General features: G+C 37.8%; 3 protein-coding genes and 1 long non-coding RNA gene across 13 annotated transcripts; 2 read left to right on the top strand and 2 right to left on the bottom strand.

The window, feature by feature from the left end:
- Nucleotides 1–2,338: 2,338 nt before the first annotated feature.
- On the bottom strand, nucleotides 2,339–4,841 carry LOC140597952 (uncharacterized). The gene is made up of 2 exons (XR_012000027.1): nucleotides 4,799–4,841; nucleotides 2,339–4,522 (listed from the first exon to the last, which is right to left on the bottom strand). It is a non-coding gene; the product is annotated as an uncharacterized lncRNA (long non-coding RNA).
- DIMT1 (DIM1 rRNA methyltransferase and ribosome maturation factor) lies at nucleotides 4,596–17,558 on the top strand. The gene is made up of 12 exons (XM_072750014.1): nucleotides 4,596–5,195; nucleotides 5,882–5,955; nucleotides 8,249–8,335; nucleotides 10,638–10,699; nucleotides 10,790–10,883; nucleotides 10,969–11,018; nucleotides 11,904–12,027; nucleotides 12,152–12,244; nucleotides 13,256–13,320; nucleotides 14,168–14,231; nucleotides 15,409–15,515; nucleotides 17,033–17,558. Exons 1-12 carry the CDS (start codon nucleotides 5,117–5,119, stop codon nucleotides 17,073–17,075), a joined length of 942 nt encoding a protein of 313 aa, XP_072606115.1. The 5' UTR covers nucleotides 4,596–5,116; the 3' UTR covers nucleotides 17,076–17,558.
- LOC112935489 (cytochrome c oxidase subunit 4 isoform 1, mitochondrial) lies at nucleotides 8,710–9,547 on the top strand. The gene has a single exon (XM_026019235.2). It carries the CDS (start codon nucleotides 8,818–8,820, stop codon nucleotides 9,325–9,327), a length of 510 nt encoding a protein of 169 aa, XP_025875020.2. The 5' UTR covers nucleotides 8,710–8,817; the 3' UTR covers nucleotides 9,328–9,547.
- Nucleotides 15,362–91,738, bottom strand: KIF2A (kinesin family member 2A). 10 transcript variants are annotated; one of them, XM_072750013.1, is made up of 21 exons: nucleotides 91,442–91,738; nucleotides 49,348–49,442; nucleotides 48,686–48,805; nucleotides 46,118–46,172; nucleotides 44,369–44,491; nucleotides 43,707–43,807; nucleotides 41,661–41,756; nucleotides 39,920–39,974; nucleotides 39,375–39,537; nucleotides 36,974–37,064; nucleotides 36,794–36,857; nucleotides 36,146–36,237; nucleotides 35,644–35,786; nucleotides 35,073–35,277; nucleotides 34,216–34,326; nucleotides 32,838–32,905; nucleotides 29,797–29,910; nucleotides 28,757–28,907; nucleotides 25,588–25,689; nucleotides 23,029–23,164; nucleotides 15,362–20,725 (listed from the first exon to the last, which is right to left on the bottom strand). In XM_072750013.1, the coding sequence occupies exons 1-21, from the start codon at nucleotides 91,503–91,505 to the stop codon at nucleotides 20,640–20,642; spliced, it is 2,235 nt and encodes a 744-aa protein (XP_072606114.1). In that variant the 5' UTR covers nucleotides 91,506–91,738; the 3' UTR covers nucleotides 15,362–20,639. The 10 variants fall into 10 exon arrangements, with proteins under 10 accessions (XP_072606114.1, XP_072606104.1, XP_072606109.1 ...); XM_072750003.1 differs by having other exon boundaries at nucleotides 44,426–44,491; nucleotides 91,442–91,737; XM_072750008.1 differs by lacking the exon at nucleotides 91,442–91,738 and adding an exon at nucleotides 81,245–81,275 and having other exon boundaries at nucleotides 44,426–44,491.
- Nucleotides 91,739–106,471: the final 14,733 nt, after the last annotated feature.

The raw sequence follows: 106,471 nt of genomic DNA, 5'->3' as shown, positions 1-106,471 counted from the left end.
AACATTCTTAATGTTTTTATGACTTCTCAATACATTAAAAGTCTTTAAGGAACCATATTTTATACAAGAAGATGCTTACAAGATTTTATTGTTATTCTTTATTATATTCCCTGGCACATTTAAAATGTTATAATTTCAAGCATGCTGTGGATTTAAGTAAGCCTCTTCTTCTACCAAAGCAAATGCCATTATAATTCTTTTTCAAGTTATATTAAAAAATACAAGAATGGCAATGAATCCATTGTGCATATCCAAATTGAAAAAATAATTATTTTTAATTAACAAAGGAGATAGGGGATCCCTGGGTGGTGCAACGGTTTAGCGCCTGCCTTTGGCCCAGGGCACGATCCTGGAGACCCGGGATCGAATCCCACATCGGGCTCCCAGTGCATGGAGCCTGCTTCTCCCTCTGCCTATGTCTCTGCCTCTCTCTCTCACTGTGTGCCTATCATAAATAAATAAAATTTAAAAAAATTAAAACAAACAAAAAACAAAGGAGATAAACATGAACCAGAGAAGCATAAAATTATTTATTGTAATTCAAATTTGTGGCTGCAAAGATAACTCAAATACATTCCAGCATAAATTCCCAATGCTCGTGTTCTAAATGGAGCTCATAACCCAATGTCACACAACTTCCTAGGACTTATGGATCCATGGAGCACCTAATATTGTCTCACTTCAATGCCACCTTGATACTAACAGAAAAAAAAAAGGGACTATGGGCAGAATAAGGGGTCCCAATTATAAGAACAAATCTCCCATACTAATGACGGTAGCCCCTCATATTTTCTATTTCTGTAGAAGTTCCTCAATTGACTTTATTTTAGTGCAGAAAGTAATGAGTCCCTACCTGTGGCATACATCAGGATTTCCTAGGGGGTTTGTTACACATGCATTTGCCAGGGCTCAACTCCTGCTCTGATCTGGAATGTTGAGGTGGAGACTGCAAATGTGAATTTTCATTATGTGCTATATTAGTTTGCTCGGGCTGCCATATCCAAGACCACAGACTGGGTGGATTAAGGAATAGAAATTCATTTTCTCACAGTTCTAGAGGCTAGAAATCCAAGGTCAAGGTGTCAGCACGGTTGGTTTCTCCTAAGGCCTCTCTCCTTGGCTTGTAGACGGCTGTCTTCTCCGAGTCCTCATGGGGTCTTCTCTGTGCAAACTCGCCCCTGGTGTTTCCTCCTTTTATAAGGATACTAGTCACTGGATTAGGGCCCAACCTCGTGATCTCCTTCCTGCTTAATCATTTTAAAAAAGGTGCTAACTCCAAATAGAGACACATCCTAAGGTATGAAATTTAACAGATAAATTCTGGAGCAGCCTGGTGGCCGCCTTCAGTCCAGGGCCTGATCCTGGAGACCCGTGATCGAGTCCCACGTTGGGCTCCCTGCATGGAGCCTGCTTCTCCCTCTGCCTGTGTCTTTGCCTCTCTCTCTGTGTGTGTGTGTGTCTCTCATGAATAAATAAATAAAATCTTTAAAAAAAATTAACAACAGATAAATTTTAGGAGGATTCAGCCATCATCGTGCCCTAGTATTTCTGATGCAGGTGGTCCAAGATTCACATACAGACAAAGACCAATTTGGCTTCTAGGTTAGGCTAAATGTGCACACTCACCTTAGTCATTTAGTTTTCTGTGCCGTAAAACATGTGGCCTCTTCTAGGAGGGTCTTGCTATCTTACTCCTAAAAAAGTATCATTTGGTTTTCCATCCTTGTCACCTCCCTTATTCATGCTTTAGCAAAAGCAAAGGGGACTTAGAGTTCACAGTACCCTAAACCATGAAAAGAGGGATTCGTCTAGGACACAGATTCCCCTAGGAGTTTAATGCTATACCTTTTCTTCCCCCCATCTAGAACTACCTTCCCACTCCAAAATTTTGAGCTTTCCCTAGCCCGTCCAGATATGAATTATCCTAATGAAAACCACACCCCTCTTCCCTTCTATTGTACCACTGTACTTCCATTCACAATGTCTCCTACCTTGACGCTTTCCTCACTTACCATCCAGCCATTAGTTGTAGCAGAAACTGCCAGGGTGTGAGCAGATACGCTGGGAGTCACTTCTAGATTTGCGTCCTCAGGTCTCTGGTCAAATGATGCCCATCTTGGGAGCCCTGCCAGACCTTGCTATGTAACATAGCCTCTCCCGCCCACCCTGTTGATCTCTACCGATCTTCTCGGCTTTACTTTTTCCTGCAAGCTCACCACCATGTGCCATGTCTATTTTTCCCCCATTGGAAAGTAAGTTCCACTTTGCCTTACTCACCACTGCATCCCCAGAGTGAAGAACAGTAACCCAGGAAGATGAGCATGTCCTTGAGGGGATCTTGTTTTTTTTTTTTTTTTGCAAAGTATGACATAAGATCTTCTGAGAGGGACCTGGGGAGGTGCTGGAGGAAACAGGCCTGAGAAGAATTCAGAAGGGTTGAAGATCTTTTATGGAGAATGGGAGAGATTCCAGGAAATTCTAGAAGAGTGCTATAGCTAAGAGAGCAAGAGCTAAATGTGAAGCCCATGAATGTCTCCTACCTATCTTACTGTGTGATCTCCAGGAATTCTCACCACCTGGAGAGGAGGAGAAAATGCAAAATGGTTCCTCTGGTTCCTCAGTGGCCACCACTGCCCCTTGGCATAACTAATGTTAGGCCCTTCATAGCAAGGCCCTATTTACCTTTCCTACTCACTCCTCAGCTCTACCAAGTTTCTTTTTCTCCCTTAAACATCTTTATACTTTTGTCTTTGTGAGTATGGTTTCCTCCGAATTCCCAAGTTTCCCCTGGGTAATTTTTGTTTGTCCTTTAAAGATTCCACTCAAACACTGTGTTTTGAAAATGTGCCACCATTTCCTCAAATATTAGCTGTTGTGCTAATCATCATGGTACCTTTTCTTAAAAGGCTACAATCTCTGGAATAAGACCGGGGTTCAAGATGCAGCTGTCATTTACTGTGTGATCTTGAGCAAGATATTAGAACATTCTTGTCCTTCAACCTTCTCATCTGTAAAATGGGTACAATGATAAGACCTATTTCAGAGAACTGTTTGAAAAGATGAAGTGAAATAATGTACCCAAAGTACCGGGCAGTGGGATTGGACAGCAAAGGATGTTATTATTACACGACCTTGTACATCTCCCACTCTTGACAGAAAGTTCCTTAAAAAGCAGGCTCACGTCATGCTCATGTTTTCATTCCTAATATTTGACACAGGAGCTGGGACGTGTAGATTCTCCAGAACTGTGTAATAAACTAATGATTAATGGAAAGAAGTAAGTAGTTGAAGATGCTACGAAGATTATGAGCTTCTTCCTGAGTTAGAATTACAGCAAAGAAAGACCAAGGCTTGGGGATGCACGCGTATTAGCTTCAGGAATCCAAACAGAAGAAATTTTCTCCAAGAAAATAAGAGTGCACACAGAGCAAAAGCTGAAAAGTCGTTATGCTTGCGGGCAAAACCGACGTGGACCTTGTCCTCGTGGAGCTTACAGTCGGCTACACTGTCCTAGCACAGTACCCAAGACAGGCTTACAACCAAGACCTCTCTCCTGGGGAGGGAAGAAGGGAGGAAAGGAGGGAGGAGGCAAGGTCCCCCTTTGGCTTATCACTCAGAGCTGCCCAGCTTGGCCACCTGATGGAGAGAGTAAAACCAGGTGCCAAGGCAGGATGTAGGAGAGGATGGGGGGCAGCATCCACTGTTACTTGGGGGCACTGGAAGATGTTGACCCCTGGCAAAGCACAAGGCCAGGCCCTGGGAAGGGCAAGGCTGGCCTCATGGCTGTCCAGGCAGGGCATTGGGCCTGTGGAGAACACCTACCCCAATCCTTTTGCTGACCCAGACCTCTCCGTCCCCCTTCCTTCCCCCCTCGTAGCTCCGACCATTCTCCCTTGGCACAGTGCCTTACACCAGACCATTCTCCCTTGGCACAGTGCCTTACACCAGAGGTGGTCACGATGGGGTTTGAACTGAGTCCCACTGCCTCGGGGGACGCCTCTCCTCCCCCACCTGTTCAGGCTCCTAAACCAGGAGGCCTCCATCTCCATTACCTCTTCCCGCTCCATCCCTGCAGGAGGCCCAAGCAGACCACCGGAGGTTTTTTCACTCCCTCCTTTTCACTTATTTTCCTGTTGTAGACCTCTCCTTTGTTGACAACAAATTATTTTTTTATTAAAAAAAAAAAAGAGAGAGAGAACAGACTCCAGAGAACAGACTCCAAGAGCAGTTTCCTATCTGACCTTCAATCCCCAGCGCCCAGTCGTGTTGAATTGCAGCTGGAGCCCCATAAGCGTTTCGGGAATGAGTGAATGAATGAATGAATGAATGGCATAAAAGGAAGCAAAGCAATTCGGAGGCCTGGTGGAATTGTCACATTGGGGAATCCCTGGGGGGCTCCGCGGTTTAGCGCCGCCTTCAGCCCGGGGCGTGACCCCGGGGTCCCCGGATCGAGTCCCACGTCGGGCTCCCTGCATGGAGCCTGCTTCTCCCTCAGCCTGTGTCTCTGCCTCTCGATCTGTGTCTGTCATGAATAAATAAATCAAATCTTAAAAAAAAAAAGACTTGCCACACCCTGGGCGCCGCCCCCGCGAGCCAAGCAGCGGCCGCGTGGCCGCAGGAGCGAGCGCCGAGCCCGGCGTCCTGGGTCCCCAAGGATTCGCTGGGACACAGACGGACACCTTCTCTGGATCTCGCGGGTCCCAGGACCTGGCTCGCTGAAGCACCCATCCCCCAAGGGCGTTACGGGGGGACGAGCCGCCCCCACCTCGCCCAGAGCACCGACCGCCGCGAACCTTACTTAAGCACCTGCGCGTCGACGCGGGAGCCCAGCCAATCCCGACCGCCGGCTCCGCCCGCGCTGTCTCCTGGGACCTGTGGTCCGCCGAGCAGAGGGCTTCCTCGCCTCGGGACTACCGTTCCCGGCGGGCCCTGGGCTCCGACGTCGGGCCCCTTCCTGGGGGCGGGGCCCGCGGCGCGAGGGGGCGGGCCCTTGTCCGTCGGGGATGCGGCGCGGAGAGGTGCGCTCGGCACCCGGGGAAGAGCCCACGTGTGGCCCTGAGGGCGCCGCCTTGGGGCCGCTGTCGTGCGGGAGGCCTGTGGGTCTGCGCCCGCCGCGATGCCGAAGATCAAGGCGGGGACGAGCGGTCGCCGCCGCGAGCGGCTCAAGCAGAGCCGGGAGCTGAAAAGCGCCGGAGGTGGGGACAGCCGGGGGGGGGGGGGGGAGGGCGCTGCGGTCGGGGCCCAACGTCGGGCAGGACCGGGTCGGGGGCGCGGCCGGGGATCTGGGCCGGGGCGGTGAGGCCGGGGATCTGGTGAGGCCGGGGCGGTGAGGCGAGGGATCTGGTGAGGCTGGGGATCTGGGCCGGGGATCTGCTGAGGCCGGGGATCTGGTGAGGCTGGGGATCTGGGCCGGGGCGGTGAGGCCAGGGATCTGGTGAGGCCGGGGCGGTGAGGCGGGGGGTCTGGTGAGGCTGGGGATCTGAGCCGGGGATCTGGTGAGGCTGGGGATCTGGGCCGGGGGGGGGTGAGGCCAGGGATCTGGTGAGGCCGGGGGGGGGGGGGGGTGGCGGGGTGAGGCGGGGGGTCTGGCGAGGCCCTGGACCTGGGGCCGGGGGGTCTGGTGAGGTGGGGGATCTGGGCCGGGGATCTGTGCGGGAGCCGTGAGGTGGGGGATCTGGGGATCTGGTGAGGCCGGGGATCTGGTTTGGAGCCGTAACCCGGCCCCGCGCCGCCGCCGCCTTCCCTTCCCGAGGGAGCTGGTGTCGCCAGTGGCTCCGCTTCGCGCGGGAATCCCCCCCGCTGCCCCCCCCCTTCCTCTCCCGGACGGTCCGCTGCCCGCTTTTCCGTGGGACACTGAGGCTCTTGCCGTGTTTTCTTCCAGGACTGACGTTCAACACGGGGATTGGGCAGCACATACTGAAAAACCCTCTCGTTGTGAACAGCATCATCGACAAGGTGGGTGCGGACGGGGAGGGGCGTTGGGCTGTCGACCTGATTCCAGCAGCACTTGGGGCCCTCTAGATGTTGGAGACAAGAATGCTCTAGTTTTCATAGGCCTGGGCGTGGTGGGCTTTGGCCTGGGTTTCTGTAGATCGTTTACTCCGTCCACGGACATTTGTACTTGTCCAGCAGATTATTTCTGTTCTATTACTAATCACTTTTTTTTAAAAAATTAAGTTTTAGTAACAGTTGTGCTTAATAATCAGCTTGCAAATTTTTTAAAAAAAATTTTTAATGAATTTATTTTTTATTGGTGTTCAATTTACCAACATACAGAATAACACCCAGTGCTCATCCCGTCAAGTGTCCCCCTCAGTGCCCATCACCCACTCATCCCCCCCCACCCCCCCCACCCCCGCCCTCCTCCTCTTCCGCCACCCCTAGTTCGTTTCCCAGAGTTAGGCGTCTCTCATGTTCTGTCTCCCTTTCTGATATTCCCCACTCATTTTTTCTCCTTTCCCCTTTATTCCCTTTCACTATTTTTTATATTCCCCAAATGAATGAGAACATACCCTGTTTGTCCTTCTCCGATTGACTTACTTCACTCAGCATAATACCCTCCAGTTCCATCCACGTCGAAGCAAATGGTGGGTATTTGTTGTTTCTGATGGCTGAGGAATATTCCATTGTATACATAAACCACATCTTTATCCATTCATCTTTCGATGGACACCGAGGCTCCTTCCACAGTTTGGCTATTGTGGACATTGCTGCTAGAAACATCAGGGTGCAGGTGTCCCAGCGTTTCACTGCATCTGTATCTTTGGGGTAAATCCCCAGCAGTGCAATTGCTGGGTCGTAGGGCAGGTCTATTTTTAACTCTTTGAGGAACCTCCACACAGTTTTCCAGAGTGGCTGCACCAGTTCACATTCCCACCAACAGTGCAAGAGGGTTCCCTTTTCTCCGCATCCTCTCCAACATTTGTGGTTTCCTGCCTTGTTAATTTTCCCCATTCTCACTGGTGTGAGGTGTTATCTCATGGTGGTTTTGATTTGTATTTCCCTGATGGCAAGCGATGCAGAGCATTTTCTCATGTGCATGTTGGCCATGTCTATGTCTTCTTTGGTGAAATTTCTGTTCATGTCTTTTGCCCATTTCATGATTGGATTGTTTGTTTCTTTGGTGTTGAGTTTAATAAGTTCTTTATAGATCTTGGAAACTAGCCCTTTATCTGATACGTCATTTGCAAATATCTTCTCCCATTCTGTAGGTTGTCTTTCAGTTTTGCTGTTTCTTTTGCTGTGCAGAAGCTTCTTATCTTGATGAAGTCCCAGTAATTCATTTTTGCTTTTGTTTCCTTTGCCTTCATGGATGTATCTTGCAAGAAGTTACTGTGGCCAAGTTCAAAAAGGGTGTTGCCTGTGTTCTCCTCTAGGATTTTGATAGAATCTTGTCTCACATTTAAATCTTTCATCCATAATCACTTTTTTTCTAGGCACCGTTTGTCACTGTTAGTTTTTATTTACTAACCAGGGTCTAAAAAAGATGTCCTAATGACAGCTTAGGAAGTTTTTTTCTGCCGAGAAACCTCTATGGTTCGATGCAGTGCATCCCATAAACCCCTTCGAGGTTCATCTTGCAGGGGTAGTGGATGCGCTCCTACTATTTGGGTGATGGAGTTTTGGAAGGTGAAGGGTATATAGCACAGATTACTTTCCTGGCTACAAAGGGAGGCGTCCTGCGGCTACAGGGAGAGCATTACACATGTCGAGGATCTCATCTTGTCGTGTTGTTTGCCAGAGGAGGGCCTAATGTTTTAGACTTTTTGGCTCATGGATCCCCTTTGAGCATCTGATAAAAGCTGTGCACCCAGAATACTGCAGCTTTGTGCATAGAATTTCTATGTCTTCCTATCCTGAAACCATACTGGGGTTGAAAATTGGGAAATCCCATAGACAGCGTCGCATATGCAGTCCTTTCTTGTTTGAACTTATTGATAATAACAGAGTTGGTAAAAAGATGCTGTTGGAATCATTTCTAAGCTAGAAAACGGAAAGCCGTTCCCAGAAAGAACTGCTATTCCTGCTTTTCTGACTAACTATTGCCCCACCTTAGACATGATAGATTTCCACTTGCGCCTAACGTTAATGAGGAAATTTTGTTAAGCACATAGATCAGGAAGGGATCTCATAAAAATGGACTCAGAATAAGATCTCTTAACCATATGCTTTTGAGCAAAGATAGGTGTAAATCAAATGATGTGTCCAGATGTGCCAGTAAAGTTACAGTGGTTGTGCTTGCTTGCAGGCTGCCTTAAGACCAACTGATGTGGTGCTGGAAGTTGGACCTGGAACTGGCAATATGACTGTTAAGTTGCTAGAAAAGGCAAAAAAGGTAAAAAGGGAATTTTGTGTTTTGGTATCAGAAATGACTATGTGTGGGGCGCCTGGGGGGCTCAGTGGTTGAGCGTCTGCCTTTGGCTCAGAACGTGATACTGGAGTCCCGGGATCGAGTCCCACGTCGGGCTCCCTCCATGGAGCCTGCTTCTCTCTCTGCCTGTGTCTCTGCTTCTCTCTCTCTCATGAATAAATATATAAAATCTTAAAAGAAAAAAAATGACTATGTGAGTAAGCTCACCTGGTTTACAAATAGAAATCTATTTGTATTAATTGCTCATACATTAACAGCAACCCTTGATACTTTGCTAACAGTTTTATCTTTTAAAATATGGGCAAAACAGATAAAAGTCAAAAATCCAAACTTCAGTAATAAAATGAGTCAGTCAGTCCTAGGAATAGAATATACAGCATGGCCGGTCGCGGGCAGCCGGGGCACGGAGGGAGGTCGCGGCGGTCGCGGCAGGTGGCAGCGGCAGGATGTTGGCTACCAGAGTGTTCAGCCTCATTGGCAAGCAGGCGTTTTCCACCTCGGTGTGTGTTCGAGCACATGGAAGTGTTGTGAAGAGTGAAGACTTTGCTCTCCCGAGTTATGTTGATCGGCGTGACTATCCCCTGCCTGATGTGGCCCACGTTAAGAACCTCTCTGCCAGCCAGAAGGCTTTGAAAGAGAAGGAGGCTGCTTCCTGGAGCAGCCTCTCCATTGATGAAAAAGTTGAATTGTACCGCATCAAGTTCAACGAGAGCTTTGCTGAAATGAACAGGAGCACAAATGAATGGAAGACGGTTGTGGGCACCGCCCGGTTCTTTATCGGCTTCACTGCTCTCATTCTCATTTGGGAGAAGCACTATGTGTACGGCCCCATCCCGCACACCTTTGAAGAGGAGTGGGTGGCCAAGCAGACCAAGAGGATGCTTGATATGAAGGTCAGCCCGATTCAGGGCTTCTCAGCCAAGTGGGACTACGACAAGAATGAGTGGAAGAAATAGGAGCCTGCCACTCATCCATCTGAACCTCACCGTGTTCTGTTTGTCACCTCCTGGAGCTCAACACAGTCACTGGAAACCATTATGTTACAGCACCAGTGCTAATAAATGAGCAGTCTACGTGAAAAAAAAAAAATAAAAAAAATATACAGCATGGTCACTATAGTTAACGTGTATTAGATGTGTATTTTAAAGTTGCTAAGAAAGTAGATCTTAAGGGATCCCTGGGTGGCGCAGCGGTTTGGCGCCTGCCTTTGGCCCAGGGCGCGATCCTGGAGACCCGGGATCGAATCCCACGTTGGGCTCCCGGTGCATGGAGCCTGCTTCTCCCTCTGCCTGTGTCTCTGCCTCTCTCTATCTCTCTGTGACTATCATAAATAAATAAAAATTAAAAAAAAAAAATTAAAAAAAAAAAAAGAAAGTAGATCTTAAAAGTTCTCATCACAAAACACAAGAATTTTTGTAGCTATGTGTGGCAATGGATGCTAACTAGACTCTTTCGACAATACATACATATTTTGCAGTATATACACATCATGTTGTACACCTGAAACTAAGATGTCAACTGTCTCTTGATTTTCAGAAAATGGATTACAAAAAAAGAAAATATGGGATGTATTATTTAGGAAAACAGAAACTACATTCGGTTTTTCAATACAGGGTATTTAATATAGGGAGTTGGTTACATGGTTGCAGATGACTAAAAAGAATAAAACGGGAACACTATTGTAACCCAAAAATAATAGTTGCAAAGAGCAGTACCACCTCTAGGCAGATTATTAGTGTTCTATTACTAATCACTTAGTAATTAGTGATTACGAAGTGCACCTCTAGGGCACCTCTAGGCTCGAAGGGGGATGAAACGAGGAGGCTGGAGGGTTGGAACCTAGATGGTGAAATCTGAAGAGCTGCACCATAAAGAGTGGGAGGCCACCTGGCCGCTGCTGGTAGCTTCTCTGTGTCGTCGCTCACTCAGTTTCCAGGTAAAAGGATCCAAAATGTAGAAATGGGATAAAGGGAACCAGTAGGTGTTAGTTGAATGCCCGTGGGCTGGCAACAGCAGGAAACAGTTACCCTCCGAAGAAGGCATCAGGGGACCAAGTAGGAGTGGGGACCATCCAACAGGGGCCACTCAGACCAGAGTCTGCTTTTCTGAAAGGTGTTTCTTGTGGTTTGAAATGGTAAAGGAAAATTGAATGTAGAATTAGGGGGGAAAAAGTTTGATTCCCGTTAATCGTGTATGAGTTAGGATTGAGATAGTAAGATTTATACTCCATAATTAACCCCCAGATACTTTTTTTTTTCCCGTGTAGGTAATTGCCTGTGAACTTGACCCAAGGCTAGTAGCGGAACTTCACAAAAGAGTTCAGGGCACGTGAGTATGAGTGTATGTGATAGAATTAAAGTGCATTTCCAGTCTCAAGAAACAGTGCTCTTTTTTAACTGCTTTTTTTCTTGCCGTTAGGCCTCTGGCCAGCAAACTTCAGGTACTGGTGGGTGATGTGTTGAAAACAGATCTGCCATTCTTTGATGCTTGCGTGGCAAATTTGCCATATCAGGTATATGTTCAGATGGTTGGGAACATCATACAGAATGTTTCTGTGGTGCGTCATCCCCAGAAATAACTAGTTAATTCTCTTACAGATCTCTTCCCCCTTTGTCTTCAAGCTGTTGCTGCACCGACCTTTTTTCAGGTTTGTGACAAAAGACCAAAAGTACTGGCAGATCTTGGGCCATGAACACAGACAGCCAAAAATAAAAGTTGATTCACTTAAAAAACTGTTGGGAGAATTGGAGAATGTATTTTGTAGAAAATACCTATTTGTCTGGAGGTCTTTCTTTTTTATTCATTCAACAGGGTTTTTGGGGAGGGGCAGCATATAAGTCCTGCTTTTGAGACCAAATGGCCTTTCCCTGTTTTCTAATACTCTTGCCATTAGCCTCGGTCAGACTCATTATTACGTCTAGACAGTTGAAATGGTCTCCCAACTAGTTGTCACTAGCACATCATGTAACAGGTTTTCAAACTGCAAGTCAAAAACCCTTTACATTATGGGTATAAATTTATTGAGTCCTGTCATTTTTTTTAAAATGACATGGACTAGGATGTATCAGAGGGCATTCACTGCATGTGGCCCGGGTGACTATAGCTTTGTGAAACTTCTGCTTGAGTTACATAAACACATATACGTAGATATTTGTAGTGTGGGTTGCAATGTCAGATGTTAACCCATAAACACCATTGGGCTGCTGAGCCAATTTTGTGTGTTTGGGTTTTTTTTTTCCTAGAAGGGGTAATGGACTAGTGCTTCTCTGAAATGCTTTCTCATCTGAACACTGAGGCCTTACACATGCAAGGAGTCAGTGGTGCAGCCATCAGAAAATAAAATGAAAAGCCAACTGGGTCATTTTGTGACAACGAAGCTAAAGCTCAAAGTATCATGACTTTTAATAAGCTGAACCAATTCTCACTAACCACAGATACTGCTTTGCTCCATTTCCCCCTAATAGAATGAAGTAGAAATAAATTTATAGTTAAAAGTAACCATTTTCCTTATTCCTTTCTACTGTCTCTTTAGATGTGCTGTACTTATGTTTCAAAGAGAATTTGCTCTCCGACTAGTTGCAAAGCCTGGAGATAAATTATACTGCAGGCTCTCAATCAATACACAGCTGTTAGCACGTGTGGACCATCTGATGAAAGTAAGTGACTGAAATAATGTGGCTTACCTCAGCCATGACCGTCTGGTTGTATCTTCTTGAGGAAAGTGTCTTTGATTACTAATTTAAAACTTTTTCAGAGGACTCCTTATTTTCTGATTAACAGGTTGGAAAGAATAACTTCAGGCCACCACCCAAGGTAGAATCCAGTGTGGTAAGAATAGAACCTAAGAATCCACCACCACCCATCAATTTTCAGGTGAGGTTAAAATACCAGGTTATTCAGTAAAAGCAGAACAAAAACCAAGCTAGAAAATGTGCCTATTGCAGCAGAAAAATACTGAGTTGACCTTAATGTCCAAACATTAAGGAAAATGCTCATTATGACATCCCTGTGTTGGGAGTAGATTGAATAATTGGATGGAAGATCATTGTGAAGAGCACAAAAAAGCAAGGAAAATGTTTGCTAAAAGTACAGAATAGAATGCCACTGTGTCCCGCTAGCACGTATAGCCATAGAAAACATGTACCTATTTGAGTAAGACTTAGAAAACAAGGTAAAATGAAAATAGTTGTTAGAGCAATATTATGATTAACTTTTTAATCATAATTCATGTTTTTGCAATTTAAAAAGGGAAGTTGCATCACATGATGTAAAACCGTACTGCAGTCGCTTTGGATAAAAACATGACTACTTGTGTGGTCAGTATGGAGTGGTTTGTTAATCACTCCAGGGCATTCTGGGTATGTTGCATAGGCTATTTCTCAATCATGTCTGTTTTGAACCATGTTTTTTGAAAATGGTACTTTGATTTAAATAAATGTCATGTTCCTTGTTCAGATATGGAACAATTTTTTTTCTGATTTTTAATATTAAGGATACACTATTCAGTGAGGCGGACAGAAGTGCCAGAAATTGTCTTACTTTTTGCATGGGTCAGCTAGATCAAGATACATAACATTTTCATCATTCCAGAAGGTTCTTTCAGTTTTATATATTAAAAGACAAAATAATACCTAGCAGACATAGGCAAGGTTTAATTTTTTAAAAGATTTTATTTATTTGGCAGAGTGAGCGCACGAACAGGGGGAGTGGCAGGCAGAGGGAAAGGGAGAAGCAGGCTCCCCGCCGAGCAGGGAGCCTGATGCAGGACTCAATCCCAGGACCCTGGGATAGTGACCTGAGCCCCAAGGCAGACACTAAGCCACCTGAGCCACCCAGGTGTCCAAGATTTGATATTTTTAAGAAGTGATCCATCTTCTTTTTCAGGAATGGGATGGCCTAGTAAGGATCACCTTTGTTAGGAAGAACAAGACACTCTCTGCTGCATTTAAGTGAGTATTTTACTCATTTATATGATGTATGAAGACCAGTGCTGTACAAACTGTATAAGTGACAGAATGTGATAGAATTTGATCGTTATCCTTAACAGATATCCTTTTTTTTTTTTTTAAGATTTTTTTTTTAAATTTATCCATTTATGAAAGAGAGAGAGAGAGAGAGACAGGCAGAGGGAGAAGCAGGCTCCATGCCAGGAGCCCGATGTGGGACTTGACCCTGGGTCTCCAGGATCACGCCCTGGGCCAAAGGCAGGCGCTAAACCTCTGAGCCACCCGGGGATCCCCCTTAACAGATATCCTAAAGCATAAAGATTACCTGTGTCTAGACACACTTTATACATTTTTCACTTCCTTTTTATTTTGGGGGGCAGGAAAATTTCACAAAAAAAGTTCCTAGAGTTTTGGAATTAGATCAGACGTTTTAGCAAAATGGGGGGAAAAACCCAAAAACTGACCATTCATCTGATTTTTTTCCTTGGAAAAAATGGGGTGATAGTGGAACCTTTCCACACTTGTGAAAAATTCATGCGATTCTGTTAACTTAGAAACATTTCTGAATAGCAGTTTGAAGCCCAAGGGCAAAAGAGAGGTTCTGAAAGCCTTAATTTAACCTTTTTTTTTGGTGATGTTTTGTGGAGAGTCTACAACTCCTTTAAGAATTTCAGAGATATTTATGAGTACTTTTTAAGTATCATTAATGATTGTTTCTTAAGTTTAAATATTCAACACCTTTTTAGCCCCTTAACTTTACTATGTAGAACATTTAACTTTATAATCGACAGAAAGGAAATTATCTCTGATTTCAGAGATAAATAAGCAACATCACTTATTTATTGTACAGGTCAAGCGCAGTGCAACAGCTATTGGAAAAAAACTACAGAATCCACTGTTCGCTCCATAATATTGTAAGCAAAAAAATATTTCTGGGGTTTGGATTTGTTGTGTTTTAAAGTGCTCCTCTACTTATTTCCATCTATTATCACTTGATTCTTAATTTGGTACAGTCCATAGGATCCTTAAAAGTGATGTGTAACTAGCACAACCTTAACTTGAACTCTGGTAGGTCAATACTACTCTATATTCTTGGAATGAATCCGAGTGGCCTCAATTACTATACATGAACTTCTTTAACTAGACAGTTGTTTTTAGACATAAAAAGAGATTCAGTTGAGTCATGACTTTCTCGAAGCTTTAGGCAGCATGTGTAGCTTGCTCAGCTCAAATTATGTACCATTTGCTAAGTCTGTATTTTGACCATTCCTTGTTTGTTGCTCATGTACCATTTTTTAAGTAACTTTTTTTACTCAGAAATTGAAATGATTATCAGAATAAAGCATAGGCCAAATAGGAATTTTTAGTTGTAGGCCTCATGCCTCTTTATTAAACTCTGCAACATTTTCTCCAACCGATTTTGTATGTGTCAGCACACATACAGTTCTTTCGAATTAATTACGCAGAGCAGAAAGAGAAGAGCAAATTTCCACTGTATTTTTTGACTCAGATCTTGAATGGCTTAATATATCATATTGCTACCTTCATTTTTTCTTTTATGGACAAAGGTATTAAACATCTGCCTAGGAAAATATTAAGGTAGGTAAATATTAAACTGGATTAAGAATAATCTTTGGAGAAAAGATGTGAGGTATGAAATACTGAATATTCCCAAGGGCTGGAGGTCATCTCTTTGAGAAAGATTTGCTGATAAAATGGGATTTGGGCAAAAAAAAATGTTAGGTATTTTTAAAGAAATAACAATTGTTTTAAAATTCAGTTAAAGCTATAAACTGAATTTTAAAGCTATAAACTATTTTGTGATATATAAAGTACCTTAACCCTGAAACTGTTAACTATTTCAGAATTTATAAGAAAAAGGGCAGTATATAGGTTTTCTGAGTATTTGGTATGTGCTGAAGATTAACCACTTAACTACAGGTCTAAAAGTCTGAGCTGCACAAATAGGCTTTTCAAACTGTCATGAACAGAAAAAGGTGGCTGTCAGTTACTGAACTAAAAAAAAAAAAAGAGTCAGCGTGACTTCATTAAAGATATGTTGTTCATTTATTCTGAATCTTATATTAATAGATAATACCAGAAGATTTCAGCATAGCAGATAAAATACAGCAAATCCTAACCAGCACAGGTTTTAGTGACAAGCGGGCCCGTTCCATGGACATAGATGACTTCATCAGGTAATTACATTTTTCTTTTTTCCTAAGTGTTTACATTTCTTTACTGTGACACCTTCAGTTTAGAGATTTAAAGGCTTTTAAGCGGTATAAGGTGCTACCTGGAGTTATTGCATAGCACTTCCATGGCATGGAATAGTATTTGGTGTAGAAGATGGAGGCTAGTTAGCTGCAGCAGATGAACATTTTAAGAACAGTAATAAAGAACAGTCCGAGCCTGGAGATAGCCTCTGTGTCAATGTGTGTTGTGGTATGTGTTCTCCTCCCCTTCACCCTCCTCCCCCAACTCCCATTCGTAGTTAGTCTTAATAGTGTCTTCAAAGTAGCCTGAAGGTAGAAGCAAGCATAATACACGTAGATGGGTCTCATTCTCTTTTTCTGTAACGGGAAGAGCTATTAAACAGATCCTACATGTGAAATAATGTCAATTACACTCAGACCTGGTTTTCACTTCTAACTGGTTTAATTACTTGTTTTGTAGACCGAGGCAAGTTCTATACACCTAAAATAAAAGAATGGCGTCATAATTAACAGGGCAGTGCAGACCAAAATTTGTTTTTCTTTAATTAACCAGGTTAATCTTATGAAAGCAGAGTAAGTCTTCAATTAACCAGGCAGTTATTAACCTACACTCCCTGTTTTTAAGCACTAACACTTTAGTAAGTGATGGTTTATTAGGAAACCAAACAGTTTTGCCTATTTAGCCAATTCGTGTTTAAAACTTCCATCTTCTAGGAGTTGAATAAAAAATGAGGGTAGATTGTTAAAAAAGTAATTGTTATGGCTTTTCTAAGCTGGCAACACAGTTCTGTAGAAGACAGTGGGGTTTATATTATATATTGGCAGGCTAGCAGTACTACTGAGTCTTTATCAGAGGTTAATCCTAGGAGTTGAACATTATTCATAAGTACCTATCTTCCTTTTTCAAAAATTCTAATCCATCTTGAACTGTTCCTATGGGCCATCCTGAAAATCATCTCAGGTCTAAATAGAAATATTTCATCTTACTTTCTTTCATTCTCACCAAATTTCTTCAAGGTTTTTTAAGCATATGCAGTTTGCTAACTAGCATCCAGTAAGTACATAGGTATCCAGAGAAAAGCAATGTGTTAAGTATTTGAACCTCAGTAATAGTGAGCCCAGAGGGGAAAAACGAACATGTAAGATTAACCACTCATCTCTCTTCTGTCTCCAGTTCCAAAATAGCTTCTTGTTCACTTACCATGTTGAAACAGAACAAGCTCCAGTGAGCTCTTAGGTCTACATAGTGGAGGTCTAAGATAATTTGGTCAAATCACCATAGCTTAAGATACATAGGCTGTGACAAAAGAGGCAACAAAATATGTGATTTTAACCATTAGGTTTTACAAATTTAGGTGAAGAATAAAATTAAATGATTAGTGTTAGGAGTGGGTGGGCTTCAGAGGTTTGTTGATATTTTAGAATTTGTGGTACCGGAGCTATGCATTGTTACATGCTTTAAATTACCTTTTTAATTTAATTTCATTTTGGTTTTTCAGATTGCTACATGGATTCAATGCAGAAGGTATACATTTTTCTTAGCTATCTGGCAAACAGAATTTTCCAAACTCAAGAAAAAGAAACTGGAATTATATATTTTTTAATAATTTGAGAAGATGAACTATGCCTTTGCTTCAATGGAACACTATATGCTTGACTATTTTTGATTTAATACTACTACTGTCATCATTTATTACTATGAATTTTTACAGTATTCAATCAGACAATTCTAAGTATCCAAGGTTTTTTTGGTTGTGTTGTGTTTTTAATATCTAACATAGGGAAGGGTCCAGTCTATACATGATAATCTTTATGAGCCGCAGGCACGCACAACTTTACACTTAAACTTATCATTTCTAACAGTTTATTGTATAAAGATGTTACTCGTTCTATTTTCTGTATATTACTGTGAGGACCTCTGTAGGCTTTTGTCCCTCAAATAGTAAAAAAGTTAAAGTATGCTTAACTCCAGTGTATTTCCCATACTGTTTTTATTCATGTACACAATAAAACTGCTTTATTTTGCTTCTCTCGTTTTTTTCTGTTTATCTTCTACAGCTTCTGTCACTCACTGCCTATGCCTTCAAGCTGTCCTATAGCATCACAGGCTCCCATCAGGGTTCTGGGTAAACATGAGTCAGCTACTGCCACCATGAGGTGATGCCAGCCTAAGACTTCTGGGCATGCTTCCTTAACTGAAATGAGGATGCTCAACTAGAATAAAACCAACTCTAAGATAATATGCTTTTTCTTTGGGAAAGGCATAGGTTTAACAAAAGGTTTTCAAAGGGTTTTGTAAATCAAAACTTGCTTTAAAGTTCAAATTCTGCCCTTCAACTTATTTAAAACAAACATCTCAACCAGCCATTTTCTTATGATTTCAGGCTCTTGGTATTCATGTGACTTCTGGAAAACTGAAACTTCCAGTGTCTTTTCATATACTGATGCTTAGTTTTAAGCTATTTTTAAAATGGCCAGTTGAGAGTTTCAATACATGCCCTAAACAAGTCTTAATTAGCTACTACATTTAAACCATTATCAATATAATACTAAGTGTTAATGTCTTTTAATAAAGAATTATAGTACCTGATTATTTTATTTATATAAGGAAATTAATAAAAATATCTTAATTGATGACTTTTTTTAAAACCTAAATTAATAAAAAGACAGCTTCCAAATTATTTTAACAAAGGTACACTGAGTAAACCTAGAAAGGACGTTGTTTACCTAATAAACATTGTTTTGAAATCTGGCTTCAAAGTGATATAGTAAAACATTCCTATATAAACAATTACTTATTAATAGGAATATCAGCTTTTAAGAAGTCTGAGAAAGTAAAGAATGTTAAATCCAGATCCAAAAAAATTAGTTTTTCTTTAAATAATAGCTTTGAGCTGCTTTTGTTACATAAATATTAAATATACCTCGAGTAGGTTTTTTTTAATGTCACAAAACTACTTTGCAAAATTCATTTGTACCATCTCTATCCTTACAGGAAAATTTTAAGAATTAATTCAGTTTTCCCTCTATTTCCTCTTCCCGTATGAATTACTGAGTTTCAGTCCCTTTTCTGGCCTTCAGTTTTCCCTATCTGTAAAACTGAAGGTTTGGATTATACCACCACCATCTTTTCTGGTGACAGACCTTGATACTGATCAGAATGAAGCCATTATAGGGTAAGGCAGCATATTTGAACATGAGGAGACCTTCCACAGATAGTACCCATCTTATTTAATTAATAAATTAAGAGTAATCTGTTGTGCTTTAAAATGAGCAAGTTCACATCTCTTTATTGCCCTCTGAAGGTTGGTTAGCCTCAAAAACTACCCTTTTAAAGCATCCTCTGCAAGGTCAATAGTATCTGCTCCATTCTTCCTCTTCTCTCCGAAATAAACACAAATAGAACATATCTTACAACTGCAAGAAAACCTGAGTCCCTTCCAAAACAAAGGTGATTGTACTGAAGTAAATTATCTCTAAAACTCAATTCCATAGATATCATTTATTAATAAGCACATTGTGAAAATCTACATTTGTTCTAGATTTCAAGTTTACAGAGGAGCATTTCACCATGGTGTTAGGATTTCCCACAACTACCCTTGGGGTGCTATGAACAATGAAGTAGGGAATCTGGCTCATGTGACTCTCTATTCATAGCTTCCCTTTGGCCCAAATGAATGAGCAGTAGAGTTCCTTAGAGTAAATCTAACCAAGACATCCTTGGGAGATTTTTTCTTGTTAATCTACTCCTGGCCTATCCTAGGAACTAAGGGAAAACTCCTAGAGAGATATATAAATCTTTTAACAAAATATTTACATGAAAAGTGGCCAGTTTTCTTCCTTGGAGTAGCAATCTGTAAAAATAAGTGCCACCGTTTAAAAAGCAGCATACCCTAAACCAATTTATCGGCGAGAACTTGGTGATTCTCACCAAATAATGATGAAATATCACACATTAGGTAATGGATGGGGCTTGGGTTCCATCTGCCTTTTAAGGCAAAGTCAACTCTTTTTTAGCTTAATTCTTTTTCATGGGAGTTATGTACTGTCTACACTTGGCTTAAACTAACAGTTCTATTATGGACTACTTTCAGTGTACATGTAAGTATTCATGCATCAGAAGCCAATTTCCTTTATCAGTACATTTAGAAGGTACATTTTGGGGTGCTAATGGACACTTTCACTTAAGTAATGGTATTGGTAAGGATCAAATTGCACTATTAGTCCTGTTAATACCACACTGGAACACACACTGCATATATATGTATTATCCTAAGATAAAACTCTTCTCAGAATTTCGTTACTTTTTATTATACACCAACTAGTTTATATTTTAGTTCTTTACAAAGAAAATGCTAAGAAAATTATAGCCACATTATATGGTTTTAAAATCATAATTCCAGATTTCTTTACATGTAAGATGGAATGGTCCAGCAGCTATGTCCACTGTCACAGACTTTAGTTCCATTCAATGATATGGCACATCCTGCAAAATTAACTAGTCACACACAAAAAATGTCTCAAGTACAGTAAAAATGTACACACAATAAAGGTAATTTACACTGACAATTAAGGAATGTACTTTATCTTGGCTGTGCTTCAGAAATTTAGGGTCAAAAGCCTTAGTCAAGGCACAAAGCAGGAAGAGGTGAGCACAGCTGTCTCTGGGAGAGGGCAAGGTATGTACAGTCACTGATGAGGTATGCATGCACGCAAAGGATTTAGAACTGCTCAGTCTTGCTACAAAAATTGAACCAAGTTAAAAGGAAATGCTGTGGCTTCCCCCTACTATTCACCTCTGGATCAAGTTCACAACCTTACTCCATCATACAGAAAATAAAATTGGCAACGATCTCCAAAAGTAAATCACTCTTTGGGTAAATGAAACAAAATGCTTCAGTTCCCAAATCTTGGTTGTGCCTCCTGGACTAGAAGCATTTTGTAGACAAAGGAGTGTTTCATAAAATTGAAATGCCATTCAGGTGAAGGGACAAGACATTTTCCACAGACACTTAAAATTTCAAACTCTCAAATGGCCCTTACAGCTGAACCATTGTATGTTACAGCAGTGTGGGTTCTGGGAATCCTTTAGCAGCAAATGCTGATTTAAAGGGCACGGGGTCTCTTCGGGTTGATTTGCTTGCTGGCCTGTTCTTCTTCTTGTAGAGCTGCTCGAAAAGATTTCACTTTATCTTGGAAAAAAGAAAAGAACAAGGGAATAAGTACTGCATTGCACACAATACAGTATACTTCATGGGTCCTATCAAATCAGTTACCTTACTTCGAAATACGAACTCGGGATTTTTCCTTTTGTTCTTTGTTGTACAGAAACTCAGAACTAAATGCAAGAATATGTAACTATAGCGACGGTTTCATTATTTAAAGATTCATAAAAATAACATTTCTCTATCTTCAACAGGTTTCTGTTCTGTTTGGCGCATTTTAGTGTTGAATTTTAGTTTATTTGAATTCCTTTTGGAGTGTAGACATGCTATATATGTGTGTTAATGTGTACAGTCATGTTCAAAAGAAGACTGAGTCTTTTCTCTCTTTTTTTTAAGTAATCTCTATGCCCAATGTGGGGCTCAGACTTAACAACCTTGAGGATCAAGAGTCACATGCTCTACTAAGCTGGCCAGGTGCCTCTGAATCTTACTAAACTATAAAGTAGACGTTTCTTCCCTCAAATTTGTAGACATTCTTTCCCTCAATATTAAGAAACTTCTAATCCCAATGCCTATTTTACATTTTTAAGCTATGAAATTTCAAAAGATGTTTGCATTTTTAAAACAGAAAGTCATTTTGTTCTTATCAGTGATTATAAAAGGGGATAGGAAACGGGGATTATAGGATGATACATTTCTTGGTCTTACAATTCCTACTATTATGTATTAACTGAGAGTCCCATCAGAATAAGAAATAGGCAAATAAATTGACAGAGGCAAATAAATTGACAGAGGCAAATAAAAGTCATCTGTGAAGATGAGAAATATCTCCTCTCCATTTCTAATAGTGATTTTTATCCATGGGTGATGTTCCCCTACCACCCCGTGACGTTTTGTAATAGCTAGATATTTCTGACTGTCACAACTGGGGTAGTGGCCACTATCATCTTGTCAATAGAGACCAAAGATGCTGGTAAGCAATGCATAATGAACAGGCCAGCACCCTCTACAAACAATTACTCAACTTAAAATGTATTAATGGCACAAAGGTTATGGCCTTTGGAAGAAAAGAAAGATATATTAGTTGGAATCTCAATTTATTTCCCCTCTTCAGAAGGACAATATTTAAAAAATTAAATTCTGAAATTTAGAAAGGAATTTAAGGACCTCTGGATCTCATACCTGTTAGTATAAGATAAAAGCTTTCAAACTTCTTATATTAATACAAAAATGATCTCTGGATGTAAAGTTTTTTTTCCTCCCCTAAAAAAGGACTGAATAATACAATAATACAATAGATAGACAGTAATCCTGAAAAAATTAAAGAAAGTCAACTAAGTTGAATGCCACATTATTACAAAGAAAAAAATTAGAATTCATTATGATTTGTTCTGAATAAAAGCTGCTTGTCAGTTCTAAGAAATAAGAAAAATGATCACAATACTTTAAATCAAGGCTTGAATATGAAGAACATGGAAAACAAAACTAAGTTTTCGAAACTCTGCATTTCCACAAACAATTCTGAATTGGGTGAATGGTCACTGCTGGCTCTATAAGATATGATTTCAAACAACCAATTTCACAAAGGACCCTAGTTCAAAAATTAGCCAGTTTGGTGCTAAAAACTAGCAATTTCAATCTGGTTTACATGGCATTTCATGTACACATACACAGATGTCCATTCGCATATAAATGGAGACAACTAATTTGCCAGTGCCTAAGAAACAAGCATGCCCGATAAATGCATATGTGAGGCTACACAAATAAGCTAATTACAAAGCCAAGGACCTGGCATGTGGGCAAGTCACATGCTTCCCTCCATTAGCAAAGTAGGAAGAATTAACTGTCAAAAGGTCTTCAGTTGTTCAAGGTCTTGAAACCTTCCACTTGATTGTTTAAAACAAGTCTTCAAAGGAAAAACATGACAGAGATACACAGAAAAGAGATGCAGACAGGAGGCTATAGAAGGGATGGTTCTGAATAGACCTAATCTAAGCAAATAATTCTGAAAAGCACTGATCAAACAAAAATCTGAATGGGTATATAAAATTTACAAATTTCCTAACATACATTTTCCCTATTTAATTACAAAATGCTTTTATCTTTTCAAATGCCTAAAAGAGAAAAAACTAAAGAGCACCTGAAAGGATGCTCCAGGTTTCTTTTTTTTACAAAAAACAGAATGACTAGTCTGTCTTTATACCTTTGGAAATACATTAAATGGTACCCATAATTTTTATTTCGGATGTCCTCCTACAATATGAAATCCTCCCACCAATTACAATCAAAGATCAAGAAGATTTCAAACACTAAAATGAAAAAGGAATTACCCCGCAGCTCAGTTAAAATGTCTATTTTTTGCTCAAGAATAGCTTCAAGTTGGGTGGCATATGAATCTACATCATAGTCTACTTCTTCAGTCATCTCTAGGAGAGCCTTTTCATCTTCTAACCATCGAATAGATTCCTAAAAGGACAAAAATTCAACAATCAAATAAGCTTCTCTGAAGAAAGAAACCAATTTACAAATTTCAAGTATGTTAAATATAATCAAACATACTTAAGATGGTATTCTCTAAAATATTACTAAGTATATAACATCTTTATTTACAGGGCAAAATTAAGAAATATCTCCTTAAATTCTAACACAAACAGAAATACAATAAGCCAAGCAAGGTAACTTCATTTTTCTACTTTTACTGTACCCTGGGTAAGGGTTTGGGGAAGGGAATGAATCAAACACATTAAGTATCAATAAGTGAGCACGTTAATTCTCAAAACTTTAGTATAGTGGCTACCTCTAAAACTGGGGAAGAATGATATAATAAAGATACTGAACAATCTAATAAGCTATGGTAGCCTAGAACTTGCATATCATCTAGAATTTACAAATCCATTTGGGGCCTCACAGTGGGTGGCCCAAGAGTTAATTCTAAATTCTAAACACCAGCTCTTCAAAATTATTGTAACTATAGGGACCGATGGACAGCCAATTTTAGAAGAGTCAACAAACCACTAAATAGTAGCTACTTACTATTCATAAATGCTTTATTTTTTTAAAAGATTTTATTTATTTATTCATGAGAGATACACAGAGAGAGAGGCAGAGACATAGGCAGAGGAAGGAAAAGCAGGCTCCATACAGGAGTCCGATGTGGGACTCAATCCCGGAACTCTGGGATCATGTCCTAAGCCAAAAGTAGATGCTCAACACTGAGCCATCCAGGCATCCTTGCTTTAAAGGAAACCATTCTTAAGTGATTTTTAGATAATGTGGAATTTATAAGTTTCATTTTTCAGCAATGTCCTGGATCACATGGATCACTAACATGTTCAGATCATTCGGAATTAAAGAAGTTTTGGATATTAACATGGGCAACTTTCTAGCTTTCAATGCAATTTAACAGCTAATCATAACTAGACTATGTATTATCAGGCTGAATTAGCTAACTTAGCTACAGACATCTATTAGAAAACTATATACGTAATAATTAAAACAAATATACACACCATCATATTTTTCCTTTCTTTTTGCTATCCACTTAATCTTTTAAAACAAACCCCCCCCCAAAAAAATAAAAATAAAAAAATAAAACCCCATTTTGAGAAATGGCAGATCATAGTATAAAGGAACAACAAACGGAACTGTAAAAAGAATACTGAATTGAAACTGAAAAATACCCAGTTCTGTCAAAATACAAAGACCTTTTAGCCTTCATCATAAAATGGTAGAGTGGGAAATGATGGTCTTTATATGGCAGACACCTTGCTCCAAAAGGACACAGATTATTTTCTTAAATTACAAGTGTCCCCTCTTGATTTAATCTAAACACTTCGCCTCTAAATAGATTCTAATAATAAAGGTTTGACTAAACTGTAGCTGTAATAGAATGAGTGTACATTCTTTTTTCAATTTATAAAATAAACAGTTTTTTTTTTTTTGAGCCTTTTATCAAGGTGCTTAAATATCCTACACTGGAGTCATGTTAATATTTGTTTACAAATAAATATTTCTTCAACATCAGAGAAATAACACAGGTCAATAGAAAGACTGAGCTATTCACTTTTTTCTTAGAATGCATTTATAGGGATCCCTGGGGGGCGCAGCGGTTTGGTGCCTGCCTTTGGCCCAGGGCGCGATCCTGGAGATCCGGGATCGAATCCCACGTCGGGCTCCCGGTGCATGGAGCCTGCTTCTCCCTCTGCCTGTGTCTCTGCCTCTCTCTCTCTCTCTCTGTGATGACTCTCATAAATAAATAAAAATTAAAAAAAAAAAAGAATGCATTTATAGTCTCCATAATGATGTCTACCTTCACTTCAAAGGTATCACCCTCCAGGATATCGTCTTGTTAGTAAAGGGAGCAGGGGAGAAGGAGATCATACAATAAATCATACTGTGCTTTTAATAGGCTGAATGTACAATGGGATGAATATGTCAGAAGTTACTCTGATAGGCAGGGATTTAACACTCCCAACTCATCTGCCACTGTTAGTAACTGTCCCTCTCCTGAAGCAATCTTCCTCCTCTGCAAAGAAAGCTACCTCCTTAACTGTTCTGGTAATGCTTAGAAATTTTTCTTACTGCTGTCAAATAAAACTGGCCTAACACAAAGGGGTGGTAAAGGGCAGAAGTTCAATCCTTCTCTAAAAATGGACAACTAACAAAAGCAAAACAAGCAGAACAGTAGTAAATAAACTAGATCTTTTCACCATAGTGCAAAAAAACCACTGTTTGTAACCATCATTCATTCTTCTCAAAATATCCCATATACCCTACAAATACCCATACGCACAAGTATTTTTTTTAGATTAGCATAATACTCAAAGTATTATGAAAGTTCTTAATTTCCCTAAAGAAACACTCTGATGAAAGGTCCTGTGTTACTTTACCTGGAACACTGCCCTGTGGTCTTCTACAACTTGTTCTTCCATTTCTACCATTTGTGAGACCGCTTCGTGGAAAGTAAACAACTGGGGAGAAACTTCTTCTTCCTTAAGATGAACACAGTTTAAAAAATTAGGACATAAGGTTTACATTTTAAATATTACATAAAGTAGTTTTTCTAGGTCATTTATAAAAAATGTCATTTAGAAACTGAGGAAGCTTGAAAGATAAAGACTACTAAAATATAAAAGGCAAAGCCATAACTTCTTTTTATGGGTCAAAAATATTTGATGTAGCACTCAATAAGACACCCCAAATTTAAGCCTATCATAATGGGTAGTTTTCACTTAGCCCAGGCTTCACTGCAGAATAACCCTAAAAAACCAATCTCTTTTGGAATAATGCAATTTTTCAAGAATACATTTATTATTAGGCTGTAAATATGCTAAAGTATTTCCTCTGTATTTAATTTTCACTAACAATTTAAGTCATACGTACGTCTTAAATATCTTTTTCACCAGAAAAAAGATTTCAAGATAATGTGACCCTATCAAATTAGTATTCTGAAGGTCTCAACTCTTACTAAATATTAATTTCCGAATTACACCATACAATATGCTTGCCAGTTTTTACAGAAATCTTAATTGACAATTGACAACTTCACCTCATCAACAAAAAACCCACATACATAAATACAATATATTCTTAGTCTTACATCAAGTGAAAATTTTTCTAGCCTTGCTTTCTTTTTTGAGCTTCTTTCCCAACTGCAATATCTGATGATTTATATCTCTTCAAAATGTGGCTTTAGTGATGAGGTTTATTTAAAATTGTTTTATAAAATATGAGCAAAAAAAGCAGTGCTTCAAACAAAATACACAAGTCTAAATATATATACATATTTTGGTTAAACAGTCTAAGTAGACATTTGATTTCAATCAGTATACTACCAACCCTAAAAGTTTAAAATAATAAATAATAAAATAATCAAGTTGGCCAAAGAACTTTTTCTCTTCTCTTTGTGAAACAAGTATCTGTTTTCATATTAAGACATGCAGGTGGGGATCCCTGGGTGGTCCAGCGGTTTGGCATCTGCCTTTGGCCCAGGGCACGATCCTGGAGACCTGGGATCGAATCCCACGTTGGGCTCCCGGTGCATGGAGCCTGCTTCTCCCTCTGCCTGTGTCTATGCCTCTCTCTCTCTCTCTCTCTGTGTGTGTGTGACTATCATAATTAAATAAATAAAATTAAAAAAAAAAAAAAAGACATGCAGGCAGGTATTTCTCTTTCTCTCTCTTTCCCACCCTCAGATAAACACACTCAACCAACTTTACTCATTTGGTTGCCCACCTCCCTGTCAAAGGCAGGCGCTAAACCACTGCGCCACCCAGGTATCCCTTTTTGCTTTAAGATATTATGCAAGTTCCTATCACTTCTATGCAGTCTACCTAGAATACTTTTTTGTCTATACAACTATCTCTGGAATTCTAATGCTCTTTATTACCTTTTACTTTGTGTACTTCTGTTGGTTTTATCTGTAGGACATGTCTTTGATACTATCCCATTTTAATTCACCTTGTTAAGACTTAATATAATAAGAATATATACACATGTACCAGTAAACTTAACTAGATGCTAATGCTGAACCACCTCAAGATAGTTCCCTGGGAATGGAAAAATTCAAAGAAACTCACTCACTCTCAAATATGGAGACTACAAGAACTTATCATGTTATGCTTTAAGCCTCTGGATCGGTCCTAGCCAACTTCTTCAAATTAAAGTCCTACCAAGACCCAACCCAACAACAGAAGGATAAAAAAGAAAAGACCTACTATTGAGGGGGGCTATCCTGTTTTTGTTTTCCACATTCTTAAGAGACACCATATCTAGGTACACTGCATGGTCTGTTTCAAGAATATAAAAAGCTGCTAGGGCAGCCCGGGTGGCTCAGCGGTTTGGCGCCCGCCTTAGGCCCAGGGTGTGATCCTGGAGACCCAGGATCGAGTCCCACGTCGGGCTCCCTGAATGGAGCCTGCTTCTCCCTCTGCCTGTGTCTGTGCCTGTGTCTCACTCATGAATAAATATAGAAAATATTTTTAAAAAAACCAAAAAACTGTTATACTGTCCTTCAAACTTTTGGAGACAGGAGAGATAGACTAGGGCAGGATCTCATTTTCAGTTTTTCATTTCCATGGTTCAAAGCTTAGAACTCTTACTTTTAACCAGGAGCCTCAAGTTCCCTCACCTTTTAGAAAATCAGTTAAAAAGCAGAAATAATTATGGTATCTACCACACAGAGTTGTAAGGATTACATTAGGTAATAAGTAAAATGCTTAGCAAATATAAATTATGTAGTCAGCAACTAACAAATGCCATCTTTTATCATGAGAAAGTACTACTATGCGATTCTTACTGAGAAGAAAATGAGAAAACTACATAGATATTTTAAAAAATGAAGTTATATATACTTTTACATCTGACATACAGAAACAAATTTCCTCAATATGTTAAAGTAATTATGTGAAAACGTGTATTGTTGGTGCTTTTTTGGTTACTTCTTTAGACCTTGCTGTCCTTATACAATGGGTACATTAATATTTTTTGAGTAATTGGGAATTAAATTGTTAAATTATAAAATGCCCCTACCCATTTAAACACATAGAATTCAACTATATTTAACAAATGTTATTAGCATTTTGCCATGTTCGACATAGTTCGTGCATCCTTTTAATATATATGCATGTGCCCACAGTTAATTTTGTTTTTAAGCTATATGCATATTATATGCATAATTCCTAAACTTGTTTTTTTCCCTATATTACTTTTGAAACCCCCCAATTTTAATACTGATAGAAAATCTAGAAAATAGGATCAGTAAATTTTTTAAAAGGCAAACAATATCTATTTCAGGCTGGTGAGCCATATAGTTTTTGCCAATGCTTTTGTGCAAGAAAGCAGCTAGCCAATTCGTAAATGTATAAGCATGGACATAATTCAGTAAAACTTTATGTGTAAAAACAGATGGCTGGCCCATAGGCTGCAGTCTACTGACCTCTAATTAATTAATTAATTAATTAATTAAATTTCTAATTTATATAGTAGTTTTCAACTATTAAGTTCGGTGATGTATGAAATGTACTATAATCAAATAACTGTAATTATATAGTCACTCACATTTTGTTCACAAAGAAGTTTTAGATCATCTCTCTGAGGGGAACTCCCCACACCCCACTGTGCCTCTAAGTCATCAATCTGATTTGGTGGATGGTGCATAATTGGACGGACATCACCAGCAGCATTTGGATCCACAGTCAATTCTTTCACCCTATAAATACATGAGAGACACCTAAAATTAACAAGGACACAAAGGAACAAAAAACTACCACCCTATTCAATAAAAAGGCAATTCAACTGACATATTAAAATTGATGATGTCAGCTTTCCAGATCAAGTTCACCTGAAATCTGCATAAATACTCAAGGGAGATTTGGTGATTAACTTTCAGAATTTATTGAGGTAACTTTATAATTATTTCAAATATAATTATTGTTCCATAATAAATAACAATTAGCAAAGTATGTAAATTCAGTATTTCAAAGCAAAAAGTAATGGTTTTTGCAATTAAATCATATAAACAGAAGAATGCGAACTGCACTTAGATCAATAAATCGATTGTTGCCAAAATCACAGAACTTTTAATACACTTTGTAGATATTTAGTTGTTATAATGTCTATTAAAATAGCTACTTGTGAAATCATATTTCTAATATATAAAGATTGTAAGTTATAAAGTTCTATTCTTTAAAAAATGTTTATTATACTTCAATTTCCAAAGTGGGAGGGTACACATTGTAAATCAAGAAGATTCTTGTTATTTCCTTGCAGACAAGGAAATTTATAAGAACATACAGAGTAACAGTAAACTTCTCATTTTAAACAAGATAGTTTACTTTTCAACCATAAATATGCAAAGATGACATCATCCTTAAAAATGAGGGGAAAAGGAAGCCTGAATTCTAAATCAACATGTTAAAGCAAATAAATCAATAAAGTACACACAAATGATCATGCAGTACAATCATCACCTGCCAAATGAAATGAAAATGAAAAATAAAAAGGCTATTAAGCACAAAAGTATAAATGAAATATTTATATGTAACACAACTCAAAAGAAACTATGAAAATAAACATCTTATGCATATAAGGAAATAGACCTGGTAATCGAAGGAGAAAAGTCGTCATATTCATAAGAAGGAGAGAGATCAGGGCGACTGCCACTACCCTGTGAGAAGGGAATGTCTGATGGACTAATTCCAAACTCCTTTACTCTGCAGCACCAAAACAGCAACAAATTAAAAGAAAATGCTCTTGTAAAGACAGTAATGCATATTTCAAGTTTTTATTTCATATTCAGTTTAATTTGTTCAGAAAAAGGTATCAACATTGTTGTGACTTACTGTATTTAGACTATTTTAATAATAATCAATTTTTAATTTCTCTATCCTCTTTGACTCCTTACTCCACAGTCCTTCCTTTCTGGTGTGCTTTCCCCTTTTCTCATCCTCTCTGGAAGTTTAACTAGACGACTACCTATAACTGAAATGCTTCTTCTTGAACTACATGATTATTAATCAAATCTCCTTGTGTAGTCAGTATTACAAATATTTTGTTAACATTAATGAGCCCTCAATACTCTTGCAGTCTTTTAAAAGAGGAGTATTAAGTCCTAATGGCATCCGCTGTTTGAAATGAATTAACTTCTTTCCTATGCATCTAGAATAGTTTCATCCTTGATATAAAATGAGAAATCAATCACTCAAATAATTTTATGTTTGGTTCAGATGAAGAACCCTGGTTAAGAAAAATTTATTTAGCAATGGATTTTAAATTGCTTTTGTTAACGTCTCTAAAGAATTATATTTTCTCATGATATTATTTTTGCCATTTTGCAGATAAGAAATGGGTTCAGAGCAATAATGCATCTTACCCAAGGTCATTCAATGATAATGTGGCATGTATAAGTGAGATACACCTAGCTTTGAGTACAAACATTGTTACTTAAATATCCAATATACGGACCATCTGTTTTTCTCGTTACTTCTTTTAGATTTGATCTAAATGAAATTACTGTTTTGTTGGGTCATAAATAGTTATACAGATCAAACTAATAATTACATATAGATCAAACTAATATATTTCTTCTACTTACAATCTTTCTTTGATCTGTTGGTAATGTCTGTTATCACAGGTTCAATACTATATTCAGCTGCCCTTCATTGTTCAAAGTCACTTTGGAAAGCTTATTTACCATACAGAGACTGACATAATCTAAATTTCTAACAGTGACATCATTCTTTTTACTCCCAGCTCCATTTAGAATTCTTTCAGAATCTCCTAATTTAGATACCCTAGTAGCCCCTAATAGGCTAATATTTTCTCTATTCCAAGCACTCTTGTCCAACTCAAACAATAAATACTATATGCGGGAATTATATTCTCAAATGAGTTATCAAGGGAGGTTGAAAATCTTTATTCCTAGAGATTTGGAAAGAAAAGACAGAATTATTTGTCCCAGATGGTTAGTCATGTTGCAGATGAATTACAATACATGATAATACATTAAAACATTTACTTGGACCTAAATGAACTACAGGAATGGCCAGAGACAGCATTTTCACATTAGGGAGATTCCTTTGCAGTCAGAAGTCTGAAGACAAGGAGGGGCTATGTTTCTTTTAATTCTATAACATGGCAATCTTCTGCTATACTAAGCTGTTGCTCATCTCTCCCGTGAACAATTTGAAATAAGAAGCATTTTAAATTAATGACAAAAACACCACATACCAAAAGTGTTCATTATAAAAATGAGTTAAAAGTACCATAAATGTTTGCAGCTTAGAGCCCTTAATTCAAAGTTTAAAGAGACTACATTTAGAAATAAAGTTCCATTATAGTTTTAAAGAAGTTATTTTAGTATCTTTTTACAAAATGTCAAAAGGCTTATACTTTCCAATAGTTTTTACTCTCATTAAAAAAAAACCCTATCCAGTCGAAACAAATCAAATCACAAAAGAATAAAGGGCATGACCATTTATGTAAAGTTCAAACATAGCCACCTAATGTTGTTCAGAGATATAAGTCATAGGTAGTAAAACTATCTCTAAAAAGAGATGAAGAGAAAAACCAAAAAAATTATGCCACAGAAGTCAAGGTAATGTCTATCTTGGAGGAGAGATTAATGAATTTGGACATGTTATTCAGGATTTATAATCAGGAGGGAACATATAGGGAACTTTCGAGAGAGGTAGAAATGTTCTATTCCCCATCTGACAAAAGGAATTTTCACTGTATAAATACTTATTAGATGATTCAATTAAGTTTTTGGTACTTCTCTGTATTCATGTGTATTCCCTGGTTTTAAAAAAAGATAAAAATAAAATTTCCATAGTAATTAAAATATAGGACAAATATTTGTATTTAGCAAAATTAAGAGAATGTCCACAGTAAAAATGGAATACAAAGAGGAATTTGACCTCTAAATATTAAAATCACAAATGCAATATGTGATAATAGAAATTTCAAATATATAGTCAAGTTTTTTAAAAACAAGAGCAATAGGAATAATTTATGGAACAAATATAAATATGTCCATCATACTCCAAAATTCCAAGGGCATTTCATGAATATAAGGAATGATTATTTAAAGTATATAACACTTTTTGTCCTTTCATTTGTAATAACACCATTATCCATTAAAGTTTTAACACCAGTATATGAATAATAAAATATAACTCAAAGAATGCCAGAGAAATGTGCTACCATTACTTATTCAAACTCTAGATTCCCCAAATACAACACTTAATATTACCAGAAATAATTTTTAACATACAGATAAAACTACGTAAGAAATATAGACAGGTCCCCTCTAATTCAGATTCTTAATAGGAAAAATGTGCATGATTCAAATGCAGTAAAAAAATATGAACTATATCTTGGTAAAACATAAAAATGTAATCAGGTTCTAGGATAGAAAGGCCAATTCTACTAACGGCCTAAATCTCTTTCCAAATTACATATTTCTATTTATTTTTAGAACTTGATCAAATGACTCTACATACCATCTTAATGAATAACATGCAAAAAATTTTTAAAAATTGAAAGAAAAACATAATAAATTTATTCTATTAGATATTAAGTCAATCTTAATACTGTTCTACTCCCCTCAAATTTCAAACTGAATAACTACTTCACATACCTATTTGCATATCTTAATGTATTAAGAGTATTTTCACAGGATGCCATTCCTGGAGAGATTGTGGCAATCTAAAGGAGAAAAACACAAAGGTAAAGAAAATGTTATAAATGACGGACACATATATAAAAATACGGACACATATATATACCAACATATGGCTCATTAAAATCTAATCTTAAAATGGTTATTTAAAAAAATTATAAAAAATAAATAAAATAATTTATTTATGATATCCAAATTCCAAGAAAATTTGCTATACCATACCAAAAATCAGATAATAATCATAAACCACATGAAATATAAGCAACTGTCTGAAAACAGCAGAAAAAGATTTAAATCAGAAAATGGAGGTCAAAACCTAGAAGGGAATAGCACTGAGTGCTCCCATTTTGTCTTCTCCATCCAGGTTTTCTTTCTTTCTTTTCTTTTTTTTTTTTTTGCCTAAGGGCAAGCCCTGCTGCTGTCACACAGGGCAACTAAAACTTCACTAGAAAACGAATTTCACAGGGCACCTGGATGGCTCAGTTGGTTAATGCCTGCCTTTGGCTCAGGTCATGATCCCAGGGTCCTGGGATCAAGTTCTACATTGGGCTCCCAGCTCAGTGGGGAGTCGGCTTTTCCCTCTTTCTCTCTGCCTCTCTCCCCTGCTTGCTTTCTCTCTCTCTCTCTTCCTCTCTCTCACAAATAAATAAATAAAATCCTTACAAAAAAAAAAAAAAGAAAACTGGAATTTCACTGTTTAAAGGACAAAATCTGAAAAGTAGAATTAAAGCAGCTAAAAAGTGAGGTCTCCCAGAAGAGAGAGATAATCACGGAGGGAAGTAATCTTGACAACCAAAAACTCTACATATAAACTGCCCAACCTCTAGCTGACTCTTGAACCAAGCATACACAAGGCTTACGCTAAGCAATATAACTAACTCTTAAGAACTGGATAGTTTTTCCAATTTCAGTTACCGCCCAAAGCATGGCAGACCAAAGTTTGAAATAAGTTCACTTCTTGCTAAAACAACAAAAAATCAATAATCTTTAGAACATAAGAGAATCCAGAGGATCTATTTATTCATAATGAAAATCATAAACCAGTATTACCAGATATACTAGGAAACAGAAAAGTGTGAACCATATTCAAGGAAAATAAAAATCAATGAAGACCAACCTCAAGTAGACTCTCAGATGTTGGAATTAGTAGAATGCATTATAACTGCAATATAATCCTCTCTATCAGATTGGTAGGAACCACATCTTAAGTATCACTGTATCTCTCACAATAGAAGGATTTAAATGATTGTTGTTAATGTACATTAGAATCTTTCCACATATATTTTAAGTTAATTCATTATCAGGCTTAAAACAAAACAAACAAACACAAACTTACCATGCAGGTACGAGAATTTTCACCTATGAATGAATCTCTTAACACCTGAGTGAGTTTACTTGCTCTGAAAGGAGTATGAGGTTTATTTCTACCTAAGGCTCTGATGCACTCCTGAAAATTAAGAAAGTAAGTTTCACAGATTAGGCTACTAATAAAGAGTAATCTTAATTAATATACTTGAAAGGCCTTTTACCATAACCCTAACATTTAAGATCTGATCAGCTCTGGTAATCCTACTGACAGGTTTAGAGCATAGTAAAGATGGAAATGGTCTCATAAATCCTAACTCAAGAAAATGAAACTAATAACAAGAACAAAAACAAAGTATTTATTATTCCAAAAAATTCTTCAGGAGACTCTAACTAAATACTCTAGTATTCAGAAGTAAAATGTAGAAGGGTAAAAATCTAACTTTAAGCATCGCATCACAAAAGAAAAAACAATATTTTCTTGTGTCCTGACAATCCTTTTTTTTTTCAAGTCAATGAAGGGATATAAAACTGCCCCTCTATATTTCTGAAAGCCATTCTGCATTTCTATGGGACAGTATTTTTTGGCTAAGCTTTATGGTTCCTTGCCTTCCTCAAAAATAATATGGCTGATTAAAGCCCTGTGCAATCTCCTTAAGTAGGATTATAATTTGTCTGCCAACTAACAGATCCCTTATTCACTCTAAAAAAATGATTATGTGTAAAGAAAATCTCTGGTACAATATAAACCTACAACTATAAACAAACAAATTTTGATAACATCTCTTACTTACTAGGTGTTACAGGTACTATCACTTTGTAGCTACTCTAAACAAAATTAAAGTCAAAAAGCAAAAGACTTTTCATAATTAAATACATGTCATTTACCTTGAGTGCTAAAAGGCTTTTATTAATTTCAGCACCTTCAAGCCTGGTTTGCCTGTCTGCACTGGAAGTATCGGCTCCTCGTTCATTTCCAGCCAAATCAATGAGAGAAAATTTGCCATGTAGTTTTCCTTTCCTTCTAAGAATAATCTGAAACACTGCATGGCTCCGAGATGAATGTGCATTTGCAGATGTTTGACCGGATGTTCTACAACATGATTAAAGATATTTTAGATTAAAATAAAAAAACTTCAGTTTTTATGTTTTAAACCACAGTAGTTCATGAAAGAACCTGCAAAAAACCATCCAGCTCTCATCTTTTAAATACAAAAGGGACAATCTGACTTACAACACTTCAACACAGCCAGATTTATATACTTTAATCTGGCATACTTATAGTATATTTGTAGTACGATTATCAATATAGTAGATGTCACTCAAAGTTAACGTTGTTTTTATGAACAAACTTTTACTACCAAGATGTATTAACACCTTTGCTTTGTTTTAGATACTCAAATTACCTACAACTGATTAAGAAATTAAAATTTCCTTTCCCAATTAAAATGAAATTTACCTGCAACTGTTGCCTATATCAATGAGTTTCAGTACATCTTCAACACATTTGACCTCCCGTTCCTGTAATCCCACCACTTGAACCTGCTGTTTTCCATCTTCTAGCACTCTTAATTTTGTTTTCCTGTTTAGTAAGTCAAACACCTGTTTGAAAAAAAGCCAAATTAGAAAACTAGCTTTAAGGAGAAAAAAAAACTTCAGTTCTGTAAAAACGAATCAGAGTCCAAACATTATTTCAGAAAATTAGAATAATTAGAATAATGCTCAAAACTTAAGTTGAGAATTTCAAAGGGAATTTTTAAAAATCTCAACAAAATGCTAACAAAAAATGTGAGCATATAAAAATACGTGCTGGCAATAGTTTTACAACATGAAAGTAGTTAATGCGACTGAACTTGTACACAACAATTGGTTAAAGTGTTAAATTTTATGTTATGCACATATTAAACCACAATTTAAACTCCACCCCCCCCAATCAGGGTTTTTTTTAAGTTTCCACTTACCTTCCCACTATAAATTTCAAAAAAGGTTGCATATACTTGAAGTTCTAACTTCTTATAATTTGGCTTCTTTAACATTAAAAAGACATCTCGAGCTGTCAAGAATTTCATATGGAGAAAATTCGTTAAGAATGTTACAAATACTATCTTTAAAAAGGATTTAGAGGAATCAGTTAATCTTTACCTAGAATAACAGTACAATAAAAATGAAGACTAAAGTAAACATTAATTTTACAAAAAAATAGTAATAATTTATTTACATTAAGTATAGATGTCACTCTCATATTCAAAAGAAGAATGTTACTACTTATTCTTATAAATAACATAAAATTACAGGTGGTCATAATAAGGTTATTCCTTGTAACCATACCAAAAAGAAGCTTTTCATCAGCTACTCAAAAAATACTGCTTCAAAACAAATACTAAGCTTCAATAATATGCCAGAATAAAATGACACAAATATAATCAAGATTTCTGTCCCAAAAGCTTAATAAGCTCAATCCTTTTCAAGCAGTCTGACAACCTAAAATTGACATATGTTTAGCTTTATGATTATCCTTAAAGTCCTGAATAATATTTCCAAGTTTTATTTCAAAGACAACTGAGTAATATTCAAGAATATTATAAATGATATGCAGAAAAGACAGTTACCTGCTAATGCATAAATTCCTTTAGAACAATCTTGGTTCTTGCCTGAAAAGTCACCTCCCATAGTCTGTATGTTAAAAGGAAATAATAACAGACACTATTCAGCAATAAATCTTAAGAATATAGGTTTTAGAATTAAGCTATAAGGAAAATAGCAGGATATAACTGAAATGAATTACTTACATGAGTTTTTCCACTTCCAGTCTGCCCATAAGCAAAGCATGTAGCCATTCCCCTTTCAAATATAGTTTCCACTAGTGGTCTAGCTGTAAATCTTAAAAATAAAATGCATTAGTCAGAATATCCCACCAATATTTAAATTAAAAATACAATATCAAGTTATTAATAAAACTCCTACCAAATTTTTAAACATATCAATGGGCTCAACTGTCAGACTACTATTGAGCCCACTGATTTGTTTAAAATTTTTAAATTACCTTATTCTGAAATTGCTTAAAGCTCTTTAAAGCATAATTTCAAGCAATTCCATAATAAACGATGGTTACAATGGACCAAAAAATTAAAAATGACAGTAACTGAACGAAGACATTTATAAATAGAAGACACCATGAAAGTTTTAAAAAATAACAACAAAAGATCATAATATTAGGCAGACAAGGCTTATACAATGAAAAACAAAAAAAACAACCAAACAAAAAACCTACAACACCAGGAGTAAAAGTTTTAACAGAAACAAAATCAACAGTGATTATCTTAAGACCATTTACACAAGACAGGATTTACTTGAATGTAGCTAAATACAATAAATTATACTTAATAAGACAATGAGTTTAGAGTTGATAGTCTTAGTTAGGAGAAGGATGCCAAAATATTATAGTCTAGATTATTTTTCAAAATATCGTAATCACGCTAGAGTTAAAATTAAAAGGAGAGAGAAGGAATACTTCACTGAGTGGAGCGCTAAAAAGTATAACAGGAAACAAATCTTTTTATGTACGCTTCAAAATAATGTACGTGGAACACTTTACATAGTTCTTTTTTAAGATTTTTATTTATTTATTCATGAGAGACAGAGAGAGGAGAGAGAGAGAGAGAGCACAAGGCCTAACTCACACTCCCTCAAAGCTAAACAAAGGAGACAGCATCAATATTGGTAAAGTTAAGAAGCAAGGTAAAACAGGGATCCCTGGGTGGTGCAGCGGTTTAGCGCCTGCCTTTGGCCCAGGTGCTATCCTGGAGACCTCGGATCGAATCCCACATCGGGCTCTCGGTGCATGGAGCCTGCTTCTCCCTCTGCCTGTGTCTCTGCCTCTCTCTCTCTATCATAAATAAATAAAAATTTTAAAAAAAGGCAAGGTAAAACAGAATGTTTACTAGATCCTACATATTTATAGAAACATACCTTATAAAGTCAAACAGACATATTTTATGAGGCAGGAGTGGAAGCAGAAAAGGGAGTAGGGGTGAAGAGAGGACTCCATGCTCAGAAAGGTAAAAAATATGCAATTTATACTTATAGTTCCCCTTTAAAACAAATTCTTCATAATACCATTTAGCGTTCACATATCCTTTAATTTTCTCCTCTTTCTTTACAACTGAACTCCCAGTTTATAAGGCTTAAGCCCAATGGAGTTGACTTCAATAATATTTCATTAACAAGTCTTCAATTCTTAGGGCTCTTATTAAAGCTTTAATTTTCTGTTTTCCAGCCATATTTATAACATGAAAGGGCAATGAAAAAGCATTCAAGGAATTGCCAAGAAAGTTCTAAATAGATTAAAATAGCACTGCTGTTAGAACTGACCTATTATAATTAGAAGGAAATGTTTACAAACTATGTATAAAAATCTAAATTTGGCATAAAACTTATAAGTTTGAGGTGTCTATAAGTTGAATATGTGAACATATAAAGAATTTCATGTACTAAAACTATCCCAATGCTTAAAGATGATAGAAATTAGACAAATGCAAGTAGGTTTTGTTTTTGTTTTTTGTTTAAGGATTTTATTTATTTATTTATGAAAGGCACACAGAGAGAGGCAGAGACATAGGTCCTGCAAGGAGCCCGATGTGGGACTCGATCCTAGGACTCTAGGATCATGCCCCTGAGCCAAAGACAGATGCTTAGCCACTGAGCCACCCAGGCATCCCTACAAGTAGGTTTACAAAGGTTTTTCTTTTGCCTTAAGTGGTGGTAACGTGAAATAAAGATCTGAAAAAATTAAGAACCGATATATAATAAATATTCCCTTACTAGTAGAGATTCTTTACTATACAGAGATTAAAAAGCAAAAGTAAAAGCCCCCTTCTAACCACATCACATTCCTAGAAATACAGAAATGCCTACATTTTTCAGAAATTTCCTGTCCACATATAAATATATATGTATATGTAAAATGTATGATACATATATAATTATTAATAAAAACTATGATTTAGAGGGAACATTAAAGGGAGTAAGTATTAATATTAATATTGTGCTTATTACATAACCTTTGCTCAAATTCAGAATAAAAAGCATACTGCACTTTTGGAGAGAGATGCCAACATCAAGGCAAGGTTCAGGGTAGTGATAAATACACAGTATATGAACAAAATTATTATTTAAAACAAATTTACCTACCTGTAAACCATTTCATTAGGAGCTGAGTCATCAAAGGCATAATCGAAACGAAATGTTTGGTTTTCTAGGTACCTTGTTAAATCTACTTTTTGTTTTGGTTCATGTACCATCACAACATCTTTACTGGGGATTGTGATTACATCAAGATCTTTCATTTGAGTTTCTAAAAGAATAAATAAAAATCAATGCCCAGTAATTTTCAGAGCATTTGAATGTAATAAGTAATTTTTTAAAAATAAGAATTTTAGTACAAGTATTAAGCTCTATAAATATAAATATCTTATAAATATACAATTCAAGAAGACATATTTCAACAACTAAGTAAAAAAAAATCTATCAAAATTTCTGTGAAGCAATAACCAGGAATGGCAATGATTCACAGAGCAGTAACAAATCAGCAGATCTAACCAAAGAAATCTGCATAATGATTATGTACAAATAAAGTGATTTATATTTAACTCTTCTAAATCAATTTAATTTCTATCAAAATAAATTACAAACTGGAAAAAGTCAAACTTCTATTAAGAGTTCAAAAAGCAGCATACCTTTTTTATTGAGTGGTCGTTTTCTTACACAAACACATATCCTATGTTCATCAATCTAAAAATAAAATATTTTATTTCAATATTCATCAGTGTTATGTAAAACACTGAAAAGTCAGTTATGCAATATTTCCTAAAGGTTTTAGAAATTTCTGCATAGCACAAATAGGATAAATAGGAAGTTCAAAAAACAAATTAGAATGTAGAAATTTTAATAGTTAACAGACATAACGATTTCTAAAATTCTAAGCCTAATGGAAAATCATTCATTTTGTTATTTGGTAAATAATTAGGAAATAATTTTGTAGATGGCACTACTGTTCTTAGTAGCATTAAGTTCACATTAAGAAGCTGCTTTACACCTTCAAGGTACACGGCATATAACAAAAGCAAAATTTCATACCACATATACTAATTATAGCAAGAAATGCAATTCTCATTATTAGTGAGCAAAATAACTTCAGTAATTTTATAATAGGCCAGTTCTTACACATAAATATTTTCCCAATACTTGCCTTTTAATAATAATTAAATACATAACACAGAAATTGGCTAAGTATGGTCTGCAGGCATAATCTAGCCCACTACTTGCATCTGTCAAGTTTTAATCAGACAGTTGCACTCATTTGTTCATGTATCATCTATGGCTGTTTTCATACTACAAAGGCAAAATTGAGTAGTTGTGAAGAGCATATGGTTCATAAAGCCAAAATTATTTACTATTAGGGCCTTTTAAGAAAAAGTTTGCCAATCCCTGTTCAGACACAGTTTAGGTTAAATGCATGTAGGGATAGCAAAGACTAAAACATACATACAAGTATTATGACCAACAACTCTATGAAATCCTAAGCAATACAACAGCCTGACACAAATGTATTTTATGTATCCAAGGTATTCTGTACAGGCTAGGTCAGAAGGATTATTTTTCTTAAGTATCAGTTACTCACAAACTATTATTCCCTGTCCAAAAAATTCTCATTCTTCAAAAGGAAAGTAATTGAATAATAAGACAGCAGAATATTTTTTGAGTACTAAATTTCTGGTCTAGTACAGTCCTTAACAACCATCACTTAGTTTTAAAAGCCAAACTCACATTTATTTTATTTTTATTTTTTTAAAAAGATTTTATATTTATTCATGAGAGACACACATAGAGAGAGAGGGAGAGGGAGAGAGAGAGAGAGAGAGAGAGAGAGAGAGAGAGAGAAGCAGAGACACAGGCAGAGGGAGAAGCAGGCTCCATGCAGGGAGCCCAACATGGGACTCCATCCCGGGTCTCCAGGACCACACCCCGGGCTGCAGGTGGCACCAAACCACTGCACCACCGGGGATGTCCTCACATTTATTTTAAAATAACAAATTAAGAGTAAACTGATAGTGGAATCTATAGCCCAAGTCAAAGAGGAAATAAGCTTGGAACTAGGATAAAAGTTTAAGTGATGGTCAGAAAGGAGAATGGGTCTTCTTACATCATTCCTTTACCTGTTGTTCTGCTCTACCAAAGACAGAGAGGCTTTGCTTTGAAAAGAACATCTCTGTGGAAAGCAAGTCTAATAAATCACATTATGGGAGATAAGCATAAATGGGAATGATTTCTAAATTTTCACCTTAAAACATGGGGAATGTGCACCCATAAATAAAAAAACTATACAGCTAAATCTAGTATTGAGTGGGCATCAAAAGTCTTTTTTAAAAAATTTACAGCATAATAAATTCCAGAGCAATAGTTTAAAAAGAATCTTACAGGATCTGCTGTTGTTAATGGTCTATAATCCAAACTTCCTCTAAAGTCTCTGATCATACACATAATTTCATAATTTGGGTTTGTAGCATCAACATCCTACAAGGAGACAGAGAGAACTCATCATTTATTATCATTATAATAATGGATATTATTGCATTTATGTTTTTGTTTTTCAAAGAGCCTCCATGCCCAAAGTGGAGCCCAAGGTGGGGTTTAAATTCACCACCCTAAGATCAATACCTGAGCTAAGATCAAGACTCAGGTATCAACTGACTGAGCCACCCAGGCAACCCTGTTACAAATTAAATACGGTTTACAAATTTAAATTCATAGATTGCAGAGTGTTTTTTTTAAAGTTTTTAAAAAAGATCAATTAGGAGATTGCATCATTTGTTATAGCCAAGCCCAAACTGAAACTAAAAGCATGACATAATTCAGTTTCAGAGTTCAGAATTAAAAATATGCCTAGTACTCACTTTCATATTAAATACACAACTGTTAGTCTCTATATATTCTGTTAACTGTAAACCAAACACTCCTCATTAAAACCACTCAACTATTCCAAAAATTCATGTTACACATAAAACTTAAACCTAGAAAATGAAGCTAAAGAGAAATAGTGCTCATCTTAAATATCAATAAAGAACTTGAGAAAAACTAAAATTCTACAGAAATTCATTTAATCAGATTTTTCTTCCCCATGCTTAATGCAGTGAGTCAGCAGAGTAGAAATATGAATTCATTTATGTTCATTTTCTGTTTTGGTTGACCTGCTAAGGCATGGTAAAATGACCTCAAATGGACAGGATTTAAAGGAATCAAAAGACAAGATAATTTTTGAAACTTTTAAAATTCAAATTACTGAATGCTGACTGCAATTTGTGTTTTTGCTTCAAAACTGAGAGAATTCAGATGAAGATACACATACCAATAGTTAACAGCCTCTCCTAGCCATGAGCAATAAATGATGAAATATTCTAAGTCATATTTTTTCTTGCACCTTATACAGATTTGCTTTGAATATAAATTTCAAAACTGTTAATGAAACTATCAATTAACTTTCTTTTAGGAAATAATACCAACTATACCAATGGAAAAACTTAATGTACAGTGAAAAGAAATGTGAAAATATTATGAGGTTCCCACAGGAAACACCAGGTGGCATCGGTGCTAAGTGTTAGTAGATCTATCTGTATTGCATTTTACTTATTTCAAAACCCAACTGGCCATTCTCAGAACACTTTTAAGATATAACCTGATTTATTCAAGTTGAATTTTATACTGGCTCCACAATTCCACAACACAACATCTCTATGATTAAGGGCATTTGAATATACCCCTAAATAAACAATCCTGATGTTTTATTAGAAGAAACAAGTTCTAAGAATATGATAGATATAATACAAGCACAATAGAAGTTACATGTACAGTAACAGATTTTCTAATAGGTGAAGACCTGTAGAGAAATAAAAAAGACTAGTCTTCTATATAATTTTCCCATTGTTAGTAAAAAGTTTTGTTACCATCTAAGGGGAACATGAGAGGCACAAGAGATATACTTTTAATATCTAGCATAAATCAAAACACAAGGAAATTTCCCCTTTCATTGTGATATGCTGAATTTACTAACCATGGAAAAATAATAAAATTTGTAGTATAATCATCTACTTTTTAATCCTCTAACTAGATATTCTTCTGAATATTATTTGTAGACATTTTCAGAAAGTCAGAATCTTATTATTCTTGAAAGGTATAATGATGGTTGCATTTGAGTTGTAACACAACGGCTTAATATTCAAAGTGGAACAAATGTTACGGCTAACACATACCCACTAAAACATGAAAAGTACATATGGTAAAAATCTGTTACAATAATGTATTTTCACAACAGTTTGTGTTATTTCCCATTATCAGTTTAGATATCAAAGGAACTATATTGAAATCTTTAACTGAATGCCTCAACTACTTTTGCACAAGCAAATTACTTTCACTGACACAGTCTACATCTTCAGTTCATGCATAAAGATAAATGCTTCTGTTACAAACCTGGGCTCTTTTTTCTCTAAGTTCTTGCTGCTGCAGTCTCCTTTTTTCTCGTTTTTCTTGTAATTTTTCTACTTCTTTCACACAATTAGATTTTCTACGTGCTGAAAGAAAAACATGAGCTGTAGAAGTAGAGCTTTCTTCTTTATAGTACACAAAAACTTAATGTATAATTTCACCACATACACCAAATAAAGGTACACATTGACAAGGGATGGCTTTAACAACTACGTGAACTTTACTTATGAGCTGCTTTAACAAAACCAGGAACAGGACAATATACAAAAATAGTCAAGAAAAATGACTTTAACATATTGATACATGTCATCTCTTGGTTTACAATCACAGATGTTTGAATTGGAAAGGACTGAGAAGTAAGAATTTCTTCCATAACATCTGTCAAACTGTCATCTGACTAGAATTTTAAGTTTTCAAAGCAAGTGAAAGATTGTTATAATTTGTATTTATAATTTCTCTCCAAAATATACACTTCAAAACCCAATTAACAGACTAAACTAACAAGAAAAAAAATTTCCACAGTGGTAAAATGAAATCTGCAATCGAGCTTATAATTACTCTTTACCATTTGGGGACTTCTAAGGATGACCAAGAGAGAATACATGTATGCCTAAAATGACTGAATCCTTGATACGTGATTTACATACAAGGGGGTCCAAATTCCTTTTTTGCAGCTTGAACTGGAGATATATCTGAAACACTACCATTCTGTTGTGCAGAGGAAGACTGCTCAGGAAGCTGACTAGGCCGTGCACGTGCAGAACCAACCACTGTAAGTGAAATGAAATTTTTAAATTCAGAACAGAACATTAGTAAAGGTGAACCCTAGTAAAAGGAACAGATATCTCATAAGAACTGATATTTGAGTTGCATTAGCAAACTGTCAGTTTCCTACTCATGTGGGTAAACAGAATATGTAATAATCAATTCTGTTCAATAAATTAACAAGTCAAGAGGTTTTTAAGGTAATGTATACAGACTTAGTTTCCATAAATGTAATTTTAGCTATAAAAATCAATCTAAGTAATTTACATAAAAACCAAAGCCAAGCTTGACTTTTTTTTTTTTCCAAGCTTGACTTTTAATAATCATTCAAAAAATATAAGTGTGCAGGGGTGCCTGGGTGGCTCAGTTAAGCATCTGGCTCTTGATTTCAGCCCAGGTCATGATCTCAGGTCCTGGAATTGAGCTCTGAGTCCAGCTCCATATTCAGCAGGGAATCTGCTTGAGGAGTCTCTCTCCCTCTCCCTCTGCCCCAACTTGTGCTCCCACTCTCAAATGAATAAATAAATCTTAAAACAGCCAAACAAGACAAAAAATATATGTGTGTGCTAAATATAAATTTTAAATTTAAATGCAGGGCAGCCCGGGTGGCTCAGCGGTTTAGTGCTGCCTTCAAGCCCAGGGCCTGATCCTGGAGATCTGGGATTGAGACCCACATCGGGCTCCCCGCATCGAGCCTGCTTCTCCCTCTGCCTGTGTCTCTGCCTCACTCTCTCTCTCTGTGTCTCATGAATAAGTAAATAAAATCTTTAAAATAAATAAATAAATAAATAAATAAATTTAAATGCATTCATTTTGAGAAATTTACACAATTCTAAAGTACATAACATAAAACACACTCCTTCAACCTTCCCTATAAATTCCAAATCCGTTTGCCCCTCAAATATGCAAATCTTCTGCTGAAGATTTTGCATACTCCAATGTGTGTGTTATATAAGTAGAAAAATAAAAATAAAATATAAACACTACATTTTACAAAGCAATATACATTTTTAGTGAAAATAAAGGAGAGATAGTGTTTAAAGTGCAGGACTTCCCTTCTAACCTTCAATCTCTCTTCTAATACATATATGCCTGTCCTACCCCATCATCCCCACATACAGAGAAATAGCATCACTAGAAATTACAATTCTGAATTGTTGAAGAGTAGAAGAGAAATTAACTGTGCTTTACATTTCCTTGCTGAAAATATACAGAAGACCTGCAATTAACTATAAATTATACCTGTTCAACTTTATTTAGCTGACTCCCAACTTATTTTTTATGGGAATCTTTTGGGAAGACTTAGCCAGAAAGTCATGTAAAATGTAATGCTTAAATTTACTATTGTATACTCAACTGACTACTGCCCCATTCCTTTCTTTCTCATGATACTCTTCTCAAATCTATAAACTTATTGGGTAAAAGAGATGAATTAAAAAACTGTCTATAACAGAGTTTCATATTCATCACTTAAGTCATTTTTTTATATTATTGACATTATTGTATTAGGAAATCAAGAAGATACCAATCTTCAAATGAACCATGAAAAGTTTAAATGAATAATAATGTCAAGGGGAATATTTACTTTTGATTTATTTTGGGCAAAATTAATAGATAAATGTTTACTTTACCTCTGTTATCTCTTGGAGGAGGGTCATTCTTAATAGAAGCCACAGTCCGTCGATTCTATAAGAGAAAAACAAAAAGCCCATTTTACTTTCTTTTTTTGTCATATATTTATCTTAATTTTGACTTCCTTTAAACAGAAGTAGATGAATAACAATAATATAAAACTAAATTAAAAAAACTATAAATAATCTAATAATTACTACAATGCTACCAATAATCAAGTTTCTTTATATGACTACTGTCCACTACCTCCCCCCCAAAATTCCCAATATTCTGGAATTAGCATGAGGCAAACACTGCTCATATTAAGTCACTCAGTCTTCACAATGACCCTATTATTATTCTGGTTTCAAAGATGAGAAAACTGAAGTAAAGAAAAGTTATTTCAGTAAAGGGCATAGTTTTAGCCACCATGGTAAAACTAAATAATAAAATAATAATACGTTAATAATAATAATATAAAAAAATAATACGTTTCAAAAGTATGTATCACATCTTTGGATGTCGGAGTAATCCGACATAATAGTCTACGTAATAGTCTACGTTAATAATAATAATATAAAAAAATAATACGTTTCAAAAGTATGTATCACATCTTTGGATGTCGGAGTAATCAGTAAAATATTGGTTTTAGACAACTTAAAGTCTACTATTAAACATCAAAATACATGAAATGCTATCATTTCTGCTAGAAGACTTCATTAGACTTTGCACTTGCACAGACTAGGGCAGCAATTTTTTTATTCTATCATTTATTTACCAAGACTTCATTTTATTCAATATCAAATAATGCCATGGCTCTCAACACTAGAGAGAACAGTTACACATTTAAATCAGATGGGTACTATTAAAAGAATACTGGGGGACGCCTGGGTAGCTCAGCGGTTGGGCGCCTGCCTCCAGCTCAGGTCATGATCCAGGAATCCAGGATCGAGTTCCACATCGGGCTCCCTGTGAGGAGCCCACTTCTCCCTCTGCCTTTCTCTCTCTCAGTCTGTCTCTCATGAATAAATAAATAAATCTTTAAAAAACAAAAAAGAATATTGATGCAAGGGCCTCACTTTAGAGAGAATAAAACTAAATTTCTAAGAGTGAACAAGGCATCAGTATTTTGAAAAATTCTCTGATTTTAATGCATAGCAAAGGCTGCTAATGACATCCGAGGAAAGATCAACTATGAAGATCCTTCAAGGCTGTGAAGGTAAATATGAAAAATAATTCATCTATGAGTCACAACTAGTGACATCTAAGCAGTGACACTCAATATGCTGAATTATATGAATTGAAAATCTGCCTTATATTCACATATACAATTTAAAAAGTAGAATGTTCTGATGTTAAGCTTCTAACATACAAGATTTGGATGCTTATGTCTTCGCTGTAAGACACCAAGTTCCTATAGGGTTAAAGTCCTATCATTCATCTTTGTGCATGATACAATCAACAAGGTAGAAAAGTTAACAAATGTTTGTTGAATTAAACACACAGAACTGCAGACTCAGCAACTATGAGGGACTACCTGGTTTCAAAAGAGCTGCACTTTAATACACAATTTTAACAGTGAAAAATTTCAATAGGCAGGAAGAAGAATTATCTTTTAAAATAATAAAAATGGGGGCGCCTCGGTGGATCAGTTAAGTGTCTGCCTTCAGCTCAGGTCATGATCCCAGGGTCCTGGAATCGAGCCTTGCATCGGGCTCTCCACTCATTAGAGAGCCTGCTTCTCCTTCTCCCTATGCTCCTCACCCTGCTTATACTCTCAATCTCTGTGTATCTTAAAAAACAATAATAATAAATAAATAAAATAAAAATGGCATGACTTTTGTTTCTGTAAAAATAAAACTATTAGGGAGGATATATAGAATGGTCTTAACGTTTATCTTCACAGATATCACAGTAGTTAAACTATATTCAATCATTTCCCATATTTCTCTAATACATATAAATAGCAGAATTACTATTTCCAAAGACTACTGGAATAAGAATTTATTTGGAATAATTAATATTCTTTCTTTATCTAAGTCAAATGTACTCATTCAACAAATACTGACAAGCAAATGGTTTTGACATCCATTACTCCTGCAGAGCTATTAGTCTTAGGAAAATTCCTAATCAGGAAAGGAATTCCTAGGATTTTATTTTATTTTATTTTTTAAAAGATTTTATTTATTTATTCATGAGAATACACAGAGAGGAGAGAGAGGCAGAGACACAAGCAGAGGGAGAAACAGGCTCCATGCAGGGAGCCTGACATGGGAGTGATTCTGGGCCTCCAGGATCAGGCCCTGGGCTGAACGCGGCGCTAAACCACTGACCCACCTGGGCTGCCCAATTCCTAGGATTTTACCTAATGAGTATCATAACTGTGAACTGGAGAACCTCAATTCTTAAAAGAATGTATACATATACATGGCATGTAGATGGCAAAAAGAAAAATAGTGTTTTTAAAAAAAGCAAACAAATACTTAAAAACATACTTGTCACAGGTTGTCCATTTCAAACCAGAACACACACACACACACACACACACACACACACACACATCCCTGCTCTGTATTTTTGTGACTAACCTTTACAATTTTGTTTACTTTGGCTGAAGATGTTGGAGGTGGAGGAGTTTCTGGACTGGGTTCAATTTCTTCATCAGGTACAAGGTCAGGGTTAAGTGAAAAGATGCTCTCAAGGTCAATCTGTTTTAAAAATGCATTTTTCTTAGAGTATATTCTGACAATTAACCTTTTATTGTATTAATTTACACATGGAGAATAACCATTAAATGGTATCAGCCTCATGAACAGTACTGCCTTGATAACAAAATTATCTACAATTATAACCTACATATTAAAACAGCATTTTGTGCTCCTGATTATATGTTCCATCACCAGCAATGTGCAGGAGGAATCTACCTTTCTTTGAGTGAAACTTTTTAATCATTTGAAAGTTTTTCTAGAAATTATAAAGAATACATGTACTATATAAAAAATTATATGCTTTTCAGTGTTGTTTTATATTTGGAACTTTGATTGCAAGGCTAGAAATAAAATTCAGTCCAGCGATTGGGGGTGCCTGGCTGGCTCAGTCAGTGGAGCATGTGATCGGGGGTGCCTGGCTGGCTCAGTCAGTGGAGCATGCCCCTCTCGATCTCAGGGTTATAGGTTTGAGTCCTATGCTGGGTATAGAGATTAGTTAAAAATCTTAAAAAAAAAAAAAAAATTTAACTTAGTGATCATACCTCTTTGCCTTTTGTATCTCCATTTTCTATCCATTCAACAGTTACACTTTCATTATCTTCATTTAAAGATGTTACCATTGCTTGATGTATTCGGCCTGAGAACAAAATATACATTTTTAAGCCATAAATTATGGTATTCCTAAATAATATCAAATATAATTTTTTATAATTTATAAACTTTTTAAAGACTATGATACTAGTTTTCTCCCAAGGGATTTGCAGACTCTCATGATTACAGAATGAACTTTGTCGATAGGATCATAAATCAGTATGCTACATCAAGACCAGAACTTAAGAAATTGGGTTAGATTGAAAGTTTATTTTCAACAAAAATGAAAAATGGTTACACAATGGCAGAGAATGCCTGAAATTTTAAACCATTATATAGTTATAATAATTAGAAAGTTTCCTTACTATGAACTGATACTCTACAATTCCTTATACTAATATAAAACACTTTTATGTAAAAACCATTATTATATACCATACAAACTGACATTACTTTTATAACATTGAGAAAAAGATTCTAAGTCCAAAAAGGTTGGGAAATGTAATCTAAAATGTTGTCTCTCTGCATATTGCTTATCCAAATCCATTCTATACCTTACCTTCTCTGTCAGCTCTAGTACTTACCATCTGTAGAGAGAGGACATTATATCTAATGTATTAAACTTGTTTTCCCTCTCTTAACAGACTATGGATCTTACTAGTTAATAACCACAGAACTAAGTAATTATTTTTAATTATTACAGAATAGTCCATTATGTTTATCACAACTTACTTAACATCTATTGATGCTCACTTAAGTTATGTGCAATTTTTTACTATTATAAACACTGTAATGAATACTACTGCACTTGTCAGATTATTTCTTTGGGACAAATACCTAGAAGCATATCAATAGGTTTTGTGTGTGTGTGTGTGTGTGTGTGTGTATTTTTTACTTGTTTACATCTCACCCACCCATTTGATTATTAAAGAAAGGTAGAAACTATTTGTTATAAATATGCATCTTTATATTATTTAGTAAAACACTGAACATTTGGAATTTTTATATATATTTCCTGAATGAAATCCTTGGGACATCTATAATTTATCTTTAGATTTTAGCTCTTTAAATATCAAAAAAAAAAAAAAAAACCCACAAAACAGCCCAGATATACAGTATATAAAACAAACAATGTTACTGTAATAATAAGGCACTTCCTGAGATTAAGTGGACATTAGAGTATTACGGGTTGGAGGTAGAAAGAAATGATAAGCTGGAAATTACTGGGAGAATTCAAGGAAGAGACTTTAAATAAGGGGGAAACTAGATAATATTCAATGCAATTTGATATGGACAAAAATTAGGCAGACAACCAGAAGAAGTTGTGTCAATAGGGTCCTCCAGGAAGATGTTGAGACAGATGGATAAGAGTTTTACTGTGAAAGATAAAAGGGGGGTAAAACAGGACTGTGCATGGAAAACTTTCAGACCATGATACAGATCTGAAACCTGTGAAGGAGAGGAGATACAGAGCAGGACCAGGCAGAGCCTCAGACCCTGACACAGATCTGACAAAGTGCTAGCTAAACCAGCAGGGAGCTCCAAAGCAAAGACTGCCCATGAGAAGAGTCCCACACTGAGCCAAAATGGAAATTCCCTAGTACCCACACCATGCTAAGTCATTGGCTAGAGGGTTCCCAGAAAACACAAGGCCTCAGCTCAAAATCTAAGGAGACTAAAGGTGCTAACACCTAGAGACTATGAGCTAAATGTACTCCCAGAGTGGTAGTTCCTTAATGGGAGATCCAAGCAACATATCTCCATAGATAGCTGCGCCACAGAATATGAAAAAAAGAGAGACTGAGTTTAACTGGTAGCAGAAATGAAGACTGAACCCCTGAAAGCCATGAGCTGACTGATGATCGCTATTATAATCTAGGAGGAGCTACCACTGCTGCAACAAACTCCACATTTATCACCATCTTCACAACATGAGTAGTGAGGTTAAGAACAGCAGCTACTGTCTCCCGACCCTACCACCCCTGACAGCCTCAAAATAGTAATACCTACTAGCAGGAACAAGATCACTGCAACAAAGGTCTGCAGTTGCAATAAAATAAAGCAGTTAAATATAAGATATTGATATGATTTCATCAATAAGAAATGACTCCAAAGGGGATGTATTTAAAAACTTGACTACCATCAAGAGTAACTTTAGGCAGGAAATGGAAAGGCCAGAGTTGAGGTTGCTGCAGAGTAGAAATAAGGGGTATCCACACAATTACCAACAGAATTACCACAATAATGAGAATGACGAAAAGCCTATCATGTTGCAAAAGCAAGACCAATACCACATTCCTACTATTAAGCATCTACTACAATATTCCAACTTCCCATGGGAAGGAGGAGTAGACTCCAAGACCTATAGGACCATAGGTCAAAATCCCACAGGGACCTTAATCTCCAAAGACAGCCTAGAGACATGAGCAACAAAGATGATAAAGAAAATCAAGATTTTCTTTTCAAAACCCATTATCAGCAAACTTCAACAGCGGTACCTCCAGAAGTTCAATTACCAATGCAGACACCCAGAAAGCCTTAAGCCACAAGCTAGCAAAGTCCAAAGCAGCCAATCCATCAGTTAAAACTAAGCTCTAGAGGTTTAGAAAGGCAGACCTGAGAAAATGTTGGCTTATCTCTACCAGGGTCCAGTTTACTCAGCAAGCAGGAAGAAATATGAAATTCCAATAATAAATAAATAAAGACCAGAGCTGAATGAATGAATCAAGTCTTAAGTGTTTGCTTTTTTGCCAGTGGATAAGATAAGCAGAAATACCTGCAGTATGGGGTTTTGATTATTTTTACCAAAAGCTGTCTCTAGGGCAGCCCGGGTGGCTCAGCGATTCAGCGCCTGCCTTCGGCCCAGGGCGTGATCCTGGAGACCCGGGGTCGAGTCCCACATCAGGCTCCCTGCATGGAGCCTGCTTCTCCCTCTGCCTGTGTGTCTCTGCCCCACCCCCCTCTCTCTGTGTCTCTCATGAATAAATAAAATCTTAAAAAAAAAAAAGCTGTCTCTAAAAAAAATGTTCTAACTTGACCCAACATGCCTTTAAAGGCTCTTTAAAAAATTGTTTTATATATAGTTCAAGTGAGATACTCTAATTTCTCATTTTTAATTATAATAAAAAATATAATTTGATTTTTTCCAAAACCAAGTAAGAAGTACCTGTTAAGTAACAAAATAAAAGGAATATATACATTTTTCAAAGTAAAAAAAATCATTTTACCACTTAATCAGAAAGAGGTACTTTATTCCTAAATCTCAGTTGTCAATAGGAAACATGCACTCGTGTCAGACAACTATAGATACAGAACTACAGCTCAGAGACAAATCAGAATTGGATATACCTTTTGCTAGAACCTGGTACAATCTTCCTACATAGCTCCTTCCAATATCATCTCATTTCTCTGGTTTGAGTAAATTCCTGTATTTCAACCTCACTAATTGCCCATTGACCCTCTGATTCCCCCTTTACTTTACTGTAAATTGTATCATATACATTTCTACATTAAAAAAAAAAAAAAAAAAAAAGGAGCACATGCCTGTGTATCCACCCAGCCAAGTTAAGGAACAAAATGTCTGAGGGGCACCTGGCTGGTTCAGTTGGTAGAGCATGCAACTCTTGATATCCGAGCTCCATGTTGGGTGTAGAGTTTACTTAAAAATAAAATCAGGGATCCCTGGGTGGCGCAGCGGTTTGGCGCCTGCCTTTGGCCCAGGGCGTGATCCTGGAGACCCGGGATCGAGTCCCGCATCGGGCTCCCGGTGCATGGAGCCTGCTTCTCCCTCTGCCTGTGTCTCTGCCTCTCTCTCTCTCTCTGTGACTATCATAAATAAGTAAAAATTTAAAAAAAAATTAAAAAAAATAAAATCATTAAAAAAGAAAGAAACAAGGACACCTGGGTGGCTCAGTGATTTAGTGCCTGCCTTCAGGAAGTGCATGTTATCCAGGGCATGATCCTGGAGTCCCGGGATTGAATCCCACATCAGGCTCCCTGCATGGAGCCTGTTTCTCCCTCCGCCTATGTCTCTGCCTGCCTCTCTCTCTCTCTCTCATGAATAAATAAAATATTAAAACAAATAATACCTTTGAAACTCTGTATGTCCCCTAAGTAAATCTCCCTCTCTTTTTAAAAAATTTAAAAATTTTTTTACCATATTCTCTCTCCTCTTTTTCCCCACCACCACTATTAACAACCTAATATTTGAGATAATCATACTGTGGCTTTCCTTAAGAGTTTATCACCTATAAATGTAATACACAAAAAAACCCTAAACACCCTGCCTAATTTTAAATTGTATAAATGGACTGACATTAAGACTTGTTTTTGTTGTGCAACACTATTTTTTCCAAGATTCATTTATATGGTTATAAATAAGTGTAGTTCACTTATTTTCATAACATTTGAGCATGCCAAAACTTAATCTATTCTGTGGATGGACATGTGTTTTCATGTTTTTGCTATTAGGAACAATGGTGCTGTAGGCATTCTTATACATGTGTACTGATAAAAATATGCAAGAATTTCTCTAGGATGTGTTAGAAGCACAGAGTACAGAGACATATGTAACTTTTCTAGGTAGTGCCATGATGTTTCCGGAGTGGCAATCCCTAGAATGATTTGTAACCTACTAACAATTACCTCACAATGACACTTAATATTTGTCAGATATCATATATCATACTGTGACTCTTGTTTCTCTGACTTAATGAGGCTGTGCCTATCACTGTATTTGCTGGCCATTTGAAACTTTGTTCTTTTCTTCCCACTTTTCTGAAGAAATTCTCCATGTATTCTTGGTACTACTCTTCTGTTATATGTGTCATAAATATTTTCTCCAAATTGGGGGCTTTTCACTTTATGATGTCTTTTCATGAACTTCAATTTATTAATTTTAACGTAATCAAATATATATGTTTCAATTACAGTTTATTATGCCCTAAAATTCTTCCTGAGACTCAGGTCATTATAATAGGTTCTGACATTTTCTTCTCAAGTTTCACAAAGTCTTGGGACATCTGGATGGCTCAGTAGGTTTAGCCTGTGACTCCTGTGTTCCACTCAGGTCATGATCTCAAAGTGGTGAGATGGAGCCCCAACACAGGCTTTGTGCTCAGCAGGGAGTCTGAGATTCTTTCCCTCTGTTCAGACATGCATATGCATTCTCTCTCTCAAATAAATCTTTTAAAAAAATAAAGTTTTACAAAGTCATTTACTTGAGAGAGAGAGAGAGAGAGACAGGCAGAGGGAGAAGCAGGCTCCATGCAGGGAGCCTGACATGGGACTCGATCCCTGGACTCCAGGATCACGCCCTGGGCTGAAGGCAGGTGCTAAATGGCTGAGCCACCCAGGCTGTCCGCAGTCTTAAATTTAAAAGACTTTGTAGGGCAACCCCGGTGGCCCAGGGGTTTAGTACAGCCTTCAGCCCAGGGTGTGATCCCAGAGTCCAGGGATCGAGTCCCATGTCAGGCTCCCTGCATGGAGCCTGCTTCTCCCTCTGCCTGTGTCTCTGCCTCTCATGAATAAATAAATAAAGTCTTTTAAAAATAAATAAATAAATTCAAGACTGCAATCCATTGTCATTTTGATTTTTGTGCATGGTAACAATTCCCATTCCCCTGTCCCCTGACATGAGAAACAAATTAATCTAACGCCATTTCCTGAAAGGTCCTTCCTTCTCTCCTACCTGTTCTATGACCTGTCGAATTTCAAGCATGCATGCATCAGCCTGTTTCTTTATCCTTGAGCCAAAATTACACTCTTATTATTACAGCTTTGCAATCAGTCTTGCTAGCCAGTAAAATAAAGTTTCCTATTTGTTCTTTAAGAGTTTCTTTGATCTTCTCAGCCTTTTGCATGTCTGTATAAATTATAGAATCAGTCTGTTAAGTGTCAAAAATCAAACTAATAATTTAAAAAAACAACTGTTAGGATTCTAGTTGGAACTACATTAAATATTTTATTCTAGATTTTTACATCACTGACCAAAAGTAATACTTGCTAAGAGTTTTCCTTTCTCATACCAACCTTATTCTGGAATAGTGTATAATTAGAATTATTTGAACCCTGAGCATCTGGTATGCACTGGTTAAAACCATCTTGGCTTACGGTTTTATTTGTGAAAAGATTCAATTTTCTTAACAATTATAAGATTATTATAGTTTTCAGTTCCTGATTGTTTTGATAACTATATTTTTCTAGGAGATTTATTTAAGTTTTCACAGTTTGAGCACAAAGTTGTTCATAATTATGCTGAATCCTTGTGGCATCTGTAACCATAATCACTTTCTCATTTGTAATTTTTCCACCTCTTTTCTTGGCAAAAGTTATCAGCTTTGTCAATTTTGTCCTTTCCAAGAACAACACTTGCTTTTGTTGAGCCCTTCTATTGTTATTAAATGCTTAATTACTGTTCTTATCATTATTCTTTCCTTTTACTTTGGGCACACTTTGCTGGGTCATTTCTCAAATTCCTCAGACGAATGCTGAGTTTATTAATCTTTATTCCTTTTTTTTTCCTGATAAGCAATTAAAGCTACATATTTCTCTCCAAGAACTGCTTTACTAGCATCTTACACATTTTTATATTTAGTATTTTTGTTATTGTTGAGTTGAAACTACTTCCTTCTTTAAAGAGGAGCCAACACCAGTCTGTCTTCAAACAGTGAATCTTACTGATTGTATGTGTTTTAAAGTTTCATCTTCCTACAGGAATCAAACTTTTACCATCCTTGCCTGAATAGTCCTACCATCCCTTAGTATTTCTGATCTACTTCTGCTCCACCATGATATCTTGTTCTTGAGCTCAGCTACGCCTTTTGGTTTTCTCTTATGTATCTAAGGCAGAAAGATGTCAATACATAAACTTCATTGTATTATTTTAACCAGAAGTCCCAATCCATCTTTAATTCTATATATCATATTTATAAAAAATGAGTCAGATTTGAACAAAGATAAACTCAAAATGGACGAAAGATCTAAATGTGAGAGGAGGTTCCATCAAAATCCTAGAGGAGAACACAGGCAACACCCTTTTTGAACTCAGCCACAGTAACTTCTTGCAAGATACATCCACAAAGGCAAAAGAAACAAAAGCAAAAATGAACTATTGGGACTTCATCAAAATAAGAAGCTTTTGCACAGCAAAGGATACAGTCAACAAAACTAAAAGACAACCTACAGAATGGGAGAAGATATTTGCAAATGACGTATCAGATAAGGGGCTAGTTTCCAAGATCTATAAAGAACTTATTAAACTCAACACCAAAGAAACAATCCAATCATGAAATGGGCAAAAGACATGAAGAGAAATCTCACAGAGGAAGACGTAGACATGGCCAACATGCACATGAGAAAATGCTCTGTTCTGCATCACTTGCCATCAGTTCACACAATCATAAAATTGCTATTATATTTAAATTAATTATGACTTACAATCTCAAAACCCAAGAGATTTAGAAGTTTTCAGTTTTATTTCAACTACTTGTAAAAATAAATTACAGTGTAGACAATGTCATCTTTTGAGAGGGAAGTAAAAAAATTACTTGGAAAGTTTTGGCAAGTTCAGGCAAATTCTACAGAACCTCTCTCTCCCTATTTTCCCTGTAGAACATCTCTTCATGTTTTTTTATTATTTTTACTTTTTAAAGATTTTATTTATTTATTCATGAGAGACACACAGAGAGAGAGAGAGAGATGCAGAGACACAGGCAGAGGGAGAAGCAGGCTCCATGCAGGGAGCCTGATGTGGGACTCGATCCCGGGTCTCCAGGACCAGGCCCTGGGCTGAAGGCAGCGCTAAACCACTGAGTCACCCAGGCTGCCCATCTCTTCATGTTTAATAACCAAACTTCATAAAACATACTTCTCCTTAATGTAAGATACTGTAGCCAATATTTATATAGGAAAAGATCTAAATTTGTATATGCTGAAACTCAACTCACATTTTAAATAAAAGATTATCTAGAAAAGTTCTGAGCTACATTCCAAATATAATTCATAGATGGTCAGAATCACATATAAAAAAGTATGGTCGAGATGGCTGGATGGCTTAGTCAGTTAAGTGTCTGCCTTCGGCTCAGATCATGATCCCAGGGTACTAGGATTGAGCCCCCCTCATTGGGCTACCTACTTAGCAGGGAGTCTGCTTCTCTGTCTGCTGCTCCCCCTGCTTGTGCTCTCTTGCACTCTCAAACAAATAAAATCTTAAAAAAAAAAAAAAAGTAATGCCAAGTATGAAAATGTAGGCACAAGATAACGGCTTACATCATACTCATTGTGAGCCATTTTCTGACACTGTGTGCTTATCCTTTCCACAATCTTTCATATTTACTGAGTCCTTGTTTTGCCCAGTGTTGAACAACTCCCAAAATATTTAAGAAAATGTTGAAAGAAAACACTGAGGATGAGCAAACTGCAATTATAGTAACAACAACAAAAAAAAGTTTACTGCATATAAAATAATTTGTTGCCCTTAGTTCTTATTTGTTTAAACATATAGTTTACTTACATGGAGGTAATTTTAAAGTGTCATTACATTTATGCAATAGTTTAGGGAATTTGGTCAAAGATGAATGCTGTGATTTTTTCCCACTTAAAATAAAGGCAAATGGGCTCCCACTCAGTATTTTCACACACAGCATCTGATTTAAGAACAGATTACACTGACCTTAAATGGGAGATGGCTGTTTATGTTTAAAAAGAGGATCCTCATAAGTTTCTGTTGAGAACAGACTTTTAATTATATAATTAAATCATATGATAACAAGGAAAAACGTCTATATTTGGCCATTTTTTAGATTTTATTTATTTGAGAGAAGAGAGAAAAGACAGAGACTGAGCAGGGGGGAGGGGCAGGAGGAGAGGGAGAAGCAGACTCCCCGCTGAGCAGGGAGCCCAACTCAGGGCTCAATGCCAGGATCCTGGGATCATAACCTGAGCCGAAGGCAGAAACAATCAACCGAAACCACCCAGGCACCCCTATATTTGACTATTTTTAACCTAAAAACGTCAATTTCATCCAGTTCAACTCAAGAGAATGTATATTTCACCCCAAATTTAGATGTCAGGATAATTTACAAAACTATTAACTGCTAAATTAAAGAACATAAATATATAAAATATCTTGAAAACATAATTTTTTACTTCCAAGCCATTTTAGGTTTAGTGCATTTTAAGAAGTATCTCTGCATCATTTAAGTCTCAACTTTTTCTTAAGTGAAATCAAAGAGAAAATTCAGATCTCAACTTTTAAGTATATTAGTAAATATGAAGACAAATTATTTTTTGAAATGCTTAAAGAACACACACCTGAATTTAAGCAACATTTTGCCCTAGTGAACAAAAATAACACAGATTCTATATATTTCAGGACTTTCTAAATCTTTTAAATTAAGGTGGTTACTTAAGATTGCTATAAAATATTGTATTTATTGAGCTGTCAAAAACAAGTCTTACATGTTGACAATTGGCTTTTGGTTTCTGAAAACAGGATCCTATTATATGTTTCTTAGTTCACAGCTGAATTCACAGCAGCTGTGAGGCTTAGAAACGCCAGCAACCAATTAGGCTGGCATAAACCTTGTCTAGCATATAAAGTATAATTTGGTTGCAAATGCATAAGACAACAGCCAAAATAAAAGAGCCAAGAATACTAATAAAATATCATTACAAGCATTTAAAAGAATGAATTTTAAAATGCTAACAAATCTATGTATTTTATTAAAGGGATATAGTGGTGGAACGTTAGGAAAAACATGAAAAAGCAATAATCAATTCTTTTCAGTCTCACTCCATTTTTAAAAGGTTGCAGCTGTTCCTAGTATACCTAGGATTACAAACTCCATGTTTTTTCTAATTACTCTAATCACAGAGTTGAGGTATACATAAGCATACATGTGACAAATCTTCCCCACAAGTAAATATTATTTTTATCAGTTCCTCTTGAGCTGTTTCTATGAAATCTTCTTTCCAAACTCCTAAAATAATAAGATCTTAATCATACTCTCAAAACTGAAACATTCAAGAATAATATAACTAACATGATCAGTGAAAATAAAACTTGAATTATAAGATTGTTTATTATAGCAATTTCCAAACCCTTTGAGGTTGTTAAAGAATGTTTTTGTTTAAAGTTTCATAAATTTAAAAATGACAGAAAGTAATACACTTATAAATATCATTAGCTAAAAATATTATTTAAAAATGTTTTCACTCGGTGTTATGCTATATGCTGGCAAATTGAATTCCAATAAAAAAATACAAAAAAAAATTTTACACAAACTATGAAAAAACTAGTCACTGATCTTTCATGTGTATATAGACATGTAACGAAAACTAATACAAAAATCTAGCTTATATGCTAATAAATATAAAATACATAGTACTCTAGTGTCTCTCTTCTTAATAAAATCTCTAGTAACCTGCTCAATTTTCAACCAGAATACCACTGCATAATTTGATAGGCTCTTTTTTTCTTGACCTTTAAAAAAATGGTAATGAGGGGGCACCAAGCTGGTCCAGTTAGTAAAACATACAACTCTTGATCTCAGAGTCATGAGTTAAAGCTCCAAGTCAGGTGTAGAGCTTACTTTAAAAAAAAAAAAAAAAAAAAAAGGTAATGAAATCTAGTTCTCTCCTTTTGTACCTTTGCAGAGACAAAGAGGACAAGCAATCATAAGTATCTGTTCTCAGAATAAAGAAGTAAATACTATTCTAAATTATGAAATCACACATTTAGAACAAGCTTGGCAGAATAATGTTTCCAGAGGGTGAGTAAAATACATATGCTTACTCCAAATAGCTGGTAATAGATATCTGAAAGGAGCACTTTTCTTCCAACTCAGTTCCAACCTTCTAGAAGAGAATCCTGATAAATTATTGTAAAACACACTGACCTCAAAACTTTGGTGATTTCAATCATGTGACTGATTAAAATAACAAATCTCTCATTTTTCTGAAATTTGGTATAAAATAGTGATTCCAGTTAAATCAATTGTACATTTAGTTCTAGGAACCAAGTGCCAGTGTAGAATGCAAATTCAACAATTTGAGTGGAATTTTCCAACTGGAGTCAAAGCAAGACATGTTATATTAGCTTTCATTGTCTTAGAGAAGTTTTACAGTTGTCTTTTAAAACAGGTATAATTCCTTTTTGTCAACTTACTAAAATTTAGACTATAAAAGGAATGCTCCATCAAGATCATGAAAAAAAATCCACCTCTTTCCTATGTTTACAATATAATTTTCTGACAGTGGTATTGGAAAACGGGAAAATGGACACTGCCAAAATGCTGCTTTAAAGTAGACTAGGGGTGCCTGGCTCAGTCGGTTAAAGCCTGGACTCTTGATTTCAGCTCAGATCATGATCTCAGGGTCGTAAGATCAAGCCCTGTGATGAGCTCCATGCTCATGGGGAGTCTGCTTTAGATTCTCTCTCTCCCTCTCCCTCTGTCCCCCATCCCCCTCCCACACGCTCTCTCTCTAAAATAAATCTTTAAAAAAAACAAAATAGACTAAATATGACAACCAAAGGACACTACTAAAAGCATTATTTAAAAAATAAAAAACATTGTTAACTATACAATATTCATACACCATTTATCTTGCCAACTACCTCAAAGCAGTTTATAATTTATTATTTATGTTCTCTCTCCAAAAGTAAATGTCAATCTGTTCCTAGATACCCCTAACCAGTAAATGAGGACAGAAAAGAATGTGGTCATTTGTCAGAGATGATTACAGCAGATCCAGGAGAAGTCAAACTTTCAAACTCTGATATCCAGGTTTTGTTAGCTAATCTAAGCAGTGATGAAAAGAATATTTAATGAGGACTATGTAAGCGTCACACCTTCTTCAATAGCTTTGCTGGAACAAGGAGCCATTAGAGAAGGACATAAATAATGCCTCAGCTGACACTGGTAACAGTGCTGTTGCTGTTTAGTAAACCCCTGGGGAATGTGACTTTGCCAAACATAGAGACCTTTTTGTTTTGCTTTATCACATTTTAAGATGTTACTGTTATAACTAAATTAAAAGTTCTAGCATTTCTCTTCTTAGACTTTAAAAGCACAAAGCTGGAATTTTAATACTAGAAGAAAAAATTGGAAAGGATACAGCTAAGAATTTTCATGAAGAAAATATGACTTAAAATACAGGTCAAATTTCATATTGTACACAAACTACAAATTTTCAGATTCTTACCTCATCTATCCATTGTTTTGAAGAGGGATGTTAAAAATTAAATACTGCTCAGTTTCTCTGGGGTGACAGGAAAACGCCAGATCTTGGGGTTTTTTTGTGATGAACGAAGCACACTGTACACTAACAATCTGGGCAGATTAGTCATTTAGAAAAACCCATTGTGCAGCCTTTTAGGGAAGGTCCATTCTGAATTCGCACAGGCAGTAAGAAATATGCCATAAAGAATATGCCATAAAATATGGCATGGCATGATGCCATTAAAAAGTATTAAATCACTGTAGTTTCCTGATATCATTTTCCATATTTGGGGTGAGAAGAAAAGATTAAAAGTTGTCTAAAAACACTAGTATAGGGAACACAAAAACAGAATTTCCTTAAAAATCTCCAAACCATAAAATTACATTTTAAAAACTTCATAAAGTTTATTAACTAAAAAAATCTCAACACATTTTAATTAAAAATATATACATTCATATATACAATCGCTTGGGTGATAGAATACCCAAAATGTATCTTTCCTCATTTATTTAGAATAAAAGATCTGCTATCTAGAATACCACATTTTTACAAGCGATGGAGTTAAAATAACACATTGCTGATAGTCCAAAGATTTGAAGAACTGCCTTTCACAGATGTTCAGCTGGATACATTAAGCAACACTATCTAATTGCTCCCTAGCTTAAATTCTTATTTCTCAAAAGGGAATTCTATACCAATACAGCTGTGCTATTTTGTGAACTTTTCATAGTGACACATAGATAACATCTTCTCTTATGCTTAAGCACTTTGTAACAGGAGATAGAGATCTTTTGGAATGCTTTCAACAATAGTAAACCGGGTAATGTGAACATTTATTGACAAAATTTAAACATAACTCACAAAACTGCCAAAAATATTATAAAATGTTCGGCTATTTCAATTGGTTTTCAGCTATCCTCCTAACCTTCATTAGAAAACTTAAGGCCTGAACTCCAGTGACTGAACACAATACTGTTTCATTGCAGATGTGTTAATGAGGACACCAAGACGACTGTTAACATCAAAATCTTTCAAAAAAAAAACCTCTCACTGATAAAGCAATCTAAATATTCTACTGAGATGAATTTTACTGTGTACACTTACAAGAGAAACTTACTGCTGTCTATAGAAATAGTAATATATACCAACACTAATAAGAACAAATCCCTAGTATTCAAAAATCTAGCCTATCTCCTCTTCCTGTCTTCTAGGATAATGCGATGGAAAAGCTTCCCTGGAAGCTTTAAAGAGTGTTATAAACACATAAGTGATTTTCAAAAACACATATTCTAAAAAAGCATTTTTTTTTTACCAAAAAAATGAAGAATATAGAAATTGTCTACCAAGCAAAGTAATGATACATTTAAACATTCAAAATCAAACTGCTACATAGATGAAATCTTCACTGGAAATGCTGAGTTTTTAGTCATACTAGTTAGTACAATGTCAAACCAGCCATCACTGAAAATCAGTTAGTTTAACTTTAAAGAAGTCAAGAAGTCACATTCTTAACCACTATACAAAAATGCATTCTTTCATGCATTATTCTATTGCTTGAGTAGGACTCCAAATTCAGAACATTTACCCCTAACTTCTTTGTGATGGACTGAATTGTGTCCCCCAGGCCTCCACAAATTGAAGTCCTAACCCCCATTGGGATGGTGTTTGGAGGTGAGACCTTTGAGAGGTAATGAGGGTTAGATAAGTTCTTTTTTTTTTTTTTATTTTTTTTATTTTTTTTTAATTTATGATAGTCACAGAGAGAGAGAGAGAGGCAGAGACACAGGCAGAGGGAGAAGCAGGCTCCATGCACCGGGAGCCTGACGTGGGATTCGATCCCGGGTCTCCAGGATCGCGCCCTGGGCCAAAGGCAGGCGCCAAACCGCTGCGCCACCCAGGGATCCCAAGGGTTAGATAAGTTCTTGAGAGTAAGGCCCTCGTGATGAGATTAGAGGCTTTCCAAGAAGGAGATGTTCTCTCTGCCAAGTGAGGACAAAACGAGAAGGAGGCCACCTGCAAGATAGGAAGTAGGCTCTTATCAGGAACCCAATCAGCTGGCATCTTTATCTTGATTGAACTTTCCAGCCTCCAGAACTGTGAGAAATGTCTAGTGTTTAAGCCACTCACTCTGTATTTTGTTGTAGCAGCCAGAACAGACTAAAACATTCTCTTTCTAAATGATAATGACCGTAATCAAGAAAAGGGACATATATAAGGGGTCTATCCAACAAGAAAATCTAACAACTCTAAACATTTATGGCTCTAACTTGGAATCAGCCAAATAGAAAATCAGTAACAAAATTAAAGAAACTCATTGATAATAATACAATAATAGTAGAAGACTTCAGAGCCCCACTGACAGCAATGGACAGATCTAAGCAGAATATCACCAAGGAAACAAGGGCTTTGAATGACACACTGGATCAGATGAACTTAACAGATATATTCAGAGCATTTCATCCTAAACCAGCAGAATACATACTCTTTTCAGGTGCACATTGAACATGCTCCACAATAGATCACATACTGGGTCACAAATCAGATCTCAACCAGAAAAAAAAGACTGAGATCATACCATACATATTTATTTTCAGAGCACACAACACAATGAAACTTGAAGTCAACCACAAGAAGAAATTTGAAAGAACTACAAACACATGGAAGTCAAAGTACATCCTACGAAAGAATGAATGGGTCAACCAGGAAATTAAAGAATTTTAAAAATCTTTGGAAGCAAATGAAAATGAAAACACAACACTTCAAAACCTTTGGGATGCAGCAAAGGCGGTCCTAAGAGGGAACTATATACCAATTCAAGCCTTCCTCAAGAAGCAAGAGAAGTCTCTCAAATATACAACCTAACCTTACACCTAAGGGAGCTGGAAAAAGAAAAGCAAATAAAGCCTAAGTCCATCAGGAGAAGAGATATAATAAATACTGGAGCAGAAATCAACGAAATATAAACCAAAAGAACAGTAGAACAGATCAATAAAACTGGGAACTGATTCTTTAAAAAAATAACCAAGATTGATAAACTTCTAGCTAAACTTATCAAGAAGAGAAAGGACCCAACCAGATAAAATTATGAATGAAAGAAGAGAGATCACAACCAACACTGAAGAAATAGTTACAAGAGAATATTATGAGCAATTAAATGCCAACAAATTAGGCAATCTGGAAGAAATGGATACATTCCTAGAAACATATAAACTACTAAAACTGAAAAAGGAAGAAGTAGAAAACCTGAACAGACCCATAACCAGCAAAGAAATTGTATCAGCAATCAAAAATCTCCCAAGGAACAAGAGTGTGGGGCAAGATGGCTTCCCAGGGGAATTCTACCAAACAGTTAAAGAACTAATACCTATTCTTTTGAAACTGTTCCAAAAAATAGAAATGGAAGGAAAACTTCCAAACTCATTTGAGGGGGCAAGCCACAACCTTGGTCCCAAAACTAGACAAAGACACCACTAAGAAGGAGAGTTACAGACCAGTATGACTAAAGAACATGGACGTAAAGTTCTCACCAAGATGCTAGCTAATAGGCTCCAAGAGTACATTAAAAGGATTATTCACCACAACCAAGTGGGATTTATTCCTGGGCTGCAGGGGTGGTTCAATATCTACAAATCAATCAATGTGATATGCCACATTAATAAAAGAAAGAACAAGAACCATATGATCCTCTCAATAGATGCAGAAAAAGCATTTGACAAAACATAGCACCCTTTCTTGATAAAAAAACCTCCACCATGGATGGACAGAGGGAAAATACCTCAAAATCATGCGCCATATAACAAAGACACACAGCAATTACCATACTCAACAGGGAAAAATTGAGAGCTTTCCACTAAGGTCAGGAACGTGACAGGGATGTCCAGTCTCACCACTGTTGCTCAACATAGTACTGGAATTTCTAGCCTCAGAAATCAGACAACAAAAAGAAATAAAAGGCATCCAAATCAGCAAAGAGGTCAAATTTTCACTCTTAGCAGACATGATACTTTATGTAGAAAACCTAAAAGTCTGCACCCCAAAAATTGCTAGAACTCAAGTAATTCAGCCAGGTCACAGAATATAAAATCAACGCACAAAACTATTGCATTACTATACACTAACAATGAAGCAGCAGAAAGAGAAATCAAGGAATCAATCCCATTTACAATTGCATCAAAAATCGTAAGATACCAAGGAATAAATCTAACCAAAGAGGTAAAAGTTCTCTATCTGTACTCTGAAAACTACTGAACACTGTGAAAGGAGCTGAGGAAGACATAAAGAAATGGAAAAACATTCCATGTTCACAGATTGGAGGAAGAAATATTGTTAAAATGTTTATGCTACTCAAAGCAATCAATACATTCAATGCAATCCCTACCAAAATAACAGCATTTTTCACAGAGCTGGAACAAAGAATTCTAAAATTTGCATGGAACCAGAAAAGACCCTGCATAGACAGAGGAATGCAGAAAAAGAAAACCAAAGCTGCAGACATCACAATTCTGGACATCAAGATATATTTCAAAGCTGTGATCATCAAGACAGTATGGTATGGCACAAAAACATGCAGAAATCAGTGGAACAGAAGAGAGAACCCAGAAATGGACCCTCAACTCTATGGTCAATTAATCTTCAACAAGGCAGGAAAGACTATCCAATGGAAAAAAAACCTCAATAAATGGTGCTGGGAAAACTGGAGAACCACATGTAAAAGAATGAAACTGGACAACTTTCTTAGACCATACACAAAAATAAATTCAAGATGGATGAAAGACCTAAATGTGAGACAGGAATCCATCCAAATCCTAGAGAACACAGGCAGCAACCTCACTTGACCTCGGCCCCAGCAAGTTCTTGCTAGACATGTCTCCAAAGACCAGGGAAACAAAAGCAAAAATGAACTACTGGGACTTCACTGGGATAAAAAACTTTTGCACAGCAAACAAAATAATCAACAAAACTAAAAGGCAACCAGGACGCCTGGGTGCTGGGCTTCTGCCTTTGGCTCAGGGCGTGATCCCAGTCCTGGGATCGAGTCCCACATCGGGTTCCATGCATGAAGCCTGCTTCTCCCTCTGCCTGTGTCTCTGCCTCTCTGTGTGTGTGTGTGTCTCTCATGAATCAATAAATAAAATCTTAAAAAAAAAACTTAAAAAAAAAACTAAAAGGCAACCCGCAGAATGAAAGATATTCACAAATGATTTATAGATAAAGGGCTAGTATTCAATAACTATAAGGAACATATCAAACCCAATACCCCCCCCCCAAAAAAAAATCCAGTCAAGAAATGGGCAAAAGACATGAAAAGGCATTTCTCCAAAGAAGACATACAAGTGGCTAACAGACACATGAAAAATTGCTCCACATCGCTTGGCATCAGGGAAATACAAATCAAAACCACAAAGAGATCCCACCTCACACTGGTCAGAATGGTTAAAATTAACTCACAAAACAGGTACCAGCGAGGATGCAGAGAGTGGGGAATCCTCTTACATTGCTGGTAGGAATGCAAGCTGGTACAGTCACTCTGAAAAAACAGTATGGAGGTTCCTCAAAAGTTAAAAATAGCACTACCCTATGACTCAATAATTTCACTACCAGCTATTTATCCAAAAGATACAAACATAGTGAATTGAAGGAGACATGTACCCCAATCCCAATGTTTATACCAGCAATGTAGACAACAGCCAAACTATGGAAAGAACCCAGATGTCCATCCACAGATAAACGGATAAAGACGTGATGTATATATATACACAATATTAGTCATCAAAAAGAATGAAATTTTGCCATTTGCAATGCAGTGGATGGAATGAGAGGGTATTATGCTAAGTGAAATAAGTCAATCAGAGAAAGACAAATACCATATGATTTCACTCATGTGGAATTTAAGAAACAAAACAGATGAATACAGAGGAAGGGAAGGAAAAATAAGATAAAGACAGAAAAAAAAAAAAAAAAAACAACAGAGCCAGAGGCAAACCATAAGAGACTCTTAACTATAGGAAACAAATTGAAGGTCGCTGGAGGGAAGGTAGACGGGTATATGAAGTAAATGGGTGATGAGCATTAAGGAGGGCGCTTGATGTAATGAGCACTGGGTGTTATATGCAACTGGTGAATCACTAAATTCTACCCCCGAAACTAGTAATACACTATAAGCTGACTAAATTGAAGTTACACAAGGAGTTTTTTAAAAAGAAAGAAAAAGGGATATTAAGATAAGGCACATTCTGGGCTCTGTGCTAAATTCTCAATCCCTGATTGCAATGTCATTACTTCTCCCAGGAATTTGTTACTACAGTCTCTGTTCCACTCTATCCATGGAAGCCTACAATGATAGAGGCTCTGAGCCAAGAATATTTCTATTTTCAGTGCCCAATCGATGTGGATTAAGAAAATAGGTTATAACTACTTATAGGCCCTTTTACCACTAGGTTAAAATATAGAATAGCAAATTCCACATAGCAAATGTGGCTACAACAAAAGGTATGCAAAGAAAAATAAACCCAAAGAAGCTCATTATGGAGATAGGTTAAAGTCAGAGGATTAGATGGTTTTGTATAGATTAAGTTTAAGAGATCTATTGGGCATCTACTGGAGATATGGGATGTCCATGTATATAGTAAAAGGCTAAAGATTTATTCGATCTGAAGAGAAACCAGAGTATTCTCCATGAATATAGTATACTAAGATATACTAAGATGGTCCAGACTAAAGATAAAACCTTGAGAACTGTCAACTTATAGATCATGCATTCTCTATAGGGGAGATATTGAGCCTAAGAAGGCAAAAACTGGTTCTCTAAAAGTGGATACCTTAGCTATTACAATACCCTTTGGCTCTCCAAAGGGCCATAGCACATTAATAGTTTATACGGTATTAAAATTTATTGTGAGGGTATGGTAAGAGAAAAGAGTTTAAAACAGCTCTCTGGAGGAGGGCAATAATTAGAATAGGTTTGGAAACCACGGATACAGTATTTAAGGCAATGAAAATAGATGTGATCACCAAGAAAATGTGCATCGAAGACCTTGTCTTCAATGTACAAAAGTCAAGAAGATAATGGGATACCAGCAAAAAAAGATGAAGCAGCTTACATGAGGAAATCAAGAAAAATCAGGAAGAGAGTTCTAGAAGGCAAATGAAGAAGGTATTTCAGGGAAAAGAGAGTGAATCAACAGTTAAAATACTATTAACATATCAAATAAAATAAGAGCAATACCTAAAAGATAAAGTGAGATCAAAGAGGCTTTGTGGGGTTTTTTGTTTTTTTAATAAGACGACTGAAATCAACAGCATTACAATGTTGATGACAGTGATTCTGGAGAGAAGAAAATATTGATGATGCAATGCAAAGAATGGACTGAAGTGGTAACTTCAGCGGATTGGACCTAGTACATAAGTGGAGATGAATGGCCTAAAATATGAACCAGAATAGTTTTTACCCATGGAAAAATAAGGAAGAGCTACAGGTGCAGCTGTCAGTACTTCGGCAGATGTGTAGATTTGCAGAAGCTCTTTTCTGAGCGCTTATATTCTGAGCAAATGGGCTAGAGATACAACTGCTCATTCAAAAAAGGCAACCACATTTTAAATTGTGGTCAGTCAACTTAAGTACATTTTTCTCCTCTTCAATCAATTTCAGACAATCAGGAAAGGACGAGGAGGTTTAAAATTTATATATATATATGGAAGGACATGAGAAGAAACAATAAAAATCAGCAGAATTGTAAATCCTAGTGGTGCCCAAAGATTAGGGAAATCAGGATACTACAAGGAATATGCTGGAAAGACAGAATGGTGACTGAAAAAGTGGAATGTGCCTGAAGCTGAGATTATGTAGATACTGCAGGAAAATGTAAGGACCTAGAAAGTGAGCTAAGGGCAAGGGCAGTGGAAGGATCACCTGTATATGAAGGTTGCAATTACCAAGAAATATGACAGGAATAGGACAGGAGACAGTAACAGTGAGTCAAGAGCAAAAATCTTCACAAATTAGGAAGTTGGCAATGTCTGAGATTTCTATCTTGGGAAACCAGGTATATGGTGTTTCCATTAACCAAGATAAAGAATACTGTAAATACAGAAATATAGAAGGCAGCCCAAGTGGCTTAGCGGTTTAGTGCTGCCTTTAGCCAGGGGCCTGATCCTGGAGACCTAGGTTGGAGGCCCATGTCAGGCTCCCTGCATGGAGCCTGCTGCTCCCTCTGCCGGTGTCTCTGCCTCTGTGTGTCTCTCATGAATGAATAAATAAAAATCTTTTTTAAAAAAAGAAAAAATATAGAGATAAAAGGCAATAGATTCCATTTTTTATGAGTTTCATTTGAAATACGGGCAGGTAATCCATGTGGAAGTACCTAAATAGGAGACCTGAGACTCAAGAGAAAGATAAATTCTCAAGAAACATTTAAAAAGTATTTTTATTTTAAAAACTTTATTTTTTTTTAATTTCTTTTTTTTTAAAGACTTTATTTATTCATGAGAGACACAGAGAGAGAGGCAGAGACACAGAGGGAGAAGCAGGCTCCATGCAGGGAGCCTGATGCGGGACTCAATCCTCGGACTCCAGGATCACTCCCTGGGCTGAAGGCAGGCGCCAAACTGCTGAGCCACCCCACCCAGGCGTCCCATAAAAACTTTAAATATTAGGAAAAATTACAAACATATACAATATATTATAAACACCAAATGCCTTTCATTCAGTTTCCTAGATGTTTAATACAAGGCCAGTCCTATTGCCCTTCCTCCCACAAAATGGATTATTTCGAAGCAAATCTCAGATATCAATCATCCATATTTACTGCAATATGTAGAGATTACATTTTATGGGTTTTTCACACTCTGTTAAAAAAAAAAAAATTCCTGGGCAGCCCAGGTGGCTCAGCGGGTTAGCGCCGCCTTCAGCCCAGGGCGTGATCCTGAAGACCCGGGATCAAGTCCCACATCAGGCTCCCTGCATGGAGCGTGCTTCTCCCTCTCCCTGTGTCTCCGTCTCTGTCTCTCTCGTGTCTCTTATGAATAAATAAAATCTTAAAAAAAAAAAAAATCCCTTCTAGGGCACCTGGGTGGCTAACCTTTGTGAGACCCATCACACTGGGCTCTATGATGGAATCTGCTTGAGAAATTCTTTCCTTCCTCCTCTTGTGCTCCCACATGAGCATGCACTCACTGTCTCTCTCTCTCAAATTAATAAATAAATCTTAAAATACAATCCCTTCTAATGCGTTTATTTTTCTTCTTTTCGCACATGTTTTAGTACAACAGAAAGGGTTTTCAATCAAATGAAAACCATGCCACGGATCTGTTTTAAAGTAATGAAGGAAAAAATAAATAAATAAATAAATAAATAAATAAATAAATAAAGTAAGTAAGTAAGTAATAAGTAAGTAAGTAAGTAAGTAAGTAATGAAGGAGGGAAGCCCTGGTGGTTCAGTGGTTTAGCGCCACCTTCAGCGTGGGGTGTGATCCTGGAGACCCAGGATCAAGTCCCACGTCAGGCTCCCTGCATGGAGCCTGCTTCTCCCTCTGCCTGTGTCCCTGCCTCTATCTCTCTCTCTGTCTGTCATGGACAAATAAATAAAATCTTAAAAAAAAAAAAAAAAAAAGGTAATTAAGGATAGAGGATCATAAAAGTAACCAAATCTTTACCATAGTTCAAGTTTAAACTCCATTTCCTGTTTCTCCCTTCATGCCTGGTTTTATGCTGTGCTTACTATGATTCCTCCAAATCCGAGACACATTATACTAGATAAGCACACCTACACACATAAAAGGAAACCTCATTCATTTGGGGAATATAAATAATAGTGAAAGGGAATATAAAAGAAGGGAGAAGAAATGTGTGGGAAATATCAGGAAGGGAGACAGAACATAAAGACTCCTAACTCTGGGAAATGAACCAGGGGTGGTGGAAGGGGAGGAGGGCGGGGGGTGGGTGAATGGGTGACGGGCACTGAGGGGGACACTTGACGGGATGAGCACTAGGTGTTATTCTGTATGTTGGTAAATTGAACACCAATAAAAATTAATGTATTAAAATAAATAAATAAATAAAAGGCAACCTCCCGTAACTAACCCTTCAATTCTGCTAACAAAGCCAATTTCAAGACTAGGATTTCATTATATTCTAAGACTTTATTCATTCTCTATCAAACTGCAGTGTATTTTTCACAAATTAATTTGCTTTCTGTGTTGACAGGTCAAGAATGAGTGTTAAGATCAAAGACATGCAAATATTTTAGGTGACAGAGCTCATAGAAAGGACTATAAAAGTAAAATGACATAAAAGCAGATCAAACCTTAGATTAGACAATGGTTTCCTAGAACAACAAAAGCACATGCAATAAAAGATGAATAAACTGGAAAAATCAAAAACTTTTGGGGATACCTGGGTGACTGTATCAGTCAAGCATTTGACTGGCTCATGATCTGAGGTCCTAGGAATGAGCCCTATATTGGGCCCACTGCTTAGCAGGAAGTTTGCTTATCCCTCTGCTCCTCTCCCTGTTTCTGCTCATGTACATTCTCTCTCAAAGTCTTAAAAAAAAATTAAAAGCTTTTGTGTTTCAAAGAATACTAACCAAAAAAGGGAAAACACAATCCAAAGAATGGGAGAAAATATCTGCAAAGCATTTATCTGATATGGAAATAATATCCAGAACATTTACAATTCAACAAAAAAAGAAAATATGATTTTTAAAATGGGCAAAGAATCTGAAGAGATATTTTTCAAAAAAAGATATACAAATAGCTAATAAACACATTTACAACCACAAGGATGGCCATAGTAAAAAAGACAGACAATAATAAGTTTTGGCAAGGATGTGGAAAAACCGGAAGCATCAAATATTATCACTGAGAATGTAAAATAGCGTAACCATGGAAAACAGTATGACAGCGCCTCAAAAAGTTCACCAGAGATACCATATGATTTCACTCTTAGGTATATACCTAAGAAAATGTAAAACATACGTCCACACAAAAACTTGTAGATGAAAGCTATTCATAATAGCAAAACACAAAAACAAAAACACAAACATAGAAATAAAACAAAACCCCCCAAACAGAAACAAAACCCAACCCAAAGGCCCATCAATTAACAAATGGGTAAGTAAAATGCAGTATTATTTAATATGTACTGAAACATACTACAAAATGGATAAACTATAAGCATAAATCATGGTTAATGAAAGAAGTTAGGCATTTAAGGTTACATATTGTATAATTCCACTTAATAATGTCCAGAATAGGCAAATCCACAAAGATAGAAAATTAAGGAGCGGATGCCAGTGACTGGAGAAGGGAATGCACAATGACTACTAACGGGTATGGGTTTGTTTAGGGTAATGAAGATGTTCTGAAATTAGACTGTGATAATCATTGAACGTCTTTGTGAATAAACTTAAAATCACTCAACTGTTTATTTTAAAAGTGTGAAGAGTTTTTCCTCATCTGGATTCTTTTTCTTTACTGAAAAGACTGATACATAACATTAGTTTCAGGTGTACTACATAAGGATTCAGTATCTGTAGATACTGTGAAATGATCACCACAAAAAGTCTAGTTAACATCTTCCATCATTAAAAAAACAAAAAAAACAAAAAACAAAAAAATCTTCCATCATCATATATAGCTACACATTTTTTTCTTATGAGAACTTTTAAGATGTACTCTTAGCAATTTTCAAATACACAATACAGTATTAACTATAGTCCCCATGCTGTATATTACATCCCCAAGACTTATTTTACAACTGGAAGTTTATACTTTTGACTGCCTTTACCCGTTTTGCTCACTCCTCAAACCACCACTGGCATTCAGACACCAATCTGTTCTCTGTATCTCTGAGTTCAGTTTTTGTTTCTTTTAGATTCCACATTTAGGTAAGATCATATGGCATTTGTCTTTCTCTGACTTATTTTACTTAACATAATGCCCTCAAGGTCCATCCATGTTGTCACAAATGGCAAGATTCCCTTCCTCTTTTTATGGCTAAAAATATTCCATTCCATTTTCTTTATCCATTCATCCATTATCAATAGACACTCAGGTTGTTTCCATGTCTTAACTACTGTAAATAATACTGCAAAGAGCATGGGGGTGCAGATATCTTTTCTAGATAGGATGTCATTTCCCTTGGATAAATACTCAAATGTGGAACTGCTCAATCACATGGTAGTTCTATTTTTAATTTTCTGGGGAATTTCCATACTGTGTTCCATAGTGGCTGTACCAATTTATATTCTCACCAATAGTGCAGGAGGGTTCCTTTTTCTCCACATCCTCACCAATAAGTGTCATTTCTTATCTTTTTTGATTAATAGCTACGTGTGTGTACATCTGTTGTGGAAAAATGTCTATGCAGGGCCTCAGCTCATTTTAAAACAGATTGTTTGTTTTAAAGATCTTATTTATTCATTCATGAGATACACACACACACACAGAGAGAGAGAGAGAGAGAGAGAGAGAGAGGCAGAGACACAGGCAGAGGGAGAAGCAGGCTCCATGCAGGAAGCCCAATGTGGGACTCGATCCCGGGTCTCCAGGATCACGACCTGGGCCAAAGGCAGGCGCTAAACCACCGAGCCACCCAGGGATCCCCTGATTGTTTGGTTTTCTGATATTGAATTCTTAATACATTTTGGATAGTAACCCCTTACTAGATACATGACTTGCAAATACTTTCTCCCATTTGGTAGGTTGTCTTTTCATTTTGTTGATGGTTTCCTTCACTGTGCAGAAGCTTTTTAGTTTAAGGTAGTCTCACTTATTTTTACATTTATTGCCTAAAAATGGTTAATTTTATGACATGTGAATTTTATCTCAATTTAAAAGGGAAAGTAAAAAAAAAATAAAAAAAATAAAAATTAAATTAAATTAAAAAAAAGGGAAAGTAAATCACAGTAACTAGGGAAAACAGAAACAGAAGGGACCAGTGACAGAACACTGGGAAACATCAACATTAAGGTATGGACGAAGAACAAGAACTTAGAAAAGAGATTAGGAAGCATAGATCAATAAGTAGGAAGAAAACTCAGATAACACAGTACAATCAAATCCAGGATGGATGGGGTGACTGGGTGACAAGCACTAAGGGGGACACCTGACGGGATGAGCACTGGGTGTTATACTGTATGTTGGCAAACTGAACTCCAATAAAAAAATAAAAAATAAAAATAAATTTTTAAAAAGTCCAGGGAAGGTTTTTAAGATTTATTTATTTGAAAGTGTATGAACGCGAATGAGGGAAGGGGCACAGGTAGAGACAGACAATCCCAAGTAGACTCTCCAATGAGCACAGAGCCGACACAGGGCTCAATCACACAACCCTGAAACCACAACCCGAGTCAAAATCAAGACGCCCAACCGACTAAGCCACCTAGGTGCCCCCAGGGAATCAGTTTTAAAAAGTAAGAGGGCTGGGTGGCTCAATGGTTGAACATCTGTCTTCAGCTCAGGGTGTGGTCCCGGGGTTCTGGGATCGAGTCCCCCATCGGGTTCCCTGTGGGGAGCCTGCTTCTTTCTCTCCCTGTGTCTCTGCCTCTCCTGATAAATAAATAAAAGTCTTTAATAAATAAACAAATGTAGTACATTTGACAAAAAATATGAAAAATGTTCACCTTCTATTAATAATAAAGCAAGTTTAAATAAAATTCTCCACTGTGGCCTCTGAAGTTTTTTTTTAAACTTTATTGAGGGGCAGCCCTGGTGGCACAGCGGTTTATAGTGCCGCCTGCAGCCCAGGGTGTGATCCTGGAGACCCGGGATCGAGTCCCACGTGGGGCTCCCTGCATGGAGCCTGCTTCTCCCTCTGCCTGTATCTCTGCCTCTCTCTCTGTGTGTCTCTATGAATAAGTAAATAAAATCTTAAAAAAATAATAATATTAAAAAAAACTTTGAGATAGAATTCAAATAATATACAATTCACCTATTTAAAGTATAAAATTTAATGGTATATTCACAGATACTTGCAATCACCAATTTTGCAATATTTTAATCACCTCAGAAAGACACTTCATATTCTTTAGCCATCACTTTTCCTCCAATATCTTCCTCCCCAACATAAGCAATCACTACTTTGTCTCTAGAGATTTGCCTATTCTACACGTTTCATATAAATGAAATCAGGTAACGTGGTCTTTTGCACTACTTTCACTAAGCATGTTTTCAATATTGTAATATCCCATTACATGAATAAACTACAATCAGTTTATTCATCAGCTGATGGACACTGGGGGTCTCCACTTTTTGACTACTACAAATAACATTATAAACATTAGTATACATGTTGTCACATGGACAGCTGCTTCTACTTCTCTTGGGTACATGCCTAGAATACAGCATTTTTTGTTTTTCTTTTTAAAGACTTATTTTTTTTTTTAGAGCAGTCTTAGGTACACAGCAAAATTAAGCAGAAGATATTTTCCATATATTCCCTGCTGCCACACATGTACCCTCTATTATATATAGTAACACACACAGTATTTTCACTGCTCTAAAATTCCTAAGTTCTTTTTTTTTTTTTTTAAGATTTTATTTATTTATTCATGAGAGACGCACACACAGAGAGAGAGGCAGAGACACAGATGGGGGAGAAGCAGGCTCCACGCAGGGAGCCCAATGTGGGACTCGATCCCGGGTCTCCAGGATCATGCCCTGGGCCGAAGATGGCACTAAACCGCTGAGCCACCCGGGGAATCCCTAAAATTCCTAAGTTCTGCCTATTTAGTCCTTCCCCCACTCTTAACCCTTAAAACCCGGAAAAGGTTTTTTAAAACCTAAACTTTTGAGAATGAGAGGACACAGTTAATCTATTCATTGCTGGTGTTAGGTTGGTAATCCATTTGGTCAAGACTCAATGAATGCCTGCTATGTGCCACGTACCATATTAGATGCTAAGTTAACTTTTTAAAAAGATTTTATTTATTTATTCATGAGAGACACATAGAGAGAGAGACAGAGATACAGGCAGAGGGAGAAGCAGCCTCCATTCAGGGAGCCTGATGTGGGACCCGACCCTCCGGGACTCCAGGATTACTCCCTGGGCCGAAAGCAAGCGCCAATCCAATGAGCCACCCAGGGAGCCCCAAGTTTACTTTTTTAAAGGATTTATTTAGCCAGTTAGTTATTTGAGGGCAGAGAGAAGGGCAGAGGGAGAGAATCCTGAAACAGACTCCCCACTGAGCACAGAGCCTGATGAGGGGCTCTATCCTAGGACCCTGAGATCATGCATGACCTGAGCTGTAATCAAGAGCCAGCCACTTAACCGAATGAGTTACCCAGGTGCATCAAGATGCTAAGTTTATAGTAGAGAACCACACAGACCCCGTCTGTGGCTTTAAATAAATAAATGTACACATACAAAGTATGACAAAGGCTAAGAAAATATAAACGGTGGGGATCCCTGGGTGGCTCAGTGGTTTAGTGCCTACCTTTGGCCCAGGGCATGATCCTGGAGTCCTGGGATCAAGTCCCCCATCAGGCTCCCTGCATGGAGCCTACTTCTCCCTCTGACTGTGTCTCTGCCTCTCTCTCATAAATAAGAGAAAGAAGAAAGAAAAGAAAAGAAAAGAAAAGAAAAGAAAAGAAAAGAAAAGAAAAGAAAAGAAAAGAAAAGAAAAGAAAAGAAAAGAAAAGAAAAGAAAAGAAAAGAAAAGAAGAAAGAAAGAAAGAAAAGAAAAGAAAAGAAAAGAAAAGAAAAGGAAAGAAAGAAAGAAAGAAAAGAAAGAAAGAAAGAAAGAAAGAAAGAAAAGAAAGAAGAAAGGAAAAGAAAAAAGAAAAGAAAGAAAGAAAGATAGAAAGAGTAAAGTGCACTGAGAAAGAATAAGAGGAGATCAAATTTTGATTCGAGAGTCAGAAAAGACCCCTTTGACAAGTGCAGATATAATACGTAAGCTGAGAACTAAAAGAAACAGTTGGGTCAGACAGAGTGGGCAGTAAGAAAATCTGAAGTGAAGCAGAGTTTGTGTGAAAGCTCTGAGGTAGGAAAATCACTAAAAGAAAATGAGGCTCAACAATGAGAGCAAGGAGATAAGCATTTATTTAAGGTGCCAGAGGAGAAAGTAAGAGCCTGATCGCATAAAGCCTTCAATGGTCATGTTAAGCATCACCTGATCTATGTTCTCCAAAATCTTGGTATTTCCTTGCTCTTTATTTTCAATCTCTTCTCATCCCTCTTGCTTCTTCCCTTCAATAAATATGCTGATGTGATTTGTCTCCATTAATAAAAGAACAAATTATTAAGTGGCACCTTCCAGGTCCTCTGTACGAATGAAAGCTCCAGGGATCCCTGGGTGGCGCAGCGGTTTGGCGCCTGCCTTCCAGGGCACGATCCTGGAGACCCAGGATCGAATCCCACGTCGGGCTCCCGGTGCATGGAGCCTGCTTCTCCCTCTGCCTGTGTCTCTGCCTCTCTCTCTATCTCTCTGTGACTATCATAAATAAATAAAAATTAAAAAAAAAATTTTAACGAATGAAAGCTCCATGTGGAGACATTTTTGCGGGTTTTTCCCATTGCTTTATACTCAATAACTAGTACATTGCCTAAAATACTCAATACATATTGGTTGAATGAACAAATAAACAATACACATAATCTCACCCAACCACTCTTCCAGTTAAAAAGTGGCATTTTGAACAGTAAAAGAACAGAGATGTAACTGTCTTTAAGATATTTAGTTCCTTGAGCTGGCCCCAAATAACAAGGCAATCTACTTAAGTGAGTTAACCAACTACAAACTGATAAAATCCAGGGAAGTAATTTCATTAGCACAAATTTATTTAACTGTGTTCAGAGTTTTAAAAAATCCCAATCTATTATTTGGTAAGGCAGTTCAAGTTTATTAGGTTAAAAACCATAATATGTATTTTTCAAAAACTTCTAATTAAAAACATCACTTTCTTCTCATTATCAGACATAACACATGGCATCTTGTTTTCTATACTAGCTATCATAACACTAGAACTTAAATGTTTTTCATTATGTCTGGACCTCAAAAACACTTTATAAATTAAGTACATTATCTTTTCTGGGTCATTTAACTTCAGAAGAAAACATTCTACAGTCTGAACTCTATAACTCTATCTCAAAAAAATATATGTTGCACATTGCATGGACAAGGATATGAACCAAGAGGCACTTGTGCAAGTAAGAAGGTAAATTCACATATTCTCTATAGATGCAAATTGTCAAGATCTATTGAAATTTAAAAAATACGATTCTAAGACCCAGCAATTCTACTTCTAAGACCTTATCCTACAGATATAGTCATCAGTATGCAAAAAAAAGACAAAAGTTCAAGATTAACCAATACAGTATTGGCTGTATAAGAGCTACAGACTGGGCACTATCTAATTTGTGGTATATTTAACCAATAGGCAGCCACAGAGACTATTATTTATTTACTCAAAGGTTCTTCCCAAGATATCATTGTTATTAAATGAAAATAATGTTAAGGAGCACCAGTGTGTACAACATACCAAGTGTAGAGAAAATATACATGTTTACAAGTACACACACACATATATAAATATGCATTTACAAATACCTATATTACATATAAGTACAAATATGCAAACATTGCTAGAAAATGAAAAAAAAAATCCCTGCACACATATACAAGAACCTGGAAATACTGGTTATCTCTTGAGAAAAGATTCAGGTGGCTAGGGGACAGGGATATGATAGAGACTTTCTAATACATATCCTTTGGAATTTAATTATTAATCATGGGACTATATTACTATTCAAAACAGGTAATTAAATTTAAAAAGTTAAAAGTGTACATTAAAAGCAAAGACATAGGGATCCCTGGGTGGCGCAGCGGTTTGGCGCCTGCCTTTGGCCCCGGGGCGCGATCCTGGAGACCCGGGATCGAATCCCACGTCGGGCTCCCGGTGCATGGAGCCTGCTTCTCCCTCTGCCTATGTCTCTGCTTCTCTCTCTCTCACTGTGTGCCTATCATAAATAAATAAATTAAAAAAAAAAAAAAACAAAAAACAAAAAAAAATAAAAAATAAAAGCAAAGACATATCTCCTGATGCTATGAAGATGAATACAAATCAATTTTTTCAGAATGTGAAAATCTGAATAGAGCAGTGAAAGAACAGTACAGCTAGAACCTATTAAATCATTGGTTCAAAAAATAGGGAATTTACTAAGCATGAACGGGACCTATACCAGGCACAAGGATACAATGGAACTTGAGTCTGACCAAAACCAAACAGATAATACAATCCTATGAGTGTCTTGATGAATAAACTGAGGGTACTTGGAAACCACAAAGCAGGGGACCTATCCTAGTCTAGGAATCAAAGAAAAGTAGAATGTTTAATAGAGACAAAAAGGAGCAACAGCAGTAAGTAGATTAGGTAGGTAGAACTGGAATGTTCTAAGAGTTCAATGTGTCTGGAGTGCCTCAAATAAGTTGCAAGAAATCAGACTGGAGAGGATGGTCAGATTGCTCAGGGTCTAGAGTAAGCTATGTTAGAGTGGGGCTTTAGCCAAAGGGCAATAGAGAGACCATGTGACAAAAAGTTTTAAGCAGATGATCAGGGGGTCAAATTTCTATGTTTGAAAGGCTGCATCAACTTTTGGAAAATGAAGAGAGAAAGAACACCTGGAAGATTCAGAAGGAAAAGTCTGAGGGCTAGGAAGAAGACAAAATATTTTCTTTACTTTTAATTTAGTTAAGGAAAATCTTTAAAAAATAAAAATAAATAATTTAGTTAAGGGATGGCTCTTAATGAAACCCAAAAGAACATGTAAGGTTAAAAGCAATATATTAATCTTATTAAAAGTGTACCCTTCCCAAAAAGGTGTACCCTAAAGAACATACAGAGAAAATACACAGATATTTAGGGTCATCCTGTAGTCAACTCTCAGTATCAGCTATTAGGGGAAGTGGATTATAAAAATGCAACCCATACATTATTCCAAAAAATAATTGCAAACAACAATTTTTATAAAAGTACAGATGACTGAATCTAGAGAAGCCCCCAAACTCATCACGTATGCCAAGGGACTCCTAACAAGTTGCTATAATCTTTTATTTTCCAGAAAATATAGCTGCTCATCTAATAAATCCTTCCAAATGAAGCGTTATCACCTTGTCTAAAATTCTGAAGGTCAGAGCAGCAAGGACGGCCTAAACTTGTGCAATGGCAGAGAGACTGGCAAACACTAACATTTCTTTTTCAAAAGAAACCATAAAGCCGCAGAGCACTCGCGACGAATGCCACAGCTATTTACTAATCTGCTGTAACTAACAAAGTAGTCTTTACTACGGAGAAGTCCTATTTCTCAAAGCATCAGATGGTCAGGCCCCAGATGCTAGCTGGATTAATAAAAAAAAATACCTGAAGGCAATCTATATCACAGGAAGAAAAATGAAAGCACTACTTAATTAAGGATCTGACTTCCAGTGCCTGGAACATCCATAGTACACCAAAGGCTCTTAAGGAATTAGTGTAGAGGACTTTTGAGGCAATCTACGCTCTAATCTGTTTGCTACTTATTTTATGTATGGCCTTAGACAAGTCAATTTCCTGAATGTAAAAAATACAACCAAGTAGGACCAATAGCAGTATTTCATTAGTTGTCTGCAGTTAAATTCTTAGACTTACCTCATTAATTAGGGTCTCTAATTTGCTCTCCATTCCTAAAAAATCAGATATAGGTATATCAATATATCCATATATTTTTAGTCCATGGTAAACTAAAGGCTTAAAAATACTACCTCTCCTCCAAAAAAAGTTTAATGCTGTTTGCACTCCCTACTCCCTTTCCATAAGATGAAACATCATTAGATTTCATGTATTTATCTTACAAAAGGATTCTCTATTTTATAACTAGAACAAGTAAATGTCTGTTTAAACAACTCAACCCTGGCTCACCTCAAGAATGACGCTTCTAGACACACTGCTTGGGTATTTGTTACAGCATTTGAACTATAAATACAAATGTCCATGAGCTGATAAGCACATCTCAATCCTCTCACTGCACTACAGCTCATTTTAAAAACTGTGTCCACAAACCCTAAATCTCTCATGTTGGCCAGCAGACTAAGCATAACAAAAAATGAAGAGCCAAAGTTAAGCTTAACTGCAACCCTATACAGTTGACCCTCATTCTAAAATAAAATTGCCATTAATTGGTCCTTTATTTCAAGAGCAGATTTAACTTCTAACACCTAAAGTGTGCATACCCCTCTTTTAAAATAAATTTATTTTTTCAGAAGAGTTTTAGGCTGAGAGCAAAACTGAGCAAACCCTTTGTTGCCAGCCATACCCAGAGCCTTCCTTATCATCAAAAGCCCACACTGGGTACACTTGTACAATTGACGAACCTACATGGATAGGTAGGCTCATTCTTGGTGTCATATCTTCTATGGGTTTTAACTGATGTATAACATGGGGGGTAAGGAAAAAAAAAAAAACCATGTATGTACTGTTACGGTATCATAGAGAGTAATTCCACTGCCCTAAAAATCCAATGTGCTATATTCACCCCTCAATTACTTCTTTTTAAGTCCCAAATTGAAATTAAGCAGTTAAGACATCCTAAATGCTAAAATGACATTCAGAATGTTGAGGATGAAAAGGTAAGGTGAAAGCTAGGGCAGAAAAAATAGGACAAAAATAAGAGCAAAGAAAAAGTAAAAGAGGGCAGCTGTATTTCAAGAATCAAAACCCTTCATCCCTTAAAAAGGTGACACACCAGATCCTTTAAGTGTTGTTTTTCCTTCCCATTCCCTTCTAAGAGGGTTTTGGCTAATACACTATAACTGAGTCTTCTTAAGTAGGCAAAGCAGTTAGTTATAGCTTAAATAAATTCCTGCTCTACATATAAACATTTATTGGAAGTGACTCATACCTTAGACTCACTTACTTTAAAGATACTAGTGGCGGAAACTATAAACAGCCCGAGTTGGATGCTCTCTTTAATATCACACTGTACACAGGCTCTACAGTCCTCTACAAAATATTCATGAATAGGATTAGCTTGATTAAACAGAACTGAAGAGATTTTATAACCTACACTCAGACTTTCCAAATGCTAAGTCCATTCCTTTCAACACATCTGTTCTTTATTCAGCACAAGTGATACACCACCATACAACATCAATTCTTTTTGCAGGCTGCTAGATCTCATCTGTTCCTTAATCATTGCTCACCCTCCTGGACTGATGCAATCTTATCCTTGCTAGCTCTCATTTTCAGTATTATTCTCTCTCTAATCTATCACTAATCACTAGCTAACTCCTATTACTGCTCTTAGGAGATTAAGTCCTACTGTAGTTTCCAAGTGTCCTAGAAATTAATTCCAAGAAGCCTTACCTTACCTTTGTTTCCAAGTCTTTAATAAGGTGCCCCAGATTACTTCTTCCTTATTTTCCTCTTCTACCATGGTCCTTTCTACCTGTTTTAAATGCCTTTTACCTGACAGCCCTCCATTTTCAGCTCAGGGACTTCTCACGTGTTGTACTAAATGCCTGGAGTGCCTCCTTCCCCCAAAGGCAATCCACTGGTCAACTTCCTCCCACCATTAAAACTTCACTCTCCATGAAATTTTATCAGATCACTGTTGGGAAATGCTACTTTTTCTAAAAGAGCAGATCACAACCCTGAGTGCACGCTAAAATCAGCTGGATTAATAAAAAATTTATGTGTGAATTTTAGTTCCATCAATGTAGAGAGTGTTTTAATTTTTTTAAATAAATTACTAATGCTCAGGCTCCATATCAGACCAATTAAAACAGACTCTCTATGCAAACTGACTCTATCTATGCAGATACTGGTGGTGGTGGACAGGGGGTTTGGTTGTTTTTCACTTCAAAGCCCCACAGGAGTTTCCAATGAGTAGTCAGGGTTGTGAAACAGACTCTACCCAGTTTAGAAAAAGAACCTCCACAATTATACTTATCCAATATGTTCTCTAAATTTCTAAATTTATCTACATCTCACACTACTAAAATACATTTAGCACACTGTCCTGACCAATGCATATAATGTAAATATGTGAAACTGCCCTTCAGAAGGCTTAAACAATTCACAGTGATTTATATACTCTGAGCATAGGGTTTCTCTTCAACAAAATGGATAAAATACTGTCTACCTTGCAGGATTGTCATGAAAATCAAGCAAGATACTGAATGTTAACACATTTAGGGAAGCAAATGACTTTATAAGGGTGCAAATGTTAAATCCCTTCAGGTATCAAGAATAATCACTCCGATTCAATTTTTGAGAAATTTTTGAGAAACGAACAGAATTCATGTGGCAGTACAGAAGATACAAGCTATCTAGATGAGGCTGAATGGATAGATGCTGACCAAGAGTTATAATCAGAAAGTCATTCTGTATAGTGTAGACATCTCACAAATTTTACCAGAAGTATGTCCCATCCTGATCCTTTCTTTTCAAAAAATTTTTATGTAAGTGAAACATGGTTAAAATTAATATCAAAACCAATAAAAACCTGGAGAAATAAGTCTTTGAAATTAAGTAAAATATATAGCCCAGGCAGGCGTCTGATTCTTACAGTCCTTTGGCCACAACGTGTGAGAAGGGTTGTTTCCAAATTACATACAAGCACCAGCATCTGGTCAGTTTTCATGCTCTCCTTCCTTGGTCCTTGTGTTTTGAAGCACCCCAATATCTAGAGAGAAACTGATGCCACTGGCTCCCCCACTAGAAATGTGAAAGTGAATAATCCTTATTCCTTTAGATATCAAAAACAAAGGTAAAAGACCATAAAGTTAAAACTCAGATGGGTATTTGAGAAAATAGGCCAGTAATACCAAGTAATGACAATTTCAATAAAGTGACAGGGGCTACGAGGACTGGTGGTACTATATAAGGAAGAATTCTGCGGATGAATATGGGCTTACTAAGAAAGCACACTATAAGGGATAACAGATATTGGTCTTGGGCAGAGGAGGCGAAAGGAATGGCATATAAGACATATTATTTTCCAGAAGACTCCTAACTTCAAGAGTCTAAATTAAGAGCCTACACCTAAAAAGGGAAGCAGTAATAATGAACACACACAGAACAGCATAGTTCTATCATATTTATCACACTATACATCAATCGTCTATTTATTGTTTCGAAGTCAGAAACTGTGCCATATCCCCAACACCTATCAGAATGCCTGATATATAATAAACTATTAATAAAAATGTATTTAAATCTGCCATAAGAAAAAACTAGAAGATCACATGGTTTTATGGTATCGCATAATCATTTATATTCTATATATCAAAACATCCTCTCTCTCTAGTAAATACCCACTTGACCTGCAAAGTTGGTTGTAGTGGATGAGAAAAATAAGTAGTACCAAAATGAAAGAGCCTCAGGCAAAGACTAGATTTACAAGCACAACTTTAAAAAGGGACACCTCCCTACTCATTCTACTCATAGGAGACAGTATCAAAAAGTTAACTTAAGGTTAACCAACAATGAAAGGCAATTTCATTTCATGTCAAGCAAGTTTTCACAAAACAAATCCCAATAACCATTAACCATGAACCTGAATTTATTTAGCTCTCTATGTAAGTACATGGCAGAGTATCCATCCATCCACTACATGTAATCAAGACCCTAAATGTTTAAGATGGTTAGGTTCTAATGCCTATGTTCACTTAGGCACTCTAATACCATTTCTATTACTTTAATCAAAAGAGATAGTATGTGGTATGAGAACAACCTAACCTATATTTGGTCAACAACTGGACCAGAAGAGTGAAAATGAGTAGTACCCAAGGCTTAAAAATTATATCTATTCTTAAACTCAGAGGTATGATCTCAAAAAAATAAACACCTTGAAAGATTATTTTAGGTTGCAGGACAGAAGTGTTAAAACGAAAGTAGATGCTGAATCCAAGAATTAAGCTTTGTGAAAGATTAATGTAATATTAAGGACAAGTATCTTGTGACTGGTTAGAATGGGTCTGGATGATCTCTCAAGGAACCCTGTCCAAGATATTCCACACTCAAACCTCTTCTCCACTTAAACAAGACACAGGCTTAACAGGCTCTTTGCTATTTTCTAGATTCAAAAAAATCATGACACATAAAACAAGCTGACACATAACCTTTCCCCATAGTTCCTTAAGTAATTTTTGCCTTAAGAATGAAGGGACTAGGCAATGAATATAGATTCCTGGGTTACTTTGTTTATAATTCTAGAAGCAACAAGTGACTATGGAAAAGGGCTTTAAAGACTTAAACCGCTGAATCTTCATGCTTATAGTTAATGTCAGAATTCAATTTGCTCTCACCAATTAGGAAAATTTAATTCAATGTTATCAACTGTAGGTTTTCTGAGACTCTTTGGTAGTAACAGAAAAAATTTACTACAGGGGCTTCTGTATCTTAAAAAAAAAAAAAAAACCAAAACACTAAAGTACACATAGTATCCAATTTCATACTATTATGCACAAACATGTGTCAGCACTTAAAAGAGAAAACTAGGAGTGAAGGAACCTAGGGTTTGGTTGAGGTTATGCCCCAAATTAACATGTGATCTTGGCAAATAATCCAACCTCAGATTCTTTGCTTATAAAATGATGAATCTATCACCCTGCTTATTATCTTATAGAGTTTCTTGTGAGGATCCAACTAGATAAACTGAAAACAATGAAGGCCTCCACGAAAAAATGCTCCACATCACTTGCCATCAGGGAAATACAAATCAAAACCACAAAGAGATACCACTTCACATGGGTCAGAATGGCTAAATTTTACAATTCTGGAAACAACAGATTGTGGCAAGGATGCAGAGAAAGTGGAACTCTCTTATACTGCTGGTGGAGCAGCCACTCTGGAAAACAGTATGGGGGTTCCTCAAAAGTTAAAAACAAAGCTATCCTATGACCCAGCAATTGCATTATTAGGTATTTATACAAAGGAGACAAACATAGTGATTCGAAGGAGCACATGCAATGTTTCTAACAGCAATGCCCACAACAGCTGAACTATGGAAAGAACCCAGATGTCCATCCACAGATGAATGGAAAAAGAAGATGTGGTATATACTCACACAATGGAATATTACTCAGCCAACAACAACAACAAAAAGAAATCTTATCATTTGCAATAAGGTGGATGGAACAGAAGGGTATTATGCTAAGCGAAATAAGTCACTCATATGTGGAATTTAAGAAACAAAACAGATAAGCATAGGGGAAGGGAGGGTAAAATAAAATAAGACAAAACCAGACACGGAGGCAAACCATAAGAGACTGAATTATAGGAAACAAAATGAGGGTTGCTAGAGGGTTGGAGTGTGGGGGGATAGGGTAACTGTGTGATGAACATTAGAGAGCACATGTGATGTAACGAGCGCTGGGTGCTATAAGCAACTGATGAATCACTAAACTCTACCTCAGAAACTAATAATACACTATATGTTAATTGGTTTTTTAAAAAAGAAAACTATGAAGGCCTAACTACACATACATGGAACCATTATCATGCTAGTTACCAAGTAAAAGGAAATTATTAAACCACAAATTCCCCCATCTTACCCACTCCACAGAGCCTTATAATATTGCTACGTCGTTCATTTTTATTACCTACATTCACAGTCCATTTGTGAGAGTCTGCATGATGACATGTAAGGATGAACCGGCAGAAGAATAAACGTGGCAAAATACGTAAGAGAATTAGGCCATTTAAAATCTTTCCTAAAGATTTCCTACTTTAAACTCCAAGATTCCCGATAAACCCTTTGAAATCTTTAAGTTCATGATTTCAGATGCTTAATTAAAGCATTCTTTTTTAGCAACACTTAATTAAGAAATAGTATATTTTTTGTTCTTATGACCTTCTAGTTACTGTACCAGTATCACTTTTTACCAGATTAATTCAACTGGGCTCTTTAACACTGCTCTTTAGGGCCTTTCCTATGACTGAGAAGCAATTTCCTACACATCCTCCTTACTGGGCTGTAGAAAGCTGTGTATAGTTCCTAAATAGAATTCTCCCTTTACTGCCACAGTTCTTGACAGTCTGGTTTCCATGCTATAGAAGAAAGGTTCCTGATTACCACTACAAGCTGAATGAATCTAGACAAGTCCCTTACCATGACTTGGGATTCTGTTTCCATATTTATAAAAATGAGAACTCGGTTAACTTCAAGGATATTTCTGGTTGAGCCTTCTCTTCAGATGACATATATCAATGGTGTGACTTAGAGACCCCAAAGAACAATCCCATCATAGTTGCAGGTTTCAAATATTCAAAACATTTCTCATCCCTCCCCCAGTCCCCAAAGGATAATTAACTGTCAAACAGGTAAGAGATGTTTTAACAGAAGTTTTCAGATTTCCCAATAAAGCCTATCTAGCTACCGGGTGCTTAGGAGGCTCAGGTGGTTAAGCATCTGCCTTTGGCTCAGGTCATGATCTCAGGGTCCTGGGATCAGAGCCTCGTGTCAGCCTCCCTGCTCAGTGAGAAGTCTGCTTCTCCCTCTCCCTGCTGGTCCCCCTGCTTGTGCTTTCTCTCTGTCAAATAAATAAAAATCTTAAAAAAAAAAAAAAAAAAAGACTACTTAGCTATATAACAGTAAGACTACAAGTTTTAGAGTCACTGGATTCCAAAAGTGAATTGAATCAGAAGGATAACAGGAAGTCACATGCAAAATAAATAAATTATACATGACTGTCCATTTCCAGAAACAAGTCTAATTTCATACCAGGTCATCATCACCTGTGGTAGTGAACAATCTCAATACATTTAACCTCTAACATTTTTAACTTTAGAATACCAAAAATGTCAGATGAGCTTTAGCAGATCACTGTATTCCAGTCCAATCTGGGGATGTTGAACTAAGAGGCCTGAACGGAGGAGGGCGGAAGGGAGCAGGGCAGAATGAGGAGGTGGTAGCACAGGATGAGCCTAGATAGAAGAGTTTCCCTTCCAGGTAAGATTTCATCAGAATGGTTAACTCTAATGTTTAAAAACCAAAAATCCAAAAAAAAAAAAAACAAACAAACAAACAACCAAAAATCCAGTAATCAATGATTCACTAAGAAACTATACGCAAGAACCTCTGCTAGGCATGTGGAAGAGATACACCGATAAATTCAGAAAATTGAAGAGGCTCTTAGTAAGTATTTTAATCCTCAGCACCCTGTGTTTGAAGTGCATGTGCGTAGCCTGCCATCCTTCAGTTGGATTCTTTATACCCCCTCTTCTCCAGTGCAGTCTGAAAACATAACATTAAAAGAAAACACCCAACTGTTAATACTTCAGGAAATATGCTGCCTCATTGAGTGACACAGAATGACTTGGGAATTCAGAGGCTATCCATCTGGTTTTAGTAATCAGAGAAGACTTATTGGGATTACTTTTGAGCAGGGCCTTGAAAGATAAGAATAAATTCATTTCAGTTTACCTGTTGGCCCTCAGAATAGGTCTTATTTATATATGAGCATAACTGATTGAAGAAGCATGTTCTGGAATAAGGTCAAGGATCACCATTAGGAAGCATGCAGAACATCAAGTCACCAGTCAACAGCAGTCTGGAGCAGCCCTTCTTCACTCATGTGATTTCCATTGTCCCAGTCATTACATTAGTGCTCATTCAACTACAAAGTTTTTTGTTTTTTTTTTTTTGCAATAACCACTAATGTTTTATACGATACAGATGTGGTATAGAAGTGGGAGGAAACAAAACAGCTTCTTTAAAGTGAAAAAAAGCTTGTGGGGAGTCTCCCAGACAGCGTTTTCTAGTGTGCACACCACTATCCAATGCAAATGACCACTCCCTTCAAGTTGTCTACTTTTACCTCCCACCAATTCCATCATGCATCTAAGGAGCATAAATATGTACATGACTGTAGGTTGGGATAACACACGTTGTAATGATTTCCATTACAACTTCATGGACAATATATCCGTCCACGTATTCACCTTTAAAATGTACCTACATAAGAAGATAAACCTATTATGTATATATGTATGTTTGGGTTTCTGGTAAAGGCAAAAGGCAAAGGCTGAAAGACTATTAAAAGTCTCTATCCTAGGGACACCTGGGTGACTCAGTGGTTGAGCATCTGCTTCGGCTCAAGATGTCATCCCAGGGTTCTGGGATCGAGTCCCACATCAGGATCCTGCATGGAGCCTGCTTCTCCTCCCTCTGCCTATGTCTCTGCCTCTCTCTCCCTCTCTCTCATGAATAAATAAATAAAATACTTTTTTTAAAAAAAAACTTTCAAATGCTGTATCATAGGGTTCTAATATATTTAGTAGTAACACCTATATTTGTAAAGGCTTAGAATGTAAAGAACTTAATAATTTTATTGCACCCCAGATTTTAAATAATATGCAAATCCTACTTTTATTGGAATGCAGTGAACCCTAGTTCACCTGAAAAAGAAATGACAGTAACAGCACTGCTTAAGGACAGTAATTTGAAGAGAAAACAAAAAGAAACCCTAACCCAAGTAGAGGAGACATCGCTTTCCCACTGGTGTGCCTGGTAACTAACTTCTAACGCTCTAAGCAGTACAAATTATCTTTTCACATCCAGGTTAATGTTGTGTCCAGTCGTTAACACCAATTATCTCAAAAAAACATCATTACCTAGAGAGGGTCGACCAGATAACAGAGAAGTCAATCCGGCTTCACAGAACTTGGTCAAACTTGCTTAGAAACCAGGAGGGTGTGGATGTGACAGCAACGTCACCACTGGCCAGGCTAGAGGATCACAAGCCATCAACAAAGGTGGGTGCGTGCGTGTCAGGGCGATGGAGTCGAGCACCCCGCACACCTGTACTACCTGTCTCTAGTTCTTTCAGTACTCGAATTGAAAGAAAACTGTACTCTCTGTCCATGCGTTTTCTCCTCCAACAATATAAATTATTTCCCAGCCTGGCTGGCATCTCACTCCACACCCCAAGCCAGTGACATAAAACATCTTCCCCAGGAGGAGCCTATCCCCTAGAGACACACTAGCCGCAGGCCTTTCCTTTTCCTTGGGAGTTCAGCGCGCACGTCCACCCCTTCACTCTGCTCGCCGGGTTCCCTCCCTACACGGTGTGAAAACATCAACATCCGGTCGCCCACCCCCAGCCTCCCAGCGACGCCTCCGCGGACGAGGTCACCCCTCGGCCTCCCCTTCAGTCGCCACCTCGGAGCAGCCTACCGAGCACTTCTTCCCGCGGCTCCCCCCGCCCCCACAGTCAAGGCCGAGAGCCCGGCCTTCTCCGCATCCTTCTTCCATGGAAGGGGGACCAGAAAAAAAGAAAAAAAGAAAGAAAAAAGAAAAGAAAGGCATGCTCGAGAAGCGACCGGCGAAGCAGCCTGATCAGCTCCGGGGTTTCAGGGTTGGCCTCCCCCGCCCGCCGCCCCCCGCCCCTCCCCGGCCTCGGGCCGCCGGTCGCTTCTGCAAAGCCTGAACCCACTGATGTCCGCGCTCTCCCCGCCCCCCGCCCCCTCAGAGATGCGGCCGGGAGGGCAGACGCGCGGCTGCGAGGCTGCGAGGCTGCGAGGCCGGGCGTCCCTCCCCAAGGAAGCCCGCCGCCCTCGGCGCCCGGGAGGGTGAGGCCGCGGCCCGCGACCCCGCGCCTCACCCGCCCAGGCGCCCCGGGCCTCGCCGGCGCCGCTCCCCGCCGCCCGCGCCGCCCGCACCGCAGCGGCCCCCGGGGCGGCCCCCACGCCGGCCTCGCTCCACACGCGCCACACACAAAAGCGCCGCGGCCGCCGCCTTCCCGCCCCCACAGCCCGGCCGAGCGATCAATGGGGCGCCGGCCCCGTCCCCTCGGCGGACGCGCGGCTGCGGGCCCGGCCGGCGCGGGCGGCGGCGACGCTCACCATCGCTCCGCTTGATCTCCACGTAAATCCCGATCTGGATCTTGCCGAAGTTGGCCGTTGCCATCACCTCATCTGGAGCGGCGGCGGCAGGCCGGGGGAGGGGGACCGGAGGGCGGAAAAGGCGGGGAGGGGGCGGGGTGGGGGCGGGGGGGGGGAGCGGTTGGCCGCGGCCGCGCCGGCCCGGGCAACAGCGTGAACGCGAGCCGGGGCCGCGAGGAGCAGCGGCGGGCAGCCGGCGGGGGCCCCGGGCCTTGCGGGCCGGCGGGAGGACGCGCACGCCGGGGCGCGGGGTGAAGCGAGGGCCGGGCCGTCCGGCGGCGCGGGGAGAGTGGGAGGGCCCGCGCCGCCCGCCCGGGAGCCGACGCTGGGGGGCGGGGCGCCGCGCGCCTGCGCAGAGCGCGCCGCCCGCGTCCCTTCCTGCTCGGCCCGCCTCTCGCCGGCGCCCTGGGCGCCCCCCGCGCGGCTGCGCGGCCCCGGGCGGGCGGGAGGGCGTCGGCCGCGCTCGGCGGCGCCGGGAGAGCGCGCGTGGCGCCGCCCCGAAGGAGCCGGGGTCGCGTTTGATTTCGGCGCGCGGCCTAGAAGAGGCGGGAACCCGCGCGCTGGCGCTTCCATGATGCGGCCCCGCGGCCCTGTAGGTTGGGGGCTTCCCGGGGGGCGTGCGGGGCCTGCGGGGCCTGCGGGCCGGGCGCCGACGGCTCGGGCTCGGGCTCGGGCTCGGGGACAGGCGGCCGGCGCAGTCACACCCCTGCGGTGCCCCCCGCCCCCCGCTGCCTCAGGGCCTCGCTTCTAGCCTGAGGCGGCGCCCCGACGGCTGCCGGCTGCAGCCCCCGCTGTTCGCAGGGTTCGGGGCTCCCTGGGCTCGGGCCCACGGAGCCCCTGACGGGATCCGGGGACAAAGGCAGACACGGGCGCCGGCTGAGGAACGTGCCTCTTCTGCAGCGTCCCGGACGACTCGGCCCACATCAACGTGCGAGGCAAGGCCGCGCCCCGCGGAGGAGCAGGAGGCCGGCAGGCGTGGAACGTGGAGGCCTCAGCTCCGCGCAGGAACCTGCCGGGGCTCCCACGTGTTACGGGGGAAACACGCCTCCCGTGCCTCACTCTCTCGAGGAATTGTTAACCTCCTGTTAATAAGTAAAAATACCCAGATTTAAACATTGGAAGCTAGACACAGGCGTGTTGCGTGCTTATGTGCGTACTCGCGCACAACCCAAGGTAATCAAGTCGCCCGACCCTAAAAAATATTGAAAGACTCAGACTCTCATCTAACTTGGACGCATTGAAGGCATACTTATCGAAAGAATGAAGTTTCTGAAATCCGTTTAAAAGGAAGCATCATTTCTATGAGAAAAAAAAAAAAAACAACAGCTCTGGGTAGAAAACTTTGAAAATAACGTCTACTTTTTTTTTTTTTTTTTTTTGCTGGGGGCGGGTAGAGGGAGGGAGAGAATCTTAGAATCTAAGGTAGGCTTGATCCCTAGCAGGGAGCCCCACCTAGGGCTCCATCTCACAACCCCAGAGATCCTGACCTGAGCCAAAACCAAGAGTGAGATGCTCAAGGGACTGAGCCACCTAGGTGCCCCATAACCTCTTTTCTATTCCAGAAATGACAGGACTATAAATCTCACCGCAGGACCTCTGTTTCATAATAAGATTTGATCAAATCAAGATTTGGTTGTTTTTTGTTTTAAGTAATCTTAAGAGCTTCACCTGTACTCTTTGGGTTCTGCATAGTAGAACTCATTCTCTGATGTCTCTGTCTGACGTATAAAGCATCTTTTTATTTGCTTGCAAATGCTTTACATAATGTAAAGAAATCAAGCTATGCAGCTTTTAAATTTAAAACTGCTTCATAAAATATGTTTTATCATGGTTGCTGACACACACACCTTGTACCCTGTGGGTTATGTAATTAAGAAGTCTAAACCTTTAATCCGTATACAGAGGTATTTTAAAAATACGTATATGATCCTGCTCCATAAAAAATGTATGAGACACGCCACATGTCAAATATAAAAACATTTCCTTTGTAGGTCATCCCCAAAAGGCATATGTTTTTTGGTACATACCAGTATATATATTTACCAAGACTTGCGTCTTGGGCTTTGTGTGCAAGTAGCCTTCAAAAGAACAGTCATAAATGCAATGTGGCTATATTTCCAGCAACATTCTAGATCAAGAATTCTGACTCTGACTCAGGCATTTGAAAAATATATAACCCTAACTAGAAGAGTGACAAGCACACACTAGACAGGGACGTTTGTCCAGTAAGTTAACTTGTTGAACTGCTCTGAATCTCTCTTACCTCTTAGAGTAGCCTGGAAAAGTAACTCTGTTCTCTCAACTGCAGAAAATTTTTGTGAGGGTCAAATGAAATAATAAAACATGGCAGTGGCCTTGATTTTTAAAAAGTATAATACAAGTTTAAAAACAAAGCAAAGCCATCCTATAAAAAATAAACCCAGACTCTAATCCTGAAGTCATTCATTAGAATTTTATGTCCAGTGATATAAAATTAAACACAGTTGGCATTGGCTCTGGCCCTCATCACCTGACATTTGGCAAGAGAGCAAGAGCTTCACAGATCTGTGTATTCTTTTACCACCTCCAGTCCATCCGACCTTCACTGACGGGATACTTCTGCTCAATAATCATTTCTGCCAAGTCATAACCTAGTATGAGCGGTTGCTGTTGACCTACCCTATCCTGAGTTGATAAACTATTTTTTTAAAAAAACATTGTTATTTTAATCCAACCAAGCCAGTCTCCTTATTATGCCTGGATTTATTTTTAAAATTCCTCTGCTTTGGGGTCATTAGTACAGAAATCTTAAGAGTTTTATTCTGAGGAAGAGGCGGTTAAACTAGTGAGATTGAGGCAGCAGCCAGCACTTACCTTAACCACTAACTTGCTGTTCTGGTGGAAAAGCAAAGGTACAACTTGGCTCCAGTTTTGGCTCAGATTTTCTGTACTTGTCTACATCTTCTAACTTGAAATTTTCCATTTAATATTTGCATCTATTCTCAATTACTCCCACAGTTTGTGGATCTACAATCAAATGGAGAAAATAGGTAGGGTTGGCAGAAACTGTCTTTGATTTTAGTATTGTCCACTACTTTTGCCCAGAAGTTTCTTGGAGACTTTTTTTTTTTTAGAACTTTTGGTTATGATTCCTCTTCCCTTTAATTTACTCAGATTTAAACTCTAATTAAACTGGTGTAACTTCACTGTAATTAATTTTAGTCCATACACAAATATACCGAAAATATCTGGAGATACAAATCCCAATTTTACCTGCTCTAAAATATCCACTCTTTCCTTCTCCACTGGATTTCTCTCTACTGCCTACAAACATATTCAGGCAATTTTCTCCTGGGGGAAAAAAATCTCTTGATCCTTTACTTCCTATTTAAATTCCATTCTATTTTTCACTTTCCCTCCCCTGCCAAATTCTCCAATGAGTGCTCTAAATACTTACTGCCTTCATTCGCCATCACTCATTCATTTCCTAAACGGCTAAATCTGGGTTCAATCTTCTACAGAATTGTATTTTTTTTAAAGTCAACAATTACCTTACAATTACCTCATTAAGTAGACATTACCATCTTCATTTGCCTTGAACTCTGAAGAATGGTCGACCTACTTTCTTCTTTTTTTAAATTTGTTAAGACTTATCTACTTTCTTCCATAACACCTTGCCCATTCCTGCCTGAGTTTCTGCTCATCTAGTAAATGACTTGCTCTTCTCTTTTCTTCATTTAAAGCCTTTCCATTGGCATGGTGCAGTGGAAGTCTCTCTTCTTTATGGAGCTTTCTCCTCTCAATTGAATCTATAATGACTGCCCCATCTGGGTGATTCTCCCCAAATCATGATCATTAGAAGGACCTAAGAAAGATTTTGAAGAAATACAAAAGCACAAACTCTATTCCAAGACCAAACAGTTTAAGATCTCCATGGAGGGGGCAATTAATGTTAGGCCCACTTTCTAAAAACTCACCAGGAAATTCTGAAATAGGGGGATCCCTGGGTGGCTCAGGGGTTTAGCGCCTGCCTTTGGCCCAGGGCGTGATCCTGGAGTCCCGGGATCGAGTCCTGGAATCGAGTCCCGTGTCGGCTCCAGGCATGGAGCCTGCTTCTCCCTCTGCCTCTCTCTCTGTATCTCTCATGAATAAATAAATAAAATCTTAAAAAAAAAAAAGGAAATTCTGAAATATAAGTACAACTGGTTAAAATCTGTATAACTGGTTGAGATTTATTGATTATCTCTGAATTCCCATAATTCAATATTTTCTGTACATTGGCCACTTAGGGATTATGTACTAAATAGACTGATTATTTTCTTAGTCCACCTTCTTCCTTATAATTCTTTCACTTACACTTTTCGATAGTGTATTGAAATGGATTAATGATAGAGAGCTAATGTACGAAAACTTTTAAGGTCCACATTGGACTTAAATCTGTATAGAAATACCAAATAATATGGTGTCACATTCAGTTATTGTCTACATTGAGATATTCCTATTCTTTATACTTATTATTATAATGTTTGCTTTAATTTCAATTTACATGACCAATCCCTCTCAAATATAAGAAGTATATAAGATTTCCCCTTATACCAGATTTTCAGTAATTTGATGAATATGAACTCAGAAATAACAGGAAGTAGTCTTTTCACCATTTGTAGTAATATATCCAAATTAAAAATAATTTGTGTATCCTGGAGCACCTGCGTGGCTCAGTGGATTAAGTGGCCTTGATTTCAGCTTGGGTCATGATCTCAGGGTTGCAAGATCGAGCCCCACATCAGGCTCTGTACTAGGCATGGAGACTGCTTTAGATTCTCTCCCTCTGCTCCTCCCTGCCTCTCCTCCTTAAAAAATCATTTATATATCCTTATAATAGTTTTTATTGATTCAGGAGCTTAATACACTCTTATGTATCACAGGGCACTGATGATATAAATCAAAATGATTAATGGTATGCTACACATCCTTATTACATATTTTTATTTTATTTTATTTTTATTTTTTAAAAGATTTTATTTATTCATGAGAGACAGAGGGGGGTGGGCAGAGACACAGGCAGAGGGAGAAGCAGGCTCCATGCAGGGAGCCTGACGTGGGACTCGATCCCGGGTCTCCAGGATCAGACCCTGGGCCAAAGGCGGTGCTAAACTGCTGAGCCACCCAGGCTGCCCCTTATTACATATTTTTTAAAACTGTGAGCAGTATTAGTTTTCTCAGTGTATTCAGACCAAATCAAGCACAACTAGAAAGAATTGGTCTCACTAAAATATTTCTTTTTTTTTTCACTAAAATATTTCTTATTAAAAAATAATACTTGATTTTTTAGTAATGATTTAAGCAACTTTATAGAAGGCAAAGTTTCCAATAAATATTAAGCCCCCAAGCATGTCTTATTTTCCTAACCTTTGTTAATATACATACTTACTTTTGATGGCTGTTTGGAATTCCTTGTTTAAATTGAAAATATATGTTATATACCACCATTGGAACATAGCTAGGACAGAGTTACTGTATTTCCCCAACTGTGGAAATATATTATTAAAGACATTTTTTACATCATAGATTTAGTTTTCAGTTAAGAGATTTTTTTGGCTTAATTCATTTCTTATAACTATTTCAGTGTGTTTCAAACTAAACACTTATAATTTTTAATAGCTACATAATATTCCATGTTTCTAAATCACTTTCTGCTTACACATTGCTGTTGGGTTGTCTTCAATATTTTACCAATATAAAATTCTTGTCATGAACATCTTTGTAAAAGTTTTTTGTTGTGGGCAAATTCCTCTAAATGAAAACATCAGGTCAAAGGGTATGAAAGTGATTGCTTAAAATGCAAAAGATATTATATCACCACCAGCTTCCTAGAATAAAATATAAGTTCTTTACAGAGCTCTACATAATCTAGCTATGGCTACTTATCCAATCTTTCCTGGGACCACTCTTTAGCTCCCTCTGCTCCAGCCTCACTGGGCTTTTATTTGTCCCTTAAATATATCAAACTCTTACCCAGATCAGAATCAAGGCTCTGACTCAACTTTTCATTGACTGATTCTTCTAATCTTTCAGGTCTCAGTCAAAAATCACGTCCTGAAAAAAAGCCTTTCTCAACCTCGTCTTACTATCACATTACCTGAATACTTACCACAACTGCAATTACCTTGCTCCATTATTTATTTGTTTATTTGTCTGTCACCTCCCCCATCTGAAGTAAGCTCCTTGAGGGTAGGAACTTTATCTAATGTTCTTCACTATATCTTTGGCACAGAGAACAGTACCTAAAGCACAGATGTTCAGCAAATATTTCTTGAATAAAGGAAGGGAAAGTTTTATAACTGCACTATGTATCGTAAAGTTTCTAGGCTTTGACTTAATAGTCTTTTCTTCTCCTAAATGAATGAAATTGGTAATGTACTTCCTCATTGATATGACCTAGGAAATCAATATTTAATGTGTCAGTCTTCCAAACTTCAAAAATCTCTAGTAGATATAGATTATTACATATGTAACAAATGCTCATAAATGTTATGTTTTTAATACAGAAAAGTATAACAAGAAATGAAAGGGAAACATATCACTTTAAGTCCTCCAAGTTCCTTGGCCTGGGAGGATCCCTGTTAATACCATAATAATCTAGTAATCCTCAAGTCGTATCAGGCACAAAATTCATATGGCTGATTGTTATGCAAGATCTAGGGTCCTGTCACCAGAGATTGTGATTTTGTACATCTAGTATACTAGATGAATGGTAGCTCTCATATGGTCTAGTAGATCAATAGATTAAGAGACATTAAGAATAGAAACTGATTACATATGAAACGTGGAGGATAAAGGACAGTGATACAGACAGTTTGCTGATTCTTAAGAATGGGGGAGACTGTCACTAACAGATGTTAGAATTTTTCTGGTGTACAATTACAGAAAGAAGTAGTCTATGTTGGCATCATTATAAAATGTAGTTTGGAAAGCAAGAACCAGGCAAAATCAAAGTCAAAGGATGAAAAGATAATTGATAATTTATAGAAATATATCAAAGAATATAACTTCAATGACAAGATTTTCTTGGAATGATTATTCTTGTTTCTTCACTGATAACATTTAAATAACCTTTTCTCACTCATAAGACAAATGGTGAAAAAGCAGGAACTTGACCAGGAGAAGAAAGCCCTCTGAGAATACAGAAATAAATCCGCAGGCTGACTCCATGGGTGCTCAGTTGATCTAGTTCATGTTTTTACTGGAGTGCTGACTTCAAAGGAAACTTCCTGAAACCTCACAAATACTGACTTCTTTCAGAAGCTGGTAATATGAAGCAAAACAAAGTTTCCAACAACTCAGTTGCGATGAATTGTACTTGAGAACAGACAGTTCCTGTTAGAAGTAACCATACCCTATCATGTGACCCAGCAAGCTGTCCCGGATCATCACACTTGAGGATTTCTGTTTTCTATTCTAAGGAAAGTCATTCTTCAATAGCTCTCTCTTGGAAACAGAATCATAGACCTTACCTGTGAAATAGGCATTATAATATTTAGAGATGTGTGTGTCAGGAGGGAGGAGATATTGATGAATATAAAGTATAAAAGGAGTGACTTAGGGCGCCTGGGTCAGTCAGTTGCAGATGCTCAGTCAGTTAAGCATCTGCTTTGGGCTCAGGTCATGATCCTGGAGTCCTGGGATGAGTCCGCATGGGCTCCCGGCTCCATGCGGAGTCTGCTTCTCCCTCGCCCTCTGCCTTCCACTCCCTCTGTTTGTGCTTTTTTTCTCTCTCTCTCTGTCAATAAATAAATAAAATCTTTAAAAATAAATAAATACAAAATAAAAGGAGTGACTTAGAGTACTCCATAAAAATACATGACCAATATTTTCTGGATGATACAGAGTATGTAATAATTAGTGAATCTGCTGCCAAAGAATTCTTTCCAATCTGTTTTTGGAATTGAGGGTCCTGAAGGTTGAATATCTGTAAAATTCTCCTTAAAAATGATTCACACAGGGGATCCCTGGGTGGCTCAGTGACTAAGCGCCTGCCTTTGGGCTAGGGTGTGATCCTGAAGACCCGGGATCGAGCCCCACATCGGGCTCCCTGCATGGAGCCTGCTTCTCCCTCTGCCTGTGTCTCTGCCTCTCTCCCTCTCTCTCTGTGCCTCTCGTGAATAAATAAATAAAATCATTAAAAATATTTTTTTAAAAAAAGAATGATTCACACATTCAACAAATATTCACTGAATGCCTGCTATGTGGCAGGCAATATTATAGGTGCATGGGATGTATCAGTGCACAAAACCAAGATCCCTGTCCTCATGCTATTGGGACCTTACATCCTACTGAGGGAGAGGGGGGGAAAACCATAATAAACAAATACATAAATAGGTAAATAAGTGATACAGTGTATTAGAGAATTATAAGCATATAGGAAAAAGAAACGGAGTAGAATGACAAGGATCAGGAGTGCTGGTGGGACAGATAGTCTAGGAGGGTATATAGGGCAAGGCTCATGGAGGTAGTGAGTTCTGAACAAAATCCAGAAGGACACAAAGGAGTTCAGCTCTGAGAGTCTGTGGGTGAAGAACACTGCAGCCTCAGGAAGTAGCCACACAGAAGCATGTCTAATTGGTGTGAGGGGGAGCAGGAGTGAGCAGAAGGGGTTAGGCTGATTCAGGCCCAATGATAGCTGTGGCCAATCCCTCAGAGCTTTCTTGAGTTAGACAAAAATAGCCAGGTCTTTATACTCCCACAGTGATATGCCACTGAATGTGAGCCACCCTGGAATGGCCGTGAACTTGAACAAGGTGGCTCTCTTTAGCTGAGGGGTTTGAGAGCGGTGAGCTGCCGACTGACATCACTGACATCACTCTCAGCAGCCTTCATTAAAGGTCTCACTGGGAGGTACGTCTCAGTATCAATCCCTGGGGCCTTCTCATTCCCAAGGTCACCTGTGATCCATGAAGGCTGCTGCAGCATGATTTTCAGCATACCCACCAGCTGAAAGACGGGAAAGAAGAAAAAAGAAATATCCTAGTAGTTGTATGTACTACTTCTGCTCCCAGCATATTACTAGAATATCACCACATTGTCATATCTAGCTCCAAGGAAAACTAGGTTATGGTTTTTTATATTCTATCTTGTGCTTGGTGGCCTGGGATAGCAAATGAACAAAAGGATACAGAAGTTCACCTAGCAGTCTCTACTGTCATAGTCCTCATTTTGGTAGAGAAGACAATATGGCTTCACCACACACCTAAATAAGCAAAACACAGTCCTTTTAGCTCATTCAGGATTTGGTACTTTGGAGTATTGGGGAATTGAGAGGTAGTAAAGAAACAATATTCTCTCGAAGAGCTTACAGAAAAGAAGCCTTCAGAGGAAAAGGGTGACAAGCAATTATACAGGTGAGAGGTAGAGCCTGTGAAGTTTGGAAATTAGTGTGCTCAGATTTGCATCCATAGGGTGGTAGGGCTTGGGATCACTCAAGTTTATGCAGCATAAATTACTATGGAACTGATTCTTTCTTGAGGCCCTTCATTGTCTTGCCTCTTCTGGTTGGTCAGTCTTCTTTACTGGCTCTTTTTCCCATTCTCGACCCTTTAATGCTCTGCCTGGGTTCTGCCCTTAGTCCTCTTCTCTTCTCATACAGGATTACAATGCATTCTTTCCTTTACTGGGCCATAGAACTCATTGGGAATATCAGGACTGTCAACCCCAGGGAAGAGGGCCACTTGAACACCAATTTATTGAATAGGATAAGCTCGATGGAGTACAAACATTAAATTTTATTTTTCTACCTCCTTTGTCCTCAACTATGCTATATCAGCTCTCCCTTACTAGGTAGGTTCTTCGTGATGTGTCAAGGAGATCCCACAACTTGTTGGACCCTTTTGGTTACTAAAAAGTCAGTGAGTCCACTTAAAAATCTAATTACATCCTTACTTTTCCATCACCTATGGCTTGACCCAGGGTCCAAGGATCTTCAGAGTCAGCTCTTTCACTCTTCCTCCCTTCTTTCTTTTAATTCACTGGTTTGGAGATCACTAAAAGGGAAAGTAGCATTGCCCTTGTAACCGGTCTTCCTTTGGCTCCATCTGGTCCTGTCCACCATGGCTGGACTTTGCCAAGGTGATGCCTTCTGCCTTGTAGATGGTGAGTGAGGTTTTCCCATGGTACTTCTCAGAATCACCTTGGCCCCATCTGATGCTAAGGACCTCTTTCAGCCTCTTCTCTACCTAATGTTTATGTGCCCATGCCCCCACCCTCCTGCCCCAGAACAGCAGGAGCTAGTTGAGCAATCCCTGTAAGGCTCTTGTCTCTGGGTCTGATGATACTGGGAGGGGAGAATGGATGTAAAGTGGAAAAGATGATTAAGGGCAGCCTGGAACCCATAAGCTTGAGATGCAACTCCACCAGGACAGACAGAAACCTGGGTTCAGCCTTGTTGTCCCTGACCTTGGTGATGAGGATATCCTGCAGAACCTGGGGCCCATCAGCACAGAGCTAAGCACACTTGCTTGGACCAGAAGTTAGAGGAGCTACAGGAGGATCCAGGGGACAATAGAGAAGTTGGAGGCCTAGCCTTGCTTCCCTACCACCCTCTAAATCTCTCAAGAATCTTCCTTGTGGTTCACTGTACCTGGAAACATGCAAGGAAGTAAATTCTAGGAAATGTTCTAGGAAATGGATAAATTAAGAAGTCACCACACACTGGCTAATCTATTTTAGGCAAGGTGGTCTCATTGCTAAGATGATATGTACATAGCAACTGAAGTGAGGGGTTGGGTCAAGAGAATAAATGAGAAATGACCCAAGATATGCAGGGGCCGTAAGGCAATTGTATCAGGATGGAGGTTTCTGGAGAAGAGCCAAATACTGAAGCCAAAGAAAGAGTAAGACCCATGTAAGTGTCAAGAATAGTTGGAACTTAGAGCTTAACATGGTCATGGCTTTCTCCCTGCTATTCTGTCTCTTTCTTTGTCAATTTCATGCTTTTTAAGACTGGTTTTCTTTACTTGGTAGAAACATGGTCACTCGTAGCATTTAAGTTTTATATCTTGTAAGTTCAGCCACCAGAGAGAAACTGTCTGCATGTTTTCTGTGATAGTTATCAAAACATTGTGGGGAAATTAGTCATTGGCCTAACTTGGGTTAGTCGTCCATCCTTGGACCAATTATGTCATAGCAAATGATGGGGTATGGTATTGATTATCTGTTCCTCCATAACTAATTACTCCAAGCTTTAGCAGCTTTAAACAACAATGAACAACTATTATCTCACACGGTTTCTGTGTAACAAGAATTTAGAAGCAGCTTAGCTGGGTGGTTCTATCTTCAGCTGGGGCTTTGGAATCTCTGATGAAGTTGCAGTCATTTGAAGACTTGACCAGGCCAAAGTGTCCAGTTCCAAGAGGACTCATTTACATGCCTGCTAAGCTACTGCCGGTTGTTTGGCAGAGGACTTCCATTTTACATGTGGACATCTTCGCAGAGCTGCTTCAGTGTTCTCACCACAAGGCATGTGGCTTACCCCAGAGTGAATGCTCCACAGCAGGAGAGAATCCATAATGCATTCTTTCTTTAAAAAAATTGTTATTTTTAAGTTTTTTCATTTTTATTTTTTAGGGAGGTATAGTTGTCTTCTAAGATTATAAAGCTCTATTTTCTCTGATCTGGATATGGAAGTCATATTCTGTTTTTCTTTAATATCCTAATAATTACACAGGTGAACCCCATTCAGTGTAGGAGAAGAATGCACAAGTGTGTGAAAGCAGGAGGTGAGGTTCGTTGGAAGTAAGCCTCGACGCTAGACGCAGCACAGCTTGCATGAGGTTTTCAGTCTTTGTGGCCAGAGTGGAAATGGAACATAAATTCATGTGAGAACATTCAACTTCCCTGAGTGAACAAGTTATTATTTGTACAGAGGTGAAAAAGAAGTTTCTAGAAAAATTAGGGGAAGCGTGCTGGGGAAAAAACTAGTGTCTGCTACTAGTCAGAGTGTTAATAACTCCCTTGGTTGTACCTTGACCACACTTGTTTGCTAACTCTTGGTATACTACATCTCAACTGATCATTTACAAATATTTCTCTTCTACTAGGTTATGAGATCTCTTCCTTCATGTTTCCATCTACATCACCAAGTACATTCATTGTCCAGCACAAAGCAAGCAATCAAAAATATATGAATCTAACTGAACTAAACAGATAGAGGATATGAACAAGGTTCTTAAATAATCAAGAGTATGCTTAAGGTGAACACAAAATTAACATCAGCTCTCAGGCTAGAAGGCACTTCTTGGCACTTGAATGACATGCCCTTTAGATGAAATGAATTAAAGGATGATGAAATTTGTACCTTCAAAAGGTAGAACAACCTAAAGAATAATTTACATGTTAAATATTAATAAGCAGAAGTTTATTAAACAAATGAATGTTAGGAGCTTTATTTGCTGGTGCAAGAAACAGGTGCCCAATGAAACTAGCTTAACAATAAAAAATGAGAGGATTTATTTAAAAATAAATGGAGTAACTAATGGAATCCAAGAGGCATCAGATGCTCAAGAAGAGAACCACCAACTGGAGCACAAAAGGAAACCCAGAAATTCTTCTCCTTTTGACTTGTATCTCTGCCCCTCTCTCCACACCTGCTTCACTGCTCCAATGCAGACCTGCTTTCCCGTTTGCAGCGCACATGTCAGTAAGAACAGTCCCAAGGAAGTAGTGTTTATAGTGTAGCCACTTAGAGAGAGATTATTTGTTCTCAATTCCAGTTTCAAAATTCCTGAGGAAGGAATTAATTGACCTGTGTGAGGCCAATACTCTACAGACCAACTGATCCTGCATGGGAGCAGTGTCACACTATAGGACTACTGTTAAAACCTTCTGTAACCCTAAAAAGTAGACAAAGGGGTGGGGGCAGTACCTGGAAAATAGTTGCTGGGTAGACAAAACAACAGGTATATGTTCAATGAAGATTTAGATAAGGGAAGACATGCTCATCATAAGACACAAACGTTGTTCAAAGTCCAATAACAATCCCTGGAGTTTGATAAGAAATCACAAGCTAGTCTCGGTGGCACTGTGAGAAATGATTGGTTGGAATCTTGGTCTGAGACAGGGTAGCATTTCTCAAGCTCTAGTCATTTTATCACATCATTATCCTGGCCACAGCGAAAGCACCGCCTTCGCTGCGACATCTAATGAAAAGGTTTTAATTAAGATTTTAATTTCCTTTGCTGACGTGTTGAGGAAGGTTTCAGAAAAGATAAACTACAGATTATAGCTTTGACTACATTATTTAGCCACAAAGGAGGGTTCAGAAGGCTTTTACAACACCTACCTCCTTCTAAGATTTTGGTGACAGCAGTGGATTGGCTAATAATGGACTTCAGCATCCGGGAGCTTAATGCTTATGTTTCAACTCAAATGTCTCTTGATGCTACCTACTCTTTCTGCTTTGTGTACTTTGGCAAAAAAGAAAACATTCTTGGGGATCCCTGGGTGGCCCAGCAGTTTAGTGCCACCTTCGGCCCAGGGCGTGATCCTGGAGACCCAGGATTGAGTCCTACGTCGGGTTCCTTGCATGGGGCCTGCTTCTCCCTCTGCCTGTGTCTCTGCCTCTCTCTCTCTCTGTGGGTTTCTCATGAATAAATAAATAAAATCTTTAAAGAAAAAAAAAGAAAACATTCTCTGAAAGGTGTAAAAGCTGCCATCACGAATGTTGCTGTGATCGTAAAACAGAAAACTTAAGACTACTGAGCGTGAAGGTGTAGAAGATTATGTTCCTGAGCTAGTTTTTATTTTTTTTAAATTTATTTTTTAATTAATTTATTATTTTTTTCTGAGCTAGTTTTTAGAAGGAAGAGAAATTATGGTCCGAACGACGTTATCTCTGTAACACATTGGCATCTTCATCTGGGCGGCTATAACGAAACGCCAGAGACTGGCTAATGAACCGCCTTTAGGTCTCACGGTTCTGAAGGCTGGGAAGACCAAGGTCAAGTGCCAGCAGATTCGCTGCCCTTGGGGGAGAGCTGATTTCTTGGACGCCTGTCTCTTTGGTGTAACCTCTCATGGCAGAAGAGGTGAGGGAGCTTTATTGTGTCTCCTTCATAAGGCAGAAATTCCACTTCTGAGGGCTCTGCCTTTGTGTTGCTATCCTCTCCCAAAGACTCCATCTCCTAACATCATCACCTTGGAGGTTAGGATTTCAACAGAGGAATTTTGGCAGAACAGACATCAACCCATTGGCATCACGGCTTCTAATCCGTAGGGATATTGTACGTGGGTCTTGAGGGTGGTAGGGGGACTCGTGAGAATGAAGACTGTTCCGAATCCCTTTTTCAACACAGCCCAATCCAAATATTCCATTTTATTACTTATCATATTCTACATTCACCACTTTTTAGATAGCACCACTCAAGTCGGCATTAAAACCAGGGTTACATGATCTCAACACCACCAGTGTTGTCTTCTCATTTCTGCCTTTGTGTGGGCTGATGGAGGAGGAAGCGTAAACCAACCTCCTCCACTGCCTGTTGGTTTGCTCATTTTTTGCCCCTGGCTTCCAAGTTTCCTGGCTTCAGGCTTTTTCACACTGCTGAGACTATGATTTATGCTCTCAGTTCTTTCCATCAATGTCTAGCCTTCATCTGTAGCCTTGTCATTCATAAATATGATTTCTACTTTCACTTCAAATGTAATGAAATGGATGTAATGATCTCAAAACTCATCAATGCCAACATTTACTACTTGTTATTACGATTCTATTTCCTTTAAATAGCCAATGGTCAGCTCCTAAAACTGAGTTCTATACATTGTGGCAGATTTACATTTTTTTTCTATCTTCTCTTTCTTTTTTGATATTTCATTATCAAAATGTCACACATTTTGTAAAATCTGTGTGTTCCCTCCACTTGTGAATATAACTTTTAAAAATGAATGATAGACAAAGAAAATGTACTCTAAGCTTCTGGGTAATTACTCTACCCAGTGTCTGTAGTCTAGATGAGAAAAATC

Source organism: Vulpes vulpes, chromosome 2 (genome assembly GCF_048418805.1).
Source record: "Vulpes vulpes isolate BD-2025 chromosome 2, VulVul3, whole genome shotgun sequence".
Classification (NCBI taxonomy): domain Eukaryota; kingdom Metazoa; phylum Chordata; class Mammalia; order Carnivora; family Canidae; genus Vulpes; species Vulpes vulpes.
Note: the sequence above shows the minus strand (reverse complement) of the source record. Positions and strands in the feature narration are given on the sequence as shown.

Excerpts from the sequence above, each read along its gene's own strand:
- DIMT1 (XM_072750014.1), top strand. The coding sequence starts at position 5,117 with ATGCCGAAGATCAAGGCGGGGACGAGCGGTCGCCGCCGCGAGCGGCTC. Across the intron at positions 5,196-5,881 it reads GGAGCTGAAAAGCGCCGGAG|GACTGACGTTCAACACGGGG; the intron begins GTGGGGACAGCC and ends GTTTTCTTCCAG. Across the intron at positions 15,516-17,032 it reads GACATAGATGACTTCATCAG|ATTGCTACATGGATTCAATG; the intron begins GTAATTACATTT and ends TTGGTTTTTCAG.
- LOC112935489 (XM_026019235.2), top strand. The coding sequence starts at position 8,818 with ATGTTGGCTACCAGAGTGTTCAGCCTCATTGGCAAGCAGGCGTTTTCC.
- KIF2A (XM_072750013.1), bottom strand. The coding sequence starts at position 91,505 with ATGGCAACGGCCAACTTCGGCAAGATCCAGATCGGGATTTACGTGGAG. Across the intron at positions 49,443-91,441 it reads GGAGATCAAGCGGAGCGATG|GCCGAATACATCAAGCAATG; the intron begins GTGAGCGTCGCC and ends TTTTGTTCTCAG. Across the intron at positions 20,726-23,028 it reads CATTTTAACTGAGCTGCGGG|ATAAAGTGAAATCTTTTCGA; the intron begins GTAATTCCTTTT and ends CTTTTTTCCAAG.